This window comes from Eleginops maclovinus, chromosome 18 (assembly GCF_036324505.1).
Source record: "Eleginops maclovinus isolate JMC-PN-2008 ecotype Puerto Natales chromosome 18, JC_Emac_rtc_rv5, whole genome shotgun sequence".
Classification (NCBI taxonomy): Eukaryota; Metazoa; Chordata; class Actinopteri; order Perciformes; family Eleginopidae; genus Eleginops; species Eleginops maclovinus.
In genome coordinates, this window is record NC_086366.1 from 14,061,490 (window position 1) to 14,178,966 (window position 117,477).

General features: G+C 40.5%; 10 protein-coding genes across 17 annotated transcripts; 4 read left to right on the plus strand and 6 right to left on the minus strand.

Moving 5' to 3' along the window:
• Nucleotides 1–442: 442 nt before the first annotated feature.
• On the minus strand, nt 443–38,952 carry LOC134879774 (protein jagged-1b). 3 transcript variants are annotated; one of them, XM_063906274.1, is made up of 15 exons: nt 38,246–38,952; nt 33,815–34,147; nt 19,092–19,149; nt 17,214–17,249; nt 14,563–14,811; nt 13,195–13,255; nt 11,515–11,645; nt 10,302–10,421; nt 9,729–9,842; nt 6,314–6,427; nt 3,910–4,023; nt 3,431–3,477; nt 3,015–3,191; nt 2,361–2,511; nt 445–2,286 (listed from the first exon to the last, which is right to left on the minus strand). In XM_063906274.1, the coding sequence occupies exons 1-15, from the start codon at nt 38,393–38,395 to the stop codon at nt 1,847–1,849; spliced, it is 2,295 nt and encodes a 764-aa protein (XP_063762344.1). In that variant the 5' UTR covers nt 38,396–38,952; the 3' UTR covers nt 445–1,846. The 3 variants fall into 3 exon arrangements, with proteins under 3 accessions (XP_063762346.1, XP_063762345.1, XP_063762344.1); XM_063906276.1 differs by lacking the exon at nt 9,729–9,842 and having other exon boundaries at nt 443–2,286; XM_063906275.1 differs by lacking the exon at nt 17,214–17,249 and having other exon boundaries at nt 444–2,286.
• Nucleotides 38,953–42,560: 3,608 nt separating this feature from the next.
• Nucleotides 42,561–45,264, minus strand: snrpa (small nuclear ribonucleoprotein polypeptide A). 2 transcript variants are annotated; one of them, XM_063907931.1, is made up of 7 exons: nt 45,194–45,264; nt 44,802–44,882; nt 44,536–44,708; nt 44,268–44,444; nt 43,412–43,588; nt 43,219–43,307; nt 42,561–43,127 (listed from the first exon to the last, which is right to left on the minus strand). In XM_063907931.1, exons 2-7 carry the CDS (start codon nt 44,872–44,874, stop codon nt 42,968–42,970), a joined length of 849 nt encoding a protein of 282 aa, XP_063764001.1. In that variant the 5' UTR covers nt 44,875–44,882; nt 45,194–45,264; the 3' UTR covers nt 42,561–42,967. The 2 variants fall into 2 exon arrangements, with proteins under 2 accessions (XP_063764001.1, XP_063764000.1); XM_063907930.1 differs by lacking the exon at nt 45,194–45,264 and having other exon boundaries at nt 44,802–45,187.
• A 437-nt stretch (nt 45,265–45,701) lies between these two features.
• Nucleotides 45,702–50,205, plus strand: actmap (actin maturation protease). The gene is made up of 7 exons (XM_063907928.1): nt 45,702–45,947; nt 46,063–46,262; nt 46,523–46,591; nt 46,763–46,887; nt 47,224–47,353; nt 47,465–47,535; nt 48,459–50,205. Exons 2-7 carry the CDS (start codon nt 46,090–46,092, stop codon nt 48,791–48,793), a joined length of 903 nt encoding a protein of 300 aa, XP_063763998.1. The 5' UTR covers nt 45,702–45,947; nt 46,063–46,089; the 3' UTR covers nt 48,794–50,205.
• itpkcb (inositol-trisphosphate 3-kinase Cb) lies at nt 49,434–66,680 on the minus strand. 2 transcript variants are annotated; one of them, XM_063907921.1, is made up of 8 exons: nt 65,940–66,680; nt 62,535–63,716; nt 53,936–54,035; nt 53,380–53,593; nt 52,753–52,957; nt 52,107–52,208; nt 51,537–51,608; nt 49,434–51,388 (listed from the first exon to the last, which is right to left on the minus strand). In XM_063907921.1, exons 2-8 carry the CDS (start codon nt 63,573–63,575, stop codon nt 51,179–51,181), a joined length of 1,944 nt encoding a protein of 647 aa, XP_063763991.1. In that variant the 5' UTR covers nt 63,576–63,716; nt 65,940–66,680; the 3' UTR covers nt 49,434–51,178. The 2 variants fall into 2 exon arrangements, with proteins under 2 accessions (XP_063763991.1, XP_063763992.1); XM_063907922.1 differs by lacking the exon at nt 65,940–66,680 and adding an exon at nt 63,858–63,978.
• Nucleotides 66,681–66,898: 218 nt separating this feature from the next.
• On the plus strand, nt 66,899–79,598 carry gfm1 (G elongation factor, mitochondrial 1). The gene is made up of 18 exons (XM_063907920.1): nt 66,899–67,196; nt 67,329–67,481; nt 68,050–68,182; nt 68,296–68,500; nt 68,952–69,068; nt 69,258–69,408; nt 69,828–69,982; nt 70,103–70,187; nt 70,286–70,423; nt 70,727–70,828; nt 70,951–71,007; nt 71,096–71,233; nt 71,575–71,657; nt 76,828–76,990; nt 77,095–77,239; nt 77,319–77,479; nt 77,601–77,654; nt 77,987–79,598. Exons 1-18 carry the CDS (start codon nt 67,122–67,124, stop codon nt 78,116–78,118), a joined length of 2,247 nt encoding a protein of 748 aa, XP_063763990.1. The 5' UTR covers nt 66,899–67,121; the 3' UTR covers nt 78,119–79,598.
• lxn (latexin) lies at nt 71,786–79,042 on the minus strand. The gene is made up of 7 exons (XM_063907929.1): nt 78,786–79,042; nt 74,121–74,297; nt 73,972–74,034; nt 73,299–73,473; nt 72,741–72,877; nt 72,442–72,504; nt 71,786–72,019 (listed from the first exon to the last, which is right to left on the minus strand). Exons 1-7 carry the CDS (start codon nt 78,936–78,938, stop codon nt 71,903–71,905), a joined length of 885 nt encoding a protein of 294 aa, XP_063763999.1. The 5' UTR covers nt 78,939–79,042; the 3' UTR covers nt 71,786–71,902.
• Nucleotides 79,599–79,693: 95 nt separating the features above from the next.
• neu4 (sialidase 4) lies at nt 79,694–85,709 on the minus strand. 3 transcript variants are annotated; one of them, XM_063907924.1, is made up of 5 exons: nt 84,270–84,278; nt 83,329–83,360; nt 82,783–83,035; nt 82,229–82,484; nt 79,694–81,618 (listed from the first exon to the last, which is right to left on the minus strand). In XM_063907924.1, exons 3-5 carry the CDS (start codon nt 82,981–82,983, stop codon nt 80,636–80,638), a joined length of 1,440 nt encoding a protein of 479 aa, XP_063763994.1. In that variant the 5' UTR covers nt 82,984–83,035; nt 83,329–83,360; nt 84,270–84,278; the 3' UTR covers nt 79,694–80,635. The 3 variants fall into 3 exon arrangements, with proteins under 3 accessions (XP_063763994.1, XP_063763995.1, XP_063763993.1); XM_063907925.1 differs by lacking the exon at nt 83,329–83,360 and having other exon boundaries at nt 84,270–85,709; XM_063907923.1 differs by having other exon boundaries at nt 83,329–85,709.
• On the plus strand, nt 85,037–88,059 carry wdr53 (WD repeat domain 53). Its single transcript, XM_063907926.1, has 3 exons — nt 85,037–85,117; nt 85,970–86,465; nt 86,831–88,059. The coding sequence occupies exons 1-3, from the start codon at nt 85,053–85,055 to the stop codon at nt 87,497–87,499; spliced, it is 1,230 nt and encodes a 409-aa protein (XP_063763996.1). The 5' UTR covers nt 85,037–85,052; the 3' UTR covers nt 87,500–88,059.
• Nucleotides 88,060–88,661: 602 nt separating this feature from the next.
• Nucleotides 88,662–91,760, minus strand: srprb (SRP receptor subunit beta). The gene is made up of 7 exons (XM_063907933.1): nt 91,506–91,760; nt 91,072–91,166; nt 90,886–90,963; nt 90,717–90,799; nt 90,121–90,257; nt 89,923–89,977; nt 88,662–89,467 (listed from the first exon to the last, which is right to left on the minus strand). The coding sequence occupies exons 1-7, from the start codon at nt 91,672–91,674 to the stop codon at nt 89,257–89,259; spliced, it is 828 nt and encodes a 275-aa protein (XP_063764003.1). The 5' UTR covers nt 91,675–91,760; the 3' UTR covers nt 88,662–89,256.
• A 945-nt stretch (nt 91,761–92,705) lies between these two features.
• LOC134880777 (collagen alpha-1(XXVI) chain) lies at nt 92,706–114,662 on the plus strand. 2 transcript variants are annotated; one of them, XR_010167967.1, is made up of 15 exons: nt 92,706–93,158; nt 93,290–93,412; nt 93,983–94,086; nt 105,034–105,095; nt 105,209–105,332; nt 105,867–105,965; nt 106,480–106,608; nt 109,614–109,700; nt 110,028–110,080; nt 110,167–110,229; nt 110,399–110,434; nt 110,621–110,665; nt 110,740–110,824; nt 111,228–113,139; nt 113,806–114,662. XR_010167967.1 is itself a non-coding variant. In XM_063907854.1 (14 exons), the coding sequence occupies exons 1-14, from the start codon at nt 92,959–92,961 to the stop codon at nt 111,365–111,367; spliced, it is 1,350 nt and encodes a 449-aa protein (XP_063763924.1). In that variant the 5' UTR covers nt 92,706–92,958; the 3' UTR covers nt 111,368–114,662. The 2 variants fall into 2 exon arrangements, 1 of the variants encoding a protein (XP_063763924.1); XM_063907854.1 differs by having other exon boundaries at nt 111,228–114,662.
• Nucleotides 114,663–117,477: the final 2,815 nt, after the last annotated feature.

Below are 117,477 nucleotides of genomic sequence, written 5' to 3' on the forward strand. Positions count from 1 at the left end.
GGCACGTAGTGAATATGAATTGGGTTGGAGTTTACCTAAAGTCCAAAACCAGATTTAGGTTTTCTTTTCTATGTTTGTTATTTATGTGTGATTAAATGTTATAAAGCTGTTTTAAAAGAGTTAGAAGAAGGTATACAAGTTTTACCGCTTTTCCAACAACAGACACGTTTCTGACACAGTTGTTTTTGTATTTACTTGTATTGAACCTTTATTTAACCAGAAAGGTCTCGTTGAGATTAAGAATCTCTTTTTCAAGAGAGTCCTGGCCCTCTCTTTTGACTTGCGTGAATCTGGAGGGTTTACATTTTTCACTGGCACTGTCATCATTGTTTGTGAATGTGTGTCAGCGAGAGAAAGAGAGACCTTGTGCATTGAGTGTCCCACTGACCTTATCCTAATGGTATCGTCAGGACATATCTTCCCTTAGGCCTCTGACTTCTATTTTAACAAGAGAACTCGTCAAAACATCCAAAAAGTTGACACAAACACAGAAGGTAAGAAGCATTTTGTACTATATAGAGCATCGTATCATTTTTAAATTAACTTTTAATATTCTGTATCCCTAAATCTGTTGCAGCTTTAATTTATTATGTGAACACAAAGTATTTTCTGCTAAATTTACACATGCATCACCAGCTGAAATATTGTGTCCCGTGAGTTAAAAGAGGTTGCACTGTCACAAATCACCTAAATTATCAGCTAATAAATACAGAAAATGAAAACTTCAAAGGAGTGCAGTATGTTTTTTGCTGCTGCGTTGGGAAATATACTTGTAAGGGGCCGTAACAATGATATAAACAACAAAGTTAGCATAGTATCAGGAGTTGTATGCATAAAGACAGTGAGGAGCACTCCTGCAATGGCATTGGGTAATCATCTCTGTATGACTGCGCTGACACTTGACTCTAGCCGTGACTCTAATGCTTGTGATTAATGGCTAAAGTAAAAAAAAAAATAGAGGGTTGGTAAATGCACTTTTATTACAACCCACATGTGCTGGTTGCTTCAAATGGAAAGCGAAATGGGACAAACAGAGCAAAGCAATACAGTGATACTTTCAGACCAAACCACAGTACAAAAAGGGCATCAATATGTACAATATATCCATGTACAAAAAAAGCTATTTTACACACAAGTATGAACAAAAAAAATCATACATTTTTGACAAACTGTAGCATTACAGAGACAATACAGGCAACAGTGTATAGTTTTAAAACAGTTTACAAATGGGCTTTAAGCCCTTGGAGCAGGAGTATGCCTCCTCTTTGACAAGTATACCAACTTTGTTTTCTTTTCTTGAAGTGAACTGTCCTTCCTCCCCACCCACACACTCATAATATCAATTCTTTCACACACACTTACACACAACCAGACACAGAAACACACACTGAGTGTTAAATAAGCATCCATTCATTGATCTCTCTGTCTGTCTGTGAAGTCTGAAACACGATATTTCTGAACACCGATCAGATGGCATCATATACCAGGAGACAGGTGAGAGGCTCCTACAGAGGTTCTTCCTCAGTTTCCTCTTTACAGCATTTCAGGCACTGCGAGGCAAGTCTTAAATACTCCAGATTAAATCAAGAGTGTGATGAGTTTTTCAGTCAAACATGATGCTGCTTCTCAGAGTAAATAAAGTCAGAGATGACAACACGGAAAGATTTTTGGACCCACCTACTTAGCAGCCTGAGGTGTATCACACAAAGGTCATAGGGTCACCGCCTTTTCATGGCTGCAGCATAGACACAGTGCAAGGATCTAGAAACAGGTCCCTGTGCGCGAAAGACTGCGAAGAACACAAAATAAAATAAAAAGGCTCCTCTGAGGCCCAGAAGTTCAAATGTCAGGCCTCCTGTTCCTGGTTTTCTGTGTAGTGGAAGCGGTTCAACTTCTCCCTCTCCCGGTTTGAAATGTCCAGTTTGGGGCCGTGTGCCGGCTTCAGTGCTGGAGACGGGTGTGAAGGTGCCGGGGAGGGAGGCAGTGTCAGTTCAATCTCTTCATAGCAACGTGAGATGGGAGCAGGAGGGGCTGGGGGTTGTGCTGGTGGGGCAGCAGGGGGCAGGAGGGGAACGGGACGGTCCACGTTTCTAATGAGGTTGACAACCTCCCTCTGATTGTTGATGCCTTCTTCCTGTGGGACGGCCTGCTGCTTTTTCCTCTTTCGATGAAGGTGTGACAGGATGAAGGCACAGGCGGCGCAGCCACACACCGTCACTAAAGTTATGACGCCCACCAGGATGATGTAGAAGCTGACCCCCCTGTGAGTCGTGTCAGACATGGCACCTGCAGACACAGAGCTTTAGACCAGACTCCATACAGACTGTATACTTTTTAAGACACTCACATCGTTTTCTCACCTGGACAGTGTTGACCAATGCAGGGTTTTTTTAGGCTCATGCACTCATTACCATAGTAACCTTCAGGGCATGAACATGTGTACCTGCCCTCTGTGCTGTGACAGGGCACTCCCTGCTGGCAGGGATTGGGATTGCATGGATCCAACGCTATCTGAGACCACAGAGAAAGAAAACAACTGCTGTTAATCTATTTTTTTCAGGTCGGTGACAAAGCAAAAATAGATAAACATTGTAAGTTGCTTCCTTTGTTGGAGCATCATTTGATGGTACTCGTTTTTATTGCAGATGTTTTTTGGGATTTTTGTATTATTTATTAAGGATTTTGCTAAAACAACACGATGAGTAACTTTAAACTTACTATTAGGTTAACTTTTATGTATTCACTATTTAACCTCTTGACTATTATTAGGGTTTAATGTTGATCCTTAGCTAAGGTTACGCTGTTTTATACCAGCCTTGAAGCAAACTATAATTAATGTGACAGATCTTATTAATATTCCTAAAAACAAGGATACATATATTTTTCAAATTGAAAACAACTTGGATCTCATCCTCCACGGCACATTTCTATAGGGTTTTATAGTGTTTGTCTAAGATGATTTTACTCTTCAGATTAAGATAGCCTTAAGCTAACATCAATGAAGAATTTCCAACCTCGCAGAAGAATCCTGAAAATCCTGTGGGACAGTTACAGGTGATCGTCCTCTCATCCTTCTCCACACACTGTCCTCCATGCAGACAAGGGGCACTGTCACACGGACTGTCGTGATTTTGGCAATATTTCCCCAAGAAACCAGGTTGACACAAGCATCTGGACCCTGATACCTGGTCCTATGAGGGAGAGTATAGACTACATGTTATAAATACAATAATTTTCAAAGATTATATAAAAAAGGGGGAAAAGCATTTTATGGCACAGCTAATGAAAATGACAGAAAGACAGGTGACACAATAGTGAATATGAAAGGAAGAAGGGGAAGACAGAGAAGCAGGTCCGTGCTTTGACTGATGTGCAGAGACGACAGGCAAATTAGACAAATAGAGAAAAGCAGGTCAAGTAGGACTCTCACCTCACAGCGACCGCCGTTCAAACACAAACCCTGACAGCTGCTGTTCCCTAGGAGGCAGAGAAAGCAGACGCACTAAATTAACCTGTCACACAGAGACAGAATGTGTCTTTCAGAGGCCGACTGTTAACAACAATATATGTGTCATTGAGCAAAACATCAATGATAACCTTGTGCATTACTGTCAGGATGTAAGATTGCACCTTTATACAACAATACAAAGAAGATACAGGAGATATTGGTAAAAACAAGTCTTCACTCACTCTTAGTGTTACATTTTAAGTGTATTGCAGCGATACCCTGTGACAGATGATTAATACGACTCTGTGTGGAGTAAAATGATCTAAAGCCTGCAGGGTCCCTGGGCTGCAGGGGAACTGTTTTTCTAACACAATCCACTGAGGCTTTTCATCTTTCTCTCACCGCCCTAGGACTAACACTTCTTATTTCTTTTATTCTTTTCCTTGCCCTTTTAAACTCACTGATGTCACAGTTAGGACCCGTCCATCCGGGAAGGCAGTCACACAGGTATCCACCGATCAGGTTTCGACAAGAGCGGGCGTGGACGCATATACTCATTTCACACTCGTTGGTGTCTAAAGGGAGAGAACAAAAAAAGATTTGATGCAAAACGTTTCATCTTTTGATCCAAACCAGTGATAAACGTAGCACCATTTCTTCGTTAATTTTACACGGTCATGCAACATTTCAGTGCAGCTTCCTCATTTGACACAACAAGACAGAAGTTGCAGTATGCCAACATGTACCTAACTTAATATTAAACTGAAATCAATTTAATCCTGTCGTAGAACTCACAAACAACACCAGGCTAATTACTGTAAATCTCTCCCTGAAATGAAATTAAGCATCCCATTAAACTACTGAATCTAATCCTGAATGTCTCCTCCTGGACCCCGACCATCTTCAGACACCTGTTAAATTCAATTTTGTGTAGGCTTGAATAAACTATTAACTGGAGAATTTCTGGGCAGGATGCACAACAGCACTTGAGAACAGAGTGCTTGGTGTTTTATTGAATACTATGTTTACACATGCACAGCACATCCAAAGTAATGCCTTGCAGCATAGTTTTCACATCTTCCCTGCTGATGTGCAGAGCCCCCTGCTGTACAAGTGTGTGTGTTTGTGTGTGTGTGTGTGTGGCTGGGTGTGTGTGTGTGTGTGTGTGTGGGTGTGTGTGCCTATTCCCACCCTCTGTCGTACTGGGAGTGTAAAGAACCAGGAACCCCTGAGGCCTTGGCTCTGATAGCAGGAGGAAGAGGATTAGAGAGAAACGCTGAATGAATAAGGAGGAAGTAGTCAGTCAGTTATAGGTAATCTAAACCTGTTACAGTTGCTAAGTGGCCTATTAGGATTTAGCACCAGTGTGTGTGTGTGTGTGTGTGTGCATGTGTGTTATCTATGGGAAAAGCCAGCTTGCTATGGGAGAAATAGGGGGGACATAAATCAGCTAATAAAGGAGTGAAACTCTTTTCCCATTGGAGGCACTACTGATGCTCTGCCTCTCGGCTCAGGCTTTTAAGAGTTTTATCTTTGTGTATGTGTTTGTGTGTGTATGTGTGTGTGTGTGTGTGTGTGTGTGTGTGTGTGTGTGTGTGTGTATGTGTGTTTTTGTGAGAGTGTGTTATACTATGAGCTACTGACCTGTGATGTGGAACTATGGGGGATTATCAAGTGTCACAGTGACACACCACTGTAAAACAGAGGAGTGGGAGAAGCTGTCATGTTGAAATATGTCTCACATTTTGCTTCATAACCCCGGAGACTCTTTGTGTGTATATATATGGTATGTCTTCTTTATAGTGTGTGTGTGTGTGTGTGTGTGTGTGTGTGTGTGTGTGTGTGTGTGTGTGTGTGTGTGTGTGTGTGTGTGTGTGTGTGTGTGTGTGTGTGTGTGTGTGTGTGTGTGTGTATCACCTGATCCTACACATTCCATATGATGTACAATCTAGCACAAAGACCCTCTGGTAGTATAGGCTACTTGTCAATATGAGCGAATGCGGCCCAAAGAGACGTGACAGTGCATTTAGAGAATACTGATTTACAGGATGGGTTGATGGGAGAATTAAAATGCTGTTGGCTCTTTCTCCCTCTTCAGTTTGTGCTTCAAATGCATATTTGACTTCAAAAGGACTCATAATCATGCATTGCTCATTGAAACACACTCATCCTTTGAAACCAGCTGTGAAGAAAAGCTCAATATGATTAAGCTTGTTAGAGGATCAGTGTGAAAAGTCAGATTAAATAGATTCCTTTGAGGGTGGAAAATATCTGGATTTCTCATCAACAAAGCTCTCTATCAACAACCACAGTGACAAATAATGATAAAAAATGATCAACGTTAAAAAAATCCTATGCAGAACAATAAACTCCTGAAGCATTACACTCAGATAAAATCCGTTTACACCAAATCCAATGTCTGTTCGCCGGTTATCAGTGAGGCTTTGATTCAAATTGGACATTGTATGTACTTGTTGTGCAGTAAATACTTTTGGGTATTTAACTGTCTTAGTCTTCACTACTAAAAACACTATTTGCGTTGCTGTTTTGCTTTTTGATGTCTTGCCTTCCCTATATTTCTTTATGTTATGGCATGAAAATATGATTGAAATTAAAATCACACGATAACGTATCACTAATAATAACAATATATTTTCCGATAATCATTTACATTTCATAATATGGAAATATATGCAAAATGACAAAATAAAAAATAACCAGTAAACTGGGATAGACCAAGTCCACACTAAACCTTTTTGAAAACAAAACAATTAATAACTAGTTAGGTTATATTCACAACAGCTGCTTAATGAACCTTGATTGACCCTCTACATGTGTCTGGCCTATAATACATTTAAAACTGACCCAGTTGGCACGTCCTGCCGGTCCATCCAGGTGGGCAGAGACAGCTGTAACCTCCAGGAGCCTCCTGACACGTTGCTCCGCGGCCGCAGGGGCTCCGATCACACTGCCTCACCACTGGAAAGATAAAACATAGCACATGAATTACTAGTGTGTGTAATGGGAATATGTGTGTGAATATCAAAGAGGCAGTTTGTGTGTCGCTGATTCTGTGTGATGCCACCATGTGGACATGTGTGATCTGTAGCATTGGTATGCGGATGCTATGGCAGGCCCTGTTTTCATTCTCTCTTCTGCTGCTCTGGTTTCTGTGCAAACAGTGATAAATACAATCATCTGCTGCACGTTCATGGCTGTCACCTCAAACCTTTCCCAGGGAGGAGAGAGGTTTGAGGGCATTTAAATAAAGGCAAGCATGATGGGATAAAAAAAAAAAAGCAGAGGCGGGGAGAAATAGAAATAGGCTGATGGAACTGCAACGCTTGGTTCCACTTCTCTGACGAGGAATTAAATACAGATAAAGAAATATGAGGACAAATAACACAAACAGACAGAGGAGCTCATTTCAGGGGTTAATCATGCATGACTTCTTTTTACACATGGCATATTTGTGCTGTAGTGCCATCATAACTCTTCCCATGCACGCCTCCATACTATATATCTCTCAGTCAGTCTGTCTCTCTCACAACCTTTCATCATTTACCTAACCCTGCAGAATAACCATTTTCCATCCTCATGACCCTGACTCCCACCCTGAGCAATAATACCCCAGCCAAGAAACGAGAGAATTCATTAAAAAACAAAGAAGCCTTTAATTAATATTGGTTATATAAATAAATCTAAGTCTGAAAGCAGAGCTGTGTTGTGGTTATGGTTGTCATTCCCTGCAAGCCTGACAATCCTCTCACTGTGTATTCCCCAGAGAGACCCCCACAACACACACAGAGACAGAGATAGACCGCATCTCTGACTGTTAATCAAGCCAACAACAAATAACAAGAGCAAAAATAAACCCTTCCTTTATTCCTCTGTTTGTCCCTCGTCTTATTTCTCCCTGTGTAATAAAAGTGTTGACATGCCAAAGCTATGTTTCCTGATCGAGGTGAAAGCAGAAGATGTGGGATGCTGCTTGTATACACACACACACACACAGCTCTGACAGACTGTAACCTGGATGATCCAATCTCACCTGCAGTAGCATCGTCCAAACACACACACACACACACACACACACACACACACACACACACACACACACACACACACACACACACACACACACACACACACACACACACACACACACACACACACACACACACAGCCTGATTCACGATTGAATAGATGGAATCAGGAGATCTCACAAGGTTTGAAGCTGTTCAATGTGATACATACGTCAATCCTACTGTGAAAAATTGTGATTTAATGCATTTCTTTAAAAATATTCAAAATGCATGTGCATCTAAAAGCTACTTTTTACCCATTTGAATTCTAGGTGCTTCTTAGTTTCAACTAAAAAAAGGAAATTCACTGTTGTATTTAAATGTATACACTTTACACCTCATCAAACCTGATCAGGCTGTGTTTTTGTCTTCTGAGGCTGTAAAGTCTGGCCAAGTGTCTGTTTCGGGGCAGTGTTGTTAGCATGATTGCTGAAGTCGGACTTTTAGATGGCAATAAACATCCGTTACATTCAGTCCTGGCTAACTGAGTTCCAAAATGCTGATTAAGCCTATCATTCTCAGGATAAGCTCTATGTTTATTAAAGTATACGGGTACTGTCTCATCTTGTGTCTTTTGTTACTTCTCGGCGCTGTCACACGTTTGCCTGCATGTGTGCACCACATCTCTCCCTGTTCCCTTGAGCCCTTTCCTGAAGTCTTTCTGCAGACATTTTAACGATTATAACCTCCCTCTGAATGCAGAGTTTGTTTTCTATCTGTATCTTCGACTCTGGAAGCTTAGCTTTCACCATAGCTGCTACTCTGTTTCAATGTTCAAATCTCATATGGAAATTATTCTTACTGCCAGAGGAGTAAAAGTTCTGCACTCCAAGTTTTAGAATCCACATTAGTCAAGCAAACTCACAGCAAATACAGTTGTATAAATACACATTGAGCTAAAGATAAATACTGTGGAATCTATAAGTATATTTGCTGAAATACAGAATGAAATCTTGATTGCCATCTGAAACATCAGTGCTCAGAGTTCCTCATGTGATACAGTATCGGTTAAACTCTCATCTTTCTTGAACCAGATTGTATTTCAAAATGTCATTGTGGTGTCTGAGAATTACTACATTTTATGAGCAGCTGGTTTAGTCTTTGTAATGACCGGAGTTAGACAGTCTAGCGCTGCATATTTTTAGGAGAAACAGCAGGCGTCTGTACAGCAAACTCATGTCACGACAACTAATGAGTACAAACGCCAACAACAACAACATGTCATTCCTGTTCTTAACACGAGTGTGTATTGTTTTAATGTTTAGTAGTGGTTTCAGTTTCCAAACAAATCTGATAACATTACATTAATTTGGCAGACACTTTGGTCCCAAAACAACTTTATATTTCGTTCCCATGCTCACACATCACAAGGGACAGGATGTTGCTGCACAGCTTCTCACATGAGGGATAAAAGTCTTACTGATAGTATCCACTTCACTGAAATTAAAAGTTTTTCAACTTTTCTACGTTTTTCTTTTATTGGAGCCTATACCTGTAAAGTAATTAGCATCTGCTTTGTATTGAAGTTCTTGTTCCACTGTTTTTCATTACATCAAGAGTAATGAAGTGTTCAATGTTTTACTCAACCCTAACATGTGGACGAAAGGACTTCATCAATCGACTGACCTACGGCCACACCTGTCTAATCCGGGGCTTGTGCCGCACTCTGCTTACATTTCTGAACTCTAATCTACCTATTCTGATTCAAAGTCGGGAGGAATCTGTATACAAAAACACTGGACAATAAACCCTTAATTCACTGGCATAAAAAAACACACACAACCCTGTTTACAAATCAATAGACTTGATTAAGAATGCTCCACCCCACCTTGTATCTGGGTAATACACACACACACACACACACACACACACACACACACACACACACACACACACACACACACACACACACACACACACACACACACACACACACACACACACACACACACACACACACACACACACACACACACACACACACACAACTGATTGCTGTCTGTGATCAGGCCAATTTAGCTTCCTCTGTTGGATTGATTAGAGTCACTCACTGGCTTTTATACAGACACTGCCCAGCCAGCGCAGAGTTGTGTGTGCCTTGGGAGTGTTTGTGTGTGTGTTTGTGTGTGTGTGTGTGTGTGTGTGTGTGTGTGTGTGTGTGTGTGTGTGTGTGTGTGTGTGTGTGTCTCAATCACTTTCAGCGCAGGTGTGTCCGGTCCAGTCGTTGGTACAGGTGCAGCTGAAGCCTGTCGGGTCCTCCACACAGGTGGCTCCGTTCACACACGGGGACGACAAACATGCATGCTCCACTGAGGAGAGGCGAGAAATTGACTGATGAAATTTAGATTAAGTTGAAAGGCCCTGCACAACCACACAGGTACTCAGACTTCATATTGAAGGGCCAGTCTATCGGGTAAAAATAAAGGTGGCTTTCCAGCAACATTTAGACAAATTCTTCTAAATGTTTCTACTTTCTTTTCTCCTCTGCAAAATCATAAATACGTTTTAAAATGTGTCACCATAGGCTTATGCAAAAAATATTTGGCATGCAATGATATTATGTTATGATATGTCATGAATCATGTTCAGCTATTTATATATTCGTTGCGTGAGTTGTATTCGTATTGTTAATTTTACAGATGTGACCTTACCATTTGGTCAAATGGTATACCTTTTGAATCAGAGCATTTCTGTCATTTATGCACACAAATCAACTGGATTTTATTTCACATTTTGGTGCTGTCCCTGTTTGGTTAGGCTACACTTACCAATGTCACAGTTGCGTCCTCTGAAACCTTCCTGGCACTCGCAGTGGTACTCGTTTGGCTCTGTGTTGGTGCATGTCCCACCATTCTTACAGGGCTGGTGGGTACCACAGTAGTTCAGATCTGAAACCATCAAAAGGTATGATTGAGGTTTGTTATAAAAGTAACAAAAGATAAAGGAATGCAAATGTGGCCAAGTTCATTTCGGTTTGTCTCAGGTACAGAGCACGTACACACAAACACAGACACTGCACAGAGGCTGAAGTGTATCCAGATCGGCTCAGTGTGCCGACTGTGCAGACCAGTAGCCGCAGGGCCTGTTGTCTCCAGTGTTGAGGCTGATTAAAGCTTTCTCTAATAATGTTCTCCAAGCCCACAGTCTCTTTGTCTAACCACTGCTCTCTACAGGGCCTTTCCGACTACACAGAAACAGCTTAGGACCCCACCTAGGTAAGAGCCCAGCCCCGCTCACATTCACCTTACCCAAGGCTATCACCTTTCCTTTGCACAATGCACCGTCCCGTGGGCTCCGGATCCCAGCTCCCACACTGGGACAGAGGTGGGCTGTTGTATTCTGGGATAATGTTGTAAGAACTTTGCAACAGTGTGGTGGGAAAAGTTAAAAGAATGGAAAGTGAAGCCCTGTAGGAGGAGCCGTGTCTTATCTCATGCAGAGGATCAGTTGGCCATGCATGGGAAGGTGTGTGAAGAACCACACCTGACAACAATAAAGGGAAAACATCCTTCATCTTTACACAGATGAAACAGTTCACATTGTTGCTATTCAATTCTAGATTCAATTCCAGCATCTGTTATGAATCTAATTGAGTTATGTTTCTCATGTTACGTTGATCAAATAAACAGTTATTGTTTACATTACAGTAGGGAAGCTTTGGATTTTTACATGTAAATAGACATCCATTACATTCAAACCTTGATAAATTCAACAAAATGCTTATCAAGCCTATCAGTGTCAGTGGAAAGCTCCCTGTATTTTGCTGTATATTTTGGCATCTAGTGTCTACAGTTAATTTTCCACGCTGGCACACGCCTTTAGATGAGCACCACATGCCCTTATATAAAAACAACTTCAGTTACATACAGTATTTCAGATGTTAAACTGATCAGAAGCAGTTAAGACAGATCAAGAAATTCTATTTTAATCCCATGTTGGTACATTATAAACATTAAACTTATAACGGGTCACATGTCTGACCTTTATCACACAGCAGTCCTCCCCAGTTGACATCACACACACACTGCCAGGGCTCGCTGCAGCTTCCGTACACACAGCCAGGGAACGTCACACACTGATCACACAGAGAGCCTTTCCAGCCATAATGACACCTGCAGAGGAAAAGCAAAGAGACGGTTATTTGTATTGCGTTCAGGGGATTTGATAAATCCTCCTCTGAACCATTTCCATCAGACACTGCTGATTGTATTTTGTTCATAATCAGTGTTGGGTGTAACGCGTTACAAAAGCAACAGAGTTACAGTAATGTATTACTTTTTGCTGTAACGCAGTAATATAACGCATTACTTCTGAAATGCGGGTAATATAATACCCGTTACAATTCTCAGTAACGCAGTTACAACACATTTTAACCCGAAATGATGTGGTGTTTTGTTTCTAAGAATTCACAAACACCACGAGACATTCCGACACCAGATAAACAATTGTGCGGGTAGAATAGTAACTCAGTAAGCCTGTGTACTATTGGTTAAGAGGGCTGCAGAAACAGATTTGCAAGGAGTGCGCTCAGACCGAAGCAACAGAAGGTAACTCTCTCTGGGTCTGCTGCTTGAACCCCGAGAAGTTCAGAGACTCGTGGCGGAGTGTTGAAGATCTGCAGCCTCTGTCCTCTGTGGAATCGTTGGCTTTTAGAAAGCTTGTCAGCCAAATCCCCGTTAACACACCAATGACAATGTGAGCTAACATTGCCATAGAGACTCGTTCATATGCAGCAGGTTACAGGGCATGTTATTATTAACAGACAGCGACGTAATGTTACCGGTGTCACATATTATTTAGCCTACTTAAACGGAGCATGAGTTTCATTTCTAGCTCTTTCCCTAATTTTCAGCATGTACTGCCAGATAGATAGATAGCTTTAATTAATGAGCTGCAATAAACTATATTTGAGCATTTAAAGCCCTACTTTTGCGGTTATTTTGGTGAAAGTAACTCAAAGTAACGCAAAAGTAGTGTAACGCATTACATTTCAGAGACAGTAATAATGTAATGTAACTTATTACTTTAAAAGGACAGTAATAAGTAATATGTACTGTATTACATTTTGGAAGTAACTTGCCCATCACTGTTCATAATGGAGTGATATTTTTATTTTTCATTGAATATTGTGATCCTGTGATCCTTCTTCAAATTGCTGCTTGTAGTAGTTGCACTAATCGTATCCTGTTCTGGGTAGGTTACATCAGAAAGAAACTGTTTAAATTGTGTATAAGCTACTTGCAAAAGATTGATCATGTCATATGTTACATACAGCTTTTAACTTTGGTAGTTCTCAGAGCAGGTTAAGGTTCAAGAACAACATAATATGAATATTGCATTTTGGCTCAAGCAGAATGAATGGCTATTGGTATGAATAACAGGAGGAAGAAGTTTAGAAAAAGTTTAGAAAGTTAAAGCAGGCTTTATATCACTGTCTTTGGTTAGAAATATAACACTTTTCTGTAGTTAACGGCTATATTTTGGTGTCACCTGGTAGTGAATGAATCTACCTCACATTTCATCATATCACATCACAGCGATGAAACTTTATACATCGTAGCATTAACTTTGAAACGATATCATTTGGTCCTGGTGTCACCTTAAAGGTCCATAATGTAAGTTACAACTTTCAAGTTTTCTCAAGCAATTTTGTTGACTTACTTGCATTCTCCAGGTGCCGTACACGAGCCATGGGCCTGATGACACCCCTGCCTGCACACAGCTGTGAACAAAACATGCGCGCACACAAAAGAAGAGCTCTTACAGACAAGAAAACATAATGGAACAGAAGTGAAATTCATTTGAGTAAGTTAGCAATACAAATCTATAATCTACACTGTAATAAATATCACTGCCCGTCAACACAAAGTAGCCCAAATATCAACAGACACCTACTTTGTTGAGCAACATGAGATAAGTAAGTATGTAAAGTAGATGGGTGATGTTTGGTCATCTTGAGGAAATCTCAATATAACCTCTTTATGTGATTTTGAGGTGATTCATTTGAAAAGTTCAGCTAGTTAAAGTCTCCAGCTGGAGAAAGTCCCTGAACGTCATCATTGTCAGTAACTGCAGGGGGTAACAGATGGATCCCGACTGCAGTTTCCAGGCTTCCTGCCTCACTGCTGTCCAATCAGGGACCTGCTGAGTGGGAAGTCACTCTAAGTGAGACACGGACGGGGTGGACAAAGCTGCAGGATGTCAGTAAACTAGCCCCGTGTCCTTCAGGGTTCCTATGGTTTCCACATGGTTTCCTCTATTCACTTTTTACCATCACTAAATGATGGCAGCGCTTCGAGGTCACGCAGCGAGGTCATCCAGCTGATGAGTCACAGACAGACAGAGAATACTCCACACATACACGCTCATACTGTTCACTGAAGCTAACTGGCACATATTTACTGAAGTACAGCTGCGTTTCTGTGTAAAGAGTCCTAAAGGCTGTCTTTATTAATATTAACATAGATCTGTGTACTTATGTCTGCCTATTCTTCTGTTTTTGGTTCCAAAAGTGTTTTGAAAGTGAGAACATTTCAAGCTCATTCTCATTTGTTCATGGGTCTACTTCAAAAGAGAAAACAAGGATACCCTCATGGAAAAAGCTCTTAAGAAACATTGGCAAGGAGAGGAAACCCCCGTCCATCCCTGGGAAAATAAATGAAGAGCGAAAACAATTTCTATTTTTTCTCACCAGTGACCTCAAGTCATCCTGAGGAAAATATTTGCTGAATAGTTTTTTTTACGAGACATTTCTTGATTAGTACACAGTGTGTTTGCTTTTTTTGAGAAAACAGAGTTCAGGCAGACATCTGTATAGTAAATGTGAAACTAGTGACAGCTGGAGGTTAGCTTAGCTTAGCACAGAGTGTGGAAACAGGAGAAAACAGCAAGCCTGGCTTTGCACAAAGGTTATGAATGTATCTTCCAGCACCAGCCCACTGATTAACATGTTACATTTTGTTTCTTCAATCACGAACAAGCTTGAAAACATCTTGATGTGCCTTCTCATGTAGCTACGCACTCTCTCACCTTCTTTGCACTCTGGTCCCGTCCAGCCCTCCATGCAGACCTTGGTGCCGCTGGGGTCACAGTTGAAGTGTCCAAAGAAGTCATCGCGGGCCCTGCAGAACTTGTTGCAGAAGGGTCCGTAGTAGTTTGAATCACAGCGGAAGCGAAGTCGGTATTCTAGACTGAGAGGCCGTCCGTGGTGATGGTATGTCTGCCACTGTTCACTGGGATTTAACATGGAGGAGAGCAGGACTCGCTCAATCAACTGACCTGAAGGAGGAGAAATGAAAGAAAAATACTTTTTCAGATTTACACATGAGCCACCATTATTTGATATTTTGTTTAACCTGCAGAAGAACATTTGTATACACAACACTGACATATTATCAATTGGAGTCGAGTTTCTGGCCTCTGGCAAATGTAAGAATAGTATTCACTTTCCTTAAAGCTCTGTTTGGTCAACAGTTACGGAGCGAAATACCTGGCTCTTAAGTTGTTAAAAGCTACAATGAGAGCACCAATTGAGGAGGAGCTCTCTGTTCTTCAAGTGCCTTTTTAGTGCAGCTTAGCCTTTTGAGAAAATAATTGGAACACATCACTTTATTTAAGAGTGTCATTTTGTATATGCAAATAAACGTGGTTTCAGTCATTTAGCTGAGGACAGGTCAAAGTGTTATCGTCTACTGTGAGCCCAGAATTTATAAGGATACCCTCGACAATATCAGAGTACTTGACAAAATACAGATAATACAGGAAGCAAACTGAAAAACAGTATGAGTGTCATAAGCGATGCAGACTAGGAGCAGACTATATGACCAGAGAAAAGGTTTAGGGGTCAGCAGAGAAGAGGGCAGTCTGAACACCAGAGAGGTCCAGACGACTACCGGAGGGGAATTTCCCAGAGGCGCTGTCATCCCCAACTAAGTTATAATCTCCTCTGACAGGGTATTAACACACACAAAGCACCGAGAATATGTGTGCAGTGCATATATCTGTGGGTCTCAATGTATTCATGTGTGTATTTAAGAGATGGTGGTGAGGATAAAGGGAAAGATTGTTAGATAGTAATGCAGAAAATTAAGCCTTGTTGGAAGTGAGGCACTCTGTGTGTGTGTGTGTGTGTGTGTGTGTGTGTGTGTGTGTGTGTGTGTGTGTGTGTGTGTGTGTGTGTGTGTGTGTGTGTGTGTGTGTGTGTGTGTGTGTGTGTGTGTCTGAGTGTGTGTGTGTGTGTGTGTGTGTGTGTGTGTGTGTGTGTGTGTGTTTGTGTGTGTGTGTGTGTGTGTGTCAGACATAGGCAAACAGAGCCAAAGAGGAAGGGAGGCAGCTAATAGCACACACACATAGCAAACTGCCTGATGGAGGGATGAGATCACTGTGGTTTGACACAAAGGAATGAAAACAGGGGCACATATTGGCCCATGTGTGTGTGTCCATTTGTGTGTGTCTGTAAATGTGTGTGTGAAAGAGAGTGTTTGTGTGCGTGTGTTTAAGAGCGTTAAAGAGGAATGGGAATAGAGCAGACGCCGAGCGCTCTGTTAGCTCAGCTGTTGCATTATTTTGTTATTTTATTCCTTATCTCACATGTCAAAGGGCTAATTTCCCTGTCACCTTTTCTCTGACAGAAAAGAAGAGGAGGGTAATAAACATTATCACCATTATCAGCGGGAACAGTAGGGACGGTATATTACTGCCTGATTATCTCTGATGTGAGAAGAAATGGCACAATAACAAGTGCCCAACAAGTACATTAACAGAAAGTGAAGCACAAACATTTGCTGACAAAAAAAGCAATAAGAAACTCTTGAAATGACACACAACAGAAAATCTGACAAGATTGTGTCAGCAGGTAGCAAGAGGATTTAAATCCCTTTCCCTGGGCTTACTTACTGCCTGCTGCTATATGAAATCCTGCTATTGAAAGTGGCAGAGAAAAACACTGCATGAGAGAAAACGCCTTCTTTTGACTTGGTATTCCACATCATCTGAAGCAACAAATCAATACAGAAGACCTTAGGAAGCTCATATATCAGTTGGATAGTTTTTGTATCTCCCCCATTTTAATTTATGTGGATAATTCTCAGAGCAGTCTTGTTTTAATCTTAAAATCTAGGATGTCCTGATTGGAATCATTCTCATCTAAATAAAAGCATTAAGTCCGAACAAGTGTCTATAGATAAGTTTTATAAACAAGTCGGTCTTGTTTATGACGCTTCTGATATTGAATTTCACTTCTTGTCCAGTGAGGGTGGTAATTTTTTGCCTGTGAGTGTTACATCAATACAGTTGAATCATGGGTGAACACAGCAGCAAATTTGCACTCAAAACAACCCAATAAATATTCGAGCAGAAAGGAAGAACATAGAAGCAGTCTTTGGAGTCTTTGACCACTAGCAATGATTATCTTGTGCACACACACATACTGTAAATCAGCATCCTTGTACGTAACAGTCACATCATATGCTTATCAATTTATCAGCATTTGGTAATGTAAATTATGTAGCACCAACAAACTCAAATAAGAAGGCTGCTAGCAATGTATGTTTCAATTTTTGTTTCCAAAAGTCAGACCTACAAATATTTTATGATAAGTGACATGCAAGTTAGACAAACACAATGGCACAATTCTAGTGATCAATAAGCTTGTTTTTTTACAAGAAAACTTTACGGGTTACCTTTAAATGCTGGGTTCTGGGAGCGCAGTGACACTGCTGAAAGGAATTCAGAATAGGCAAAAAACACAAGAGATCAGACGATTAGACAGGTTTGAGACAAACCTGCAGGGCGCAGATTCATCACCTTTGCCGCATGCAAGCTGCAATTTGCAACATAAAACACATTTCTCTTCATATTGACAGGTTTACTATTCAAGACAAGTATCACGATACACTATGAAAATGTACATGTTCTAGCCACTTTCTAATATCCTTTAGTGACTTGAAGAAAAACCTCCTTTTAAAATGCACAACAAACCATAAGCTTCAAAATGATCATGACGTCATAACTTTACAACCTTCATGAATGTAAGATTTATTACCGGACTGCCATAGTAGACTGTGTTAGTTGTGGTTAGGTGTTCTTTTTGTAAATTTTGTCTGGTGTGCCATAGGTTAGCCAAACCTTTATGGAAGTAAAAGTGAAAGTGACTTAGAACAGATTTCCCATGCACTGAGGGTTGGTTGTGTTTAGCAACAATTCAGATGGCCTTATTTGGATAATCTGGCTGAACTGTCGCTTGTGGTTTCTTAGATCTAGCAATTGGGGAGTCAAATGTTATCATAACCAATAAAGTGAGGACCAAAACTGTAATACAATACATTTATGATCTAATGGTCAAGGTACGCCCTTGCACATTAACACCGGCTACATGTTATTATAACAAAACTAACAGAAGGTCATACTGTCGGTGCGTAAAGGACATCTTATTTTCACACTATTTCCAGGGACTGTTTCAGTTGTGCATGGTAATCCTCCATGATGAGAAGCAGGGCCTGATAAGTCCAGTCAGCCTGCGACAGGATGGCCGTGTTTGGGCTGATCTAAGCCGCAGGCCTAAAGAACAGCTTTAGACCCAATGTAAAGACTGACAGGAGCTCAGGTGGAAACGACAGATAATGCAAACAAGATGTAAGAGAAGCTCTGGAGGGCAGAGTGAAGGAGAGATGAACACAGAGGAGAGGGACGGTTCTCAGTTTCTCATTATCTCACCCATCTTTTAGATATGACTAGCTGAGAGGATGGTTAGATGAAAGAGAGGACTGTGGCATGACAGGAATGAGGAAGGCGTAGTAACATCTGTCTGTGTGTATGTGTGTCTGTGTTGTGCTTTATATAGCATGCCGCTCACATTCCCTGTCAAGCCAGCTTTTCCCGATTATGAGGAGTGACAACAAGGAGACAAGCAGGAGATTAAAGGGTCTGGAAAACAGACCTTCTGGGATATTTTCACATTGTTTCACCATGTTGAACCGCACATACTGTAAACAAGCACTTGTGTGTTGTTCGCCTTGATTGAATTGCTGCCTGTCGTCAACCAAACTTGTAAATGGCAGGCAAGTATCATTTCTAAACGTTTTGAATCCTGTTTTACAATATAAAACGTAACATGCAAAAGAAAATGGAATAAAAAACAGCAACATAGAACAGGTTGAAAACCACACCTCCATGACTGAGATAAAGCCAGCCAACTTTTTAAACCTATTTCTCCAAATTCAATTTTGACGCCGTTACATCTAAGTAGCTGAGTTGTTGATAGATCAATTACAAAGTAGAAAGTAAATGGCCTTCAAACTTCATATCAAGGAGAATATACATCCTTCTCATTCTCCATGCTCTGCTGGAAAATGTCAAGCTTATTATTGCTTTATTGAACCGTCCTCACTTTTAACCTTTTCTCTAGCTTAAGATAGAAAGGCATAACACACACGTGCACACACACACACACACACACACACACACACACACACACACACACACACACACACACACACACACACACACACACACACACACACACACACACACACACACACACACACACACTGCCGTCTCACCTGATTCTGACGTGTCGTTGTCGTAGTCCAGAGCCTCAAGCACCAGAGAGAAGGACTTCTGTAAAGAAAACACAGAGAGATAATCATTACTACATACATGTATTGTATCACAAATCAATTCTGCTTTTTTTGTTGATAAAAGCCATAGAGATGAGCTGTGTTTTTTTACCTTTTCATAAATAAGGCTCTTTCTAATAACTGAAAGAAACATTCCACAGTTTAAAATATCTAGGATTAAATGAAAATTAATGATATTTATGTAAGGGGGTTACAAATGGAAAGCTTATGCAGAGTTTATTCACTTGTAAGTGTCGCAACATGACCTCTGTAACTAATTGAATCTGAAATGCATAATGCATAATCTCCTTTATACATAATGCAATAGGTGAATGAAAATAAAGCACTGAAAATCATTGTTGGCAGCAATGTGGAGATATTTTACTTAATTGAAAGTAGAAATGTAGGCTATAAAATACTCATATTCATAAAACTGCACAAGGAATGTTATACTATTCATATTATTGAATATTTAAGTACTGATACAATAACGTGTGAGCAGCAGTTATCGAGGTACAGAAAGATAACAAGCATTCCTTTATTTATCCATCAAGTGAAACACTCCAATTTTATACAGCTACTATGCATCGTTTCTTCTCTACAAATGAATCATATTCAAAAACATGATCATACACATAACATTTAATTATCCTAAAGGTAGTGGGTAACGTACGCCTTGAAATAAATGCAGTGTTAGCTTAACATAAATGTAAATTAGCATAAGAATGGATATACTGAAGCACAGTAGAAGTCTGCAGTAAGTTAACCTAGTTTATTTCCATCAATGTGTTTTCAAGTTTGAGTGTGTTTCGATCGTTGCCCTAAGCTCTGAAAAAAAGAAGTGATTCACTGTCCGATCAAGTCGAGGCTGTGCTGTGTGCTGATTCAAGAAAACCTCGAGCTGCAGCCATGCAGAGAGAAATGAACCGTTACATCAATGTGGTGAACGAGGACGTCCAGAAAACTCCTGTTCAATGTTACGAACACACTCTTGGAGATGCTGAGTGCTTTATCTTGTTTTTTACTCTGCATGCAAGTTAACCCTGGATAAAAGTGGCAGGGTATTGCCAAACAGCCTGTATGACTAAATCTATACATTGTGTTAAAATGCAAAGCCTTATGCAATGATAAAGTTTCCATTTAAATTCATCCTTCAGTAAACAAGCAGAGGACTCAGGCATTAGCTGGACATCTTCAAATGATGACTTTGGGCTAACAGAGATATCACACTCTGGAGGGATAACAGAGGACAGGTGTTTTTTTTGTCTCTTTTTTTATACATAAATTCCTATTATGGACCATAAATTAATCATTCACACCAACACTTTCCCCTTCAACTCCTTCTCTCTCCATGCTTCCATTCCTTCCGTGAAACGCATCAGGCCTGCCATGCAATCGCTCTACCATTGTGGGTAAGATTTCTCCTAAAGGGTTGCATGGATGTGTGGTCACGTCTTTGCTGGGAGAGTGTATACTGCCAGAGGGAGTATGAGTGGGAGGAGAGGAGGATGAAGAAACAGATGCTGTAGGACGCAGGTGTGGGGCACAGGAGGAGAGTGAGAGATTTGGAGGCAGGTTACGGAGGTCAGTAGCAACGCTTACCGTAACTAGAGGCGAGAAAAGTGGCGCCATGCCAAGAGGGAAAGGGAAAGTGAAGATGAAGGGTTGAAGCGAAGGTGTAAAACGTTAGAGGAGGGAAAATTGGTGGTGCAGAAACACTGAGTCAGGGATTTGTTCAAATTGGAGGTTCATCCAGCATATCTGTCCTGTAACAGATAGGGCGGTGAGCACAGTGATTGTACAGGAGGAGTAAAATAACTGAGAAAAGGGGTAAGAAAAGGTTAATTATGTAGGTAGTAAGTAAAGAAACAGGGCAAAGAAAGGCAGAGGAGAAGTGAAGCCGTGGCAGCTGCAGTAGAATAATGATTTGCGGGACTCCTGGAGTTTGTCAGATTTTCAGATATTCAATGGAGGACAAAGAGATCGGAGGTAGGGGAAACAAAAAGATGATGAGATAAAAATAAAGTACAAAAGACAACAGAGCTAACAAGATAAGAAAAGAGTTAGAGGGGAAGTGGAAGAACACCCACACACACAGAGAGAAGTCACAGAGATAATGAGACGTGCTGGCAGCAGGCGGTTCATTAAGGTCGGCAGACAGCAGGTAGCACGCAAATGCTCCGGCAGCAGACATTAACATTCTGCTTTAAGTCTCCCCTGAAATAATGTTTAGTATTCAAGGTTTACATCATTACCCTGCGAGATCTTGCAGTCAATTATAATCACATTAGATTACAATCAGAAGTTTAATGTTGTACCAGAAGTAAAAGGACTTTAATAGCTGTGAACACACTGTTGTAGCTGATAGTGATGCAGATGGATATTTACTAAATAGTCAGGTACAGTATTTCATTCAGTCCCTCCATTTAAACATAAGACGAACCTCAACGGGCTGTGAGATAAGTATTAGGGTGAGATTAGAAACAAGGCACAAAGACGGAAAAAAACTCAATAAAAAAAAGATAGAGAAATATATGTCTTTAGACTATCTACTCGAATCTTTGCTCCCTTAAGGAATCAAACAGTTATTAAATAAAACAATGAGAAATGTTGAGAAACAAAACCTAGACATCTAAATAAGCAATACGTTTTTGTACCGGATAAAAATACACCCGTCTTAACTTTAAAAGAGTACTCCGACATAGCATTTCTCAACGTCAGTGGCTAGGTGGTGTATCATCCAGAACTTTTTCTTCTGTAAAAGCCTGCCGCTTAGATTTCCAACAATGCCACTCGAACAGATATGAGAATCCAGAGTCTAGCGAGCTCACTTCTTTCTAACTCACCAACCCTCAGATATCTTTTTCATTTTCAAACCTTCAAAAATGCTGTTTGAGTTGGAGCAATTGTTGGCATCAGACTGGCTATGATGAACTGTCCACTACTAGAAAATGCACACACAGCATTACCTCACTGTTTGCCTGCCCACAGACCTCTTAGCCTTATCATCTTTCCAATCGCCCTCCCTCTCCCTCACCCTTCCTTCCATCCACCGTGTGTGCCTCTCCTTCTCTCTGCTTGACCCCCAGTTAACAGTTTCGGCAGGTTAAGACCTGTGGGAAGTCCAGAGCCTTATGCTTTTCTTTTTCTTGTTCCTATTCAGCGTACATTGCCAGGTAAGTTATGACATATCATCAATACAGGAAGGGTGTATCTATGGTAAGCCCTGCTGCCAGGGCTGAGCGTCCTGTATGACATGGTTACCAAGTTAAAATCACAACAACAATGACTGATAAGTCTCAGAATATGTTTGTAAAAAGATTAAGAGCATTACCCACAATAAACTCTTCCTGACAACCTTTCCAAAACACACTCACACGGACACCATAGCAATTTGTTTTGCAATCACAGCGTGTGACGGGTCAGAGAGACCTGCATCCATTAGAGGCCAGAAAAGGCAAAGTCAAGGGAGAGGAAAATCAGACTGCAAACATCACCAAGCTGATAAGATCACACTCAACGACCAAGTGATGTTTTTTCCTCTTTATGGTTCGAACAACATCTCACTGTTGTGGAGATAATGGCTAAAATGATGACAGCAGGGAAATTACATAATGGGAAATTGTGTGTACTGTATGTGTGGGGAGTGATTATCATAGAGAAAATTGAGGAATTGTCCTTTCTGTGATAAGAAGCATATTGTCCCCAAAAAATGTATGTCCTCACTCACACTATATTAAAAAAAGTAGGTATTGTGACTTGCCGCTGTCAAATTAACCCAAGGAACCTTTAAACATTGAGGTTTGGTTAATCACCAATGCTACAAACAAAAAGGTCAGGGCATGCTTTATTGTGCGTGACTCATTCACATTAATATCATTACTGAGTGAAGTGGACATTTTCACAAAATTGGAATACACTTTCAAAATGTAATGAGAATATAAGATGTAAAATGGACTCTAAATGAATTTTATCTTCTGGAAATGTTTTCCCCTAATGAATGAAAATTGAGTGAAGTAAAGACGAGAATATATCTTAAATCTTTTTATAATTAGTTCCTGTTGACCAAAAGAGACAAAGCTCTGATATATACTGCCAGCTGATTTTTTTCATGTGTTTGAAAGGCCTGGCATGTTGATCACCATCACCTGTTTTCAAGTCCATTTTGTACATTAAATGTCGTTCTACTCTGTCGGAAAGCACTGATGTTTCTTTATTGTTCCCAAATGAATTAGATTTATGGACCATTTTGAAAAGAGATGTTGGCTTGTATTAGCAGGAAAAGCACAGGTGTAACTAATAACATTAACGATGTGCTCTGCTGCAGCTACAAAGCAAAGCAATGCAGCATGCATAATTAGTTAATTAGTTACACCTGTGTTCAGAAAATCAACACGTCTGCTGTGGAGAAACGGGTTGAAAACCACTTTAACTCTGGTGTGCACTTTTAGTCAAATCTGGGGACAGAATGAGGGAAATAGTCTAGTACACCTCCTGTTTAAACACTGTATAATCTTAAAAAGTTTAACATTTTGTATACCAATGTGTGGCACGCATTTTCATAACCTACTGTAGTTGTTTTGACTGTCTAAAAAGGAGTTTGTACTGAAAGAAGAGATGCATATTATCAAACAAGAAAACAATCATGTGCATCAGCTAAGCACCTGACTGTAGCTAATATGTGAAAGTATATTTTTAAGACTACATTTGATTTTCTCGACATCCAAACAATGCACTTCTTGTCTGTTTCTTTTGTATCTCTATCTAAACAGTTTCCACTCCTCTACAGAAACAACAACATTTTCAGTCAGATGTCATTCTGATAGATGTGCAGATCTGAGCCTGGCATGGCCGGGGAGAAGAGGGATTTCCCAAAAAACAAGAGATCAAACATCAAAACAAGAGCATTAATCCTGAAGTCCTCCATGTCTTCAAGCTCTCTGGACGTCTCGGCCTGTCCCTTCGCCTGAAGCCTCACATCAATCTAACAGAGCTAAATCTCAGGATTACAGCAGCTCATTCAAACCACTGTGCAGATGTTTGTGATGGCATGTGAAATTCTATTTTATTAAAGTTTTTTTTTCTAAAACCTTGTTCTCGGCTCGCTCCTCCAGTTTCTCAGCCTGACCCCTTCCTCTCCATCCCCACCCCCTATTGGTGCCCCTCGCTCTCCCCCCTGCCATCCCTCCCTCCATCCATCTCTCCCTCTCTCAGACATGGGCAGGGTAGGATATCCCGGCAAAGCCAGGCTGTAAAAACACAGCTCTACGACAGGAAGAACTCCCAGCCCTGAGAGAGGAATTTCCCCTCAGTGCTCACACACTAATGAATACCCACTTACACACACAACCATGCACACGCATACAGACACAAACAGGCATCCAATATTATTGGGCAGATTGCTAATCTTTATTTTTCCACATACAACGCTTGTTTTAGCCCTGAAACTATTTGTCTACTTAATACAATGGAGATTGTAGTTGATAAAATGTGTCATTAGCACTTTATTTTATGGTCTGTAATGTTCTTGTTTCTAGGAAGGAAATATACCATCAGTGTTTTCGTTCACTAATTTAAGATAAGCTGTTGATCTTATGGAAGGATTTAACTCATAAAGGCTCAAATAACTGATTGTTTTTCTTCTTGGGTGCAGCAGAAACTATTAGTGAACACGAAATTCAGATACTTTTAAGATTATATTTTGATTATTATTATTATTTTTTTATTTTCACATCCAGAAGTTAAGGAGCAACATTACAATTATTTTGCAGTTGAGTTTGTGTCTACCTGAAGTTACCTTAATATAATTAACTCGGTTTCTGGTCTCTACCAACTATGAAAACACATTTTCATTCATCATTGATTTTGGACACTTTATTGTTAAATTGTTTGCATGCATGTTCAGCTGACCTGCGGTGCAATTAATGAACTGAAATTAGTACCAAACCACACAGGTTTTTTAAAACTTACTTGGAAATTATTAGAAATAATGTTATAAATCAAAATGTAATTTATTAATTTATTATCAACTGATTTTATCAATTGAGTGACGATGATGTTGTACTTATCTTAGCTCCTTCTACTTTTATGTTACCATTACTGTGTTTCCTGTTCGCATATCTAATCATTTATTCATAACTTTATTTCAGTAATACAACATTTCTACACATTTTAAATTTTCCTAATGGATATATGGTAATGAGAGTATATCTATGTATGTCCAGAGTAACGATTGGGTAAGGGGGCGAGATGCTGTCTATAAATCACGTTTTAATTCATTCGACAAACTAACTGTGGGATGGTAAAACTTTTTTTTTTAAATCCTCAAAATGTCCCAAGTTGAATAGAAAAATATTTTAAATTGATTTAGCTCCCTATTTTAATTATTTAACTCACAGCACTACTAGCCAAATCCAAAAGCCACGAGTACCTTGGTGTACAACCGTTTATAACACATGCCATGTTGCGACATCAGTTTCGATCCCTACCTTTGTTGCATGTCGTACTCCCCTGTTTCATTCTCTACCATTTCTACAATGCCCACTTTTCAATTAAGTAGAAAAAAATAATCCTCACATTTTGCTCGTCTTCTAGGTCCAAATTCATCAGAATTAAGTAAATCCTGCATACAGTAATTAAACAAATGCTCTCAAGCCTTTATACTAATACTGTATAAACATCAAGGTTGGTCAGACAGCAATATTTAAATTGCGTATGTGCACACATGTACACACAGACATCAACATGAAAGTGACTAAAAGACTATTAAACATCCGCTGAATAGACGATGGGGAAAATGTAATAATCAGCAAATGTTTCACACAACTTTTAATATTCATAATCTGCAGCCGACCATTTGCTGTTCCATAAACCTGCCAACTTTCACCCTTTGAGTCAAAAGCTGAAGTAATTACAGCCTCGGATATTTACAAACACAAAAGAGAGCTAACAGAGACACACACAAACATACAAGCGGTTGTCATGGCAGCAGCTTTGCCTGAGCCTGATTGGCCAGCTGACACCTCACCTGCACTGCAAATTATAGAGGGTAACCACAGTAACAATGCCATTACTATTCCAGCTGCAAAGCTCATACAGTAGATAAGGAAGTGTATGTTGTCAGGTTCGTGTTTTGGGTGTAAAGAATACTGAACAAATCTGAGAGGGTTTCATGTGTCAGGTTTATATCCACTACTAAAGAACACAATAAAATGTTCACTTGAGGCTTCCCACACTTCACAATTAAAGCAGCCTAGTGTCGATATGATTATAGTGTTATTGATTGATAATGTGCATACAATAACAAAGAAAAACTAAAATATTTTTCAGGGAGTGGCAGTTGCACAAGAGATTAAGGGGGATGTGACGTAATGGTGGCTAATTTGTGAATTTCTAAAGTCTTTGTAAAATCTATCCAATTCTGGTTAGTCTTCCTGCCCTCAGGTGGGACACACACACACACACACACACACACAAGATGTGGAATGAGACCCCCGGTGTGCAGCAGTCCACCCCACCCTGCTCCTGTGACCCCGTCCCTGTAATTAAATGTGTCTGTTCTCGCATTCTCGGCTTCTCTTCTGCTTTTCTTTCATTCTGGACATAATAAGAAGCCGCCGTTATTTTCCAATCTTCACCATAACTCACTTTCCAGGCACCCACCATCTTCATCATCATCGTGTCCTAGTGTTCTTTCATGCTCTATGTCATCAAAACAATACTCTTATTATTTAGTTAAGAATACAAGAATGTAAAAATCTTTCATTACATGACCTGCAATCAAAATGCTACCTAAGTAAAAGAACAAAGGTATAAACAGTAGATGTTTTTTACAGAATGTATCAAAAGGAAAATCACTCATTCATTCATTAGATTCTGATGCAAAAAAATGTAAGCAGCATTTTACTGTGGTAGCTGCTCGAGGAGAAGTTTGAATCACTACAAATACAGTTAGCTGATTAAGTCCCAACCTAGGGGTCGGCTCCGGCAAAGCGTCACAAGATGTGGTTGTGAAATTTATAAAAACCTAATTTGTTTTGCAACTCTTCTCTAATCTTTACTGTGCGTCTGAAATGTTTAAAACATTAATCTTGTGCTCTCTATATATATATGAAACCAATTTTTCTCTGACCTTAACTGTATGGTTATTTTTGAAACATCCATAACTATGATTTTTCCTTAAACCACATATTTCCCCGTTATAAAAAAGTCAGAACATGTAATAATGTTTCCTTAGAAAAAGGCAATTACGTTGTTTTAAAAGGAATTTACTCTTTGGTGGAACTGGAACTCAGGGACATCAGAAGCGTAAAAAGATCACAAGCTAAGATTGGGAAGTTGAAATAATCAATTAATGAAACCAGCTTTCAGCTGAAAGACTAATGTCGTGGACTATAAGTATCATACTTCCCCTCTGAAACAAAGTGAAGTAGAAATAAAAACAAGACAAAAACTGAAACATAGCACCATTAAAATTGTAAATGATAGCAGGCCTTGAGTTACTCTCCACCACCGTCTGCGTCTCTATCTGTCGGACAGTCACATTCCTGCAGGGTTAATTGAGTTAAGCTAAACTATGCGACTGCTCTAATCACTGTGGAACAACAGAGGCCTCTTGACATGACTTGCCCTCATCTTCAATGTCGCCCTGCCCCATCTCCATCCTGTCCCCTTCATCATCTCTCCCCTCCTTCACCTCCTGCTGGTTATGACCACACTAAAGGGGTGAGTAAGACGTTGTAATACACACACCTCCCTGCCTTCATCTACACCCCCACCCAAAACACCTGTGCCCTGCTCTGACATCATCCACTGAACCCTCTACCCTCTCACTTAATTCTTCTTTACCCAGACTCTCCTCCATTAACTTTACCCGTTTGCTCATTATTTTTTCCACTCTTTTTACCAACGTCCACCCTCCTCACATCCCCCTTCCAAGCCCAGACCGACTCCCCGCCCCCCTTTCCTCCGCCTCTCCGACTTCCGCAGGAAATTACCTTGTCTGGATGCTTCACATCCACGGCTGCACGTGCAGAGAGACACATTATGAGTGGGAAAATAGTCTGGGAGTAGTGTTAACCGTGTGTGTGAACAGTGTGTGTGAGCACTCAGATTTCTGATAAACAAATTACAGGGATCTTACATTTAGAGGATCTAGGAAGAGGGTAATTACTTTTGACTTTCAGAAAAAAAAAGAATGTCAGTACTGAAAGCAATTATATTAAGTTGAACCTAATGTTTTGTATTAAAACTTGATATACTTTCTTTCAACTAACCTAATATAGTGATGTGAAATCTTTTCATAAAATATATTTAATTTAAGTCAACATTTAAGTTTTTCAGTGTAGATAGATAGATAGATGGAAGTAGAAACAGGATAACAGTGATATAATAACACATTGTAAAACAAACTGTAAGTTAGGAGGATGTGTATCTCCGTGGACAGGAATGACAGACTGGAGGCATCATGGGACAGGGTTGAAATCAATAATGAAGACTCTGGTCAGAAAATATTTCCCAATGTAGCAACTCAAAAAATGTTTGTGGTTGCTCCTGTCAAGCTTTGGGCAACACAAGAAACCACAGAGAGAAGAGGGAGGATTCTTGACAGCTACACTATATCTCTGCCTGCCTTGTGTAATCCACCGGGACGTGATGTGGCTGAACACAACTGCAGGGCAGTGACACCGAAAATGAACCGTTTACAATGACAGAGAAAGAGTGAGAGGGTGTGTGTGGGAGAACGTGGGAGTGAAGATATGACAAGAATAGAAACAGATCGAAGGCGAAGAAAGAAAGTCCACTATTTGCAGTGATTACACCTGTGTAGCCATTGAACCATTGTATACTTGCAATCTGCATTCAATGACACACAAAGACATTTAGAGACTGTGATTTCACTGTGATCATGTAAATCAAGATTAATTAGCTTTTTCTCTCCCAATAAAGACACTCCATACCCTCAATCCAATTTGCACACAAATGGAATCATTAAAACATGCGCCCCTTGAGACGTTTCCCCTGGAGTTATTAACTTATCTCTAGGAAACACAAGCTCCCGTTCCCGATGGAACTAACCCTATTTGTGTTTGGTGTGTGTGTTGGCTGATGAATACCTGATCTTTATTTGGGTGTGTCTGCACAGACATAAAGTGTGTGTGTGTGTGTGTGTGTGTGTGTGTGTGTGTGTGTGTGTGTGTGTGTGTGTGTGTGTGTGTGTGTGTGTGTGTGTGTGTGTGTGTGTGTGTGTGTGTGTGTGTGTGTGTGTGTGTATATATGTGTGTGTGTGTGTGTGTGTGTGTGTGTGTGTGTGTACAAGCCTACAGGTTTGTGTGTGTAAACGATGGGCACAACAGTATCAGCGTACATGCTGGTATGCAAGGCTGCGTAGGAGAGTCAATTAGGGGACAAAAGAGAGGGGAGCACAAACGACAGGAGGAGAAAGAGTGAAAGAGAGACTCTGCAGAAAAGAAAGCTCCAACTATTCTGCTCTCCTCTCGTTTCCCTTCACCAACTTCCCCCTCGGCTCCCACACAGTAAGAATGCACAGGTTACAGCTGTGTGTGTGTGTGTGTGTGTGTGTGTGTGTGTGTGTGTGTGTGTGTGTGTGTGTGTGTGTGTGTGTGTGTGTGTGTGTGTGTGTGTGTGTGTGTGTGTGTGTGTGTGTGTGTGTGTGTGTGTGTGTCCTATATGATGTTTTGAAGAGTCTCTAATGATTAGTTTCAGTGGTGGGAAGATACGATATGCATTTACTCAAGTATAGTGTTCACCTGAAATATTGTATATTTTACACAAATATATAGGCCTACTTTTATGGTACAAGATAGGAAACGCCAACAATACGTGGATGATATATTTTCATTATCTGTTAATACTCCACATTAGAAATTTGAGGACCTGTCTGGCAGACTAATACAAAATAGAGCCTGAATTTAAATATAAGATAAGGATTGAATTTTGTGTGTCAGTGATGGAATGACCACTTTGTTTCTTTACGATTGTATTCAAGTGTAAAATTATCCAACTACTCATCAACATCTAACCCATAGAATTACATCTCATTTGATACATCTGTACAAAAATACAATTTGCCATTTCAAAAGAGAGTTATGTGCAAGATGAATTCTTTGCTATGAGGGTGTTAATTATGGGCTCCTAGACATATTTCAGATGTTTCAAGGTTGTGAGAGGTTCCAAGACAGATACCCCTTCGAGACATCTCTGATTATATATACAAACAACAGTTTGAAGCCTTATTAAGTAGCATTTGTAAGTAATTCATAAAAGGGAAAATAATTAAACTAATACAAATAATGTTTTATATTATTAACAATAAATCATTCCCCCCTCAGATTCATCGCATGAAACTATTGTGGGGGCTTAACCACTCAATGGAACTGGACTAAATTACTGAACCATAAAAAGTAATTAAATATCGTTTCACCTCTACCGCCTACAGAAATTAGTACAGTACGCACTGATGCATCTGTATTAACATCCTCATTATGTTTAATATAATATTAGTCATATAGGCGCTATTTTACAGTGCATTGTATATTTTGCTGATACTAGTTATTTGAAATATAAAACATCTTTTTGAAGAAAAATGTTGTTGTTGTACTAGACTTTTAACTTCAACAATGGATATGAATACTTCTACAGTAACACTTCTTCAGTATTAATGAATTCACTTCAGTTTTCTACAGATTAAATACAGAAACAAAGCAGCAGCAGCAGCAGCAGCAGCAGAATAACAGTAGAGCAGACAGACTGATGAGACTCCAGCAGCTTCTCCTGAATGTATTTGCATGATGGCAGCACTTTGCATGCTGAATGAATTCAGGCCACTGTGAGAAAAAGTTCCCTGAACATCATCTCACTTCAGAGGAGCTGCTTTGTTCACCCAAAAGCATCGCAATTATGTGCACCTGTTGTTTAGTGTGTTTCTTTGATAAAACAGAAAGAGAAGTTCCAGTAAGAACTGTTTACATTATCTAAAATCAACCTCTATATTCTACAGAGTTGAAAGCAATATTTATTACAGTATAAAACAATAGAGCTGCTTTAAATGGATAATGCACACATCACATGCTCTCAGTTTGATGTGAGTCTTTCTCAGGCACAGTCAGCTATGGCCTCTGGCAGTGAACCTGAACATGAATGAGTTTGAACACTTGACATGTGGATTATAAACAGGGACATCACTCATTCATTTCAAGTTAACAGTATAGCACCAATCCTATTGTGATTTGTCAGAGGTCATTTTTACAAAGAACCAGACCCTGATGGACTACTTCTGAAGGACAAAAGGTCAGGAAATATCAGATTAAGTTCCCACATCATCAACGTCTTGCACTGGATCTATAGACGTAGAGGAATAGGCTCCACCTGGTCATTATTCTGCACTGTGCCGCTTGCCTCTGCTTCTTTATTCACTGACTGTAACAGGAACAAACTGAGCGCTTTGTTTTGACCCATCATCCAAACAGATTCAACAGTGAAACCACCAACAGAGGAACGGCTTGAAGAAATGAACTCGCATTTATGAAGTCTTTGAACTTTTCCTGTTCCAGCGGAGACGCTGCAGCTAAAAGATCCCAGACCCCTGAGTGTCTGAGATTCTAACGCTGAGGTCAAATTGAAGTCACGTTCTGTGACCAGGGGGCAAAGCTACATCAGACATATCATATCCACTATTAATGTAATTTTGATGAATTCATGGAGCATAATTTACTGGCCGTACTTTCAAAATGAGGCAACTTTGAAATTTGAGTAGCTTTAATGATGAATAATGCACACAAAGTACTGTGACATTTCTTTAAAGTACATCCACTGAGCATTTACTGCTACTCTCTAACTGAGTGGTTAGTGTGGGGTTACAATGGGTAAGCTTAGCTTAGCATAAGGACAGGGTATTGGATCTAACTGACTGGTAAAAAGTGAGACATCAGCTCATGGTCTGGGCTTTAACCAGAGCAATCAGTGCAGACTTACAGAAGCCTAACAGGGATGAACTCCCCCAACCCCCGTTTTCAATCTTGTGGCATTAGCCTACACGCAAAACAAACAAACACAACGAATTACAACTTTGCTCACATTCATAAGCAAATACAGACACGCACATATGACTGCACATTTCCCTGATGAGATTAGTGGTAGAAAGACATAAAGAGCAAGTAGGGAGGGAGGGTAGGGGACAGAAAGAGCTCACCTTTCCTCATAATGACTACGCTCACCTGTTCATCCCCTCACCTGGGGCGGGGGGATCACTGCCTCTCTCCCTCCCGCCTCCTCAACCTCCCAGATATGGTCAGATAAAGCGAGTCTTTCAGCCTAAAAAGCACTGACGCTTAGTCCCAGCTCCCTCTTTCCCCCTGCAGCCCAGCCCTGAAATTGATCCAGGTAAGCTTTCTGACGGAGAACTTTCTCACACTCCTGAACCTGCCAATCATACACCTCGAGAAATAGTGATGACACACACACAATCGCAGTATGCATGCATCACACACACTGAAGTGCACACAAAAACAAACTGTACACAGATAAGGGAGATAATTGGCTCAGGGACAGAGAGTCTCACAGGTAAATAGTAGATACTAATCAAGAAGAAGAAACCTAAGCCAAATGTGTGTTAAATTCTTGGGTGTGTGTGTGTGTGTGTGTGTGTGTGTGTGTGTGTGTGTGTGTGTGTGTGTGTGTGTGTGTGTGTGTGTGTGTGTGTGTGTGTGCGTGGTCAGGTCAGCAAAGGATACATTATGAGTTTGTGTGTGTGTGTGTGTGTGTATGTGAGTGTGTGTGTGTCACGCTCTGAAGCTTCACCTGGGTTTTGTGCCATATTAGGACATTATTACACCCCAAAATGAGTTGAATTACAGCCATGAAGTCTTTTGCTGCCATTTCTGTGATACTGTCATTACGAGGAAGGAGTCAACCATGCTGCGAGCGATCAAAGGCTAAAAGAAAGAAATATAGAAAAAACTGCAGAAGAAAAAACAGCAAACAAAGCTTCCGCAATCCCCAGAAAAAATTGTGGCTTGCTCCTTCATGTCCTTGCCAAGTCGCTTTACAGGGATTCTCTCTTTCTGTAGTATTTGAATAGTCAATATCTCCCTCTTGGCAACTCTTGCCTCTGCTGTGCTAATGGAAGATTAATTGGTCTGCTTCTTAATAAGGACACAAGATGGAGCAGCCAGTAGCCTGTTGTTGAAACGAAACGGAGATTGTTCGATAAGCCCCAAAGGAAGCAAACAAAACAGCAAAAGTTTGTAACTTAAGTGCAGAAAGTTCAGGAAGGATGGAGTAAAGGAAGGAGGAAGCAGACAGACTAACTCTGAGGAGATCAAGCGATGAAAAACATAAATGCCTGATGCAAAATCATCTTATTTAGAAATTGACAGTCTAAACTGTTCCCAGCCTTTATGTCTTGCTACCTTTGACTTAAACAATGATGTACTGTGATCCCTCAGTTATTATGGCCTCTCTGTGAATAAAGGGCTAATTATGCTTCCTAAAATAGGTGTTTCTGTTCCATGCAAAATGTGTTAAAGTCTGAACTCGTCATTCGTCATTGTTATTCCTGCCTCGCTCAGTTTGAGTGTATTGTTGTAGAAGCTTAGCCTGTTCCCTTGGTAACCATACTGATAAGGGGCACTGCCCCCTGTACTTACTGGCCATGCGTACTTGAAGGGAATGACAATGTGTCCATTAGTCCCATCCTCTCCTCCTGCTGATCCTCCCTCGTATCCTCGGTGGCGGAGCGTCTGGGAATTTCCACCAAGGATCCCAGTGCTGCCCGACCCGAAGGTGCAGGCTCCAGTTGGGGCGACCCGGGCCTGGTACTCCTTGAGGCAGGCATGGAAAATAGTGTCACATTGGTCCCTGGCAGAGCAGCGTTGCCCTCCGCTGGCCTGGAGGTCGCAGCAGTCTCCCGTCTGCAGAAGTCCAAGGGGGTTCTGGTAGTAATAGATCTGAAGCTCAAACATTCCGACTGCACACACTGCCTGAGTCCAGAGAAAGGAAAGGAAAGGAAAGATTTACATTCATATGTTATTAAACCACAGCAGTGCAAATTAAAACCCGCTATAACAATGATAGTTCTCATTAGTATGTAGTGATGCAAAATCAACAAAAACCAAAAGGTGATTTAAATGTGTGTGTTATTTAAGGATTTGTTCAAATTCAGGTTGTTTTAGTCAGGTGTATCTGAGAGGTGCCTGAAATAGTTGCATCAATGGTGGCTAACTGTCTTTATTGCCAAGTTATAGTTTGGGTTTGAGTTTAAAAAATTTGATGATTTTTAAGTGTTGCAAAAGTTGGTTAACTATAGAAATGGCTAGAAAGTATTTCATAAAGTCATGAAAGCAAGTAGAACAGAAGCCTCCAAGTGGACGGGATTCATGTCTCTGTTTGACAGTAAGTGTCAAATAAATAGTGCACCATTTTAGGAAATATGTTTATGAGCAGATTTTTGGGTGGAAAAAATGGCAGTAGAACGGAGGATTCGAATGAACTCCTATTTTTATTGGAGCAAATGGGTTCAGAGCACCAGACACACACAGTGAAATTAGGGTACAGCACGTTACATTCAAAATACAAATCAACACCCCATACTTGGTCCATTTGGGGACTTGAATCAGCTGCACTCCAGTTCCTCAAGTCAAGTTCTTACAGAATGAGCTTCTGCCGCCTGTCAATAGGAATAGTTTCCACTGTTTTGAGTCTTTAACCTAAGCTTGTGACTTCAGTGAGGACATGAAGAACTTCATAAAGTGTGAGCAGACTTTCATGTTTCTGCACTTGTATTTCTACGTATCTCTAGTTCTGGAGCATGCAGGCACCTGTCTGCGTCCTGTGTACCGTCTGTTTGTCAGTATGTAACAAAACAACAGCCTTCACATAGCAAGTGTGATACAGAGGGAAAGAAGAAATGAGGACATAACTTTGATTCCCACAGCTCTGACACTGACCTACAATAGAAGAAAAATATATTTTCTATCCAAATCTTGCAGATCCTGCAATACTCTTGGTTATTTAATCCTTTTTATCTCTCACCATCCTTGTCTTTCTTTTTTCGCTCCACCTTTTGTTTCACCACCACTCCCTTCTTATTTCTCATTCTCTCTTCCCAGGGGACGATGGCACTGAGGGGACACATCCTCTCTTCTTTCTCTTTGTGGTAACAAGCTGTAACGCTCCTGTCATTTCTCTTTCTGTGGTTATCCAAAAAAATGCTGCATTGTTGCCATGCTCCTTTTCATCGGCCTTCCTTTCTTTACTGTGTTGCCTTACTGTTTGAATATGGGTGGAGGGGACACGCAGAGTTAGCAAGACCCCCAGGGAGTCTCAGAGCACCGGGGTCAGGTATGTGCGTTACTGCATGTGTGTGGTTGTGTGTGCTCCTCTCTGTCTGTATGTCACAGCAGAGTTAAACAATGGCTTTGGCTTCTTACAACAACTGCAACAACAAATAAAATGAAGCCACTGTTATCTCAGTTTGACACGAAACCTCAATTGATGAATAAATCTGAATAATTCACAGCTCTTTTTGGCATTCTGGCAAAAACATTGGACTTAATTATTGCTCATTAAATCCAAGAATCAGAATCATGCATCCCCCAGTGGTGTTGTGCGCTTCATCGTGGACAGTAATCACTACGACCAACAAGCTCTCGTGTGTCTACTGCCCGACACTGAGCCGGAACCTCAGTCGCCCCATTGTGTTTGGTTAGCGTGTCCCTCTCCTACCCCTGTCCCGGAGCAGAGAGGGGGTGAGGTGGGAGGGGACAGGGGGATGAAGGGGGGGGGGGGGTGAACCAGTCTACATCAAAAGGCTTGTGGAGATACAGTGGCGCTCATCACTCTACATCCTCCTTTCTTCCTCTCCTCCTCTCACTGCCCGAGCCATTCCCTGCATACCAGCATTTCAGCGCTCAGTCTGACCAGAGAGAGAGAGGGAGAGAGGGACAGAGAGGGGCCGAGCCAAGGCTCAGACCGTCTCTGCAGGAGAGAGCTTTGGGCAGTTTGAGGATCACTAAACCCAAAACTCAGGGTGGCTCACAAACAAACCCTTCATCTAAAGATATTCACGTTCAGTAAGTGAACCCTGTTTCACTGCGAAAGGCAGGAGGGACCTTTATAAGACAGTGCAGGAGCTTGAACAAGACCAAAGAGTTAAAGGAAGTGCTAAAAACTATAAAAACTCAATTATAAAGCATCATTTCCTCTTTTAAACAAAATGCTACAGACTAGATTAACAGCTGTGGGGCTTTAGTTCACATTACACTTCCAAATGGTACAGAGCAAACGAGCAGGATGGAAAGGAAAGCCTATCATTTATTGTGTGACCGAAACAACTCTTTGATGAAGTTATATAGTATACAACCCCAGCTTGTCTATTAGAATCAATTTTGATAATCGATTTATAACTTAGGTATTTTTTCATGGCTAAAGATTGTTGTACCAAGCATTTCAAATATGAAATATTCCTGTTTGTCTTCATGTTATATGATAGTAAATGAAATGTCTCTGTTAAGAATTACTTCACAGACAATCATGCTTTCTTTGGATGTCACCAACATCTGATGTCACCAACATCTGTGTGGAATTGTGTTTGCATGTATCTATTTTCTGACATTTTATGGACCAATTTACGAGGGAAATTCTTACCCTGGTAAAAATAACATGCTCTATCTTTTACAATGATTTTCTTTTTCAGCCTTTTTTTAAATCTGGCAAAATTAAAAATATTTTGTAAAGTTGAATCATGTTGTCACAGTATCGCCAATGCCCTTTCACTGCCTTGGAAGTTGTAAAACTGAACAACAGGCAACATGAAGTGACCTCTGAAGAGTCAATAAGCTTCACTTGTGAATTGTTCTATTCTGAGAAGGGTGCCTTCATTCACATGGTCTCTTTTCTTCTGTGTTAATCAAAAGTCCCCAGCAGCAGCAGCTAGGGGATGCAGAGTGTTTCTCACTGCAGTGCAGTCAGAGAACAGAGGGAGTGGAGTGTGTTGTTCTTTAGTTGCGAGTGGTTGCAGAGGTGCAGAGAGAGAGACATGCAGAGCTGCCCGAACGTTCAACATTCACACGCCCCAGAGTTTATTCTGCTGTGGCCTCGGGCTCCACACACACCCAAGACACAGATGCTGGATGTGAGCTTAGTGTTTAGAGAAAACACGCACACACACGCACGGCACACACACACACACACACACACACACACACACACACACACACACACACACACACACACACACACACACACACACACACACACACACACACACCTCTGGGCATGTTTTTTCTATTGCTGAGTCCTGTCACAAATCATAGGCATGATGATCAGGCCAGCAAAAGTCTGACAGCTCAAAGGGAAAAAAGGGGGATTTTTTTTTGTGATTTTGCACCTTCTTGGCTAATATTATGCTGGCATAGAAAACAAAGCTTTTGATGCTGCCATGACTATGCTTGTATCCATGAAGTAGTATATGCACAACATAGAGTATACATCAATGCAACCATGAGTCAAAGACAGCTGGGAATTTCAAATCATGTTTTAAAAAGGCAATGCATCATCAAGCAAACGTGCTAAAGCTTGAGATGCAGAGAAATGCAGATGGTGTTATTCACTTATTAACCATGGGGAGTGGACGCCTGGCAGAGGATGTGTGGTGTCTTATTAAAATGCTGTTTATTCTCCATTTTTCCACTGAGGAGCCATTACAGTCCTACAAAACAATATAATTTATATAGCACTGAAATTCCCGAAATAACATTATTGGATTTGTGTGTCACAGAGTTGATTATGCTAAAGTATTTTAATTTCTTTGTTGTTATTTACACTCAGTGCTTTAAAAATAGGATTATAGTAGTTATCTTGCTGCGTGGGATAACAGACAGCAGCGCACTGATACAACAGGTGGGCACAGCGCCATGTAGGAGCAGAACGAGGGCAACACAAAGAGGGAACGGACAGTGTGTAAAGACTCCATTATTGACTGTGTTCAAACAGCTGTGATAAGCAATACAGAATGAACAACGTGTAAAAGTCAGCTCTGGAGGTTTAAGTACAAAAATAGCACTTAATCAGTGGCTTACCTGGGGTTGTATCGTGAGCGCGACGAGAAAAATCACAGTCCGCTGCAGGTGGAGGTGTCGCCGGGGTCGGTCACTCGTCATCTCCGTGATCTTTCCACTCCCGTTTCTTGGATAGAGTCGAGTTATCCTGTGCGCTCTTGTGCTCTCCATCCCTGCGTCAGAGGGTCGGGAGCAGTGCTGTGCGCTTTGGCGGTGGTGATGTCCCCCTCCTCCTCCCTACTTGAGTACGACCGTCCGCCCAGCTCTCACCCTCTCCGGTCTTAAACCCTGCAACTCCCGCAGAGCCACTTCATCGCGCCCAGGTCTGAGAAACCATCCCCCAGCCGACGACCCTCAAACACACACCTGAGTCCAGGGTGGATCTCCACTGGGAATGGCACATGCACACACGGCACAAAAACACACTCCCTTTACGCTATATTCCTCGTACCATCTGCGTTAAGAGGCTTTAAGGGTCAAATCTGCCGGCTCACTTGACTTGACTCTCATCCCAATTAGCTCACACTCTCTCCCTTCTTCAAGACTGATCCAGACACAAAAACAAAAAGAGACACCCTAATAACATCAATTTGTATATCCACTCCCTGAGTGGGAGAAAGCAGGCACCCAAGTGGCGTCTCGGAGCGGAATGAGTCCACTTTACGCTCTTCTCAACGAAGCGGCTGGTTGGTCATTTGTTAACCCGATACGAAGCCCGGCGGCGACAGTCAGTGTGGACAACAATGAGAGAGAGAGAGAGAGAGAGAGAGAGAGAGAGAGAGAGAGAGAGAGAGAGAGAGAGAGAGAGAGAGAGAGAGAGAGAGAGGGTGTGTCCTGGGCAGGCAGGGTAAATCCGTCTTTCAGCTCTTGTCCGGATGGTTCCCAGTGCGCACCGATACGATCTCTCTTTCTCCCTCTCCTGTTTGCTGACCAACCCAAACTTTTGTAGCTAAATATAAGTATCCTAGCCTATGTCACATGTACACATGGGATTATCCTAAAAGCGTTTCAGTTTTCCTCTGTGGGTTTCTGTTTCCTCTCTATCCTTTGTGCCACCTCTCGGGTCCCTCTTCTCCATTTTCAGACCTCCGCTGTCCCCGGCTCGCTTCAAAGCACGCACCGCCGTGCCAATTAACTGCTTTGCACAAATTCGTGCAGGCTCGGGTGGCCTCTGAGTGGGGAAGTTTTATAAGCGATTGAAGTAGTTGAAGGCATTCAGCTCTGCTATACGGATGGAGACATTTAAGTTATTCACACATATGTTTACCATAAAAATCCTGGATCAGACAGTTTGTTAGCTTTGTAGAGTTTTTACACGCAGTCACAACACACTTGGCACAGGTAGGCCTATGAACGCACCCACCCAGCAGCCGTGATATTTTATTAAATGATCCTCATACCCACATTTATGATTAGACTTGTTCGAACAGCTGCCAGCCTGCACTGTACGCACATGCCGCTGCTTAATGATGCCACAGGCTATGACATATTAATCGGCTGAGCTCAAAAATATAAGAGAGAATTGTAGGGTGAATACTTTCAGTCTCTTGGCATATTTTCCACATCTGACTTCCAGAGCTCGTCTTGTTGTATCTGGGATTTCCGCACAATGTACCTTCTTCATTGAGGAGGAAATCTAATGAGATGCTGCCTCCCTCCTCCACATGCTTGTTGCTCAAGAGCTTCCCTGACAACCGCTGGTGTTTCTGCGGCCCGGCCCTCTGCAGTGACCCCGGAGCAGAACAGAGGGCCCTTAAGGAGCACAGGGCTGATTTGCATAGCGGGGCAGTGACCTTCAAACACGAGTTGAATTTTAATCACCCATCCAGAAACAGACATTAGTGGGCCTGCTGTCTGACGTTCACCTAAGAAAGACCAACATCACCTATAACCAAAAACCTGCAACCTCTGAACTCACTGTGAGAGGGCATGTCCCGCGAGTTGTGCATCTGGCACCATCTAATGGTCATATTGTAGTGGAGTCTAAGGAGATCATTCACCATGGTCTGCGATAGAAGACTAGTAATCCACAAAACAAAACCAAGTTCAGGAGCATTGTTTACCTCACAGTATGAGTTTGTATGATGGCGATCAGCTAGCTGCTCAGTGGTTTAAGGGGTTGATCACTGAAAGCAATAACTATCTAGCACAAACTGACTATTTTCTAGTTAAGTGATTGTGTTTTGGCATGATTATTCATATAGTTTAATATAATATATATTTAGTAAATAGTACAATATTTCCCGCTGACATTTAGTGAAGTAGAAGTAAACAGTTGTACCTAACCTTAGTGAATGTACATTCTTACTTTCTGCATCTGTATAAGTTAAACAAATGGCCTTTAAAGGGGAATATGACCAACAACGCTCGTGACAAGCCATTATATTTCAAAGACATCTCATAGATGCAGATATGCACTGTCACAAGCTGATTTTTGATCTCACTCCCACACATAACCCACTGGGTAAGTAGAAATTGCCTTTCAGTCCCTGCAACTGAGAGATCACTGTGTTGGTGAATGGGAAGGCACTAGGCGTATTGCCAAGAGCATGCGACACACACACACACACACAGCACCCTGGTGGCTAAGGTCAGCGCTTTCTCAAGGCAAAATAAAGGAGTGTGGAAAGGCTTGGGAAACTACTGAAGAATGTGGATTTTTGTGTACTGTTTAGCTGCAGTGAAGACAATTACTCAGGGCACAGTTTAAGTCCACAACAGGGGACCCTGTGTGCGCAGGGCACAGTTGATAGTGCGAGGCTAAATTAAGCTTTTCAGGCCCAATTCACACATCACTCCGCTCCACACATGAATCCAGCCTTTGAGAGGTGGTGGTGGTCCTTATTGGACTTTAATTACTACAGTGTGGGACGGCCTTTGAGGATACACTGCAAAACACACAGCAGGCATTTACTAATTGGCAAACTCAAACAATTGTAACCATTTGCATTCATCAGATAGTTGTTCAAACACAATTACAAATCACAGTCCCTAAAAATGTCTAACCAACATAACTATAACTTCGAAGTTCTTGCACTTCACTTGAGTAATTAAACCTAATGCTACTTTTTATCTTGCTCCCATTGCATTACAAAGTATATTACTACTATTCTGACTTTTTATGTTTATCCACTTTAATTACTGGTTACTTTGCACATTATCATTTCAAAAAATGAACAGTACCGTACAAATAACAACGCAGCTAAACGCTATACTTCCAACTTTTTTAATAATACATAAAATGATCTCAACTCCATTAAACGTTTTTAAATGATTCATCAAATATAATCCATTAAAATAACCCTTGCATGTCAGGTGGCCCAGCGCACAGCGTCAGTGTAAAGCAGTCACTAAAATGACCAAATGTTATTAACGGTATGCTTAAATACATTTATTAAGTGAGCAGCTCAATCATTTATAACCAAACATTTGTTTTGGTTCGTGACTTATTTGGCCTGAATAACAAAAGGGTGAGGGAAATACTGCGATACATAACTTTTTGGCAAAGCAACTGATGGCTGATTACAAACCAGTAAATGATGCTGTAGAATTCATATTTGAAGTAATCAGTCTCAATATGAATAAAGACCCAATCAAAAATAACGTTTGTTCAGAAATGTAGTGTATACTTAAAAAAAACAAAACTTGAATGGGACTTTAATTGGTTTGCTTTACAAGCAGAAGGGTTATGATGATTTGTATGGAGGTCAATGAAGCTCTGAACAACGTGGTTTGATTACTAGACTAGTCAAAATCAGATTTTTTTCTGAGGCCAAATAATTTAATTGTCTGGAACATAGAACTTTTGTGAACAATCTGGGTGGTTTTCAGATTGAGTCAAGTCAAGGACTTGAGTTAGATGACACTGGTGTCCTTCTCTCCATCTTTAAAATTAATTTTTGAGTCAATCATGCATTATAAAAAAGAAAACTACATGATTAACCTAGCTCTACAAGAGGACAGAGCCGGCCATTTAAAGTTACGTACATGCAAAGTAATTTCCCCAAATAATCAATACTGTGTGGCTAAAGACATTTCAAAGATTGTATATGGAGTTGCCTGGACTCACAAGCCTATGCATACATGTAGTTCCCAATATAAACCTTGTAAAAAAAACATTTTTGCAGGTCACTTGTATGTTCAGCAAAATTCATGACAGCAGGGAAGTGGGAACAACACTGTTGAAACAGGGTTTAGCCCAACCATTCTTTTACCCACCTAACCCTGAGCAACACTCCTCAACGTCAGAGATAGAAGTAGGTAGGTTTGTAGCACCATCTATTGGCCTAAGAAGAACTCCAACTGAAACATAATCACATGAATAGGTGAGGCAAAGCACTGTTTCAAAGAGAATTCATTTTAATAGCAAAAAAAAGAACACAAGCGCCAGGTACAATGTCTGGTAGACCAGACCCTGGGTGCAATGCTTCATGACACACATTTAAAAGAAAAACAGGTGATGCATCAATTTGTTCAGGGATTTGTAAAACACAAACAAACAAAACAATCCAGGAGCCGATACTGCTCAGAACAATGAAGAACTCTGTCAATGTACCTGAAGTTGTCAGTGTGGAACAATAAAACAGCAACTTGATGCAAACAAATACTTACATGTAATCCTGGACAAAGGAATAATACAACTGCTGAGCAAATGTAATTTACTGAAAATGTATTGGTCCGGATGACTGCTGTACATTAATAAAAGACCATGTAGCATTGTTCAAAAAGACTGGACTGGAGGAGTTATTTTTTAGCAAATGAGATTTTCATGGCATTTGCTTGTGTGATCTTAAAGCCTTGCAGTGCGTCTCGTGCAGCACCGGCCTGCACTTCAGTCTCAAACTCCACAAAGGCGATGTCGTGGCGACCGGGGACCAGTCGCACCTCCTTGAACCCGGGGAACCTAAATAGACAACAATACAGTCAGGCCTCGTAACAAATAAGACAAACAGGAAAGATGCAAATCAAAATGCAGAGTACGAGTTTTTACGGACTGGTTGAAGAGCATGGAGAGCATGAGTTCGTTTGTCTCCTCTGGCAGGTTGGTGAGGAAGAGGATGTGATTGGGAGGATTTTCTGCAACCTGTGAGGATAAAAACATATCATAGATCAGGATAGACCCACCATGACAAATGGATGACATATTCATCATTCATAATGACACCATGCTATGTCAGATAACACTACCTGCTGTGGCATTTGTCCAGGCATCTGGCCCGGCATCATCTGGCCAGGAGGCATGGCGCCAGGGGGCATCTGACCAGGAGCCATCCCCGGAGGAGGCATCATGCCAGGAGGGGGCATATAAGGCGGCTGGCCAGGGATGTGCATCATACGGGGAGCCTGGCTCATGGGGGGCATTCCCTGAAGAGTGAAGCACATGTCAATAGCTGTGAGGACCTTTTCCTACTACCTTATCTTCAGTTTGCCCCTCTTAACACAAGCAATGGGGCTGTATGCCACGGTTTAGTGGCTGCTCCAGAATCTGAAGTTCATTGTGAATTGTTTCATAACATAACTTTAAGAATGTATAGACAGGGGGCAATAAAGTTAGAAAATATGTTTTGAACGGGGCTGCAATTCAATTATTTTTGACATTTTAATAAAGTTTGGCCTATGAAATAAAAAATAAACACAACTCAAACCATTAATCAAAATAGTTGGTGATTCATTGATAATTAGGCAATATTTTCAGCTTGGGTGTTGCCGCTAAAGCTGGAGGCCCACCCTTGCCTCATTTCCTAAATACTGATTTACTTTTGTTAATCATGTAATGAGTGAGTCTCACTATGCACGTTTTAGTAAGGTTTCATGTTTTTTGGCACAAAGCCAACTTCTACTTTGTTTGGAAAAACACACGCCATTAGATGAAACAAATTGACTGGTAACAAGGAAAAATAAAAAATCTTTGATTCAGTTGCAGTACTTGTCCAGGAACCAGGATTTCACAATAGTTTATTTCTCTTTCTACATTAATACTCTGGGTCACTTGTGAATACTTGTGAAACCGTACAAATCCTATTGCCAACAGTGCTTTACTTACAGGCATGGCAGCCGGTACTCCAGCAACCATGGGTGCAGCAGCTCCTGGTACCCCCTTCTTAGCTCCAGCTGCATCAGCTCCCTTGACCTTTTTCTCTTTCTTTTTGCGGTCACGCTCCACAAAAGTCCCCTTCATTTTAGCTATGATGTCAGAGTCCATCTTGGCATATTGGATACGCTAGTAAGAGATTTTGAATTGTGGTCAGTCATAGGTTTTAACCTTAGTAAAGCATTGCATTCGTCTGGTAATCAATGTGTGATTAACCTACCATGGGCTTGTCATAGAAAGGAAATCCCTGCATGGATCTTAGAGCATTTGCAGCGCTGTTGACTTCTTTGAAAATAACAAAGGCCTGACCCTTCATCTTTAGGTATTGTGCCACCAAGATGTCCAAAATCTGTCCAAACTGGGAGAAAATTGCGTACAGCGACTTTTTCAACTCTGCAAAAAAAAAAGAGCATTTTTGAGAATCCATTAGTTTCGTGCAATTTAAGCCAGAAACTGGAGGCTATAAAAGTACATCAAATACATTACCATCTTTCTTGATTTTCTCATTCAAATTGTTGATGTAGATTGTATGATTGAGCCGTACATCCGGAGCTGCCATTTTCAAACCTGCATATAAGTTAACAACTTAAAACATTTGTTTTAAAGCAAAAAGAAGAACAACCAATGATTAGCCGCTAGGCTAACAAGCTAACTTGAGTAACGTGTGGTGAACGTTAGCTCAAAGGCTATCTACTAGCTTTAGCTTACTTTCTGAAGCGTACTATCTATGTTTATCTAGTCTATTCTATATGTCCTGATTCCCCACTCTGTCATAGAGACGTCCACATATAGTCACCTAATCAACAGATTGGTTTGCTAAAGGTCTAGATAACAAAAAATAATACAAAAGTTCAGCTCGATTTCGAAGAGATATTCACCTCGGATGAATGAAAATCTCGTTCTCACAAATCCCGTTCTCTGTTCTCGCGTTAAGAAACAAGGTGTTCGACAACACTTTGTGACCCAACACATTTTGTGACCACCTCAAACGTTTTTTATTAAAAAATGCTATACATATTTTAATAGTCGCTATGACTGAACGTTGTGCCACCATATTGTTTAGGTAGACCAACACGTTTTGATAAATGGGTAAACTATTATATGTTAAGATACAGAGTTACAACCTCTTGGAGGGACATCATTTAATAGCTCAGGTCACTGAATGTGGTGTAACACCGGTCCCTGCAAACATTATTATAGCGCACTGTTTCACATTTTTTAATTGTTTGTCAAACTATTAATACTCAGCAACACATACCTTTACACTGTAGCCAATACTTAGAATAAATGGGTCAATAATCACAAGATATACCAAGTACTCAGTACATTTAGTAGATACATTGGAGGGCAGTATGACTTCTTACCGTTGGTGTGACGGCCGACGATAAACACGAAGAAGAAGAACAAGCTACCAAATATGGTAAAAACCAAAACACCGGCGCTGTTAGCTAGCTACGCTAGTCTCGAATGTGGATGTGGGACCATAACTTTAGTGTGTTGAATTCTGACCGGATAAATGATTGTTGGGAGCGATAACAGAAACTATTTTTTCTCTTGATTTTGTACCAGAATAGCATAACATAAAATGAAGAACTTTTCGCCCTGCTTCATGCAACAGAGCTACTAGCTAAGGTAAGAGAGTGTGAGGGGTGGGAGGGTAAAGTAAGGCTGTGTGCATTGGCAATTGTTAAGAGTTGATATAACTTGTCCCTTTGCAAAAACCCCAAAATGCTACCTCTTCTATCAGGGTTAATCCAATAGGAACCCAGTAAAGATGTCAATGGAGTGCCAGTTATCAGCACCACCACCTCCACCTGTTCCAGGTCCACCACCTCCTCCAGCCTCAACCCAAAAGAAGAAGCTGTATCAGACGATAGCCAGCAGCAGGAGTCCTGTGGAGGGGAACCACACAGAGGCCCGCTTACTGCTCAGTCAGAGGGAGAGCAGGTGGGATTTGTAATGTACAATGAGGAGATAAACTTTTTTAGCAAAAAAATAGAATAAACATCTGATTATTTTGACCCTGGACAATTAATATAATTCTCTGAAACCAGATTTTATAATTTTGAAAAAATAGACGAAAATTATAGGTTTAGAAAAATAACAATATAATGCCAAATGAATGAGGGGAAAAATGTGTTTATTTAAACATACTTGATGGAAAAAAAAGCAGACAAAATGTGTGTTTTTTTTATTTTATACTTCAGTTTTCAGAAGGACCTGCAGTGGATACTGGTGAACACATATGTGCCTTCCCTCATCCAAGATGGTCCACAGTAAGTCGGGAAACTGTGGTGTCAAGTCACACCTAGATGTACATTTGACAGAGAAATCACTTTTATTACAAATAAAAAAGTAACAAGTTGCATGTACAGTGGCGCAATTGTATTGTTAGTTTACATTAATTATTTAATAGGGCATGACTGTGTAACTCATTTACCTCTCAGGTGCGGTCTTGTGGCTTTGTGGATGTCCGCTCACCTTCGACAGCCACAGCTGAGTATTGACATGGAAACTGTTGTTCAGACAGCACTGAGCAGAGGATACACAGCACAGGGTGAAATGTTTTCAGGTAAATAGAGTGTGTAAACGGTGCAAAAAAAGAGAGAGTTGGGAATAAGAGCAGAGAGGGATCTGTTGCTTTTATAATGTTTAACCCTTTTTCATTTTGATGGAGTAGAAGTTTTTCTAATGCTGATAAAGCATTGCAGGTAAAAATCCTCAGGTTTCTTCAGCGGGGCATTAAACTCCATATGTAGGATGGGCTTAAACATGTGGAACTTATATGACCTTGTTTGTATTGTATTTAAGTAGGAGTTGTAATTGACTTTTACAAGCTAATAAAATAGTTTTACACTGTTTCTGTTGGTATGTTTTAATGTTCTCATCAAGATTTGTATATTTTCAGCTGAAAACATGGCCCTGCTGGCAGAGGAAGTTTGTGGCTGCAGAGCAGAACAGCTGTCGGGAGGTTTAGGCGGTAGTAATGCTGCAACCATCATCGCACACTTGTGGGGGGGACAGCCTGTTCTTATCCCGTATCCTGAACCCAAAACAAACTGCCATGGAAACACTTTTTTTTTCTCCTACTACTGATGTCCTAAAAATGTCTATGATCACGGGGTAGAAGTCCTTCACAGTTTGTACAGATATGATGAAGATTACAACCATGAGCCGTGCCAGCGGAGCGGCCACAGAGCACACTGGGCGGTTGCTTCAGGTAAGACGAGATAGGTCGCTCACTGGAGAGGTATTTCATAAAGAGAGTGTTTTGTGAAAGGAATGTCCTAAATCCACCCAACAAACGAAGCCAAGATAAGTCTGTTCTCTTCATAAAACTGGTTTGAAACAAAAGTCAGCCTTATTTATTTCACAACAGACATGAGACATCAAGCAAACTTTGATTCAGAGTAAAGTAAACAGACTGTTAGGACAGTTCTGCAATGTTCATGATTGCAAAGAAACAAATATTAACCCTTTCAACTTTAACAAAATCACTGCAACAAACAAAGCAAGACAGATGTCTCAGAACTTGTAGATGTATAGGATGCAACATACTATTTAACAACTTTGATGTAGCAAATGGGATTCCAGCAATTTATTATTATTTAAAATTATTTTGAAGTAGGATAATTCAAAATGTTCTCTATCTATTGACAAATCCATAACGGCTTCCAGACGGTGATTCAACTTTTTCAGTGTAAACACAATTGACATATAACATAGAAAAATGGTGACATGGTTTTTTACCATGAGACAACATGCATGAGTCAAGTTGTTTATTTGCTTTCTCTAACCCACACATACATATTTAAAGCACTTGATATGTTGCATGTAATACTGTGCAGATATTTTAGATTAGATTCAATAAGATCTGACTTCAGATCTTATTCACGTAATTTGGTTCCTCCTATGATGTGACATGGAATTTCCATGCATTAGAAACTTACTCAGAGAAAAACCAAGTAAATAAAAAGAAGTATAAAAAACCACAAAAAGTCGAATCGGAGGTACAGAAATTCGGGTCAATTGGTTGTTAGACTGGTTAAGCCTGAAAAGGGATTTTCTTCCATGGTCTTGATACCACATTTCAGCTCTAAAAGCATCAACATACCACGCAATTACCACTTATTTTTGTTCAAGGTGTCCTCCTTGGTTTGGACCCGGGCAGCGTGAGCGAAGCACACACTCAGCCCGATCCCACGGTGCCCTGGCTCCAACTCGCAGCAGAAAGCGGCTCTCCCTGTCCCTTCGGTATCACGGCAGTCAGAGAAGTCTACGTCCTGGCTAAGCAGGGTAAAAGCCTGCGCTACCAGCTGTGGAGCTTGGACAGCGTAGCTCAGAGCAACGAGCAGCTGAGGACGATGGACCCTCCGAGAGCCCAGGACGGGACTCAGTATGTGGTTCCTCCGGGAGGGGTGGAGGCTGGGCTGGCAGGACAGGCGGTGCTGCTCCACACGAGGACACAGGAGCAGTAAAACAATGTGATGCAAACTTAATGCAGGGTCTGACACTTAGAAAAGACTCTGATCGACTGAACGGCGTAGTGTGAACTCTCATCAACTCAATCACTGTCAAGAAAGGATTGTTTTTAAACAATCTGGTGTCTGTGTGGCTTCCAGAAGTTTTTGAAAGTACACAAATGGGCTTCAAAGATGAGCTGCTGTCCCCTTTACATCTGTAGTTATATTAATCCCTTCAGTTAGTGGTGTTGACTTATTAATGCATCATCGAAAATATTGGATTTGCATTGCTATTTTGATTAAAATTATACATTTATTTATTTTAAATTCATTGTATAAATGATCTTCTAAAGTTAATTTCCAACAAGAACTATGCAATTCAAAATGATCCATATCACAGATCTTTTCAATACTTTATTTTTTGAAAGTGCAATTTCTTTCGAAAAATTATCTTTCCCTTCAGCAGGTTTACAATGTGAGAATTCTTGATTAACAAATTGGTGCTTAATACATCACGGACTGATGTTTTGTACAAACTCTTAATGTACTACATTGTCATCTTGATGCACTGCCTGCCTGTGAACATTTTGGGATATTCAGTAAAATAAATGAAAATGCTGAGAAACAGACTGAAAACAAAACACAAACTCTGAAAGATGTTATTTCCAGTTTATTGCATTCCATCATCTGGACAAAGCAGGGAATGAATATCAATGTTAAGCAGTCTGTCTGTGCTTTGCAGCTTTAAAATAGGCTGCCTTTTGAAAATACAAAATGTGATTATAATTCCAGTTTTCTTACCTATAAAGCAGCACCCAGTTTGAGAACCTGATCATTTGCCATTTTACAAATATAGAGGATTTGTGGGCTAAGAAATGTAATACTTTGTAAACAGCTTAAACCTCTCTCTGTGAACATTTACTTTTCAGGAAATGGAAAAAACCAAATTCCTAAAATTTGTTCTCTGATTACATAAAGTTAGATGTTTACAGCTCACTGACGAGTTCACTACCTGCTGCATTGCAGTCAAGGAACAACATATATTATCCTAAGCACTGACTTCATATCTTAACATAACCACATTTTTGCTTTGTAAACTCCATCCTGCATACAAAAAATTCTTCCAAACTCTGTGTTTAGTGTAGCTAAAGGAGATTTACTAAACGTCCTTGTGTTTAAAATGTTATATTCTTGGATTCAACTATGTGTCATGCGTTGAATCATAGGATACATTTGAAGATCACATGTAAGCTCATATATAAATGTCACCTTACAAAAGCCTTACCAGTTTTAGCAGGTATTTCCAGTTACATTTCACTCTCTGCACCACTGCTTTTCTGTGAAACTCCCAGCTAATTTGAAGCAACACTGATCAGATTAATGAAGTGATAATAGATTTAATTCATGCAATAAACTTCTTAATTTCTGCATCTGTAAACCCAGTACTTGACTGCTGCTTCCCATCTTAAGACACTCTGAGGCACCGCTTGATTTGTTCAATGGCTTTGTGAGGATCCATAGTGCAACAATTCCAGACGAACATGGCTGTCAAGCTGCTTACTGCACAGTTCAATGAGATTAAAAAAAACTGCATATCATACAAAAATCCAAATTTAGAAAACACTTGCAACAAGTTAAGCTTTGGGACTATATTGTAAATCAGTTTACATTTGGGTGAACTCTTTGGAAGGAAAATAGCATGAGTCCACTGCACTGGAATGATCAAAACGCTCCTTGAAAATGCAAGGCACAGAAATTGTACAAACAAGGTAAGGAGGGTATACCAAGGCCAAAAATTAAATAAAAATGTATTTACACACTGAGTTAGTGAACACGTGGTCTGACCAGTGTTTTAGTGTTGCCGTGTACTTATACATCACAAGTGGTCCATGACAAGAAATAAAACTCCCCGTTGCCCAGCGCTCCTTGAAGGCGTCGCGAAAAGTTTTCTGGATCAGGTTCATGGTTGTGAGAGTGCTGTGTGCAACTCTAACCAACAGAGGGAGATGTTGAGGATGGAGATATGTCTTTGTAGGAAAAAGGGGTCAGTGAGAGGTCCATAAATTTAAAGGACTGTACTCTCCATTTGACAAAAAGTTACAATGCTGCATGCAATTCTCCCTTTCTTTTCCTACAACTGGTTGCAACAACTCCTCTGTCCCGAGGTTCCACAAAAGGAGCATAATGCATGAAGTCGATCTTTGGCATATTCCACTTTCAATAGAGATCCTGTCCTTGCCTTCGTCTTGTCTTACACAAGCACAATAGGATAAAGACACTTGTTGTGGGTAGTGAAGATCAGTAGTCATTTTCTAATCCTTCCTCTGTCTGTCTGTTGGTCTACCTTTCTCCAAACTCTCCTGATTATGCATCACAAACATTTCATTAGGGTCTTCTCTCTCAGGGGGTCTGTGGGAGCATAGTGCTGAGGATGTCTATGAGGTTGTCCAGTCCCCACAGGTAGCCATCCTCTCTGTTACCCTCCAACCAAGGGGTCCTGTGGTCCAAGGTGCTGGGGGCCGGCAGGGGCACCGTCTTTCCAAAGTCGATCATCCACACTCTGGCTTTCCCCGAGGCGTCGTGCACAAACAGCAGAGAGCTGCCTACAACCTGCGAAGGGAGGAACAGGTGAGATGAGGGAGTTTAGGTGTGTTAGAAATTCAATACAGCAGCTATAGACGCGATAATATCACAGAATGTTCAACTCGCCCAGCAGGTTGTAAAGAAAAAATGAAAAGTGTGTGTCATTGAGTCTCACCTCGTGTGACCTGAAAAAGTGCGACTGCTCAAGGACTGATCGGAGTTCCTCTAACCGCTGCAGGTAGAGCTTCTGAGAAAAAGAGAAAATGTAGAGATATACATCAGACAAATGTTCTATAAATAATATTTTTTCCCACTTAACTGAGTCTAAAAGCCTCCTAACCTTTATTACTGTATTTGTTGCTCAATAGATTTGATAAACGCAGTCTTAACAATCGATATGGAATTATTGCCAGCAGCTAGCTAGCCTAGCTTTGCATAAAGACTGTAACTAGGGGGATACAGTATGCCTGGCTCTGCCCAAAAGCTATAAAATCCCTCTACCTCCAAATATCAATAATAAGCACATTGTATCTGGACAGCTTAATACATTCAAAATCATATACATTAGATATATAGATACACAGAAATATAAATATTTATAAACTACAGTTTTTTGTTATAGAGATGGTTACGTGCAATCTACTGTATTTCTTGGTCAAAAGGTTGAACTATTCCTTTAAAAAGAAGCCTCCTTGCTGTTTAACTGTCACAAAAACAAGCTGTAAAAGCAGAACTGCTAACATACCAGAATCTGAGTGTTGCCAGCTACAAAGTCCTCCAAGGCCTGCATCACCTGCTCCCTGCGCTTCGTCTTCTTAAAGTTGGTGTTACAAGTTCCATCAGCTTTCTGTTGAAGAAAAGAACAAATAGACAACTTGTTTTTCTCTCCCTTCATACATTTTAACCTGCACAAAGACTAAACATCAATTCAGTAAAAAATGCCATCCCAGCTGCAGCTGTCTAATGTTAACAGAGTACATTTGTTCTAGTTTTGTATCTTTCTGAGAATGCATTCGTTGCAAACAACAACAACAAATAAACATGTTACTGACACAGCTTGGCTACTTATACTTGTTCAAGTGGAAATGGAAGCAGCTGCTTTTAAGTGTCATGAAATATTTCTGAATCCATGCACATCTACAGTTAGTGGTGCGACCTGAAAACCAGCCCTGGGTTTTTTTCTGAAAGAACAAACAATCCCCCCTTGTTGGCACATACAGCCCAAACTTTAAGAAACTGTGTGTCCATTTCCTGTGTGTGGTCCAGCCAGTGAACACTGATAAATATTTACTCCTATTGATGGATTACTCCTTGTAAAAACAATTTATTTCATGATCACTGAGTACTACAGCCAATGCTATCAGAGCAACAAGTCCAGGATGAACTCTGACCTTAATTCCTTCGATGCGGAAGCCCAGGGTGGCTGTGGAGCTGAGGGTCTCCCGCCACTGCATGTATCTGGGTTTGAGGACTCCCTGCTGGGCCTTCTCCTGCTCTGTTGGGGCCCCGGGGTCCACCGCCACCATCTTCTCATACATGTCCTTCCGCAAACGTGGACGTTCTCTGGCCTTTAACAGCTCCTCCTCCAAGTAAGTCCTGAAATGTAAAGGCTTCATTTAAAATAGTTTATGCATTTTAATAATTTATTTTCTTCCTTTCTCGTTGCTATTTTAAACGATCTGCATTCATTTTACGACCTTATAGTTCTTTGTATTTAACTTGTTGAGTTATTTAAGTCCTACTTAGACTTCTGACGGAATTTAACAATCTGAGAAAAATAACAAAAAAGTCATAAAATAAAGTTAAAAGCTATAATAAAAAATGAAAAAATACAATCATGCACACATTTACTGTTTACAGCTTTCAACACTTTCAGCTGCTTTGTTAAGGTTCAGCTGTGATTAAAGGTTTATTTTGAAGGCTCACTGGTCTTCTGGAAGCTAAAGATAAGATAGTCCCTGTTTGACCTTTGGAAAGTGTTTCCCATACAACAATGCTTCCTTCATCCTGAGTCTTACCTGCTGCCCATCTTACAGTCCATGATGGAGGGCGAGTCGAAGTCAGCCAGCAGGTCATCCATTAGGTTGTAGTCCTGCTCGTCTTTCTGGACGACCCCATAATACCCCGGCACGTAGGGGCGCAGAGTTTCCTTCATCAGCTGCTGCAGACACTGCTGCTCACACTCACAGTAGCGCTTCAGCAGGCGGCCGTACTCACCAGCCTGGAAGTTACCTTGGAGAAGGAGAAAGACAAAATATTATTTAAAATCTTCATTGCCATTTCAACTTGAGCGAGACTCTCTGCGAGATTGCAACATTGTACTCAGGGATTTAGTTTCAATACAAATTTAACTTTCAAATGAAACCGTCAATCATTCCGTTTTACATGGTTTCATTTGGGTTCAGTTCAATGTTCAATCAGTTGAACTGAACCCAATGTTCAAACCGCAGAAAGGCAGAACTGATTGTTTTGTAAGTATTTTGATTGCAATCTTCAACTCGTTATTGCATAATTACCACATATTATTCAGCTCTAGTGCAGACAAAGTTATGCAAACTGTATATTTATGCATACCTGCGTGGCCAGCTAGCTGCACCCATGGGTAACGCTTCTTGAAGGACACGACAAAGGGGGACCAGTGGACCATGGTCTTTAGTTTCTGCCAGGACTTATTCTGCAAAAAGGAAAATCAACGTCATCCTCTTGTTACAAAAAGGTGCGGATCGTCACACACAAGTGAAAAATCTGACACTCTGACGAAAAAGTGCAAGGGTTTCTTTTCTGCTTCAACAAAGCACTAGAAACAAGCAAGAGAATGATTGTTCATTAAAGGAAAACACACCCTGTAAAGTGCACATACTGACACACACACAGACACACACACAACTTGGTAGACATTGAACAGATCCTCCCCTTTAGCTACCAAGGCCAGTGCAAAACATATGTGACAAAGCCCATTCATGAAACATTTACCAAAGCCACTGTGGTGTCATAAAACAGAGCCTTAAAGTCCGAAACTGTGTGTGTACACAGTTATCTTTGTTGGGAAACACCAGAGCAAGGACAGTGTGGGACGGGGGACTTTGACGTAAGCAATCTGAGGGGAACATACCTTCTATTGATTAGAGCATGTGTGTGGGAAAATCACAACAAATGGACAGCCAGTTTAGGATATGTGTGTGTGTGTGTGTGTGTGTGTGTGTGTGTGTGTGTGTGTGTGTGTGTGTGTGTGTGTGTGTGTGTGTGTGTGTGTGTGTGTGTGTGTTATATTACAGTACACATTTATCTTAGATCATTTAAATGTTGCTGTCTTTTTCTTTATACTAAAAGGAAAATACAGGTTTAACACAGGAACACTGGAATGAGACACAAAAGGGTTCATGTGAGTAATAAAATGCAGGGACAAAAGGCTATAATAATAAAACTAATCTTTTTATAACTAAATAACTTCTTTGAATGGCTGTGCTGCTTCCATTCAGGCCTATCTCTGCCGTGTTTACATGTCAGCCTATCTCTGCTCTCCTCACATGCATTCTTTCCACAGCTGCTCTATTGAAACTCAATAAAACTGTCTCAGTGCAGCGGAAACTGCAGAGCCTGTATTTACATTGGAAGAAGATAAACAACAGACTTCACTTTAATTTAAAGATGACTGTTTTGTAACTCAGCTATGACTGATGGAGTCGAACAAGTTGCTCATTTATTGCAGGTGACAGTTGAGTATCTTGTGTTATAAATTTAAACTTAAGTGTGCAAGGATCATTTATCATCCTTCATTATGGTCAACAAACTATACTTTTGGCTTAGTCCATAATAAAAATATTTAATACCAATTTCCGCAGCTATAGCCCTTTCACTGCTTAGCTTTGTATGCTCCTTCTGATGGGAAATGGTGTTCACCATGTTTACGCTTCGTCTCACGGCCGATCACGTCAGGGATTTTTAGATGGACAAAAGAGATAGAGTAATGAGAGTGAACACGGGACAGTTCTGCGATCCGAGACATTTAATCGCATCAACAGATTAACCCCGACATAACCTCTGTCACAGTCAGGTCAAAGAAGGGCGATGAAACAACTGAACACCAAGTCCATTTCAACACAGTAGAAACTTGCTCATCAGGGAAATCATCCCTAATTTATGACCTTCCTGAATCTAATCCAGTAGATTGTCTTTGATTGGCACCAGCACTATTTCTGGACATGCTTTTGTTTTTAATTTTCTACAATCTTTCTCTGACAAAGGTTGCAAAATTGGGCTAATGAGGACTATCAGGTACTTTTTCAAATTTTCTTTGTTCTTTATATCTTGGCAGTGAATTTCTCCACCTCAATTTTGAAAATACTTTCTCTCACATCTGCATCACGGCCAGTGTTATTTCAGTCTTGTCTTTAGATCTAGTTGTATTAAACTGTAAACATCAACATTACACTCCTAAGAGGCTGAAAATACTCTTCAACAAACAAAAACAATATTTCCTAGTCTTTCCAGCATGCATCTACTTTTCCATGTTTACACCAGGACAAATGTATTCATACAACGCAGAATAATACCCAGCCAATCCTTATGTCACACAAAAACAACAAGCAATCCACCTTCAGTCACTACAGTTAAACTGTCGCCAAGGTTTGGCCCCCAAAATGCTGCTGTAAGGGATAATTATGAAGCTGTGTAAAGTTCACAAGAGACTGAGGACCCAGCTTTTATTTTTTTAATGATGAGTCACTTTAAAGTAACAGGAAGATAATTGACGAGCCATAATAACAGTTTTCACAACACAATTATCATGACCAAAATTATACTATAATATTGTATAGAAAAAGTGCATTTTTTAAAATTTATAATAACCAACCTGTCAAATTCCTATTCAAAATGATTAATATGCGTTTTGTCCTTTTTGGCAAATGTATTGCATTTATCCGTGGGGGGGGTAAAATAAAATAAGCGTAATGAGATGACACATATTTTGTCTATTGTGAAACTGCCAAACACGTTTCCTGCCTGCTGGACCATCATACTGTAGTTGATGTAAAATATCAGTTTGAATTACTGTCCAAAAATGATCTCCTCAAATAGAGTCTGTATTTGGAAAAAAATACAAACACTTCTACAGGTTACCAAACAGTACCCTGGGTTTCTATTTTATATCTTATCTTCACTTGTCCTCATCAGTCACAGAAGTGCAAAGTCTGGGGGGGTTGGTTGACAAGAGAGTAAGGTAAAGCAGACACACAAATCTCTAGCATCTCAACTTTCACTTCTTTTATCCTCATGCCATCAGGCTCTTTCTCTAATTGCTTCAGGTTGACAGCTTAATGTGTGGCCTCTGCGGGGTCAAATGCATCTGTGTAAATAACTCTGAACCAGCCAGTTTTAATGCTTCTAATGGAGGGTGTATGCACAAGAACATCCCCAGAAATTACATTAAAAAAAGCCCGGATTGTTCATTTCAAACTGTATAGCGTTATTGCCGTCTCATCGAGCCTCCCACACATCAGCTTTTTAAACACTGGGGTCACATTTCACCTCTCACAGTTCATCTTTCACCATCTCTCGCAGCTCCATTATATAACTCTACCAATGTATAACACAGAGGGCATTGCAGCTTTCTCTGTTTTATAAGCTTCCCCAAAGTGTTGATGCAGATAAATGTTATTTTTATTTTCTCCCATCCCACCCTTGAATTCACTAGAATCATCTTCACACACACATACAGGTTCATATGCCACACCATGGTCATACTGGATTGTGTCTTTACAATGTTCCCTTATTTCAGCTTTCAAACACGAAAAACTATTGTTTATATAAGCTTCTTTACACACAAGAGTATTGTATGTTTAAATGCTCTAGCTTTTGGTACTGCCGTGTTTTGCAATATAGCAGATATATATATATATATATATATATATATATTATTGTGTTGTATAGGTCAAATACTTGGGGATGTCTTGTCCATTGCCCCCGATTATTACTCACAATAAGTGGGGTTGAAACCTCGCAGTCTAAAGCATTAGTATTAGCTAGAACACACTCAGTGTATTTGTCAAAGTTCAGGTCTGAGAAATTAACCGGTTGCTTAAAGTATTACAGCCTGAGGCATGCTGATCCTGCGGGTGGCTTACGGGCTTCTAAACTCAGATAGAGAGGCCGTCTTCTACACAAGACCGACTGCATACTGTTTTCAGAACAACCGTCACATACAGCAACACACACACACCTCTCATCATTTGTATAACCTAACCCGTCACCCGCATTTGATCTATCTCATCTCACATGATCATGATGTTATAAAATGCACTGTCACAGTCTATGTGTCGTTGTCCATTTCTTACCTGGCAGACAGAGCAGTAGTGGAGGAGGAGGCAGGCGCTGACACAAACACACACAGCCCCGGAGACGAAGCGGGAACGCAGCCAGCACAAAATACTCCGCACCATCAGCACAGGGTCTCCACGGGAGAGAGCCACCAGGGCTGAGTGCCTCCCTGTCAGCCTGAGATCATTCACAATCATCTATAACCTTCTTGATCCAGGACTGCCTGTTAGCTCCAAGCTAATGCTCTGTCATGCTCCTGGTTGTTTAGCTTCAGTCAGTCTGTAAACCCTTCCTGTGCACTGTGGCTTGGGTCGCCTGGTAAATAATCCTCCTCTGTTATAATCGTATTTCTCACACTAGCCCCCGTCTGCTTCTCAACAACTTATTTTTGTAATCCCAATTTAAAATGTCTCCTATTGCAACATTGTGCCACCTCTCCCTTCCTCTCTAAACACTTTCTCAATATATGTTTTTTGCTGTCCAGCATATTCACAAAGCTGCTCTTCTTTTTAACCTTTTGCTTGCTCAAACAAGTCTCTCTGTCCCTGAACCTCCACACACAATGAGCTGTCTTCTTCTTGTTACCCTCACACTAACCTTTGTTCTTCTTCTCTCTCTTTCTCATCCCCTAATCCCCACGGGGCCTATCCTGAGCCCCACGCTGAGCCAATCTCCTGACAGGTTCATGGGGGTAGGGAGAACAGGCCTTCCCATAGCCTCCCAGTGCTCTCCTTTTGTCTGCATGACAGATTCCTCGGCACTAAGTAACCTACAGAGGTGTGTGTATGTGTGGTAACCTGTCAGACGACTATCATCGGCTACAGGAGTGACTACATGTGCGTACAGGGAGAGTGTCTTCAGGTACTGTCAGGGTTCTTCATGCTCTAAACTACTAACAACTTTAAAACCACATCCTTTTCGCTTGTCAAGTATTTCAGTTAAAAGCAGCTCAGCTGTGGTGGGCCAATGAAGCAGAAGCAGAAGATGGCAGGGCTTTAAAAAGAAACATAATTGGATAAATTCATTGTTAACTACCTTATTGATTGTATTTCTTCTCACTGAGATTGTCTGTGTTTGTCCTCTTCCTTTTATGCATTTTTTAGCCCTTAAACACTTAATCAGAAAATGAGCTGGTTATATTTACATTTACTGGCATTACTCCTTTATCTTACTGTTACTTGGTTGAGGAAAAATGTATCTTTTTTTTAATGGAATAAATTACTAAGAATAAACCAAATAACTTGTATTTAAATATACCTTTAAGTGGCAGCCCTGATGTTTATCTGAATATGATATGCTATTGTGTGATAAGTATTTTCACAACATCAACTTTTACATACATGTAAATATGCTTTCCAGCTGTGTGAAAATGCATTATCATTTTAAGTTTATCATATGAGTTTTCAAATGGTTTAATTAGATGCATTTCCACTACAAATCAGAAGGAAATACTGTGTTTTAAAGAGTGTTCCTAAAAGTACATTCTTTTAGGTTAAATAATGTTTACTTAAATGTCATTTGATATGAAGGAATGTTTCTAGTTATTGTGTTTTTTTACATTTGACTGATTTGACTAAAGTTAAGGATCTGAATACTTCCTCCACCACTGACTGTTTATATTGCCAAGATGTAAAAACACAGTAATCTATTAATATAAAACAGCATGTAGTGTGTTACTTACTTTGTTTGTATCGTGGATGTTATGTATATGTGCTGTGGGAGTGATGTGTGGGTCTTTGTATAATGTGTGCCATGGAAAACAAGTCTGTGATTGTGGCGCATGTGAATAAGCATGCATAAATAACTATTATATTCCAGTGTAGGCTACATGTTCTCAGATTCAGTGTATGTCGTTGTTTTTTTGTTAGCTTACGATTATTTTCCTCCTGTTTTCTATTCCACTATATGTCTCATGGGGCAAAAGAGTAAGGAGAGAGAAAGAGTGTGTCATAATGTTGGACATCAATTATACAATAATATGTGCATTGCTGGCAGACATTTGATGGAATGTGCATCTCATAACATTGAAACGTCAGTGACAGAGTAGATACTGTCTGTGTGAGAAAGAGAACAAGACAAGGAGAGAAAAAAAAGTACCATATATGGCAATGATGTCGCCTAGCAACCGGCTCTGCCTTCTGCCCAATTTTCCATGACACACGCTGACAGGCTGTGAATGCAACATGGCATCGCTGTATGTGTGTGTGCGTCTCTCTGCATGTTTGAGCAAGTATCTGCTCCCTTTAGCGACCGTACCAAATGTAACTGGTTTGTCTGGGAGCTGACAGCATGGCCACTGCCTTTAAAAACCTACTAACAACAAGCACACACCCTCCTCTTATTAATTAGCCTACTGTATGACGGACTACAAAGCTTTTACACAACTTCGAGAGGACAGAATGTGCCCATTAAAAAACAGCCCTTATCAGAAACCACAGGGCAGCAACGTCACGTTTGTTACGACAGCTCAAGTGCAACTCTTAAGATTGCTCATTTCCTGGCTGTCAGTGTAAGAGCTGGGAAACTACTCTGTGTCCACTAATCTGCTGGTTCAAATGATCATTACTGTTACAGGAAGGCGATCACTATGTTTGTCACATGACAGTTAAAGACGATTTAACACAAGAGTAGAAGGGCACTCGAAAAGTCCAGGTCTACGCCAAGGCCAAATTTCCTCTCGCAATGTTAACGTAATTGAAAAAAGTATTTCTGTACCCATCCGTGATTCAGATCCACTACAAATATTAATAGGTTCTTTCTTGGTCTATGCTTCACGCTCCCACCAAGTTTCATATCATTTGGGTCAGTAGTTTTTCCACAATTCAGCTGAAAAACAAACCAAGATAACCAAAATGGGTGATGAGAGACTAATCCAGGAGAGGCCTCAAGAATGCTATTATTGAGAGTTGGATTATTATGGTTAAGACAGTAGCTGTATTCAAATACACACTTTGTTTTTGGCTTCTTTAATGTGAAGATTTGCTTCTTTTTCTGAACTTAAATATTGTAAACTGTATCTCTTTGTGTTGTGAACTGCTGTAAGCATCATCAAACAATAACAAGGCCAAAATCATTGATCAAAATTGATTTATGTTTAATATGTAATAACTAAGCCACAGACATGCAAGGTAAAACAGCTGAGCTTGTTTGTGTTTCTTGTCAGAATGTTGTTGTTATTGTTGATAAAGTATGCTATATTTATGTTTTGCCTAAATGTTTTTTCCTCTAGCTATAATGGACTACAGTTACGCTTGAACATATTAAGTAATGTAGATCAAAGTTCACTATCTCTTTAAAAGTTAGTCTAATATATATTTGAAATCAACAAATGTATGTTGGATGTAATACACAATATGAATCCCCTTTAATATAAACAGTTAAATGTCTTTAACTGGAGGCCTATTTCTACCTCACACTGTAAATAAAGGCAGCAGCGTTTGTAAGGTAGCAGCAGTACAAATATGTAAAATTGAGGGATAAAACAACTACCATGAAAACAAACTAGAGTCCCAGTTTCCTCTGCATCATGTCTGTCTCACCCTCTGGAAAAAATAAATAAAATACCAAGCAAGACAGGACTGTCTACTGTGTAAAAATAACTGCTGCTTGATTATTAAAATATACAAAATGCACAGCTCCTGCCAGGCTTCTTGAGCAGCGCAATATGAATGGCATGCTGACAGCTGAACATCTTTCAACATTCATGCTTGCTAATGTGGCTTGAACAGAGAACCTGGACATTCAGGATTCACACGCTTGAGAGAAGACAAGTGGTGACATCCTGTTTTTAAGACACGTCTCATTCCAAGCATTTCTAGTCGACACAGTGCATCAAAGCTTCCTGACTCAGAGGGGAAGCATCCCGTGCTTCTACTTGAACACTTTAAACTGCATCTCATGACTGGACAAGAGGAAAACTCAGAGCCTCTTGGGCAGTAAACACACACCTAGATTGCTGTGACTGCACTGTGCTGAAGTGGCAGCTGTGATGGGATGACACATTATTAGAATGTGCATACAGACAGTGTTTAAATGACCCTGTATCTGAGCTCCGCAGTGCCATGTGATCATGAGCCATGGGAGAGAAGGGACAGGCTGGGGGCGTGAGATAAGAGGCAGTTTCCTCTTCTTTGAGTTAGTTTGTTATAGTTGTGTGTCATTGGTGGTGTGAGTCCAACCGTGAAGGCTTTGAACAACACATTAGACAAACAAAAAGCTATTTAATATTTGCACTGATGTTTCCTCGGTTATTTAAAAAAAATTGATCCACCAATACGACATGAGACACACCTCACATTTTTTACTGAGAACCTTCTGATTGACTGGAGCCTTATTTAAAAATATACACAAAAGCACTTGAAGCATCAAGTGACTTGTTAAAAGAACATTACTATGACATAGTTAACGCCTCAGCCTGGTGACAGCAGTGATTACATCTGGCAACCTCAGACAGTGAATGTCATTGTGCATGTGTATTTGAATACAAGAGCTTTGCAACAGTAAGGAAAAGCATGTATGCCTTCATGCTTGTACATGCTGCAGGTGTCCTGTAAACAATATGGTATGCGGAGTGTGTCCATACATGTTTACATAACTTCCATTACATTGTTTTTTTAAAACCTTTTTGTGGCTGTAGAGCAATTTTGCACCATGATTTTTGTTGAGTTGATTCCACATACCTGCCTTTTTTAATTGCGTAATATATGCATACAATTTTTCTTTGGTAGCCAAAGCAGAAAGACCTGTTCATGATTGCATGTAGAAGGCTATATCTGACAGGGAATTATCATACTTATCCTATGGTTTTTGTTTTGCAAAACATTGAGAAGTAAGCATAGACTGTATGGAAGTAACTCACCCCTGTCCCGTCGTCCGGGCTGCACATGGAACGAGCCGGAGACAGGCTGGACTCGATGTCGCTCCCGGTGAAGTCGTCTTCGGACTCCTCGAAGGACGAGGCGGAGGACAGGCCGATGGAGGAGGAGTTGGACAGCTTCCTCGGTGAGCGCATCAGGGCAGGGGACCCTCCGCAGCCGCTGTCCGAGCAGGGGGACTCGTCATCCGGCTGAGGCTCAAGACACGAGCCGGAGGTCAGCAGGGTCGGTGTCTCCGCAGGGCGGGTCGGGCTGGTGTCTCTGGTGATGATGAGTTTCGGTATAGTTCCTTGGAAACCTCCTAGGGAAATCTGAAAGGCCTTGTCAGCGTCCTTCAAGCTCTCACTTTCCCCGGTGGTATCGGGCCGACCTGACACGTTTCTGCAGTCACTTTTTGTCATTTTAGCCTCAACGTGGTCCGGGTCAGAGGTAAGCAGCGGGGCTGAACTCACACTAGCCCCCGTTAATTCCCGAGCCTCACACACAATACCACCCAGGTTGTTTCCCCACAGTGGCTGGTCTTCCATGGCCCTCGTCGGGGCATCCGAGGCATTGTACTCTCGCTCGGATTTCGGATCTTCGATTTCACCGGTCCGCGTTTCCAAAACTGACGCATCGGATGATCCGTCCTCTCGGTTCACGGCGTGTTGGATAGCCTCCACATGACCATCCAAGCCGCGCGGAGCCTCAAAGCAACCCGGGGAGGCTCGGTGTTCCCCAGCCGCTGACACAACCTCGTCCCTCGGCAACTTTCCTACTCTGTGATCGCCGCGCGTTGCTTGATCTCCAGCTGTGTTTCCGCAAGCTAAATCCGGGTCAGTTTGGCTGGAGTCTCGCTTTCTCCTTCCCAGACACGATAACACATTATTTTTCATCGGGTTTCTGTTCGGCTGTTCCCCCCGTCGCTTCTCTCCACTCCTAAATCTGCAGATACGAAGGCGCTGGGCTGTCTCGCCTGCTTTCCACTTCGCTCTGCCTGGGCTGGCGCTACTGCTGTGAGAGAGATCCGAGCGAGTTTGTCCCATCCTGCATGCCGTAGTAGTAACCGTGACCCAGACACACCTTCAGTGGTTTAATTCGAAAATTGTTGAGTGACTCCCTCAATGTACAGTAAGCCATTAGTCACACAAATCAATGGACATCCTAAATTGCTCCATCTTTTTTATCTGCGAGAACAAACAGAAAGATGACAAATGATTTAGTGCACACAGTAACTGCATGAACAATACAAAACAATAAAATCCCATTTCCTTTAAGTCTAATAATCAGACTGGTTATGTAATCATTAACAGCACATATAAAAGCACCTGCATATGTTTGAGGGCCACTGGCTGGTGTTAATCACCGTTTCTGGCAATTGATCTATGATTAATCACTTCTGGGATTCAGGAGTAGGCTGCACTACAAAGAAAGTGACAGGGGGGTTAGTCAGATGATATGCACTGAAACAATATTGACAGTGGGAGTTATTTAAATATGACAGAACAACAGTTGAGTGCAAAGAAATGTAAGGTTTCAGGGAGTTTCATGCTCAGTTTCACCAGTACTAAGAGAGTAATACTGCCCTCCTGTGCCTGGACACTAAACTCTTGATTAATGAACATGTTTTATTGCTTAAGCATTTTCATTTAGACCATAATGGCTATATGTAAAGGATGGGTTTGCTTTAAAAAATGTAGCACTGTAATCTTAGTATTATTTTTCATAGATGCATATGTCACTTGTTGGTTAATCATTAGGTGAAGAAGATGACAGGAAATATTTCATGTCTTCCAGAATCCAAAGTTAACTTCAAGTTGTTTATTTTATCAGACCCACAGACTAAAACCACTATATATTCAATATACAGAGATAATTTAAAAAGAAAAGAAAATGATTATAATTGAAAAACTTGAAAATGTTGGATAATTTTGCCTTAAAAAATACTTCATTATTAACACATGGTGATATGTCCAAACACAGCAAATACAAATTGTATGTTAGCTTCAGTACCTTTGTTTGGCCTGAATTGATCATGAAATATAGTTGGTAAAATTGAAAACATTAACGTGAATAATACACTCCACTATGCATCACCAATTCCCGCTTACTGATAGCCCCCCTTTTAGATTTCTTGAAAGACACATCTAATAATTTCCTAAAACAGGGCAGGATCCTGGAAATATTTAAATAGCATTACATAAGATGCAGTGAGAAGCTGAGAGAGATTTTCTGTAATTTACTGTGACAACACTGCAGTTACCCTGATGTAAGGAAGGAATGCTGCCAGAGAGGAAACAAGACAGGAAGGATCACAATGGAAAGAACAGCTCATGGTGAACACCACATGCAAAAGCACACATTCAAGTTCATTCGAGGACATACTTTTGTAATCATAATCATAAATAATCATACATGATGATGACTCACACCGTGGGGAATGACTGACATGCTTGAACCAAGGTAGCATGGAACAGATTATTTTTAACACAAGATTACGCAAACATTCACCCATCCACATACTGTGACTCATACTTGTCACTCCTTGGCAAACATTTTATAAAACACTATAATGTGTCTATGATTAAAAGAGAGTTAAATCCACTCACCACTCAAACAGTATCAACATACACTCAGTGGCCTTTAGTTACACATATTTAATCTAATGCAATGCAATGCAATGAAACCACTTCTCCATAAATTCTCCCTAACAAGATTATAAGGCTCAGTTTTGATGAAATTGTGGCGAATGTGTCACTAAACACTATGAGCCTTGTGAAGTTCAGTGCAACAACAACATGAACTAGTCTGCCCGATTACATAAAGATTAAATAAATAAGACTATGACTTAGATACTTAACATATTTGAATTGCCACATCTATGACAAATACTGAACAGAATCATCAAAGTAACCCTTATTAAAGAACAGTTGTATTGAATTGTACTATAGTGTACAAGTCTTAATAGAGTGGTAGTAGTTAAAATAATCTACTCATCCGGCATCTAGTTGTGTATCTCAATGACACCCTTTATGGCAACGTTGTAAAACATGCTTTTGTTCTAAGATTATATATTCTTAAAGGAAACAACAGACACTTGCATTTAATGTTTTGATGAGGAAGACAAATAATAATAAGAGAAGTATGTTTTAAATGTAATACATGACAAATTGAGGACAGAAACGGAATTTAGAAATATTTATTTTGAGTGTATTTTGAGTAAACGTATAGACGTGGCAATACAGATAACAGTACAATACATTATACATGACTTCCTCAAGCTGACCTCAAAATATTTTTGAACAAACTTTGTTTATGTAAAATTTAAAAACAATTACAAGTGACTTTGGAGACCGTTAAACTCCTCCATCTCACATAGAATACTATTTATATAATCAGCCAAAACTTACCAGACTGATCCTGACTTTCTTCCCTGTAGTGAAGCAGCTGTTGTTAAAGGGTTGAGGGATGTGGAGCTTTATAACGCGTATGCAGTGTGTCAAGGGGATGTGAAGTGTGGTTGGTGTGTGTGTGTGTGTGTGTGTGTGTGTGTGTGTGTGTGTGTGTGTGTGTGTGTGTGTGTGTGTGTGTGTGTGTGTGTGTGTGTGTGTGTGTGTGTGTGTGTGTGTGTGTGTGTGTGTGTGGTATCAGCATGTGGTTGGAGTGAAAGAGGAAACGCTTGTCGAAACAGGGCCAGGAGTGACTAACGTTACATATTAAAGGATGAGGTTTAAAAACGTTAAACTGTCCTTAAATAAACAATTTAAAGACGGACAAGTACATTTAAAATGTAAAACACTAATCGCAATTTAATAGTTTAATATTGTGTTGTTTCAAAACGAAAGCACGCAGGAGCGGCTTGTCAAAAGGGTTTTAAAATGCTGGTTTCAAATGTTCCCCGGAATTTCTAGCTCTGAATGCTTGAACCTTATTTCTTTCATTTGCAGTTACTTTTCTTTGTCCTTTATTTATTATACTAAATATAACTTACATTTTTGCAGTGCAAAGAACAACATATCAACTTCGAGTAACGGGCCAAATCATCTGTAATCTACAACTGGGAAAACATCATAATAAGATTTTTTTTTTAAACGAAGAGAAAAAAACACAAATTAATAGTACATACATTTTCTTTAAATTAAATGAACATATCTTTATCTTGAGCTTTAAATTTAAATTGCACTCAAAAAAGCCAAATACATTTTAAAAATATTTCTGTTCTTAAGCAGTTTAGGGTTCTCTGATAACACCTGAAAGCTGCATATGCTTTTTTCCATCCATGCGCGTTTATCGGTCATTTTCTAGTGTTTTTGCTTTTATATGTCATATATCAATACAATAATAAATAAATAAAATCCTTATGGCTCACAAACCTTACCTTTTACAATTATTGTGCTTCTTGTGACATTTGTTGCTTTATTTTTTAAAGAAACGCAATTTGTCATTATTGGCACGTCTGAGGTTCCGTAGTAGCAGGAAGTAGCGTTTCACAACCATCAGGGCTCCGGCGTGACATTCACCGGGTTGTCAGAGTCAGGGGTTACAAAAAGGAGTAAAACGACCGCCCCGCGCTCAAACTATAAGTTCTCAAAATGAGGGTACTAAAGGCGGGTCTGTCTTTGGCTAAATCTAATGTCCTGGCTCCTGGAAGCGTCACTCTGAAAAAGGTAACGTTAATGTCTGGAGATGAACCCCTTTGACACCAAACCTCCTCATACCGGTCTGCCATTAGCCCTGTGCGTTTCATAATCTGTAAACAGACAGAGAGGGACTTTGATATTGATTTTCATGTTCACCAGGTGCTCATCAACAGCTGCCGGACATGCTCCTCCGGGATCTATCCCAACGAGAGAATCCGCAACATAGGGATCTCCGCTCACATCGACTCGGGGAAGACCACCCTAACCGAGCGCGTCCTCTTCTACACTGGCAGGATAGCAGAGATCCACGAGGTGAGTGTGTCTGTGCATTAGGATTAAAACAATCTTTGATATCCAAATAGTTGTACACATACAAGGAATTTGACTTTTTGCGCATTGCTCTCGAAGTACTTGCATATAGGTAGACATAAAGGCTGGAAACAACGACAACACTGCTAGCCACATACAGGAAAAGAATAGACAGGACTAGTATGTACACAAATATGTTTAAAAAGCAGCTGTATATCGATAATTACAATATAAAGCACCAATTGAAATGAGATATACATATATCGGTGAAGTGTACCGGTACTACTAAAAATTCAAAACAATAATTCCTGAATGTAAGTACATGGACTGATGATTATGAACAGTGTGTACGTGTATAGATTAGAGCTGCAGTGATAAGAAACAACTCTCTTGTTTTGGTGTACAGGGTTTTGCAGGGAGTAGTTTTAACAGGTTGATTCCAGGTTCTTAATGGTCTACACCTGATGTTACCCATGTACTGCCTATTAATCAAGCGCTTGCTTTCAGGTGAGATTAACAAGTGTACAGTTTTAATCTTTCATGGTCTGTTTACCTCCCCTTGATTGTGTAGGTAAAGGGCAAGGATGGTGTTGGAGCCACTATGGACTCTATGGAACTGGAGAGGCAGAGAGGCATCACCATCCAGTCAGCTGCTACATACACTGTGTGGAAGAATCACAACATCAACATCATTGACACACCAGGTAGTAAATGGGCCACTTCATCTGGGGGTGTGTGGGGGATTGGTTTCATAATAAATCAGGACTTCTTAACGTACTGTTTTCACTAGAGGTCACCGTATCTTTTATTTCGCCAGGTCACGTGGACTTTACCATCGAGGTGGAGCGAGCGCTGCGTGTTCTGGATGGTGCTGTGCTGGTCCTGTGTGCGGTGGGGGGAGTCCAGTGTCAGACTATGACAGTGAACAGGCAGATGAAACGCTACAACGTCCCCTTCCTCACCTTCATCAACAAGCTGGACCGCATGGGCTCCAACCCCAACCGAGCCCTGCTGCAGATGAGGTACAGTATTAATCAAATTATTAGTGATAATGTAACAATAGATACTCTATTAAAAGAACAATATCGTCTAACCATTAGTCAAATGAATTTGTGTGCAAACTGATAGATACATGCTGTATATTTACTGTTCACTCTGAAGACAGACAAGGGTTTTGCTAATGTATAATACAAATGATAAAACCAGGAGATCATGATATGACGATTCAAAATGTTCCTGACATTTTGCAAATGTAATACTTTTATTATACTGAGAAATAGACCTTCATGCAAGAAAATTAGAAGTAATTCTGGATTCAGACTCATGCAGCTGTGTGTTTATGGTGCACACAGTAACAAGCTTAAGTCTTTCTTTTAGGCTTGATTAGACATGATATCATCATTCCACACTTTTTCAGCCTCTGGTTTTCTTCCTGTATTTATGATTTCAAGTTTATCTATTTTCCTTCTACAGAACCAAACTGAACCATAACGCAGCCTATGTGAACATTCCAATGGGCCTGGAGGGGAACATACGCGGCATCATCGACCTTGTAGAGGATAGGAGCATATATTTTGATGGACCTTTTGGGTGAGGGTTTCACCTTCAAGATATGTTTCTATTGTAGTGTGAATTGAGTTTTGTATCTCTTATTTAGGTAGCAGGATTAGATTTATCCCATATGAGTGATTTGAATATAACCTAGGCTACAGTAAAACTAAAATACCTACAGTTGAAATCGTTATCTGTCAGGTTACAACTGTTTCTTCCTCCCTGCAGTCAAGCTATCCGCTATGATGAGATCCCGGCAGATTTCCGTGCTGAGGCTGCAGACCGGCGGCAAGAGCTGGTGGAGTGTGTTGCTGACGCTGATGAAATCTTGGGAGAGATGTACTTGGAGGAAAAGGCTCTAACAAATAGCGACCTGAAGGTTTGTCTCTTATAAAGAGAGTGGATGTGTGAATTAATGAAATCTTAACAGGGGCCTTCAAGGTTTCTGAAAAACTGCTTGTTAAAAAATGAAAGCCTTGAACCAGATTAAGGCATCTACATCAATCTAAAAGGTCATGTCGCATTATGGTGCTAGTGGAAAAGTCAGAGAATCATTTTACCACATTTTATGGTAAATGGATATCCATGCTGCAGTTTCTGAGATATTTTAGTTGGGACCAAGTTGTGAAGTGAGCCATGCTCATAAAACATAAGGTTTTTCCCGATCCAACCTTAAACTCCATCAGAAATTCCTTTCATTGCATACCTAAGTTGCGACATTAACGCTGTGTTTACATATGGAAGTAAAACAGTCTAATTTCCCCACTCTTAGGCTCTTGTTACTTCACTGTCTTGCAGGCTGCGATCCGTAGAGCCACACTGCAGCGCCTCTTCACTCCGGTGCTGGTCGGCACTGCGCTGAAAAACAAAGGCATCCAGCCTCTACTAGATGCTGTTTTGGATTACATGCCAAACCCCACTGAAGTCAAAAACTATGCCAATCTCAATGATGAGTGAGTATTGACCAGGGTAGTTAATGTGTATGGAAAGTTGCCCTTAATAGTGACCGTATATTATATCCAATTAATATCAGATTTTTGAAATTTGACATAAGTTGTTTTCCACTGTGTTAGCATTGCCAATGAAACAACAAAGATGGAAATGAACCCAACCAGAGACTCTACAAACCCGTTTGTTGCTCTCGCCTTCAAACTGGAGGTCAGTTACTAGCCTTAATCTTTTATATCTGCAATATTACTTTACAGGAACATTTTAACATGGCATGCTTTGTTGTTTCCTGCTGTTCACAATACCAGGCGGGCAGGTTCGGCCAGCTGACATATGTGCGGGTGTACCAGGGCTGCCTGAAGAAGGGAGAGTATATCTACAACACTCGCACGGCCAAGAGAGTCAGAGTTCAGAGGCTCGTGCGTCTCCACGCTGACCAGATGGAGGTGAGTACAAGCCTGCGCACATCAGCAGGCTGTCAGAGGTCACTGTTTTCCACTTTAAACAGCAGAGGAACGTGACCGCTCAAAATGCTCAGGTTCCTCATTTGGCACTAGTCAAGTGTGAACCACATCCCCTGTGACACCGTAGTTTCCATCTTTGTAGCATCAAAACAAGACATGAAAGTGCTAAATATTCACTCTATAATTTTCCATTATTAACATTACGGCTTTTAACTCAACCTATTCCAGTATACATTAAAAAAAAACATTACTCGTTTGTTTTCTCTCTTTCCATGGTGTTTCCAGGACGTGGAGGAGGTTTATGCTGGAGATATTAGTGCTCTCTTCGGGATTGACTGTGCCAGTGGAGACACTTTTACATCCAGGTCTGGCGCTAACCTATCCATGGTGAGCAACTTGATTTTATATTTGAATGAGAAATAAATCAGCTCTTTTTCTTAAGTTTTCCCCCTTTTAATTCCATTATATAAATAATCTTGTGCTTAATTTGTTGTCATTTGGTCCCACAGGAATCTATTCATGTCCCAGAGCCTGTCATTTCCATGTCAATAAAACCAAATAACAAGGTAAAAGCTGCTTTGAAATACTCATACTGGCTCCAAAGACTAAATCATATATATTAACTCTTCTCTCTTTATCCTGCTTTCTAACCAGAATGACCTGGATAAATTCTCAAAAGGTATGGGCCGTTTCACCAGGGAAGATCCAACGTTCCGAGTGCATTATGACGCGGAGAGCAGAGAAACCATCATCTCAGGAATGGGCGAGCTTCATCTGGAAATCTACTCCCAGGTACCCAATAAGAGAATGATCTGCATCGCTATGACAAGATGTTGTGCAGACAATAAGACACGTTTACTGATAAGTTTGATAAGTGAAAAATGTTATTTGCAAAATAACACTGCTTTTAGAACTATTTTTTACCAATAATTAATCTGAATGAAGAAAATAATTACTGTTGTTGATGATGTTACTGGAGATCCCAAATTACTCAGGAAATCAAACGTAAATGAAATGAATGATCAATCTCTGCATTTAAAAGTTTCTTCATGTTTAAGTTTTCTCTTTTTAAACCAGAGATATTTGACCTGGTATTCTTTTTGGTTTATTCTTCTTTCGCTTTGCATTTTCAGAGGATGGAGAGGGAATACAACTGTCCCTGTGTGATGGGAAAACCCAAAGTGGCTTTCAGAGAGACGATCAGCAGTACTGTACAGTAAGTACACGCGCACACGCACACGCACACGCACACGCACACACACACACACACACACACACTCTTTATTTTCGCTAAACCAATAGCAACCAAGACTTCTGCAAAGGTAGCAGAATGTTATAATGTCATCATTTATATGTGATAGCTTTTTATTTGCAGCGTTTAATCTCCAATATTTGAGTACAAGAGAGAAGGATCAGGATGTTGTTTTTTGTTGTGGTAGCAGTGTGATGAATGTCAGCAGTTCAATTTATGTTTGGAGGTTTTTCACAATCATGGCAGTGGGGCAGCTGCTCCATCTGCAGCACTTTAACGCCCTCTTGAGGAGACCATGTGAACAGCAGCTTCCAGTGAATGATTTCCTGCCAAAATAACAGATTGTCAGATTAACAGGAGATTTCATGTTAAAGCTTAAATACTGCATATATTTGGCATGAGAGAAGTAGTATTGCTCCAGATTAGGGAATTTACTGCTGTAGTCTTCCTGTTTTGTGGTACTTCATCAAACAGTTCACCATGGGAGTAACTTTTCTCCCCAACTGGTACGTACCAGACTAGATTACTCTTAAATTCATCCAGTCCTGAGTTTATAAGCTGATTTATCAACCAGTTATTCTGATTAATATTCATAATGTTAGTTATTTGTCAAGGAAAATAGCAACTGTTTTCCTGAAGCAAGGCCTCCATCTTCAGTCATTTGACTGACAGTCAAGATTTCACTTTGAGAGTGATAGTAAAAATAATTGTAGATTTTATCATTAAGAATATTTGAATCACTTGTTACCTGGGACACCATGTCATGCAACAGTATGTGACAGTCAAACTTCAGCTGGTCGTTCTCAGTTGCCTGCAGCAGAAATAAATCAATAAAGCCACCGTTGAAGTCGAGTCGAACATAAATACAACATTGTCACATCACACAGCTTTATTTCAGCTGAAGACTTCACATGATGGTAAAATATTTGGTCTATGATCGAACATTTTCGACTAATAATACAAAGAGTCTGACAATCTATTATTTGCAACAACAAAAAAACCACCACTATTCAATGAGCAGATTCAAAATGGATGAAGGAAACCTACTAGCTGTGTGATGTTGGCCACCTGAGCCATGTTGTACAGAGTGTTTTCACTGGATTCATTCAGCATGATGAAGCTGGATGCCACAATGCAGAGATGCCAGAAAGGCTTCATGTCAGGATCAATGTGACCATAGCTGTCTGTTGGTCACAATGTCAGAGTGTTAGGAAACAAGTTCATTTCTATTTGGTTAAGTCTTGTACTCAGATGGGAACTTTTTTAATTAAAGTTAAGTCTTGGGAAAACATAGATTTTTAAAATCAATTTCAGACATTTTTAGACCAAACAAAAAAAAATTGATTGATCAAGAAAATACTTGAGATATTAATTGCTATTGAAAATAACACACTATATGGGCTCATAATATACAGGAGGTTACACAATAGAGGTTCAGAATGTCAGCCTTCTGTGTCGTGATATATATTAAGAGGAACAGTGAGTTCACTCAAAAGCTTAGTGTTGAAATCCACAACTGCTGCAATATCACTCTGCCCATGGTGTGTAATGCATGACTTCCGTGCATTGATTAGGAGCAAAATCTTGCAGAGTTTGTTTTCTTACCAGGTATATACTGTGCAGATAAAAGGCTTTGGTTCATCTTGTACCGTTGGTACAAGGCCTCTTCTTGAGCTGTGGTGTTGATTTTAAGGTGCGCCTCACACAAGGCCTGGACCTGAGGAGAGCTCTGCTGCTCCCCCCTCGGAAACAAAACCTCTGCAGAGCATTTCTCTGTCGTCTGGAAGGCGTTTACAAAAAGGGTTAAAATAAGGAAGGATATGATAGAAAGGAAGGTTTCATAAGAGAGAGGTGAGGGTAGTGTACAGAGCAAAGGGCGTTGTCCAGATGTTACCATGGCAGCCGGTGAGTCAGTGTTGCACCACACTGCCTCCTTTTTATCTGCTGTTTAGTTAAAGCTTGTCTGGCCTGCTCACTCTAAAGCCAGGGATTATTCACTTTAAAACACAAATGTAGCCTATGATTAGCTTAAAATATATTGACATTGTTTTGTGTATGGAAAATCCCAATTTAAGAGTGCTTTTTATTATCGTACAGTCATTATTGACTCATTGACAAAATGTTGTTTTCACAAGGGGCACTGTCCCTCTAAAATACAATACATTATAAAAGCTTCCCCATGTGTTGAAACATGCTACTCTTAATGAAAGAACACATGGCTGTATGTAATCCACACGTAAGCCTGTGTCACAGTACAATAAAACAAATCACATCTTACATTGCTTAATGTCTCCTGCACTGAGATCTCCAGCTGATACTTTCTTCCAGAGTCTGCAACATCCTAAAAGCAAAGTGACAAATAACCACAGTCAGTAGGAATTTAAACTTCACTGTAGAGTAAACTATAGGCGTTAAACTTTGGCTGACCTCTGCATTTCCACTGTGGACCTTGTGCAGTCCCAGCAGCCGGTATGGGGAGCCATAGCGGGTGTTGAGGTAGTGTTGGACCACTTTGGCTGCTCTCTGCGCCTGGTAATGATTGGGGTTCAGCTCTCCTGTCGCCATCACATCCTCTTCTGCCTCCTCTTCCACCAATATGTCCAGCTGTTAATCCAGAGAGAAGAGAGTGCAGACGGTGAGAGAGGAAATGAGAAAAACGGGGATTGGCTCCTAAGGACTTTGACCCTCAGATGTCAGCAGGTGAAGCTTTTGTCTAGAGATAGGGAAAGCTTCCGACACAAGGAAAACCTCCCTTGGGAAAAAAGTGGAAAGCAAATACCTAAAAAGAACAACAGGGTGAAGAAGTGTACAGCTGAAAAAGTGTTTAAATAAGGGAGTCTGATCTTGCCTGTAACTGAAACGCTGAAACTTCTGCCTGTTTCTTTGACAGGTGGAAACTTTTAGGTTTCCGCAGCTCTGTGTGTAAATGGAAAGACTACTTCCCACTTCCTCCTAGACAGAGCTCTTTGAGGACTGCCCCCTTATTTTTAAAGAGACAGATCTCTTTTCTTTTGTTTCCTCTCCTCTCCTCTGAATCACCTTACAAGCTGCCACAAGACTTCCAGCAGATATCTGTCTTCTCTTAACATGAACTGCCACATATAATGCTCGGTTCCATAGGTGACCTAGGTATATCCAACATGTATCTAATAGTAATGCACTAATATATTTTAAGGTGCGCCTCACACGAGGCCTGGACCTGAGGAGAGCTCTGCTGCTCCCCCCTCGGAAACAAAACCTCTGCAGAGCATTTCTCTGTCGTCTGGAAGGTGTTTACAAAAAGGGTTAAAATAAGGAAGGATATGATAGAAAGGAAGGTTTCATAAGAGAGAGGTGAGGGTAGTGTACAGAGCAAAGGGCGTTGTATATATATATACAGTGGGGCAAAAAAGTATTTAGTCAGCCACCAATTGTGCAAGTTCTCCCATTTAAAAAGATGAGAGAGGCCTGTAATTTTTATCATAGGTATACCTCAACTATGAGAGACAGAATGAGAAAAAAAAATCCAGAAAATCACATTGTAGGATTTTTAATGAATTTATTTTCAAATGATTGTGGAAAATAAGTATTTGGTCAATAACAAAAGTTCATCTCAATACTTTGTTATATACCCTTTGTTGGCAATGACAGAGGTCAAACGTTTTCTGTAAGTCTTCACAAGGTTTTCACACACTGTTGCTGGTATTTTGGCCCATTCCTCCATGCAGATCTCCTCTAAAGCAGTGATGTTTTGGGGCTGTCGCTGGGCAACACGGACTTTCAACTCCCTCCAAAGATTTTCTATGGGGTTGAGATCTGGAGACTGCTAGGCCACTCCAGGGCCTTGAAATGCTTCTTACGAAGCCACTCCTTCGTTGCCCTGGCGGTGTGTTTGGGATCATTGTCATGCTGAAAGACCCAGCCACGCTTCATCTTCAGTGCCCTTGCTGATGGAAGAGGTTTTCACTCAAAATCTCACGATACATGGCCCCATTCATTCTTTCCTTTACACGGATCAGTCGTCCTGGTCCCTTTGCAGAAAAACAGCCCCAAAGCATGATGTTTCCACCCCCATGCTTCACAGTAGGTATGGTGTTCTTTGGATGCAACTCTGCATTCTTTCTCCTCCAAACACGAGGAGTTGAGTTTTTACCAAAAAGTTCTATTTTGGTTTCATCTGACCATATGACATTCTCCCAATCCTCTTCTGGATCATCCAAATGCCCTCTAGCAAACTTCAGACGGGCCTGGACATGTACTGGCTTAAGCAGGGGGACACGTCTGGAACTGCAGGATTTAAGTCCCTGGCGGCGTAGTGTGTTACTGATGGTAGCCTCTGTTACTTTGGTCCCAGCTCTCTGCAGGTCATTCACTAGGCCCCCCCGTGTGGTTCTGGGATTTTTGCTCACCGTTCTTGTGATCATTTTGACCCCACGGGGTGAGATCTTGCGTGGAGCCCCAGATGGAGGGAGATTAGCAGTGGTCTTGTATGTCTTCCATTTTCTAATAATTGCTCCCACAGTTGATTTCTTCACACCAAGCTGCCTACCTATTGCAGATTCAGTTTTCCCAGCCTGGTGCAGGTCTACAATTTTGTCTCTGGTCTCCTTTGACAGCTCTTTGGTCTTGGCCATAGTGGAGTTTGGAGTATGACTGTTTGAGGTTGTGGACAGGTGTCTTTTATACTGATAACGAGTTCAAAAAGGTGCCATTAATACAGGTAACGAGTGGAGGACAGAGGAGCCTCTTAAAGAAGAAGTTACAGGTCTGTGAGAGCCAGAAATCTTGCTTGTTTGTAGGTGACCAAATACTTATTTTACTGAGGAATTTACCAATTAATTCATTAAAAATCCTACAATGTGATTTCCTGGATTTTTTTTCTCATTCTGTCTCTCATAGTTGAGGTATACCTATGATAAAAATTACAGGCCTCTCTCATCTTTTTAAATGGGAGAACTTGCAAAATTGGTGGCTGACTAAATACTTTTTTGCCCCACTGTATCCAACATGTATCTAATAGTAATGCACTAATATTTGTTGTACCTCTTTTTTTTTAAAAATATAACAGTAATTTATATTAATCTAAGAAATTACCGAATGTTTAACCTTGGCGTTTGTTTTGATTTGCGTACTTATGTGCTCCTTTTTCCTGCAGGTTTGACTACCTTCACAAGAAGCAGAGCGGCGGCTCTGGGCAGTACGGTAAAGTTATTGGATACCTTGAGCCACTTGAAGGCGAGCATCAGACCGGCCTGGAGTTTGAAGACCTGACTGTTGGAACCAACGTCCCAAAGCAGTTCGTACCAGCTGTCGAAAAGGTTTGTTTCCCAAACTTTAATGTAGAAATCTACAAAGTTTACTTGAACTCTAAGACATGCTCTTTTTTGTATGTGATTAATTGTTTTTTCCCATCATGCTGCAGGGCTTCAGGGAGGCCTGTGAGAAAGGACCCCTGAGCGGGCACATGATCTCAGGAGTTAAGTTCGTCCTGGAGGATGGAGCGCATCACATGGTGGACTCCTGCGAGATGTCCTTCATCCGTGCAGGAGAGGGTGCTCTAAAACAAGGTGAGGGTCTTGTTTGATCTGACCTCATATTTCATGTCTGTTGTTGTCAGTGTTTGGTAATGCATTACGCTCTCCTCAGCTATGGAGAGAGCCGACACGGCCATCCTCGAGCCCCTCATGTCTGTGGAAATCGTAGCACCTGTGGAGTTTCAGGGAGCAGTCATTGCTGGTGTAACCCGCCGGCATGGAGTCATCTCCGAACACGACGGAACAGAGGGATACATAACCCTGTGTGCTGATGTGAGTCCAGTTTGTAAATTACTCACATCCAGCATTCATCTGCAGTCTTCAGGTTTCATTTTTTGTCTCTTATGCTTCGCCTTGCTTGGTATTTGACAAATTTACGAACATTTCTCAACAGATTCCACTGAACAACATGTTCGGATACGCAACAGAGCTGCGCTCCTGCACCGAAGTAAGTTTAACCTCCAAACGCCAACATCTGTAGTGTGTATACTGTATAGTGAATGCTATTCCCTGTGTTTTTATCCATCAATGGATGACAAGCTTTCTAAAATAGAAGCATTCCAATGAAAAGACCAAATGCTACATATTCCGTATAAAAAATTAAGGCCCCGGCCATGGCGTAACTGCCTGGGGCACCTGCACCGTACGCCGGCGACCCGGGTTCCTGGTACCCGGTACCTTTCTGGTTGTTGACATGACTTCCACCAATCAATTCAGAGGAGTCTTTAAAGTTCAAAACAGCTTTGATAAACTAACATGCTTTATCTGATGTTTACTCAGGGAAAAGGGGAGTACACCATGGAGTACAGCAGATACCAGCCCTGCCTGCAGGCAACACAAGACGAAATCATCCAGAAATACTTGGAGTCTACAGGGCAGCTGCCTGCGAAGAAGAACAAGTGGAAGGCCTAAGAAAAACGTTATCCACTGATTAGACTGGACTTTAACGCGACCACCGTCCCTTGTATTTACACACATCAACTGTGACTCAACAATAAGTCCTAAATTTGTGGAGCCACGAAAAAACTGACACTTTACTTTTGTTTTGTAGCTGTTGTTCCTCCCTGATGTTTGACCCACTGCAGAACACATATTTATTACCTTGATTTTAGAAACATTTCACCTTGTTGGTATAGAAAACTCAGTGATTTGACATATAATGGCTTTTGTACTATGTACAGAATGGTCTTTATGAAATGTCTGAAACAAAGATATATATATCCCTCTTTTTAAATTGTAGTTTTTCTTTTGTGCGCCTCATTTGTCTCAACAACTACTTTCAAATGCCTAGTTGCTCTTGGACAGCAGTATGCTCCTGGCAACTTGTAGGTCTTTCACAGGAGAAAATTGATTAGATAAAAAAAATAAAGAACAGCTGTTTGGGTCAATTAAGACTCACTTGTCAATAAAACCATTTTTTAATGCTAAATGACCTATTTCCCCAAAAGTTATGAGAACATCTCTGGTAAGCACAATATTTGAAGTGGTGCTTTTGCCTGATTCTTTGTGGAGAAACTCAAAAAAAGTGTAGTTAAGTGAAAAGAAACGTGATTCCAAATCAAAGCTAGTTCCTCCTCACCTGTTCAAACAGCTCTGTTTCCTCCACTGTCTCTGGGACGCTGTTGGGATGAACCGTCGTGATCGCGTAGTCAGCTTCAGGTCTGACTGTCACACTGGGGCTCCCAGTCACCCCACATAACACAGCCAGAACCACAATGATCCTCAGACTCATTTTAGTAAGCTGTAATACACAGGCCAGAGAAAAGGAGAAAAACACTTCTGTTAAGGAGCCCAGGAAAGATAATGAGCCTCCTGTCAGTGTGGAGTTATATAACGGAGGAGGAGGGAGCAGAAGGAAGAGACTGTACAGACCTCTCTTGTCTTCCTGGCACGATCTGTTTATTTTGTTCTCCTCTTAACTAAACAAACTGCTCCACTTTATCTGATTCTGTTCTTCGTACGCTCTCATGCAACTCACTTAAGTTGTCAGCCCCTAAATGTTTCCACAGCCTCACGAGATGAACTGATTAGTTTAGCAACAGTAATCCCATTAGAGCAGCTGTGACTAATGTGAGCTTGATGTTTTGCAGCCTCCCTCTGTCCACTGTGTGCCAGATTAAATGAAGCAGGATGTTCACTGAGACAAATCAAACACGGCCTAGCAATTTGGGGTTGTTAAATTGCAAAATGTACACAATTAAATATATATTAAGGAAAGTTATGAAAACATCAGCTAGAAAAGTAGCTCACAATCCACGTCAAACAATGTTTTCAAATGACACACTAAAACGTATGGAGGTTATTTAGAAATGTCTTAAATTGTTCTGATATCACAGACCTTGAAAATGTAGAGAGGTTGATTGTGCTCTGCTGAAATAAACCTTCAACTCAGTCACATTTCTGAATCTGATAATATACCTAGAAGATTAATTGAAGAGTTGCTTTTGCTGAGCATGTTGAAATCCCAGAAATAGAGAAGCTATTTAATTGTGAAGAACATTTTAATGAGACTTAATCAACAATATAAGTGAATAACATCAAAACAAGTATACTGAACAGAAAGGCTTTTCACTGGTTGCACTGAGGTGCAGTTAATGCTCTTTGCACAATATTCTGCAGTAATATGTACATACACTCAGTAACCACATTATAGAGTAAACCTGTACGATGTATTGCAATTCATTAAAATAGCTCTTATACAGTCAGGTCCATAGCTATTTATGCTCTTTGGACTTCATATTGAGAGTTGACAGCAACACATTCCAAATCCTAATACCACACTTGAAAAAAAATGTCCTTTTATCTGCTCTTAGTAAATGAACTAATGAGGAAAAAACACACACCTGACCTTGCAACAGCTGAGCAGCCAATTGTCCAATTACATTTGGTCCCTTAAAAAGGAGATACCACCTATAAAATGTGTTGTAATTCCTACACGATTCACCTGATTTGGATGTAAATACCCTCAAAATAAAGCTGAAAGCATATATTGAGTGTTTAATTTCAAGTCCATTGTGGTGGTGTACAGAGGCAAAATGATGAATGTTGTGTCAATGTTCACATATTTATGGACCTGACTATATAATAATAAATAAAGACTTAATAGCAGAACAGTTATCATCTTCCACCATCCTTGAAATCCTCAAGGGTTGAGATTTTTGAGAGGAATAATCGCGTCTTGAAATTCTTGGAAGACATATATATACATTGGATTTTGCAAATCTTGTCATAGTTATAACAGTAATGAAACTTGATCTCTGTCTCCAACTTTACTTTGAATTTGAATGAATTGGGCCGGGAAAGTCCAGGAAAAGATGTAGGAAGTACTAGATTGGGCAGATGTATTTAATAATATGGCCACAGAGTGTGTATATAAAAATTATTATTGGAAGACAATTAAAGTCTTTGTTACGAGGTCAACAACTACATTTAAGACACAGAGCACATCTCACTCAGCTTCTTCCTTCTCTTTTTTAATCCAGGCTCCTGATGGAGAACTGCAGCACTTTGTGCATCATGTCCACTTGTACAATCTGCGTCTGGGCCTTCATTCTGCCTTCTTCTACATTCATGATCGATATTTCCCAGCTGCACCTCCCGGGGCAGATTATCGATGAGCTCGTAGAGAGTGAAGATGCTGAAGCAGATTTCATCGTAGGCGGTTTTTGTGCCGCACTCAAACAGGCAAGCGAAGGCCACAGCAGGCGGTGCACCAGGTGAGGGGGGCAACTCTAGATAAGCGAGGTCGGAGTAGGCACTGGGGCCCTCGTAGATCACCCACGGGCCCCGCCAACTGTCTGGATCACGGGGGAAAAGGCTGAGGAACACGCCCAGATCCTTGCGTGCAGATGTCCATGTTGGGTGGGAGTAAACTACCCAGGTGGGGGTGAGGAAATCTGGAGGATTGGGGCTTGGGGTGGAAACAGAGGTGGTGATGTTTGAGGAAGTCCAGTGTCTGGAGTGATGTGTGGGTTGATTCAATTGACTGTCGAGAGAATGGCATAAATGTAACGGTGCAGGAAATCCCACGATGCTTCCATGACAACCATTTCGAGGCTCCACAAGGCGCTGCACCAGCTGCCCCTCCTGAAACACGGCTCCATCATCCAGACTGAGTGCCTGCACCCGGTAACCAAGAGGGCTGCGGGCATTACAGTACAGCACGTTAGTCCCGTCCTCCTCGTCCACAGACACCATCTGACACTCCACACTCTCAGGTACCGGCACTGCCTCCCCGAAATGCCATGTCCGCCCGTGGGTGTCACTGTGGAAGCAGAAGGCGCGGGGAGTGGTCTGGCACAGTTGTCCGAAGCACTCTTTGCACTCAATGTGGTAAGCGTAGGCAGGTATCAGGAGACGGCCCGACTTCAGCTGGATGCCGTGGCCCGGGCCGAGAGCAAAAGTGGCCCATTCTGCAGGGAGGGAGCAGGAAGTGAGAAGCAGGTGATACCTTAGGGGTCCTTAAAGTATGTGTTTGCTTTTGGTCAAGTCTGTCTGAAAATGAAACTCAGTGTACATAATGAGCAAGAGCTTTTTTTATAATATCATATCACTAAAGTAAACATTCTTAAAGATTTTTTCTCCATAGATTTCATGTAATACTTCTGCATTTGCTTTATGCATCTCAAAAGCAGAGAAAACGAAGAATCTCCCACTTCTCTGAGCAGTTTAATTGATAACCTTGAGATGCTTGCCTTAAGCAAGGAGTGAGCTACATTCATCTGGTAAACTGACTTTTTACTGAGTACCCAAACTCAGATCTGTCTCTTTTTCCTATTTGTAGTTTTCAGCCGCAAAGGATGCTGACAACTTGTCAAACTTCACACAGCGCACTCTGGAACCCCATAGACTTTGTACATATTTTTTAAAAACCAATGATGCAGGAGGATGCAGAAGAACTCTTTGACATCAATGTTTAAAATCATTTTGCATAGATAAAGACAGCTTCATAAGTTTAAAAAAATCTGAAAATAATAACTTAAGTCTGTTTAAGGGCGGATCTTTTCTTAATGAATCCCTAACCTTTGAGAGTGTCTCCTATGACCCTCTTGGTGAGGTCGGTGACAGGACTCCAGGTGTCTCCTTCGTCAGTGCTGCAGATGTAGCAGAGACGGGTCACATTCCTCCCTGTCACCAGCTGATAAGACTCGGAGGTGTGGCCGAGGACAGCGATGAAGAATAAGAAGAGAGTTCCTGTGAACTCATCGTACACCGGGCACGGGTTCATGGATCGATGGCCTGGCAGGAAAGCAGTGCCCAGGACACGAATGTCATCCCACTGCAGAGAGAAAAGGAGGGAGGTTATAAATCAGAGAGGAAGAGTCAAAAAATATAAAACTACTACATTTTATCTTGTACAATGCCTGAGAAAAAGGGGGTTTCAAGGTTTCTCCTACATGAAAAAATATGTATATTGTAATTGACCTCTTTGTGTATTTATGTACTTAGGGAATTTAAGACAGGAAATGATATTCTGTGCTTTACATTTTGAAGAAACCACTTTTACTCAAGTAGAGAATTGCTTTTGCTTTCACTTACTATATCTATACAATATAGTAATACAATATAGTATCTACCTCCACATAGTTCCTGTAAAAAGTGCCTTTCCTCAGGACCAGCAGGTGAGCCTGAGAGTCGGACGGGCTGAGTCTCTCCTCACAGAAGGCCATGAAGGTCCTGGAGCGAGACACAAAGAGCAGCGCTGGCACTCTGTACGTCACTCCGTTGGGCTCCTTGTGGAAAAGCACCGTCCTCGCTGGAAAATAGGGCGACCTCATGCTCTCCAGTGTGTGAAAATTTAAAGGGAACTCCAAATCCTCTGAGAAGGAGCTTAACAAACATAAATAAAATTAAATAAATAAACATTAAATATATCAATCATGTGTAGAAAACTATTGAATAATACCTTTGCTGTTGTCTATACAACTCTAACTCTAAACAGGGTGACAGATTTATAGGTGAATAGGAGTGCTAATACAAATACTATCTGTAATGTGACGACAGCTTCAAAAGAAATTACATATTAAAAACAATTTAAATTGAGGTAGAAATTAAACAAAAACACAAGATAGTATCTCATGTACAGGTCATGAATAGAAAAAGGTAAATACCTCCATACTTACATGCAAAATGCTCTCTGAGAACTTCTGCTCCTCTGTGACAATACAGTTTGTGTCAGCATTGAATGAGTATATGTGTGTGTATAACATTTTATAAAACACTATAATGTGTCTATGATTAAAAGAGAGTTAAATCCACTCACCACTCAAACAGTATCAACATACACTCAGTGGCCTTTAGTTACACATATTTAATCTAATGCAATGCAATGCAATGAAACCACTTCTCCATAAATTCTCCCTAACAAGATTATAAGGCTCAGTTTTGATGAAATTGTGGCGAATGTGTCACTAAACACTATGAGCCTTGTGAAGTTCAGTGCAACAACAACATGAACTAGTCTGCCCGATTACATAAAGATTAAATAAATAAGACTATGACTTAGATACTTAACATATTTGAATTGCCACATCTATGACAAATACTGAACAGAATCATCAAAGTAACCCTTATTAAAGAACAGTTGTATTGAATTGTACTATAGTGTACAAGTCTTAATAGAGTGGTAGTAGTTAAAATAATCTACTCATCCGGCATCTAGTTGTGTATCTCAATGACACCCTTTATGGCAACGTTGTAAAACATGCTTTTGTTCTAAGATTATATATTCTTAAAGGAAACAACAGACACTTGCATTTAATGTTTTGATGAGGAAGACAAATAATAATAAGAGAAGTATGTTTTAAATGTAATACATGACAAATTGAGGACAGAAACGGAATTTAGAAATATTTATTTTGAGTGTATTTTGAGTAAACGTATAGACGTGGCAATACAGATAACAGTACAATACATTATACATGACTTCCTCAAGCTGACCTAAAAATATTTTTGAACAAACTTTGTTTATGTAAAATTTAAAAACAATTACAAGTGACTTTGGAGACCGTTAAACTCCTCCATCTCACATAGAATACTATTTATATAATCAGCCAAAACTTACCAGACTGATCCTGACTTTCTTCCCTGTAGTGAAGCAGCTGTTGTTAAAGGGTTGAGGGATGTGGAGCTTTATAACGCGTATGCAGTGTGTCAAGGGGATGTGAAGTGTGGTTGGTGTGTGTGTGTGTGTGTGTGTGTGTGTGTGTGTGTGTGTGTGTGTGTGTGTGTGTGTGTGTGTGTGTGTGTGTGTGTGTGTGTGTGTGTGTGTGTGTGTGAACCATGGCCTCTCCTCTCTGTTCCCTATTCAGTGAGGCAGTGTGGCACACTGTTCACTGACCTAGAAATGGACCACACTCATCACATCTACAGCTTTAGATGAATCAGCAGGGAACAGCCATTGTGGAAATGAAGGTCTGCTGAACAATGATCTGATGTTCTGCCTCCTCTGTGTCCTGTGTGATTTTCATTTTCTGAAGCATGTGTAGCAATTTCTGCTTTTCCTAACTGAGACTATGTAGTTTACACATGAGATTGCAAGTTGTTTTTTGCTACAAAAGAAATTGACATAACATCTTAGTATTCCTTTCAGGAAGCATTTCCTCCCAGTTTTGCACTAACGTCAACATCCATCATAGACTCTATAGTACTCTATACTGATTTGAGTAAAGAGTGAGAAACTAAAAATAGCTCAAATAATAAAACTACAAGTAATAAAAGCAATACATTTTAAATATTGTTTTTATTAGAGATAGTTTATAAGATGTAGTGGTGTCCGCTATTCATCGTGAAAACATGTTTTAGTAATGAGCATGGCCAAAACTCAGCTTTAAAAAACTAATGTGCGATGTCATCAATGAGCGACCGGACCCCGCATGGTAGCCTGTTGATGTTTGGACGGCACTTGCTAAGGTAGTGTTGTTTTCATTTTGTCTTGACCTTGTCAATGCATTTCTAACACTGTTGTTGTTTCACAAATGATCTTCAATCAGCAGAAAAATAACGTCGTGTTTATCATCCCAGCCAAACTGCCAGCTGATCAGGGAGTTACACGTTAGCTTTTAGGCTAAAACGTTAGCATAGCTGTTTGGTTTCTTCGGGTTTGACATTTGCTTTTTGTTTGCAGCTATTTCTCCCTTCTACTTCTTTCATTAATCAGTCTGTCTCGGCGAAAATGAAAATAATAACACTATACACTGATGATGTGTCTCACCGTTATTATGAGACAGAGACACATAGAAGCCAGTTTAGTTTAAGGTTGGACATTTGACAGACCATATTACTCTGCTTCAAAGTCTATCGGCATAATAATATTCATATAAAATAGATGAAGCCTATTTTATGCAAATCCAATAAGCGTCTCGTATTTGTCCAGTGTAGATCTAATATCTGGTGTGGATTCAGATGTAATGGGTCCCATGACATGGCAGATATTGAAAATAAATTAAATCTATATAATAAAAAAAAGAGGCAGAATTCTTCACTTTTTATATAAAAATGGGGTGTGTCCTACTTGTCCAGTGTATGAGTATAATTCTGCATTCATTTGGAGTTACTGGGTCACACGATATGGAAGGCTTTGGAAAGATCCAATATTTTTAAATAAAATAAATGTTTGTCTCCATTACCTGAACAACAGAGCAATTAATTAACAATCAAAGTTGCTGGTAAGTCATCATTGCTGCTTTGAGGTTTGTTTGATGTTTGCCATACAACAGGTATGTCAGAGCAAATCCACATATTATTTCTCCTCACTTTCTGCAGGGTCAGCATGGCCAGGCAGTGGTCTGAGGGCCACTCCACATCCATCCTGTGTGTTGGGGCATCTTTGGGACCCGAGTGCCTACTCGCCTCAGGCTCAGAAGGTGGAGAGGTCACATTGTGGAGTCAAGAGGGAACGATCATAGGCCGTCTCACTCTCCCTGGTGAGGAGGATAGCACTAGTGTTGTGTTTTCTCATGCAGCTCCCGTACAGTTGTACGTGTCACATGGAGACGCAGTGAGTGTACTCGACCCCCGAAACCTTAAGGGCCCTGTGGAGGAGTTTCAGGGTGCAGGGGAGGAGGAGATCAATGCGTTGGCCCTCAATGAGACGGGTTCAGCCCTGGCAGTAGCTGATGACTCCGGGGCGGTCCGGGTACTGGAGCTTCCTGGAGGAAAAGTGTGCAGGACTCTTCGTAGACACACTAACATTTGCTCCTCTGTTGCTTTTCGGCCACACAGGCCCAACAACCTAATTTCTGCTGGACTCGACATGCAGGTAAGGGAGAGGACCATTTTTTATTGTGTCATGTACCAAGACTACATTTAGGGCTATTACTACCATTATTTCCTCCATTAATGGTCTATAAAATGTCAGATGAAGTGAAAAATGTCTATCCCAATTTCTTAAAGTCCAAGGTAATGTCTTTAATTGTCTTGTTTTGTCAATCCTAAACCCAAAGATATTACCTTTTTTTAATAAGATATAAAAAAAAAAGCAGGGAATTTCCACAATTGATTAAGCTTAATTTGTACATGTAAAAAATGGATTTTATGATTGTTTTAGTTTTCTATTGATTGAATAATCAGTAAACAAATTGTTGCATCTCTCCAGATTTATTTGACCTTTTTTTGTCCCTTAAGGTGATGCTTTGGGGTCTGCAAAAGACTCGTCCTCTTTGGACCCTGAACCTCCAGGATGTGGCAGAGGAAGAAGGTGACGATCAGCAGCGTCCTGGGCAGCTTTTTAATCCGCCACTGGTCCACTGTGTCTCTGTGGCGAGTTGTGGGAACATTCTGGGTTGTGCGGCAGAGGACGGGCGAGTGCATGTGATGCGGATCGGCAGCGGCTCTAAACTCGACCAGCAGGGAGCAGTCAAGGCTCACAGTCAGGGGGCCTCACAAGCCCACTTTGTAAATTTCCTTTCACACCCACACTGGCTCCTCACTGGGGGAAATGACTGCCAGGTTGCCCTGTGGGACCTCAGTAAGCACCCAGTGGTGACTCCAGAGGAAAAGGCTGGAGTGACGGCTACCCCACGCAGGAAGAGCAAGAGCAAAGCAAAGAGGAAAGACCAATCCCAGAATAAAGCCAAGACCCCACCAAAGGTTGAAGCAGAGAAAGAAGAAGTGGACGATGAAGAGGCAGCATGTGCACAAGAGGTGACGGAGGAGAAGTCTGGCCCCAAACTTTGCATCAGTCATGGGGACAAAGTGAACTGGCTGTGCCCTGTTGTGCTGAAAGGAGAACCAAGTGTGGTGGTTGCAGATCAGAGCTCCAGCCTGACCGTGTACCCTCTGTCTCCACTTTAGATTCACTTTGCATCATGCTCTTTCATATTTTGTCTTGCCTTATTTTAAACTTGTGTTTTTGAAACTCTGTAAGGTGTGTTCAGAACAAAGGTGTAGCAGATTGTTGCCTCGTGTTACTTTCTGTGGAGTATTTAGCAATTAGAGAATATTTGGCGCCAATAGGCGTACCTCCAAATATATCATAGAAATGTTTATTTCAGCAATCAGACTGTAATTACTCTTCCTGGCATGCACCTGATGTGGAACTCGCAAATATGCTGTTGTGTTGTTTCTCCCTAACAGTACTGGCATTCTATTATAGAGCTTCGGGTGCCCACAAATGGCAACAATCAGTTCTCATTTCTCAATTTCCTATTCTTGGTGATGGCAGAAGAGTCTCAAGAGTTTGTATGTTATCGTAAAGAGCTGAAGCTGCTTTGCATTTTGTCTGAGCAGACCCTAGAGTATACACTCCAGTTTGATGATGTATGAACCTGTTGATGGTGTTTTAAATAGTGACTAGCATTGGGATTTTGCATTAAACAAACACTGGTGTTTCAAAAAGCACTGAAACAAACAAATCTGTTTCATATTAGTTTTTTCACAATATTCAACAAACTAAATGGTTCGTTTTTTTGGGTCTACGTTGATGCCATATTTACTCATTGAATTTGGCTTGTTTGTTTTTCTTGCTTGCGTGTGGTCCTATAAAAAATGTCATCCTTGGAAATAAATGTTGCAATACTTGCACTTTTGTGAACTGTAAAATTACCACACCGTAGAAAATAAGAACGTAGCATATTTAACAGTCTGTGGTGCTTTTGAAGAGTAAAAACATCTCAATCCAAACCATGTGCCAGACTGGAAAAAGCCAAGTATACATTTGTCTGGGGTTTGTGGCGACCCTGTTCACTGAGACGTGGAGCTGTTTTCAAATTGATCTTAAGCAGCACCCTGTGATCTGACACCCAGCTAAACCCCAGTTAATAATGTAATGAACAATTAAGATTTTTTTCCTTATGTTGATTATACCATGATTCTCCTTAACACCAGACAGACTGTCTTCTGCTACCATTTAAGAAAAAGTGCTTAATCTGTGCATTTCGTTTTCATCAAGCATCAAAAACTTCCAAATGTCAGGTTTTTTTTTTAACAAGCCAGACAACCACAAACAAAATCTCAATAAATTTGAACATTTCTTGCAAATGCACTGTATTCACACAACACTTTCAAACAAGCAACCTGTCATTTTCTTTGCCAACCAGCAAAACACTTTTCTATAAGGTTACCGGGAAAAGGCACAAGACTCAATGTTCAAGTGAATAAATCCAATTCATGCCCAGCGGTTATCACAAGGCAGCTTATAAATCCAAAGTTTAAAACAAAAATGGTGAAAACCTGTGAACCTTAAATTGCAGCAAAAGCAAATGTACAACACTGAAATGCTTTAAACTATTCAGTATTTTTTCTAAACAAGCCAAATGAAGCACTTGAAGGATCACAGTAAGTTCTACACTGAATAAGCACACAATCATTTCTCTTCTTCACTGCAGAGGGCCTGGTAACTGCCACATCATTTCCTTTGCATTACTTTCAGTCTTTTTGGTGTTTTTGATTGAATATGCATCAAAAGTTATTCCATCTTTTAAGTTTTACATCGACAGCCAGCACAGATGGGGCTGATTCAGCATTTCTGTCAAATAAATCCTCCACCTGGATATCGTAGCTCCTTTGATTTCTGAAGTGACGGTGATCTGAGGTTGTTGAAGTGGCTGACTTTACAGTTTAGCCAAGCTCTTCTCAAGACTTTCAATGTCTGCATCCCCCTCCTCACCCTTGCTGCCGCGGGCGCTGCACTCCAGGAACTCCACCTTCAGGGGCAGCTGGCCAAACTCAAAGTCCTTGCCTTTTTTCCCCAGATACACACTGCCGCCCACAGAGCCATCCTGAGAGCTCAGTGCTGCAGAGTGCGTCACTCGCAAGGTGTTCCTACGAGAAACAAGAGACAGGGTGATTGTTGTACATCAAACCAAAGACTGGGTGGTCAAGAATAAATTGCAGGGTAGGTGGTTAAAATCTCAGCTCAACTGTCTTTAACCAATAATCTGAATTCAAATTGCTGCCAATGGCAAGTGTCACATACGTATAGTTTTGAAATTTGAGGTGAACATTTGACTGAAAGTTATCTAAACATAGATTAAATGGGAATCAGAGGGTTGTTTCACACTTTCTGGTCTGTTTAATATAATTTTTAGCAATTAAAAATGTTATATTTTAGAATACAGGATACGGTCAATAGTCAACTGTTTTTAATTTCCCTAAATCATTTTTTCACTCAAATATCTTAAACTCTAAATCCAAACTTTTCCATATTGCGTAAGAACCCTGGAATCAGACAGTCAATGTAAATGCCCCAAAATACAGCAAATAAATAAGTTACTTACATTTCCTTTTCGAGCTGCTGCTGAATCAGTTTAGCTGATTTTGCCATGGTGATATCTGTAATATGAGGAGACCAGTAAATTATGCTGCCAAATAGATAAATAATAAACTGTGTTTAGTGAGTGCAGGCTCAAAATGCAGAACTAAAAGATTGTAAAGCGTAGATAACAGTGTTTTTTAAAGCAACACTGTGGTTGAACCTTGTTTGTTGCATGCCACCACAAGAACTGGAGCATTCCTGGAGATCACATTGTCCGTCAACAAGATGTACAGGAACTCTGCCACGTCTCGCACTTCTTTTTGGAAGATAGCGCTGTCCACTACAAACACAATGGCCCTGAAGAGAGAGTGATGATGAGAAAGATGTGATCAGAAAGTTGGTAAAATACTTTGTTAATATTATCCAGTTTGGTGTTAAAAGCAACATAAACAAAACTATACTAATGGTTATCTTTGCTTAGGTTGGGTTTGATCAACACAATACCACAGAATGCCAATGTTCTCTGTAGGTCAGAGGTCATGCTACTTCAGATTATTTGGACAAGTTAAGTAAACAAAGTAAATAAATACGACCTTTGGAATAGAGCTTTGGGCATGTTAATGTAGATTTTGAGGTTGTAAAATATGTTTTTTATTAGGTAAAACCCTTTTTTTATGTTTGTGATGAATTAAAAATAATTAATGGTACCTGCCTTTTCTAGCACAATACAATGGTAATGTCAACTTTAGGGAATAGGGCTTATTACCTCACTAACAGACAGAAATAAACGATTCAGGTAGGTTGTTTCGTTCTTACCTGGCTGCAGATTTGAACTTCTCCAGGTACTGAGAGCGAAGACTGTCATGTCCTGGCAGGTCAATCAGAGTCCAGGTGCTGCCCTGAGTACAGGAGGGAGAAAGGATAAATGTAAACTACGACCATCAGGAATCATGATAGCTGACGGGGATAAGTGTACTGAACTTACTCTGTCGTTTTTGGCTTTGTATGGAGCACTGCTGTCAGTGATGGAGGTCTGTGTCCGCTTGAACTTCCCTGCCAACAGCTGCAAAAACACGTGAAATCACTCAGATTACCTGTCCACAGTCTCTGAACAGCTGAGCTTTCCTGTAATAGACAACGTGGCGATGGCGCTTCAGTTGTATCAACTCACCCGACTAAACAAGAGCGTTTTCCCCGAGTCACACAGTCCCACCAGCAGCACAGCACTTCGGACAGTTTTACTGGTGAGGAAGTACTTCAGAAACACTGGAAAGAGAGAAAAGCAGACAGTAAAGTCACTATATAATTCTCATTCGAAACACATTGTTCACAGAGCAATACTATAGAAAGTTAAAAAGAATTCCGTGTGGAATAATCATCAACTGATATATGTTCGCTTTAGCTTAGCACTTAGCTTCTCAGCTTGCTGAATCACCCTTTGATTTGTTCAAGCACACATTAACTAACTAAAATAACATTAGACAACACATGTAAACACTGAATGTCCTGCTGACCAACTCGCTATATAACAACACGTAGCTTACTCTGCTAAAGCAAGGCCTAGCCTGCTAAACTAATGTTAGCATGCTAACGGTGACATCTTACCACAGGTAATGACAACCACCGCAAAAGCGACTATAACTCCGATCAGAAAAATGGGATCTTGGTCTTCCAGTTGCTGTCGCAGGGATTCAATGTAAGGTTCAAATGGGTTTTCTGACATTTCCACGTCGGCTTTGTCCCCCATGTTCCCACCGGTGCTGTCTGCCTCCATCTGACCGCTGAAGCTAATCTGAAAGTGGGACACGTCTCCTTCCTCTGCGGCCTGTACAGAGGCTGGGTGTTCGGAAGGGGGCGCTGTAGGCCTCCTGGTAAAGTTCACCTTATTCACATCCTGGCTTCTAAACTGGGGTGTAAATATTTAATTTCACTTTAAATATTTTATTTAACAGGGACAACGGGGAAAATACTAGATCGTCCAAAAAGCATTGATGGAAAGGGAATAGGCTACATTTACTCAAGTAGATTAGTGTACATAATTAAAGACACCTTACAATGCTTACATAATAGGCTATTCCAATGTTCGAGAACTGGCGAGGCTATTTTAATTAGCGAGAGGAAATTGTATACAATTGTATACATTGTCTCTACTAAGGTACGCCTGTCCGACAGCCTACTTTAAAAAAAAATGAAATTATTAAAATATGATACTGTGCTTTAGATTACATTATACTGTAAGGTGATTTAACTTTAAATGTGCACTAAGCCATTACTGAGGTGAATGCAGGTTTGCTCACGACTCCACCAGCTAGTCAAAAGTATGATTTTATAAATGTTAAATGTTCAGGTAGTTTAATCAATATATATTTGACTTCCCAAATCAAACTTTGATGGTCAGATTATAAATCAAAATGTAGTTAATTTTGGGTGATAAACATTTTGTCAAAACATCTTAATCGTTTTCCATTATATAGCCTAAATATTTACCTGTAGGCTAGAAAAGTAACTTAGTTTGATGAAATGACGAAAACGACCATATTATTTTAGGATCATAATGTCATCGCTCATATCTGTCTTTCTAAAAAGTACTTCTCCTTATATTATCAGGAAGTTAGAGAGAATATAGAGACACGAGTAAGACACTGCCAGAAAGTTAATTAACCATGAACTCACTTTTGGCCATCACATTAATAGCATTTAGGCTACATAAAAACTTAAGTGGTTGTGGTTTTTGGTTGGGAACAGATGCGCTTTTACGCACTCCGTCTCCAGCCCCCACATCAGTGCACTTTTTACGCACCCTGGATATTTGACTCCTCAGCCCTCGGCACGATGTCAAACGTCAGAGACCCCCGTTATTCTATAGGAACACGCTGTGTGTGTTTGATTCATTTGCCAGTTTGTTTCTCCTCGGACACACGAAATGACGAACTAATTGATGGTTTCAGCGGAGTTTCCTTAGACTTTATTTCCCCATTCCTTCAGATACTTTATCTCTCAAAGAAGGATTTATAACAGTGTTTACTTGGAAATCTTCGGTCTTTGAGGATATCAATCTATGTCAGGGGTAAATCAAAAGGAGATGATGGCTTTATCGTTGTTTTATGCGCTGTGCATGTGGATAAGTTTAGTGTGTCCTTCACTGGCAACAGGGTTTGTTTATCACTTTCCGGGCATCACGCTGCAGCGGCATCGCATCAAATCGGAACAAAGTGGCACCACTGGACCGCCAGGTACTGGAACCCGTATCCAACTCAGGTGAGCAGCTCATCTGCACATTGTACCAAAAAAAAGCAGTTCTAGTAAATTGTTACTTTGGTTATTGTTTTTACGATTAGGCCCTGCATATCTTTTTGGGCAGTGTAAAACTGTTTCATTTGTATTTTTAGGAACTGGTGTCAGTATACTGTTTCCAGAACAGTGACCTGTCAGGTGCACAATGGGACAGAAACTACTGTGCAGAGAGTGTTACAGGGCTGCCGATGGCCGGGACCTTGTTCCAAGGTCATCAGGTGAGTCCTCACACACCTCAGCCATGTCATCCTCTTTCAGTGTCTGTGATGCTAAAACTGTGTTCTTTATATAGTGAATATGGAGAGTTGTGGGGAAATATTTGACTGAAAACACTGGTATGTCACCTTGTGGCACTTTCTTTTGATTTCTTCGTATGGGAAGTCCTTTAATGATCAATATATATTTTATTTTTAAAGACATTGTTTTGGGCCAAACTGCTTTTATTTGAGCTACAGAGTGAAAGGGGGAGACAGAGGGGAGGACATTGCCTGTTATTTTCAGCTGGTTCAAGATTCAAACCGGATTTCTGGGAAGCGGTCACTGCATATGGGCCACTAGCTCTAACCACCTGGCTATCTGGTGGCCCTGTGATAATATTTTGTTAAAAGTCTTGCATTCCACTTTTACTATAAGGGAGCATCAAAAGCATTATCAACACAATAAAGGAACATCTTTGAATCTATTACTTAGTGAATCCATATGTAATCTGTTGCAGTTTTATGTCTGTGCATTTGTTTATGTGTGTTCCTGCATGTAGCTACAATACATGTGCCCGTGCTGTTGTTCAGCTACAGGACGGTGATCAGGCCATCCTTCAAAGTTGCCTACAAGCAGGTGACTGCACTGGAGTGGAGATGCTGCCCAGGGTTTGTGGGAGAAGAGTGTCGTGAACGTGAGTTTCTAATCTATGGTCTCTTTTTTTTGTCTTTTACGAGATATAGGGGATAGTGTGGTTGGAGAGTAAGTCTCTCAAGGACTGAAATGAAGGCCATGTGTGTTGCCCTAACCCATCTGTGTCTTTTTAGCAGCTTTACCCACATCAGTGCCTTGTTTATTGTTTGGTGGTGTGTAGTTGGGTAGCTTGCTAATGGTGCTTCTGTGCAGCAGTTGGCCGTTTGATATCATTGTAAAGTTGTTTGGATCAAAAATTGCAAGCCTGCTTTGGATTACTGTACTTTCGGGAAAAAGAATGGCAGTAAAGCAGCAGTTGAAAGAGATTCTCTACCCTGTGGTTTTGTACCTTTTCTTTTATGGTCATGCATTTAAGACACCTCTGTGTCTGAAAGGAGGATTAGAAACACTTTTGTCTCGCTCTGTATCTCTCTTTCTTCTGTTAACCACAGACAGCGCAGAGGCAGTTCTCTGTCCCTTCCATTATCATCAGTCTAAAATATGAATGAAAAAATCTCAGAGGAACGTCCAGCAGAGCCGCTTGTAAAGTGGGTGGCATAGCCTTGGTCTCTTGATGGCCAGAACTGCTCCTTGATACCACAGACCGCAGACTCTGAGCCCAGTAATACCAACATGTTCATCCAGGGGCGAGACACCGCAATCTGCCAGAAGAAACAGACTTTAAGGGTGGATGAAGGTCTAGTGCTAGGCCCATAACTCTGCACTGCACATGTATGTATACATTTATAAATGTGTCCACTGCTGACAACCGCATTGACAAACATGTTTTCACATATTGTATTTTAAACATTGTGGATGCCAGTAAAACTGTCACGGCTGCTTTGGCTTTGATTTATTTTAACAGCTTTCTTTTTCATATGATTTAGTGAACTCAGCAACTTTAAGATTTTTGGGGGGTTGGGCAATGCAGCACTTTTTGTGTCATTGAAAAGCACTGGTGCTTTCTACATTTGTCCAAGATATACTTCTATGAGCAAGTCTTGCTTATTGGTTGTAATTACCACACCTTGTTCCATTTTGCAAAATGATTAATTGTTGCACTTGGAGGGTGAAGATTTACCACAAGTTAAAAAAACACACATCAGTGCTAATAGAATAAACATAGACATTATTATAAATCCTTTGGAAACTATTATTTTGCGGGCCGTGGATATTATTCGACTGAAAGTTTAACAAATAACTGCATCCACAGAATCTGTAACGCCAGAGATTATGGTTCACTTGAGACCACAGTGGTTGCAGGAGTGTGAAGAAGTAATCTGGCAGTTTATTTAATGTTTGCTCAAATGAATTTGCAAGTCCTAATGGCTTTAAAGCACAAAGAAAATTGCCTCCATATGGAGAGACAGAATGCCACATTTGGCTCTGCAAAGAGACCTGAAAGACAGAGGCTGATGTCAGCGACAGTCTGTCTCACACCGAGGCGAGGAGAGAGAGCTGGCAGTGTGTCGGAGGGAGAGAAGGTGAGGACACTGAGGGGAGAAAGTTAGGACGGGTGCACAAGAAACAACAAGGTGTTAGAAATGGCAGTGCAGAAACAGCTGTGTAGCAAGAGAAAAAGCAGACAAGAGAAAAAAGTGAATATAATAAGGAGTGCTTCTGTCCCACAGGGCTCCAGCTGCTACAAGCTGCCCAGACAGCAGCGAAGCAGAGAGCCGGTTCTGTGGGAAAGTGGCCCCACTGAGATTAATGAGCATGACACTGTTTCATGAGGTCTTTGTAACATACGTGACCGTGCTATGATCAGGCCACAGCTCCAGTTCTCCTCACGTAGATTGACCTCAGTATAACAAAAAGAGGTTAATAATGGATATCAGGACTTTCTTTGAGGGAAGATTAAGTAGTTTATAGAACCTGTATGTCATTTTCAGTAAATTTCCCCCTCAGAGCTTTGATTTCTGGATAGATGTTACATAGAAGGGAGGGTATGACAGTTGTGATATTAAGTCATGCATCATATTTAAAAAAGTCTGAGCGTCTTTCCAGCTTTTCATAAAAAAATCCCTCTTCCTAGAATCAATCAGTCAAATACGAACATGAAGATATTCTTTAGTTTGAGCAATACGCTTAACCTCTTCCCTTTTGAGAGTCCACCCTTATGTCTAATCTACTTTCAGCAGCTTAGTTTAGCATAGAGTCCTCACAGAAGTCACTGCTCCTGCCCAAGAGAAGGTCATAACTTTTAATATGACCATATTCTGGCTGCTTTTGCTTGCTTATTGGTGCCAATATTGTCATTTAACTCTCAGCAAGAAAGCAAATAAGAGTTTTTCCCAGCATGTCAAACTGAACTATTCTTCACAGCGTGGAAAATGTTGTTTGGAAATATTATTCTGTGTTTGCGCATTCATCCTTGTGTCTTTATGTCACTCAGCCAGCACTGTACATGCAGCCCTGTGTAGCAGGGTAGTGAGCCAGCTGTTTTATCAGAGCCTTAACCAATGAAGATGACATCACCCTGGGCTTTAGTTTAATGAAGCTCTGGCTCCACTTCAGAGGCCCCTGAGGCCCTCAGAGACACAGGGCACATGAAAAAGGCTGGAGTCAAAGTTAAGTCAGTGTAAGCTGAGGAGATGCTGGTTTCTCTCACCTCCTCACACATTCATGTTGTTTTCACCCTAGAAACCCTGAATCATTTTCTGCCCCACCATAAAGTGCTATTATTTTCTTGTGACCCTGCAGAAAACAGACGTTTATGAATGTAACTTGGAGTACAAAGGTAGTTTGTTTGGTCTGCTGTTTATCAGATTAGTGATTTCTTCACTTGTATCAATGCAAACATTATCGTAGAGTAGAGTTTAGGATTCAAGTGTCTTGCTGCCTTTTCAGCAAAAAGTATGAAATGGTTGTTCACAGTTCGGTCACAATGTTAAGAACTGACACAAGTCGATAAATCGATCAATTGATAGATAGAAAAATAATTGTGCTACTATTTTTATCTCCGATTAATCATTCACGTAATATTCTGAGCAACAAATACTAAACACTGCCTTCCTGAAACCTCCTGCTTATGTAGACTTTCTGCTTTGTTTTATTGTGATATTAAACCTAACATCTTTGTGTTTTGGACTGTTAGTCGGACAAAACAAGCGATGTGAATGTCTTTCTGAGCTTCAATGAATTGTGATGCACATCTCTCGCTATTTTCTGACCTTCTCACAAACAACAATTAACCTCGAAAATAATCTTCTACAAAGACAAAAAGCACAAGTTGCAGCTCTTAAAATGTTTGCCATTTCAAAACTGCTGTCTTTTGACCTAAAATCTTTATCAAATGAGCATTTGCAAGTATTTATTTTGGATTTTCACAGTTGCTTTTCGCCTTCAGAAGTCGGAGTGTTCCCTGAGTTAATGTGTGTTTCTTGTTTTATCATGGAGTTCACTGCAGAGCCCTTAAGGCCACAGTAGTTGCAAAGCTTGAATTGTTCTGTGTTTGCTAATGGAAAATACAGTAAGTGTTCTCTGAGCCCATTTTGTTGACACCCTGAGCCGTCAATAGTTTTAACAGTAAGGTCTATGCTCGCTGTGTACAGTGCATCTCAAGATTTAAATTAAGCTTCCAGCAGAGTTGTGCTATCACATGACAGCATGGAACACATTGGAGAAATGTGTTCATAATTTTTCCTGCTGTTGGCCCCTGCCCCTTTCTCCCTGCTCTGTCACAGCATCACCCATCTGCACACTTGATCATATTCACAGGAGGGATTGTGAGAAACAGATGGGTGTGAGGGAGACTCATCTAAAAAGAATAAGCGCTAGGACCTCCTATGATGGAAGCAGCAACCTTTGCTCTTGTGCAAATGCTCAGGAAAATACTGTACATTTAACACAGTTTATGCAGGGTTTGACATCACAGGATTTTAATTTAGTGAAGTAAATGATGAATTTCATTAAAGGAGTGAAAAGGTTTTTAAAAGCTCATTACAGTATGTGCTCATTTGTTAATGCTGGAGCTATGAAGCTACTGCATGAGGAGGAAGTGTTTTAAAACCTTTTGTTGTAGAGATTATCTAGAGCACCAGCTATATTAATATTTCAAACGTTTCTTTCCTTTTTCCATTTCATCACGTGGCAGGCCTTTGCTCTTTTGACTTTGCTTTTTCTTGCCACTGCAGGGCTCTTTATCTTTAATGCTCCTTACCGCTTTCCACTTATCTAACTTCCTATGTCCTTTAGATCTGCCACTCTCGTCTCCTTGGAGTAAAGTGATAAAAACAGAGCTATATTCCACATGTGCTCCTCCAGAATGTAACCTCTGTGGAGTGAGGATATGACTGATGTCTGTGTTACAGCCCCGGTTGTGCTGAAATAAAGGTCAAAAAGTACCCTCGGACCTGCTGGGAGCAGACCTGCCTGACAGACCTGCCTGATTGATGATGCTCTGTTCATGCTACTTCTGTGGTTTTTCGTTTTTGTCATCAGCTTATCGTTAGATCCCTCTGTATATCTGTCTGCAACTCCACACATCTGTTTATGCTGAGCTAAGCAGGTATAGTTCCTTAAAAAGTTCCTGAGGTCAATGAGAGCCACATGTGTCCATGAATGTTGGTCCAAGTAGATTTTTGCTGTCAGTTGTCAAGACAGACCAGGGAAGGATGTGTAGATCTTTTTTTGTTGCTATGGAATGACCACCTATTGATTGTGCTGGCTCCTTTGATCAATGCTAGTGCTAAGCTGTGCACAAAATACAAACAGCATGAGTCTACAGCCATGCTAGGCCTCTTAACCTGGAGGCAATCTGACTTTAGCCTAATGGCAGTGTTAATACAAGGGTATATATCTAACTAAATTGTCATAAACTTTTTACAACAGCTTAGCCATTGCCATTTTCTGCCGCTGGCCGCTGTGATGACGTGGATCATGTGATCCCATTGCAAGATGGTCTTGAGATTTCATATATAAATACATCAAACACCCAAAAATAAGAGTCATTTTTACCTGATGATAGCGCTAGAGGAAAATAGGAATCACCTGAATCACCCAGAGATTAATATCCCTGCAATTTCATGGGAATCCATGCAATAGTTAAGTCAGTGGATCAGACAAGTCATTGAGATTCGTCCTCTTGGAATTGTAAATGTTTGACAGCCACGTCCATTCAAAATAGATATTTCTTTTTAAATAATTTAATAAATGACCATAAAGCACTAAAAAATCCTCTTGAGCCTACATCAGAATATTAGAAATAACCAATCATAAAGTCTTGCTTGCTTCAAATGTCTCCACAACTTCAATTGTCTCTTTTTGAGCATAGATCCTACTGTATGCTCCAACCTCGTTAAATCAGAGCTAATAGAGAATTATTTAGTTTCTGTTCTCATCTTGTACCTCTGATATTTCCAATATAACTTGTAAGCAGCAATATTCTGCTGCTCTTCTTCTATGTGTTAAACAAGTCTTCATTATCTTACCTTTTTACATTTTATAAGACACCAAACATGTTCCTCAAACATGTTTCCCTTATGTCAGCCGATCACTGTGTGATCATCTCTCTCCATTTCACACAACATAATCTCATCTCATGTCAATAACTGTATGTCTGCACCAGCAGGGCCCTACGTCTCTGACCGTGACCGATGTGTATCTAATGCATAAAGATCAGCGTAATGGGACGAGTGAATGAATTCTGTTAACACGAGGGAATGACAGGGAAATTAGGTTTATTCTCAGATTGGAAGAGATTCAGTCTGTGATCTTTTCCTGACCATGCCTGCACTTTAGCAGCAAATTCTGAGGAGTGTGAGATTATTTATAACACATCATTGTGGTTTTGAAGTTCTGTTGTTGACTTTTTGTTGTCCTGCGTGAAATAATGGCATCATGCTTCCGATTCAAAGGGAAATCCCACTAACTCCCAAGTATTTCTAGCCTGCAAAATGTTGCAAAGCTTTAGTTTAGTAAATGGTGTGTAAAATGGTCCCATTGTGGAGCAGACAGCTCTTAAAACAGCTTGGTTAAAAGAGAGAAGCTTAGTTTACCATCCAGCACCAGCCACCATGGTGTGTGTGTGTGTGTGTGTGTGTGTGTGTGTGTGTGTGTGTGTGTGTGTGTGTGTGTGTGTGTGTGTGTGTGTGTGTGTGTGTGTGTGTGTGTGTGTGTGTGTGTGTGTGTGTGTGTGTGTGTGTGTGTGTGTGTGTGTGTGTGTGTGTGTGTGTTCCTTCCTTCCTTGCCAGTTGTTATTCATGCCAGCAAAATCTGACCACTTGCTGGCTGGGGCTGACACACAACAGGCCCTTAAGACACAGCCAGTTCTTGAGGGCTGACTGTGGTCTGCGCACACAGAGACAGACACAGACAGACTGGGCACACGTGTCTGTGTGTGTCTGTAGATCAGTGGTTCTGAAACGCTGTGCCACACTGGTGTGCCCTGAGACAAATCCCGGTGTGCCGTGGGATTTTTAAACAATTAGGCCTAGTTAATTTAACGTTACAAAAGGTTATGAATGATTTTTAATTTACTGTATCGGTACTTTGTCCTACACACTTATTTCACAACATAGAAACAATAGGCCTTATATGCTTTGGCATTAGTAAATAAAAACAGTTTTTCACAGAGTGATAATATGTGTTATAGAGGGTATTTTGCCCGGATATGATTATAGGTGTGCCTTGAAATTTTGGTTTGGTCTTTGGTGTGCCTTGGCCAAACAAAGTTTGAAAACCACTGATGTAGATCACACGATAATGGAAGAGATGATTCATCAAACAAGTCTATGTTTTTATAGTTTGCTGCGATGAAATATGCTCTTTGTTTTGGTCCCTGTGATGTTTAAATTAAGATTTATCTTCCCACAGTTTCCAATCTTGTGTTTTGCCTGGAGGTTTGCTTTAGTCTCTCAGTTTTCATCGCCAGACAATTGAGCTTATCACATGAGACTAATGTTAGCTTTCCTTCCATATCGTGTTATTTATGGACATGTAATCATTTTGCATGGTGCGTTACCCCGAAATCAGATATTTTTGTTAATTTCATTTTAAGTGATTCATGTTCCCTGTCTCTGTGGTATCCTAAATCATGTTCCCTTGTCTAACTTTGCATTAGCTAAGTCTTTCATTTTAATATAAAAATGCTCCTTTTTTCTGACAAGTTAAATTGTCTTGAAGAGATGAAAATCTGCTCCAACCCACAAATCCTTCCCTCACTTTTCTATGAAGCAGTAAAAGTTCCCAATTCTCTCTGTTTATTTGGCTTCCCACTAAAGACAACACAATCCTGAATCTTTCCCATGAGCTGAGCGCAATCCAAGCAAAATAACCCTGACTTATGTTGCCATGGTGTAATTATGGATCCAAACAGTCTCTATAGCTGCGGTCCCGTTCTAAACATCAGCTCCAGCACAGCGGAAGTTTGGTTTTCTAACCCAACATAATTAAATTCCAACTGCAGAGATGGAAATCCTGCCCGCCACCTTGAGAAAAAAAAAGAAACTTTAGTTGTTTTGCTCTGGTTCTCATTATGTCAGATTGACTAGTGTTTTCCTGTGGTCTGTGTTTATGACATATTAATATATAAGTATACTATTACTTAATTACTTAAATTATTTAATGAGAATCAACAAGTTAACTCATTTGCAGTAGAGATTGGAACTGGAGTAGCATTACTTTAGTTTCTTAGGAGCAGAAAACAAATATTCAAGAGGCAACTTTTCTTGTTTTCAGCGTGACGGCAACAAGACATGAAGTGTTTTGAGGGAAAGTAGTGCACAACAAAGCTTGATTGAGCACAGTCATCAGGTCCTGACGTGAGGTTTTGGCCTGATAATTGAGCTGGATGAAAGTTATGGGATCGTCAAAGTTCTTGCAATACATCCAATGTGGGTCTTAGTTTTATTACCGCCTCACAGAGATCAACACAGCAACAATACCAAAAGCCTGTACACAAATACAATACAAAATACAAATATCACACTTACTGTATAGATTTTGCTTTTAACCACCCACCTGGCATACTTAATTTAGTATTATGAGTTCCATAACAAGCTTGGATGTCATGACCTTCTATCCTGTTACCATCATGACCTCCCTTGGTCAAAACGACAACAGGTCAACAGGCCTGTTCCTGCTAAAAAGCTTGTGTGACATTGACTTGTTCCGTACTGGTGAAAGGGAAATACAAATTTGACAACAATCATCCAAACATGTTTTACTCAATATGTATGTATGTACATTTGGAGCCTTTATGCGTCCCTTCAGACAAAGCTTGGAGAAACCCTTTAGCCCCTCCTTAGTTTACTTTCTTAGTTTTGCTCGCTTTCCTGGATGCCTATGGGATCAAAATGTGTTATATGATCCCATAGGCACTGTACGATCGAGCAAAGATAGCCTGATAATGCTGTTTGACATGCCTTCAGATTATATTAAATACATAAAATTGGTCTATTCTAAAGAAGTCATCCGTTTCTGCCTCTGTGAAAGTAGAAGAAACTGAAATTCATTAAATTCACTACTGTTCCTTAAATGATCTCTTTGAACAAATCCCACACATTTAGGTTTTTCTTTGTGATCTTGTTTTGATAAGCGCTTGTTCCCACTTTCAAAATATTTGCGTCAGAGGAAAATTGTAGGGGATCACCAAAGTCAATAGGATTCATCCCCATCTTCTCCAAATGTAAAGACAATCCACAACAGATTGTTGTCAAAACATTACCAGAGAACAACAATATCAGGCTTATAGTGGCACCAAAGGAAAAGTCAGGGGATCACAGAAATAATCAGGATTCATTCTCTGGGAACTATAATTTACAAAATTCAAGGCAATCCATTCAAAAGTTGGAGAATGTTCCAGTCTGAAAAATTGAAGTACATATTCTGATGTGTTCAAAGACCGACTTTGCCATTCCAGTAGATAAACTGCCGGCTAGGCTAAAAGCTGTATGTCATCACATCATCACAGAGTAACTGTTGTAACACATCACAGACTGATGTACTGTATATAATAGAGAGGGTGTGTTACAGAGGGTGGAGATTTCCTCTGGGCTGATGCTGAATAACTGTGAGGAGATGAAGTCACATCAACTCATCACTCACCTGACATTGTATAGGTCATGATTGCCCTAGTTTTTTGTTTTGCTGTTATGTCTTTGGCAAAGCCTCTAAAGAAACCTCAGCGCAGTCAGACACAACAAACTCATGCGGGGTCATTTTGGCCTTGGCGGTTGAACAGTTCAGTGTTTGGTTTGATGAATCCTGAGGAATGTGTTTTTGGGTCGAGCTGTTGATTGTTGTTTCCGTTGGTGGCTATGCTCTGGGGGGAGATTCAAGATTTCTTTTTTTAAATGAAGCTTTAAGAAACCACACCCATGCAGACCGATACACCACTGGACTGAGTGTTCATGTAGAGATACCGACATGCCACAGACTTTAACACTGTGCTATTTCAGGAAAGCAGTAACCTCAGCAGCTGCCATTAGTTCCCTCTGTTCTGCGGTTAGTGAAGCTGATTTAGGCAAACCAAAGATGTTTGGGTCATTCTTGTTGTTTGTTATCTATAAGCACCAGTTGTTCCTCCTTCTAGGTATCCCTTCAATGACCACAATGTGGGTGCTGCCCGTCTGTGGGACTGACAGCTGACATTCCTGACTTCTTATGAGCCATAGACCAGAGGAAAGCTCACAATTAGAACAAATACTGGGTTTTCTACATTCTGTTGCCATTCTGTGTTTTGGATTTTAGATTACAGCTCATGTAAACAATCCAAAATTGCAGCAGGAATGTGTTCGTGTCGGTGGTTTAGTGGTACCTATAATGGTATAATTTGTGAGCTCAAGTTCACCAAGGTGGTCAAAACAGAACAAGGAAAGAAACGGGCAAACAAGAATTTTTTGCACATGGTCCTACTCTTGCTGTGCTTACTGCAAAAAACGATTGAAAAAAAAAGCATATGCGATGATATCTGTTAATGCTGTTTCTTAAAGTAATACATCTGAGACTATTTAATGTTTTGCTTATTTTCAATTAATGCTTTAACTAACAATAACCAACAATGTTTCAGACTTTGCTATCCTTCCTGTGGCACCTAACCTCTTGCCCATATGGTCTTTAAAACATCTTGAATTTAATTTGTTAAAACTTGTAACAGCCCTAAAACTACAGTGTCAATAATCGTCATAATGAAGGACCATGTGACCCTGTTTCACTGTGTGTCACATTGATGTGTTAAAACATTTGAACCAACAACATATTTACCTTATTATTTTATTTTGTAAACACAGACAATAGATAGACATAGTGTCATGAGACATATTCAGTTGAAATACTTCCTTAAAAAATGTCGATAAAACATTTTTTTCTAGTTGTTTGGAAATGGCAGTGAAAATGGTGTGTGTGTGTGTGTGTGTGTGTGTGTGTGTGTGTGTGTGTGTGTGTGTGTGTGTGTGTGTGTGTGTGTGTGTGTGTGTGTGTGTGTGTGTGTGTGTGTGTGTGTGTGTGTGTGTGTGTGTGTGTGTGTGTCCTTCCATGTGCTACACACCATTAATTGTGTTAGTAGCTGGGGGAGGGTGTGAGTGTGAGCGTACAGGCATCACTGTTAGTGGGTAGAATAGTGGAAAATGTGTAGAGTCAGGATGGAAGCAGGTGTGCACCAGGCTGTGAGAGGGAGAGAACATGTCACGAGAGGTCTGATAATATTTATTCTGTGAGTGTTTGACATGATTAATGGAGGAATTCCTAATTAATTCATGGGCCTGTTTGATGGATATCATTAGTGTATGTGTGTGTGTGTGTGTGTGTGTGTGTGTGTGTTGGCTTGCACTGCTTGGTGTGGGATAGATGGATACTACTGATGGAGCCAGGACGAAAAAGAAACAGGGATGAAATAGACAAGAAAGGAAAGAGTCAGAAGGAGTGAATAAGATGAAAGAAGATGGAGAAGAAGAAGCATTTATGCCGGACAACTAAACTCATCCTTGTTTGTTTTTCTTTCTCACAGAATGTTTGAACTGTACCAGTTTCACGGACATGAACAGCAGAATGAATGCCATTGAATCAAAGGTAAAGAGGATCTGTCATCATCCTATATGTTATTTGAAAAGAAACGTTCCAAAATTGATTACTTATAAACACCAGACTGCAGATGTGTCTGAAATCTGCTGCTGTTGTTTCAGATCCAGCTGTTAGAAGAGGAACGTTCAAGGCTGCCAATCAGCAGTTCACCAGAGGGCTCAACAGACAATGAGGTGGACGCACCCCAGCCCACTCCTATCATGCCACCATCACACCTGCCACCAGGTGCCAACGCATCACAAGACTGTGTTGTGGAGATTTGAAACAGATGTTTAAATGTCTTTTTTTAAAAGGCACACAAAAAACAACTAACAAATACAAACTAAAAGGCAATCCTGTTGACATCTTTAAGTCTGTATTTGAATTCAATAACAGTAAAAGCAGTTTCAATAATCAGAGTAATTTAAATAAATAGTTAAGTGCCATTATACTGTACATATGGCTGTTTATAACCCCAAATCACATGTTAAAATATGAAGCATACTATTTTGGTGCCAAAAGTCCAACATTTCCATCCTTACTGGCTTTTCTGGCTGGTTGTGTTGTTTTGAAGAGGATCACCCAACATTATAAGGCAAATTGTACACTTGTTCAACTTTTGGATTATAACTAACTACTCCTGAGTACGTCCCCCCTTAACAAGTAAAACTGGTGTTGTGTGTAAAATGTATGGAGTGCACCTTTAAATCATTTAGGAGTGAACTGTTAACATTTTAACACTTGATGTGACTCTGAATATCTTGTTCTCTCCTTTACCAGGAGGCAGAGTACTTCCTGGGCCTATTGGACCACCAGGAACTCCAGGTTCTGCTGGACCTCCAGGTCCGGCTGGCAGAGCAGGCCTCCCCGGACCCATCGGTAAAATATAACTAGACATTTCATCTCATCTGCTCATTTAAAACAATTGACAAAAAGTTTGTTTAAATGGGGACATATATTGAGAAACACCAATTTTTCACATACATTTTAAAAGGCCTGCCACCCACAAACTGTGAAATAGTAATCATTTTTTTTGCGGAGCTGCCCCATTCAGGAAACATGTGATTAAACAAACCATTTATATAACGATCCTCTTCCTACGTCCTCATGCAGGCCACTTTTGCAGAGGTGCAGCATAATGTTCCGGCATGCCAATCAGAGCAGACTAAGGGTTTTTCTCAAGGGGGCTTTAAGAGACAGGCACAGATTGGAGCTTTCTTACAGTGGGTGAATACAAGTATATTCAAACTGACAGTATGAGCAAGGAAAAGGTGTTTATTTTAACATTATGATGTTTAAACATCTTCTAGTAGAAACCGAAATTAGAAGTGTGAACCTGAAGTAAAGCATAGTATGTCCCCTTCAACATGATTGAATTTTATTACATATTCAGGACCAAAGGGGGACAGAGGTCAAGCAGGCATGATTGGTCTCCGCGGCCCTCCTGGTCCCCCAGGTCCTCCGGGGCCGAGCTCTTCTCCTGTGCGAGAGCGTGGTGACGTTTTTCACGTGGACAATCAAGGTGAGCGACCTAACTCAAATTCACTCTTCTCTAGTTACTTTGTGCTGAATTGTTCCAGGTGGCCTTGAATGAAATGTCTATCTTACACACATGGTTGAATTCTGACACAAGAACAATTGTAAAAACCATTCAAGCATTCAGTTTTTGGATTGTCTGAGTTGATGCCAAAACCACAGGTCCATTTTGATGTATCATATGCTTCACCAGTTTCTTACATATCTCGTACATTATGCTCATACTGTTGTCCATGTAATCATTGTGTCAGGCAGAACATGAACCCAGGCCAGATGCATTTGTATTTATGGAAAAATAATTCAAAAGGGGCACAAGTGGAAGCATTGAGCATATTGTAGCTGTTACCAAGTGTTTAAGTGAGCAATATGTGTCTTTGGCTTTCAGCAAGAGACTTCAATTGGTAATGGAGAGAGTATTGTTTCTGTGCAGGTCTGGCTTACATTTGGTGTAATTGTTTCCATGTGTTGCTGTTTCTAACCCTGCCACCAACAATGGAGCCAAATACTCGCCGCACATAAACCACAAGATAAGCTCAGTTTTAAAAAAATATATATACTGAATTAAATAGAACATTATTTTTGACACATTTTCATTCATCTTATGCATTTTAAAACAGCCTCATTAAAAAAAAAATATTATTTTGATTTGATAGGGATGAGGCAATTTAACAGTTGTTATACAGAGCATGAAATTAATTTGCTTCACATCGTTCATAGCTAATGCTAAGTTTAAACTCTTGTCCCAAATGTAAAGTTGAGATAGAAATATACAATTCATTAACATTATACACTACAATAACCCACACATTACACAAGTAAATATTTGACAATTCACCAATACACTGAGGTAATTAACAGTACAAATAGCTTAAAATGGGTACAGCTATGGTTTATTTTTAGCCAGCACTTAGTCTTTGTCGCATACTAATTAATATCTAGAATAAACTTGATTTCATTTAGACATATACATACAGAGCATTAAACATGAAAACATATTTGTTCTCTTTGTTTTAAAATCCCAAATCTCTCCAAAATATTCATATCTTTTTAAATATGTAAGAGCCAAGTGCATATCCCTCACGTTAAAGACCTAGGTTTCCCCACAGGGAGGCAGTAGAAGTCTTTACTATAATCATTACCTCATGAAGCACTGCTGGCTCTGATTAGGCATTTGGCTGCGTCTGCCTTTCTGAGCCCAGAACTGTGTCTGCGGCTCTGAAACTATGTAGATCTGGTTCTGTGGGACCATGTAAACTGAGGGGGGCCAACTGGCTGTAAATCAGGCCTAATTTGTAAGCTGTCAGCACAACAGTCTGCATTTGGGGGAACAGGCTGCGGCCCTGAGCCAAACTCTGGGCTTTCTCTGAACGAGGGAGGAGATAGTCTGCCACTCATGTGGAGTTTCTCGGGGAGGCAGCCAGGCTGGAGGAGACTGTTACATTAGAAAATTAGTTCCAGAGGGAAATCTGCTCCTTCTAGACCCCTTCTGTGGACTGAAGCCATAATGTAACGGCGCTGTTTCAACACGAGGGAAAGGCTGACTCTGAGCATATGTTAAAGTGGAGAGGAAGTGCGCTGTGGTTTTAACCTACAAACATATTTTAAAACATACTGCATGCTGAGAACAAGGCATGACTTCCTTTTCCTGAATAAAGATATATCATGTTTAAGCATTTACCGCTCCATTAAATCGGACCTCTTTTAGTTCTAACAGCTGTTCTTGTCACACTGGATTTAATCCTTCTGTTGACGGCTGATGAAACTCTGAAGTCTGACTCCTGACCCTTGACGTCTTCATTTTTCTGTAACAAAAAGATCCCAAACCCTGAGATTTAGGCAGTTTGAGACTCCAAAATTATAGGTATATGGAGAAATGAGAAAATGAATAGGAATTCAAACGATGATTTTATAGATATAAATGTCCGACTCGAAGACAATAAAACCCTGCAGACAAAATCTGCACCAGCAGAAGAAAAGATGTAGTATATTCAGAACTAGCTTGTGTTTCTTAATCAAAATGAAGTGTGCTTTGAATGTATCATAGGTAACACTCTGTCTGCTAAAAAACAGATCCTCATTCAAGTATTTTAGCACATGCAATTCCACTGTTGAGTGTACATGCAGAGTACATCTTTAAATAGATTCTTACACACTACTTGGTAACATCCATGCATCCATGGCCACAGGTCCTAGTGTAACCCTATTTATTTTGTGTATTTACATCTGCACCTAAAGATGTGATCAGATGCATTTTTTGTGTTGAGGGACAGAGGGAAAGGACAGACATAGTTTTGCTCACCAATAGAAGGCCAAATGTAGAATACATTGATGCCGGGTGATGAGTAATGTTTGGATCCAATTGAAACAATCTTTCATTAAATGATGGTAGAGATCCTGATCAATGGAAGGAAACGTATAGGTCATGCCAACATGTCTGTCTGTGGAGCAAAACCATTGAGTGAGAGCTTTGGCAACAGGCAACAATGGAGATTGTTGGCTGGCTGCCGTGTTGCAGCAGGTGAGTCACCAATGTTGATCAATGAAGCATTGATAAAAACATGTTTAATTGTATCTTCTTAAAACCAGGAAATAGAGTTTAATTTTATTTTTCTGATTCATTCAGTTTTCTCTAGAGGAAAGGTTACATTTATAAAATAAAATAGAAGTATATTTTGGTAGATGCACATTAAAAGGGATGTGTGTATTGCCTGGCGACATCCTTCAAATATACAGGGTGCTGCATTTCACCTCGTCACACCCTCCTGCTCTGTGGCAAACAAATCTATTGATATTTTAAGCCTACTGGATATTTACAATATACATTTACAGTCATTTGTTATTAACAATCTTTATTTACATTGGAACATGGTCTTATCTGTGAACTCACCTCTTCATTCTGAAAAGTCTAAATGTTTTATGTTTCCTTTATTCTTATGTAACAGTTTCTGCCTTATGTTTCCCACAAAGTTAATTTTCCACTTTTAATTTCAGAGGAGACACCCAGACTTCGTCCTACGCTTCCTGTTCCTCAGATCGTAGTCGGGCCTCCTGGTCCAGCTGGTCCTGTCGGCCCCTCAGGTATGAATATGGGCAGTTTCCTGCCAAGGTTGGATGTGTATTGTTCATGTACATAATTGATGAATATATATTGTGCCATGATTTAGTTCATCATTAAAAAGTCTAGCTCTGCTTAAACTCACCATGCTTTATTTTGAATCCTAATCATAATAAAATTGAAAAACAGAAACGAGGTGCGTCAGAAGAAGAACTAGACACTTAACGGATAAATAACATACATTTTCTTTTCAATGTAATAATGAAAAATGGATTTAGTTTTTGGATATTCTTTCCACAATAATCAAATCTGAACATCCATCTGATTTGTGTTTGTGAATGATACAACAGGCCCTCCAGGACTGAGAGGGCTTGCAGGGATACCAGGCCTACCGGGACGAGATGTGAGCATCTCAAATGTGTTGATCGATGATATATATATAAATATGACTAGCGTCATTCATTCACACCCTTTTGTTTTTAACATAAGGGCAAAGAAGGCCTCCAAGGAAGGCACGGGAATCCTGGACCTAAAGGAGATTCAGGGATAAGGGTGAGGCTGATGTGACAGTCCTCCTCGTTATTGGATTAACACGCTGAATGGTCATATTTGATTCTGATTAACTATAAAAATGCATTTTGTTCTATATGCTGTAAATGGTCCTAGCTGTCATGCTATCTTAAACACAGAAACTCAAAAATAACTTCTTAATGTTTTGCAGGGGCTTCCAGGAGTAGCAGGGGAGCTCGGCCTACCTGTAAGTATAAGTCAAAGTCAACTTTTTTGTCAATCTTTCAGTTTGTGTGTACAGATACAGGTTATTGTGTTGCATAAAACACACACGCTTAAAGTAGCACTTGTTAAGCATATATGTCCAGACTGATGAATTCATTATTTCTGATTGTAATTAATTAATGGGTTTTTTTTCAAACTATTTTTACAGGGAGCACCAGGGCCAAAAGGAGAGCCAGGAGAGGGTTTGAATGAGGTAATGGACATGATTTCCCTTCTGATCTTATTTCAAAAAAATTGTCCTTAACTTAACACAATGGTGTTTTTCAGGGCGAGGCCGTGCAGCAGCTCAGGGAGGCCCTGAAGATCCTGGCGGAGAGGGTCCTAATCCTGGAGCACATGATCGGCATTCATGGTGAGTAAAACAGATGGAGGAAAATGATTTTCCAGGCCCCATTTTCAGGAAATATGCTTATTCATTTACTGGTGGGGAGATAGATGAGAAGATTGATACCACTTTCCCTGTGTGAAATAAGGCTCAGGCCATAGAAATAGAATGAGAGTAACCCAACGTATCAGGATGCTCAGACCAACACACGAGATATAGCGTGATAGTTATTGAGATTTTAGAGGTTCTGCTAGAATGATTGTTTTACCTTCAGACAGATCCAGGCACTTGTAACCAGTCTTCATAGATTCATATTCACTCTCCTCCAGAAAACAAATATTCTTTTTACCCAAAATGTGAAACTATTACTTTTAGGAAGTTTTTGAGGGAGATACATTTGTGGATGTTTTTTGTCTTTCATGTCTTCCAGAGAACTCTGAAGGATCTGGGTTTGGCAGCATTTCCGACGCCCTGTCTTTCTCTGCGATTAAGACGAAGCGCTTTCAGCCGGTTCAAACCCCTCTTCAGGCTCCAGTACTGGGGGAGAGACAAAGACGAACCCCCCTTTAAGAGTATATTCTAATGTTGTATGTATGTGTATAATTGTCATGGATGTGGCCATTTTTTCTTGACTGGAACGTAGCGTTTTTGTTTATACCATGTTTCTCATATTATCACACATTTTTGTCCCATTATTGCATCTTTACAGCTGTAAAGACAAAGCGATGTTGAGCATTTCATGAACATGAAAGGCTTCATTGAGCCTTTTTGACCCTATTGCTGCATGATCTAATCTACTTAACCTGAGCAGTATCACTTGTTCAAATGTCATACAACAAAATGTTATTTCAGAAAATGTTATGATGGTTTTGGCATCTCTCTTTCCTCAGATAAAAGACTGTATAGCAAACACATCTCTTTCCTTGGCTGATGTTGCAAAACTCCTCAGGCTGCGCTTTGAGATCCCGAGAGCTGGACCCAAAATATATACCATTTAGTGTCAAACACATTTTTGGAGAAACCTCAGGGTTCATCTTGTGTTAGCCTGTCAAACCTATTTCTTCCTTTCTCTTCTTTCTGTCTCTGTCTAGTTGCTCTGCCTTGTTAAAACTGAGGTAATACACAACAGATTGCCAAGGATATCTGCTTAAAATAAAGTTAGGCAAAATGAATAGCATCTGGAGAGCGCACATCTGGAAATCAAACGCAGGAGTTGCTGAAACCGCAAACCCTGCTCAGCTCCAGTGCTGCTCCACATGACTCGCTGATGGAGCACTAAACACGGTGACTTTGACTTCTTCATAAACTGCCTCTGAGCTTTGTTTCCAAGCTGATATGATTATTGTATGACAAGTCTCTCAGACACCAAGGCTGAATGTCTCTGAAGAAAGACCATGCCTGATGCAATATTTGTTTTTTTCATGACTTTTGTGTTACATTTTAAATAAATAATTTGACATTTTATAGAGTTGGAAACAAATATTGATACCGTTGTCATGTTTGTGTGCTGCACATAAAAGTGGAGTAAATTAGCTTAGTTTAGCAAGAAAAGTGATAACAGGAGGAAACGGCTCGCATAACTGAAATTATGAGCATCTGAGTAGGAAAAACTGTTGTCAGAGCTCTCTCTAATACCTCAAATTTGAAGATTTGGGAAATTTCTAAAAGCAACAATATCTCCCACCTGGGGAAAAGAATGAAAAATGGCTCTATAGCCATCAAAATAAAATCCAATCCTAAACTTAAACTAATTCAGCTAATTTTACCGGATCTTTGAACCCTAGGTTCACCTGGTTCATAAACTGCTAAAAATGTGTCACTCAACAGAAGATGCAAATGTAAGATATTTATCTAAAGTGACATTGTGCTTTACCTTTAATAACTGTCATTAACAGTAAATGGATGGAGCTGTCTGTTTTCGATAAGTTATCATATTTTGTGAGTATTTTTTAAGTGTACTGTCTTGAGTCTGTTGTTGGGGGTGTTTCATTATCTTAAGCAATGTTCAGGTGTGCTATGTTGTTTAATTTGCAAGAGACCATGCTCAGCAGATCTTTGTTCATTATTGAAGTAAGATTAAAGTCGCAACAACAAAGGGATTCATTTTGTAGAGTCACCACTTTATTGCACATGATTACATTAACGCGCATACTACACCGCAACCTCACAGCGTGGTGAGACTGTTTACAGGCAGAAGCCTCGCTGCTCCTCCTCTTCCTCCTCTTTCATCCTTCTGTCTCTTCTCGTGCTCTTTGTCCTCTACGTGGGTGATCATGTAGTTAGGGCTTCCAGGGAAGTCGAGAGAGAAATTCAAAACTTTTGATTTTACTGCAATCAACCAGGTAAAGTGTTTTTTTGCTTTTTATTTTTATTTTTATTTTCAGCTCTGTGTGATGCGAGCTGTCAGGTTGGCAGATAAAGAGATCAGACAGGCTATTACGTCTTCAGACAAATACAGAGCTGGCTTTTGCCATTTCAATTAGCTCATCAGAACGGGGAGATAAGTGCGGTTATGTATCATTGTCATATATTCCACTGGCCTCTTTATGCACCCTTTCATCTGTGCTTTGCCTGCCTGTTTCTGTCTTCCTCCTGATGTTCCCCCTCCTTCTCCTCTGTCTGTCTCTCTTCTCTTGTTTTTCCTGTCTACTGAACAGAGACATGTTGATATGAGGCCCACTTGCACGGCCACAAGGGAACAAGTCTCTGGTGCTTTTGATCAGCTGCAAGATCAGACATGTCCACCGCTCCCCCGTGTACACTCCAGTGACTGATCATGCAGTATAATGGGCAGGCACAGACAACCAAAGATGCACACCCACACACATGTTCTCTCTGTAGATCGTATAACCATGAGTACGCACACACAGGCATACATACAAACACACACGGTACAAGTGTTGGCTCTGCTCACAGTGGGGTGGCTTGTTTGCTGGGCACGAGGGAGCGAAAGAGAGATGGTGTGTGTGATTTACCCTTTCTTGCCCCCTTTTTTTTGCCTCTGACAGTAAGATGGATGATTGCAATCACAGGAGCCATCAGTGAGACAGAGTGGAGGTCTATGGGGCAGTGAGACACAGCCATGGGAAACCAGCCGTCAGATTACTGCACCGCGCTGCCATGGGAACACTGCACTGTTTATTTGTCTGGGGGTTTTGTTGTTTCATATGCATTTTCTTCTCTCCTTCACCTCCCCTCTGTGTGGCCTTTTGATGTACGGAGCGGCTTAACTTCCTAATAAAATGTGTGTAGGCTCTATGAGAGAAAGAGAAGGAGACCGTTTATGTTTCATACATAGTGAGCCCACTGTAAGTCAATATGTCTCTTCAAACCAGTACAAATGTGACAGATTTCATAGCGATTAGACTGGTCTCTTTGATCCCATGAGAGACTGAGAGGCAGACTTTTCACTCCCCAGTCAACGGATGTTTTTAAGAGAAACATCTGTTGCTGTACAAATGAGATTACTGTGTCTCTCGCCAGGGGCCATGTAGGTTATGAATGGCACTGTTACTGAGGAGGGGGTCTGGACAAGAGCTGAGAAGGATCTTTGTAATAAGCTGTAGCTGGTAGTTAATGGCTTTAAATCAAATTAAATTGCTTCAGATTCTGGGTATTCATCAGTGCTCACCATCAACTTGTTCAATGCAATCGCCAGCGCAGGAACCTTTGAATCACCCTCTAACATTGATAAATCCAATATTTCACCTTGTTGCCAAGCAACAACTCACCTCATCCTCTGTAAACTTGTCATCCGGTGACACAGCTTGATATTTAACTTGCAGGAGAGAAAAAGGACAGAGAAATTACTGTTCCCATCTTTTTGACTTTTAATTAAATGTGATCTGCATTTTACTGACCATGATTATCTGCGTCCTGACTTTGTTTTTGTTGATAAATCGTACAAAGTAATTTACAGTTATCTGACTGAATTCCTGTAAGGGGCATCTTGAGCCACACAAACAGTAATTTTTGTTAAGGTGGAGACTGAAGAGCACCACACACTTCTTCTGTGCAGAAACTTATTTATAACACTGACTTATATTCAAGTAATACTTAATGTCATTAATGGCTGTTCTTATTTTAAATGGTATGTTTCTACTCTAATACAGTTAAAGCAAATGCTACAGTTGCTGACACCAACATGATGACACTGTATGTGTCTGTTTTCATGCACCAATTCCTTCAATCCAAGAAAAGTCCTTTGGGAGACATTGAAGCAATGCGGAAAAAAATGCTGAACTTTAAACATGACTAAAACTAAACATGAATAAATGATAGATTTTTCTCTAACCAAACTAAAAACACATATTTAAATATTAATTTGGATTCCCAGTCAAAGCAGACTTACAATTGTATAGTATACAAGAACACATTTCTATAATGCATTCATGCAACTTAATTTGCAGCACCACACACTTAGCACTCCTTTACACAAAACGGATTCAATCTATTAAGAATTTCTGTAAAGAAAAAACACAAAATTCAAAGATAAAGAAAAAAACACAACCTCAACCTACCGGCTGAACTTTGTCCTTTGTCAAAAATGATGAAGGAATACAGCAAAGTTAAGGGGTCATGAACACTCCCCCATCACCTCATCTTGCTCAAAGTAACATAAAATGACTTTGCCATCGTATTACGATTGCATGCAAAAGTTAATGGCATGTCAATGAGAGCAATAAGTGCGCAGCCTCTAAACCGTTACAGTGGGGCAAAAAAGTATTTAGTCAGCCACCAATTGTGCAAGTTCTCCCATTTAAAAAGATGAGAGAGGCCTGTAATTTTTATCATAGGTATACCTCAACTATGAGAGACAGAATGAGAAAAAAAATCCAGGAAATCACATTGTAGGATTTTTAATGAATTTATTGGTAAATTCCTCGGTAAAATAAGTATTTGGTCACCTACAAACAAGCAAGATTTCTGGCTCTCACAGACCTGTAACTTCTTCTTTAAGAGGCTCCTCTGTCCTCCACTCGTTACCTGTATTAATGGCACCTTTTTGAACTTTTTATCAGTATAAAAGACACCTGTCCACAACCTCAAACAGTCATACTCCAAACTCCACTATGGCCAAGACCAAAGAGCTGTCAAAGGAGACCAGAGACAAAATTGTAGACCTGCACCAGGCTGGGAAAAGTGAATCTGCAATAGGTAAGCAGCTTGGTGTGAAGAAATCAACTGTGGGAGCAATTATTAGAAAATGGAAGACATACAAGACCACTGCTAATCTCCCTCCATCTGGGGCTCCACGCAAGATCTCACCCTGTGGGGTCAAAATGATCACAAGAACGGTGAGCAAAAATCCCAGAACCACACGGGGGGACCTAGTGAATGACCTGCAGAGAGCTGGGACCAAAGTAACAGAGGCTACCATCAGTAACACACTACGCCGCCAGGGACTTAAATCCTGCAGTTCCAGACGCGTCCCCCTGCTTAAGCCAGTACATGTCCAGGCCCGTCTGAAGTTTGCTAGAGGGCATTTGGATGATCCAGAAGAGGATTGGGAGAATGTCATATGGTCAGATGAAACCAAAATAGAACTTTTTGGTAAAAACTCAACTCGTCGTGTTTGGAGGAGAAAGAATGCAGAGTTGCATCCAAAGAACACCATACCTACTGTGAAGCATGGGGGTGGAAACATCATGCTTTGGGGCTGTTTTTCTGCAAAGGGACCAGGACGACTGATCCATGTAAAGGAAAGAATGAATGGGGCCATGTATCGTGAGATTTTGAGTGAAAACCTCCTTCCATCAGCAAGGGCACTGAAGATGAAGCGTGGCTGGGTCTTTCAGCATGACAATGATCCCAAACACACCGCCAGGGCAACGAAGGAGTGGCTTCGTAAGAAGCATTTCAAGGTCCTGGAGTGGCCTAGCCAGTCTCCAGATCTCAACCCCATAGAAAATCTTTGGAGGGAGTTGAAAGTCCGTGTTGCCCAGCGACAGCCCCAAAACATCACTGCTTTAGAGGAGATCTGCATGGAGGAATGGGCCAAAATACCAGCAACAGTGTGTGAAAACCTTGTGAAGACTTACAGAAAACATTTGACCTCTGTCATTGCCAACAAAGGGGATATAACAAAGTATTGAGATGAACTTTTGTTATTGACCAAATACTTATTTTCCACAACAATTTGAAAATAAATTCTTTAAAAATCCTACAATGTGATTTCCTGGATTTTTTTTTCTCATTCTGTCTCTCATAGTTGAAGTATACCTATGATAAACATTACAGGCCTCTCTCATCTTTTTAAATGGGAGAACTTGCACAATTGGTCGCTGACTAAATACTTTTTTGCCCCACTGTATGTGATTTTCTGCCTTCTTTAATGTGTATGGATGAGCGCTTAAGAAACAACAACAGGAGTTTCCATTTCTGTCCAGACAAAAGAAGCAATGCCTAACATGATTCAATGGAAAGGCATGATTCCTTGAATAAGGACAAGTAAAACAAGCTTCCAGACATGTAGTGTATCTATACTTGAAAGCATAAAGTGTGATTTCACTCCCAGTAACTAGATATGCCTATAACTCCCTCGTGTACATGAATAGGATTATGACAGGGATGAGGGGTCTGTCTGTTCTGGCCGTCTGAAAGCATTATTGCTGATAGACGTCAGCGGTTTCAACAGCTGTTGAGGCATCAGCTCATTATGAGGAGCAGCAGTGTTCGCT

Excerpts from the sequence above, each read along its gene's own strand:
- lxn (XM_063907929.1), bottom strand. The coding sequence starts at position 78,938 with ATGAGTCTGAGGATCATTGTGGTTCTGGCTGTGTTATGTGGGGTGACT. Across the intron at positions 73,474-73,971 it reads TGCAGGAGACATTAAGCAAT|ACGACAGAGAAATGCTCTGC; the intron begins GTAAGATGTGAT and ends AACGCCTTCCAG. Across the intron at positions 72,878-73,298 it reads ATCTGCACAGTATATACCTG|ACAGCTATGGTCACATTGAT; the intron begins GTAAGAAAACAA and ends TGTGACCAACAG.
- snrpa (XM_063907931.1), bottom strand. The coding sequence starts at position 44,874 with ATGGCAGCTCCGGATGTACGGCTCAATCATACAATCTACATCAACAAT. Across the intron at positions 44,445-44,535 it reads CTTTCTATGACAAGCCCATG|CGTATCCAATATGCCAAGAT; the intron begins GTAGGTTAATCA and ends ATCTCTTACTAG. Across the intron at positions 43,308-43,411 it reads CTGGACAAATGCCACAGCAG|GTTGCAGAAAATCCTCCCAA; the intron begins GTAGTGTTATCT and ends TTATCCTCACAG.
- gfm1 (XM_063907920.1), top strand. The coding sequence starts at position 67,122 with ATGAGGGTACTAAAGGCGGGTCTGTCTTTGGCTAAATCTAATGTCCTG. Across the intron at positions 67,482-68,049 it reads GGATAGCAGAGATCCACGAG|GTAAAGGGCAAGGATGGTGT; the intron begins GTGAGTGTGTCT and ends TTGATTGTGTAG. Across the intron at positions 69,069-69,257 it reads TATTTTGATGGACCTTTTGG|TCAAGCTATCCGCTATGATG; the intron begins GTGAGGGTTTCA and ends TCCTCCCTGCAG.
- LOC134880777 (XM_063907854.1), top strand. The coding sequence starts at position 92,959 with ATGTCAGGGGTAAATCAAAAGGAGATGATGGCTTTATCGTTGTTTTAT. Across the intron at positions 93,413-93,982 it reads CCTTGTTCCAAGGTCATCAG|CTACAGGACGGTGATCAGGC; the intron begins GTGAGTCCTCAC and ends GCTGTTGTTCAG. Across the intron at positions 105,333-105,866 it reads ACCATCACACCTGCCACCAG|GAGGCAGAGTACTTCCTGGG; the intron begins GTGCCAACGCAT and ends CTCCTTTACCAG.
- itpkcb (XM_063907921.1), bottom strand. The coding sequence starts at position 63,575 with ATGGGACAAACTCGCTCGGATCTCTCTCACAGCAGTAGCGCCAGCCCA. Across the intron at positions 54,036-62,534 it reads GCCCGGACGACGGGACAGGG|AATAAGTCCTGGCAGAAACT; the intron begins GTGAGTTACTTC and ends TCCTTTTTGCAG. Across the intron at positions 51,389-51,536 it reads ACTTTTTCAGGTCACACGAG|GTTGTAGGCAGCTCTCTGCT; the intron begins GTGAGACTCAAT and ends CTCCCTTCGCAG.
- wdr53 (XM_063907926.1), top strand. The coding sequence starts at position 85,053 with ATGTCATCAATGAGCGACCGGACCCCGCATGGTAGCCTGTTGATGTTT. Across the intron at positions 85,118-85,969 it reads TTTGGACGGCACTTGCTAAG|GGTCAGCATGGCCAGGCAGT; the intron begins GTAGTGTTGTTT and ends CACTTTCTGCAG. Across the intron at positions 86,466-86,830 it reads CTGCTGGACTCGACATGCAG|GTGATGCTTTGGGGTCTGCA; the intron begins GTAAGGGAGAGG and ends TTGTCCCTTAAG.
- neu4 (XM_063907923.1), bottom strand. The coding sequence starts at position 83,387 with ATGCTGACACAAACTGTATTGTCACAGAGGAGCAGAAGTTCTCAGAGA. Across the intron at positions 82,485-82,782 it reads TTTACAGGAACTATGTGGAG|TGGGATGACATTCGTGTCCT; the intron begins GTAGATACTATA and ends TTCTCTCTGCAG. Across the intron at positions 81,619-82,228 it reads CATAGGAGACACTCTCAAAG|AATGGGCCACTTTTGCTCTC; the intron begins GTTAGGGATTCA and ends CCCTCCCTGCAG.
- LOC134879774 (XM_063906274.1), bottom strand. The coding sequence starts at position 38,395 with ATGGAGAGCACAAGAGCGCACAGGATAACTCGACTCTATCCAAGAAAC. Across the intron at positions 19,150-33,814 it reads CCTTCAAGTACGCATGGCCA|AAGTCCTTCTCTCTGGTGCT; the intron begins GTAAGTACAGGG and ends TTTTCTTTACAG. Across the intron at positions 14,812-17,213 it reads CCAGAACCCAGCATTTAAAG|GTCAGTTGATTGAGCGAGTC; the intron begins GTAACCCGTAAA and ends CTCCTCCTTCAG.
- srprb (XM_063907933.1), bottom strand. The coding sequence starts at position 91,674 with ATGGAGGCAGACAGCACCGGTGGGAACATGGGGGACAAAGCCGACGTG. Across the intron at positions 91,167-91,505 it reads GGTGGTTGTCATTACCTGTG|TGTTTCTGAAGTACTTCCTC; the intron begins GTAAGATGTCAC and ends CTCTCTTTCCAG. Across the intron at positions 89,978-90,120 it reads GGTGGCATGCAACAAACAAG|ATATCACCATGGCAAAATCA; the intron begins GTTCAACCACAG and ends CTCATATTACAG.
- actmap (XM_063907928.1), top strand. The coding sequence starts at position 46,090 with ATGTCAATGGAGTGCCAGTTATCAGCACCACCACCTCCACCTGTTCCA. Across the intron at positions 46,888-47,223 it reads ACAGGGTGAAATGTTTTCAG|CTGAAAACATGGCCCTGCTG; the intron begins GTAAATAGAGTG and ends GTATATTTTCAG. Across the intron at positions 47,354-47,464 it reads GGACAGCCTGTTCTTATCCC|ATATGATGAAGATTACAACC; the intron begins GTATCCTGAACC and ends CAGTTTGTACAG.